Below are 142,922 nucleotides of genomic sequence, written 5' to 3' on the forward strand. Positions count from 1 at the left end.
TTTAGTTGGAATAGGGTCCAGTAGGCAGCTGGAAGGTTTAGAGGCCATTACTATTTTTGTGAATGTGTCAAAAGATACAGGATTAAAGAAATCCTATGTCCTGGCAGTTCTGGGTATTACGAAAAGGTTCAATTTACATCCTTGGTTAGGTGGTTAACTGATTTTTGTACTCTGAAGACTTTGGGTAGGTGGAGGGAGTCTGGAAGGGCATTTAGGAATCTTTGGGTTGTCAGAGAATTTATATCGCAGCTTTTGATAATCTTTGGTTGGGGTTTGAGCAGATCATTTGTTGCTATTTCAAACGTAATAACATGGTGGTCCAATAGTCCAAGATTATGAGGAAAAACATTTAGATCCACAATATTTATTCCATGGGACAAAACTAGATCCAGGGTATGACTATGGCGATGTGTAGGTTTGGAGACATGTTGGAAGTGATTGAGTAGGCTGCATAGTTTTCATGACTAGAAGCTTAAAAGACAAAAACGCAGTCATGTTTTTCCCGTAAATTCAAATTTGAGGTCATAAATTTTAGCAATACATCCCTTAATGGGATGCGGAGGGGGATTTGGTCACTAGTGTAACCAGGAGGAGAGTCCTTATTTAACACAGTAAATTCAAATCAAATCAAATTTTCATTGTCACATGCGCTGAATACAACAGGTGTAGTAGACCTTAGGGTGAAATGCTTACTTACAAGCCCTTAACCAACAATGCAGTTTAAGAAAATACCCCCCCCCAAAAACGTATGAGATAAGAATAGCAAATAATTAAAGAGCAGATGTAAATAACAATAGCGGGGCTATGTACAGCGGGTACCGGAACAGAGTCAATGTGCGGGGGCACCGGTGTCGAGATAATTAAGGTGATATGTACATGTAGGTAGAGTTATTAAAGTGACTATGCATAGATAATAACAGAGAGCAGCAGCAGAGTAGAAGGGGAGGTAGCCATTTGATTAGCTGTTCAGGAGCCTTATGGCTTGGGGGTAGAAGCAGTTTAGAAGCCTCTTGGACCTAGACTTGGCGCTCCAGTACCGCTTGCCGTGCGGTAGCAGAGAGAACAGTCTATGTCTAGGGTGGCTGGAGTGTTTGCCAATTCTTAGGGCCTTCCTCTGACACCGCCTGGTATAGAGGTCATGGATGGCAGGAAGCTTGGCCCGGTGATGTACTGGGAAGTATGCCCTACCCTCTGTAGTGCCTTGCGGTCGGAGGCCGAGCAGTTTCCATACCAGGCAGTGATGCAAGCAGTCAGGATGCTCTCGATGGTGCAGCTGTAAAACCTTTTGAGGATCTGAGGACCCATGCCAAATCTTTTCAGTCTCCTGAGAGGGAATAGGTTTTGTTGTACCCTCTTCAGAACATCTTGGTGTGCTTGGACCATGTTAGTTTGTTGGTGATGTGGACGCCAAGGAACTTGAAGCTCTCAACCTGCTCCACTACAGCCCCGTCAATGAGAATGGGGTTGTGTTCGGTACTCCTCTTCTTGTAGTCCACAATCATCTCCTTTATCTTGACCACGTTGAGGGAGAGGTTGCTGTCCTTGCACCACACAGTCAGGTCATTGACCTCTCTCCCTATAGGCTGTCTCATCGTTGTCTGTGTTCAGGCCTACCACTGTTGAGTCATCAGCAAACTTGATGATGGTGTTGGAGTCGTGCCTGGCCATGCAGTCATGAGTGAATAGGGAGTACAGGAGGGGACTAAACACGAACCCCTGAGGGGCCCCTGTGTTGAGGATCAGAGTGGCAGATGTGTGGTTACCTACCCTTACCACCTGGGGGTGGCCCGTCAGGAAGTCCAGGATCCAGTTGCAGAGGGAGGTGTTTAGTCCCAGGGGCCTTAGCTTAGCGATTAGCAATGAGCTTTGAGGGCACTATGGTGTTGAACGCTGCGCTGTAGTAAATGAATAGCATTCTCACATAGGTGTTCCTTTTTCCAGGTGTGAAAGGGCAGTGTGAAGTGCAATAGAGATTGCATCATCTGTCTATCTGTTGGTGCAGTATACAAATTGGAGTGAGTCTAGGGTTTGATCAGCCTTTCAAAGCATTTCATGGCTACAGACGTAAGTGCTATGGGTCGGTAGTCATTTAGGCAGGTTACCTTAGTGTTTTGGGCACAGGGATTATGGTGGTCTGCTTGAAACATGTTGGTATTACAGACTCAGACAGGGAGAGGTTGAAAATGTCAGTGAAGACACTTGCCAATTGGTCAGCGCATGCTCAGAGTACACATCCTGGTAATCTGTCTGGCTCTGTGGCCTTGTGAATGTTGACCTGTTTAAAGGTCTTACTCACATCGGATGCGGGTGGCGTGATCACACAGTCGTCCGGAACAGCTGATGCTCTCATGCATGTTTCAGTGTAACTTGCCTCAAAGCGAGCATAGAAGTTATTTCGCTCGTCTGGTTGGCTCGTGTCACTGGGCAGCTCTCGGCTATGCTTCCCTTTGTAGTCTGTAATAGTTTGCAAACCCTGTCACATCCGACGAGCGTCTTAGCCGGTGTAGTAGGATTCAATCTTAGTCCTGTATTGACGCTTTGCCTGTTTGATGGTTCGTCAGAGGGCATAGCGGGATATCTTCTAAGCTTCCAGGTTAGAGTCCCACTCCTTGAAAGTGGCAGCTCTACCCTTTATCTCAGTGCGAATGTTGCCTGTAATCCATGAGGACGGACGTCCTCGATGCACTTATTGATAAAGCCAGTGACTGATGTGGTGTACTCCTCAATGCCATTGGAAGAGTCCCTAAACATATTCCAGTCTGTGCTAGCAAAACAGTCCTGTAGTTTAGCATCTGCTTCATCTGACCACTTTTTTATAGACTGAGTCACTGGTGCTTCCTGCTTTAATTTCTGCTTGTAAGCAGGAATCAGGAGGATAGAATTATGGTCAGATTTGCCAAATGGAGGGCGAGGAAGAGCTTTGTACGTGTCTCTGTGTGTGGAGTAAAGTTAAAAAAAATTTCCCTCTGGTTGCACATTTATCATGCTGATAGAAATTAGGTAAAACTGATTTAAGTTTCCCTGCATTAAAGTCCCCGGGAGTTTTCCTGTTTGCTTATGGCGGTATACAGCTCATTGAGTGCGGTTTTAGTGCCAGCATCGGTCTGTGGTGGTATGTAGAGAGCTACGAAAAATACAGATGAAAACTCTCTAGGTAGATAGTGTGGCCTAGAGCTTATCATGAGACACTTAACCTCAAGACTTCCTTAGATATCGTGTACCAGCTGTTGTTTACGTACAGTGCCTTGCGAAAGTATTCGGCCCCCTTGAACTTTGCCACATTTCAGGCTTCAAACATAAAGATATAAAACTGTATTTTTTTGTGAAGAATCAACAACAAGTGGGACACAATCATGAAGTGGAACGACATTTATTGGATATTTCAAACTTTTTTAACAAATCAAAAACTGAAAAATTGGGCGTGCAAAATTATTCAGCCCCCTTAAGTTAATACTTTGTAGCGCCACCTTTTGCTGCGATTACAGCTGTAAGTCGCTTGGGGTATGTCTCTATCAGTTTTGCACATCGAGAGACTGACATTTTTTCCCATTCCTTCTTGCAAAATAGCTCGAGCTCAGTGAGGTTGGATGGAGAGCATTTGTGAACAGCAGTTTTCAGTTGCCTCTAATCTGCTTGTTGTCCCCTTATGCCATAGTTTGTACATCCTAATTGTCAATAGAAACCACATTTGTTTAAGCAAGTTAGCCATATCAGCTATGTTTTTTTTAAAGTCCGTAAATGAGGCTGAATGAACTGTTTTTGTGCCAGACAAGGCTCCGCTGATAGCCAGGTGTAGCAGTGGTAAGGATTCACTCCATGGTGCTGAAAAGAAAGCTCTGCTGTTGGGACATCTTTATGTAGGCCCTAACAGTTTGTGGGCACCGTTTGAAACCGTTACAGTGCAATTAATGTATTGTTTAGTGTTGTGTTGTGTCATGGCTTTGCTGGCATCTAAAACATGTTTTTGTTTGTTTGCCCCACCAAGATTTACATGCTAAAATCTCCACTGATCACAATCTCTTTCAATAACGACAGGAACGGAGGAGGTATTTTATTCAGTGAGACTGCTAAGGCCAACACTGCCATGTTAAGTTTTGGTGGACCTAGACCGAGGCACTGTCTCTATAAAAAAGCTGAGCTGACTGCACTGACTGTGCTAGTGGCAGACTCAACTAAACTGGCCTGCACCCTATCTCATTGTGACCGTAGATTTAAAAAAATATATATTTAAAAAAAAAAAAAAAAACGTTTTATCACATAAATAAGGTAACTGTAATAAAACGGTGAAAATGTGTTAAAACCCCAAATTAGTGAAATTAAAGTGGCCTAACTTTAGCAGGGAATCTGGTCACTAACGCTCCAGACTCTATTTGATAGTACCTGACTTGGATGTAAACAACACAAGGTCATAGCCAAAGATACAGTATTTATAGATTTCCTTCAGGGAACGCCTCCTCTGTGAAGTGCGCATGTGCACAAATCTTGCACTCCTTCTAAACAACGCTATTTTTTAAAGACTTTGGCAAAGGGTAAAGTCTATAAAACTTAATGCATTGTGTTCGTAACAGATTTTAGTTTTGGGAACATAAAATGTATTGAGATCAGATGTTTCATCGATGAGAACATTTGCAGAATGTCGACACAGTTTCACCCAGTTCCATCCTCTCCCACTACTTGCCACTGGACTTCCTCTCTCTACCATATTTGGTGGTGAGAAAACGTTCTGAACGGATGCTTCAGCTTTATAACCCCTGTGGCGTGTCTGTGTTGCCCATTCGGTCTGTGCCATAACTAACTACGGCAAGTAAAATGGGTCAATGCTAGGTATTTTTTGTGTATCCGCTTTCTGCACTGTCAGTGTCAACGTTTGGTTGTTGGGCCGAGTTGCTGGGAACAAACAATAATGATGTCGGAGCAGGAGGCTCTGAAGTGCTCCAATGCAAGAAACCGTGGAGGAACGCAGCGGGTTGAAGGGAAACTGCGAGCCAGTGTGGAAAAGGGAGATTACTATGAAGCTCACCAGATGTACAGAACCTTATTTTTTAGGTAAGTAATTTCTATTTTCGTTAGCCCGGTGAGATTATTAGTTCGCTTTTGGGCCTCCCCTTTCCAGATCGTTATGCTTGTTAACCTTGCTGCCTACATTTTAGTGTATGATTGGTATATTCAAGGTACTGCCCCACCCACTCGGGTCAGTCCTTCTTTTTGTTTGGACAGTTTTTTGCGTCAATCACTCCAAGTCCCAAAATGGGACACAGCATGCGAGCTAGCCTAGCTAATGTCGCAATATACGCTAGCTAGCTAGCCAGTCCATCTCGTTTTTCTAACTAGTTACCCATAAGTGTACGTTTTTGTTTAGTAAAGATACAGTTCACTGACCTGACACACTGATAATCAGACTGTCATCTCCAGCCCAGTAACAATCATGTCAGATACAAGTAGTAGCTAACGCTAGTTGGCTATCTCGCTAGCTAGAGTGTGTGTAGTTAGCCAACGTGAGCAGGCTAGTTTGTTTTAGCTAACTTACATGTCCTAACCAGCTAACGTTAGCTAGCTAGTCGTCTTTGCTACACAGTCACAATCAATTTAGCTATGGGTGTTGGTATTGCCCATGGTTCCTAACCTTCCATCACTATTTTAATAGCGATGGTGTCATCAGTCATTGGGTGTAATTCATTCACTTACTGTTGTACTTCAATTTTTTTGACTGTCATGACAGGTAGCCTAACTTCACATGAGAACTGTGTGTGCCTAGTAACTGACAAATAACTGCGATTCACTGTCGTGTATTGAGAAATGTTGGCCCAGTGACTGAGTATTACTTTTCAGCCCTCATTATTTCATAGGCAGGGGGACCACCAGACTAACATCCATACTGTCACTCGGCTGATGTAAAAAGGGCTTTATAAATACATTTGATTGATACTGTCACTTGCTTAGCCTGGTTTCAATTCAGTTTGTCAGTGACATGACATTTGCCATCTCTGTTTGACACAGGTATATTTCACAAGCAAAGCACACCGATGCCAGGGAGTTGATGTACAATGGCGCCCAGCTCTTCTTCAGCTACAACCAGGTATAAGAAGTCATGACGCTGGGGCATTCATTGCATTTCGGCTGTTTTTGTGGCATTGGCAATAGCAATTTTAATTATCCACAGCTAAACAGTTGTGAGTTATGTGGCAAATTACAGGTTTTTGTCATCCACAGCTTAACAGTGCTGCAGACCTGTCAATGTTGGTGCTAGAGTCTTTGGAGAAATCTGAGGCGAAGGTGGAGGACGAAGACTTAGGTGAGCTAACGTGTGTGTGTATATAATGAATTGTAGTTAAACAGTATGAACGCAGTTAGTGTCAGTGTGCCGTAGTCGCTGTGTTAAGCTCCTCTGGGTTGTAATTTCAGAGCACCTGGCTAAGCTGTTCAGTTTGATGGACCCCAACTCCCCAGAGAGAGTAGCATTTGTGTCCCGCGCACTCAAGTGGTCCACAGGTGGCTCAGGGAAGCTGGGCGCCCCCAAACTGCATCAGCTCCTAGCAGTCACCTTGTGGAAAGGTATTCAGTAGAAAACTCTGAACATTAAACTGCAAGGTTATCATTTTCATGTTTCCTTGAACAGAGGTTGCATATGATATAATTCTATCTGTTTAGAGCAAAACTACAGTGAGTCTCGCTACCACTTCTTGCACTCCTCTGATGGAGAGGGATGTGCCCAGATGCTGGTGGAGTACTCAGCGCAGCGGGGCTTTCGCAGTGAGGTGGACATGTTTGTGGCACAGGCCGTCCTGCAGTAAGTCTGTCTCCCTGCACCCTCATCTGTTTTCAATCTGTCAACAAAAGCTGCTTGTTCTGCTGTTTAATCGCTTGTTCACCTCTGCCCCTCCCTCTTCCTGCTCAGGTTCCTCTGTTTAAAGAACAAAAACAGTGCATCTGTAGTGTTCAGCACATATACACAGAAACACCCCTCAATAGAGAAGGATCCTCCCTTTGTGCAGCCCTTGCTCAACTTTATCTGGTTTCTCTTGCTGGCAGTGGATGGGTAAGGCCTTATTTATTCAACTACCAAAACCTTCAGGGAATAAAACACTGTTTTTCCAGGTTCTCATAAATGTGCCTCAACTTTTTCTGTTTTACTCTGCAGAGGCAAATTAACAGTGTTCACGGTGCTATGTGAGCAGTATCAGCCTTCCCTGAAGAGGGACCCTATGTATAATGAGGTGAGCTTGACCCTTTAATGAGTGTTCCTCATGTAGCAATGTAACTCGGCATGGTGTCTAATGATTCCCCCCTCTTCTCCTCTACCCCTCCTGTTACATTGACTGCCTGCTGCATCAGTATCTCGACAGGATAGGACAGCTTTTCTTCGGGGTGCCACCCAAACAGTCTTCATCATATGGTGGATTGCTAGGTAAGTGCTTGTGACTGTCATCTCTTAAATACCAGGCATGAACTAAGCAGTATTTTTACAAACTCATTCTGATCACCATTGAAAGCTGCTTTGGTGAAACGGTATGTTTATGTGTTTCATTCAAGTGTGTTCTGTATCTGTCAGGAAACCTGTTGAACAGCCTGATGGGCTCAGGTGAGGGTGAGGATGAGGAGGGAGAGGAAGCACAGGAGCACGGCAGCCCCATTGAGCTGGACTGAGAGCACAGGGTAGTGCAAGGCTGACCCCTCCACATCCAACAAGAACCCGAACAAAGAGCAGGCCAAACTATCCCCCTCAGCACTGCCTGGACTGCGCCAAAATGCAAACTCCTTCCGTTTGAGTTATGTTTGTTTTTTATATAGTTTTTGTTTCTTCGTTTTGGACAATTTTCTGTGTAGGTTTGTTTCTTTAAAAAGGATAAGAGAGCAACTGCAATCCTTCCTTCCCTGGACTTATTTTCTCTCATCCACAGGGACAGAAAAGATTCAATGGCTGTGTATTCATTTCAGTCATAATTCAACTCGTAAAATAACACATCAGCCTGGGATACTACAACAACAACAACAAAGAAACCCTTTTCATTCTAGGGAGTGCTGCTTTTTCTCATATACCATGCATCTTCCACAGGTGCAGGTAGTAATTTGTATTCAAGAATTACTATAAACAACTTGTAATGTGGTAGTTGCATGGTGTAGAGAGACATACCTGTCAGGCATCGTACACCTGGCTGCAAGCTAATGCCGGACTTGACCATTACTCATAATCCATATGAAAGATTACGTGTGTTTACGTCGACAGGAGTAGACGGGTAGATGGCACAGGAGGTTGGTGGCACCTTAATTGGGGAGGACAAGCTCATGGTAATGGCTCGAGTGGAATGGTATAAAACACATGGTTTCTATGTGTTTGCCATTCCATTAGCGCTGTTCCAGCCATCATTAGTCATCCTCCCCTCAGCAACCTCCACTGGTAGATGGGTATGCTCAGGTCATATACCTGTATGTGTTAAATGTGTTTGGCATGCTCATGTGAATGCAAATCAGTTACGTTGAAGTCTTCTAATACATCCCCCCCCCCTGATACATTGTCAGATTGAGTTGGTGACTGCGCCATTTTGTCGGTCCAGATGTTTGAGACCAGAAAAAAAACAAGAAATTTAAAAATACTAAGATAAAAACAAAAAAAATCCCAGCCTACTGTCGAATTATATTGTCTATATCCAGAAGCTTAATTATTAATCTCACATGGTTTGGTTTAAATATACCCCAGTATCCAACACGAAGACTCCTTTTACGTGTATAGAGTATACAGTGGTTGTTTAAGCCAGTTCTTTGACATTTTCCACTGCTAACATTATGTGTTTTGGGAATTTCTTGAATTCATGTTTAAGAAGAGTGGTGAAAGGTTCTTATCTATTTTGGAATTATAACTGCTATTAAAATTCTCACGTGACTCTTCCAAGTGAACAGACACATCCTTCAGATATTGTTATTATAATGTTACATCTTTGATAATCGCCATGATTTCCATAAGTGTTACTACTATAACATATGCCATTTAGCAGACGTTTTTATCCAAAGCTACTTAGTCTTCCGTGCGTACATTTTACGTATGGATGGTCTCAGCAGTAGAACACACTACCCTGGCTTTTCTAGCGTGTTGCTCTGATCAACTGAGCCACAAAGGATCACTACAAATATCTCCGCTTAAGAAAATAAGTTAATGCCATTGGTTACATCATTATTCAATGCACTAACTCAACAAGATAAGTTGCCTGGATAGCATTAAATGCCTGAATATATATATATATATTCTTCCGGTGTGTGTGAGTCGTATGTACGGTAATGCGCAGAATATTTAGGGAACACTACCGGAGTTGAGGGATATGTGTGATTAAAGGCTTTTTAGACAGACCGGGGCTCTGGCAAGCAAGCCAGCATGGTGAACATAACATTTGGTTTTTGATCATTTCATTTGAATGCAAATGGGGGTTGTTTGTCTTTTTAAATGATTGACTTATTGAGTAAATAAACAAATGGTGATAGCTTCTCTGTCCTCAGTCTTTTTAAAGAGTGCTGGGCTTGAATGAGTTGGTTGCTTTCGGAGGAGCCAAAACAAATACCCAATATCACGATTTAGTTTTTTTTTTTTTTTTTTTTCAATCTTGTATGTTCAGACATTATTACAATAATATACAAAATGTTAGCGCAGAATGGAGAAACGTAATTTCTGTAGAAATACACAAGTATACAATCATTTGAAATGGAGTAAAGTTTAACGTCACTGTATGAATCAGTTATCTATAATGTTCGTTCATGGTATAGTAAGGAGCTCTTCCTATCTAGGATCAGTCTAGGCTTGAAGAGGGAGTGTCATATCAATCTGGAAATGAATTGATCAATTGATGTAACTTATTGGCTGGAGGCAACAAACCTAGTTTACTAGGTCCAAATGAAATACTGAAATACTGTAAAATCTGCAAGTGTACAGTCCTCCAGGGGCCTAGTTGACACCTAGTGGGCACTAAACAGATGCAGTTTTAAGGTGAGACAATCCCTACAGGGGATGATGTACAGTGTCTTCAGAAAGTACTCATACCCATTGACTTATTCAGCCTGAATTCAAAATTGATTTAAAAAATAAATAAATTGTCTCACCCATCTACACACAATACCTCAGAATGACAAAGTGAAAACATGTTTTTAGAAATGTTTGCTAATTTATTGAAAAGGAAATACAGGTATCTAATTTACATAATTATTCACACCCCTGAGTTGATACTTTGTAGAAGCACCTTTGGCAGCTGTTAGTCTCTTAAGAGCTTTCCACACGTGGATTGTGCAACATTTGCCCATTATTTTCAAAATTCTTAAAGCTCTGTCAAATTGGTTGTTGATCATTGCTAAACAACCATTTTCAGGTCTTGTAGATTTAAGTCAAAACTGTAACTAGGCCACTCAGGAACATTCACTGTCTTCTTGGTAAGCAACTCCAGTGTAGATTTGGCCTTCTGTTTTAGGTTATTGTCCTGCTGAAAGGTGAATTAATCTCCCAGTGTCTGGTGGAAAGCAGACTGAACTAGGTTTTCCTCTAGAATTTTGCCTGTGCTTAGCTCCATTCCGTTTCTTTTTTTATTCTGAAAAACTCCCCAGTCCTCAACGATTACAAGCATGCCCATAACATGATGCAGCCACCACTATACCTGAAAATATGGAGCGTGGTACTCAGTAATGTGTTTTATTGGATTTGCCTCAAACATAACACTTTGTATTCAGGACAAAAAGTTAACTTGCTTTACCACATTTTTTGCAGCATTACTTCAGTGCCTTGATGCAAACAGGATGCATGTTTTGGAATATTTTTATTCTGTTCAGGCTTCCTTCTTTTCACTCTGTCAATTAAGTTAGTATTGTGGAGTAACTTCAATGTTGTTGATCCATCCTCAGTTTTCTCCTATCACAGATATTCAACTCTGTAACTGTTTTAAAGTCACCACTGGCTTCATGGTGAAATACCTGAGTGGTTTCCTTCCTCCCCAGTAACTGTGTTAGGAAAGACGCCTGTATCTTTGTAGTGACTGAGTGTATTGATACACCAAAGTGTAATTAATAACTTCACTATGCTCAAACAGATATTCAATGTCTGCTTTTTTAATTTTTTTACTCATCTACCAATAGGTGCCCTTCTTTGTGAGGCATTGGAAAACCTTGCTGGTCTTTGTGGTTGAGTCTGTGTTTGAAATTCACTGCTCGACTGAGGGACCTTACAGATGATTGTATGTGTGGGGTACGGAGATGAGTCATTCAAAAAATCATGTTAGACACTTATTACACACAGAGGGAGTCAATACAACTTATGCGAGTTGTTAAGCAAATCTTTACTCCTGAACTGATTTATTTTTAAACAAAACAAAGGGGTTGAATGCTTATTGACTCAAGACTTTTCAGCTTTATATTTTTTATACATTTGTAAACATTTTGAATAACAATTCCACTTTGACATTTTGGGGTATTGTGTGTAGGCCAGTGACAAAATTAATCCAAATGTAATCATTTTAAAATTCAGGCTGTATCACAAAATGATAAAGTCAAGGGGTGTGAAAACATTCTGAAGGCCCTGTAGATGTATGGGACAGGGGATGTAGTTGATGGCCTCAGGTCCTAGACTGCAGGGTGAGGTGTTGAACCATGTCTGGCTGCTGGGCCTGGCGCTTGATGAATTCTAGTGTCCTCACCTGTCAAGAAAAAGAGGGCGACTAAGAAATAAACCATATTCTGTGTTGTGTGTATATAGAGATAGTGAATATCTCTCCATGTTTTGTTCTTGCACCTAAAACTGCCTGTTTTACACTCACGGAGGTGCGTGTGTGGCTCAGATTCCACAGGTTGAGTTTGTTGTTGCGTAGCTCCCCATGAGCCAAGAGGCAGCCAAACAGAGAGAAGGCTAGACTACCCTGTCTACGAACACTCTATGGCACAAAGAGGAAGAACATGAAGGGATAAGAGAGGACAGTTAAGTAAAACATGTTCTATGGAAAAATACAAAGAACATGCATAAGCAGCGACTTTGACTCCAATGATTCTTTCATTTCACTTTCTTCTATATTTCTGAAGTCTACTCTGAGAAATCAATGTCATATGGTCCTCTGTATCTCAGTTGGTAGAGCATGGGCTTGCAACATCAGGATAGTGGGTTGGATTCCCAGGACCACTCGTACTTCAAATGTATGCAAGCATGAGGCGGCAGGTGGTTAGACTAGTGGTTAGAGCGTTGGGCCAGTAACTGAAAGGTTGCTGGATCGAATCCCCAAGCTGACAAGGTAAAAATATGTTGTTCTGCCCCTGAGCTAGGCAGTTAACCCACTGTTCCCCGGGCGTCTTTGGATGTCGATTATGGCAGCCCCACGCACCTCTCTGATTCAGAGGGGTTGGGTTAAATGCGGAGGACACATTTCAGTTGAATGCATTCTGTTGTAGAACTGACGAGGCATCCCTCCTTCCCATGACTGTAAGTTGCTTTGGATAAAAGGGTCTGCAAAATGTTGTTGTTGGCATAAAGTACCAGTCAAAAGTTTGGACACACCTACTGATTCAAAGTTTTTTAATTTTTTTTTATATATTTGTATTACTATTTTCTACATTGTAGAATAATAGTGAAGATATATTTAAACTATGAAATAACACATGGAATCATGTAGTAACCAAAAAAAGAGTTAAACAAATCAAAATCTACTTTATATTTGAGATTGTTCAAAGTAGCCACTCTTTTCCTTGATGACAGGTTTGCACACTCTTGGCATTCTCTCAACCAGCTTCATGAGGTTGTCACCTAGAATGCATTTCAATTAACAGGCGTGCCTTGTTAAAAGTTAATTTGTGGAATTTCTTTCCTTAATGCATTTGAGCCAATCAGTTGTTGTGACAAGGTAGCGGTGGTATACAGCAACAACAAGGTAGGGGTGGTATACAGAAGAAACGACAGTCCATCATTACTTTAAGACACGGAGGTCAGTCAATCCGGAACATTTCAAGAACTTTGAAAGTTTATTCAAGTGCAGTCGCAAAACCAAGAGTCACGTCTGGAGGAAACCTGGCACCATCCCTACGGTGAAGCATGGTGGTGGCAGCATCATGCTGTGGGGATGTTTTTCAGCAGCAGGGACTGGGGGACTAGTCAGGATCGAGGCAAAGATGAAAGGAGCAAAGTATAGAGATCCTTGATAAAAACATGCTCCTGAGTGCTCAGGACCTCACTCGCAAATGCTTCACAATGTATTTCTTTGTAGGCTATATCCTTAAAATAATAGGCCATACCATCTGGTTTGCACTTAGGACAATGACCCAACAGGACAATGACAACAACAGGACAATGACCCAATACACCTCCAGGCTGTGTAAGGGCTATTTGACCAAGAAGGCGCATGATGGAGTGCTGCATCAGATGACCTGGCCTCCACAATCACCCGACCTCAACCCAATTGAGATGGTTTGGGATGAGTTGGACCGCAGTGTGAAGGAAAAGCAGCCAACAAGTGCTCAGCATATGTGGGAACTCCTTCAAGACTGTTGGAAAAGCATTCCAGGTGAAGCTGGTTGAGAGAATGTCAAGAGTGTGCAAAGCTGCCATCAAGGCAGAGGGTGGCTCCTTTGAAGAATCTAAACTCTAAAATATGTTTTACCATTTTTTGGTTACTACATGATTCCATAATTGTTTTTCATAGTTTTGATGTCTTCACTATTATTCTACAATGTAGAAAATAGTTTTACGAAATAAAGAAAAACCCTTGAATGTGGTGTGTCCAAACTTTGACTGGTACTGTAGATAGTGCTGTGGTGTGACAAACCCTGACAAAAGCAGCAGTCTTATGGGAGTGGCTCCCCCTCATCACACGGCTTGTCTTCACGGCCAGCTGGTTCACAGCCTGAAAAGAAGACAATAAGTTGAGGGCATATACAGTATGCGCTCTATGTGTAACCTTTGGAAAATTATTACAACGTTTAACTAGATCGATATCAACTGTCAAAAGAAGTATGTTTGTATTGCAATTACAGAACTACATACAAGTTAATAAAGGTCAACCATGTCTAGGTGTGGTCTTGGTGTCGTGTGTATGTATGTGCACACAGATAAGACGGTGTAGATAAGGGCTTATGAGGGGGTATGGTTGGCTCCTTGGCTGTTCTCACGTGGAGGGGGGGGGGGGGGGGGGGGATCACTGTTTGTCAGCCTTGGAAATGCAGGAGGAGAAGTAGTGCATGAGGACCCAGAGGAGGGGTAGTCAGTCAGACACTCACCATGCGTATGAAGCCATTGATCAGTAAGGCCAGAGGCCAAATCTCTTCTCATCCTCCAGAGTCAGTGCGCTAAAGGACACAGAGAGAGTAGGGTCACTTTATAACACACCCACCCACAGTTGACTACTTACTTTACAGAGTTGTGCATGGTCTTGCAGACGTGCAGTAGAGCATTGAGGATAACAGGGTCTCTAGTGTGCTCCTGTTGGTGTCTGAAGGGACAGACACAGACAGACACATGGATACATGCACAGAAGCAAACTGAGTTCACATAGAAAAGAGTTGAAGAGATATTTAGCTTGGGTGTCATTAGCCACGTAGCATGACATCAACGAAGGTGTTGCCTAAACCAGACGTACTTAATGAAGATGTCCATGATGGAGAGACACACCTCCACCCTGACGCTGTCCTTCTGGGACATGTCCACGAAGGGAAGGAAACACTCCTAAGGGAGAATCATAGAGAAACTAATTAGATCAATCCACTGACAAACATGAGTGATTGTGTGAGATTGGAGAATATCAAACCAAGGCTTACCATGGAGAAGAGGATAGAGATGTCATGAAAGTAGGTGAGGATCTTCCTTATCACGGACTGGAGCTGAGCATAGGCATCGTCAAAGGCACGATCCGGCATAATGTGCTTGATGATGTCAGAGAGCACAGTGTTGACCTCACGTTTCTGAGAGAAAGAGGAAATAAGGATTATACTAGCATGAATCATTTGGAGACCCTGATGCTTACAACTCTTTCATTGGTAGTCTGTTTTGGAATGGGTGGCCAGTAATAAACTGGTCCTGAACATCTCTAAAACTAAGAGTATTGTATTTGGTATAAATCATTCCCTAAGGTCTAGACCTCAGCTGAATCTGGTAATGAATGGAATGGCTGTTGAACAAGTTGTGGAGACAAAATTACTTGGCGTTACCTTAGATTGTAAACTGTCATGGTCAAAACATAGATTCAATGGTTGTAAAGATGGGGAGAGGTCTGTCCGTGATAACGAGATGGTCTGCTTTTTTGACACCACACTCCAAAAAGCAAGTCCAGCAGGCTCTAGTTTAGTCTTATCTTGATTATTGTCCAGTCATGTGGTGCAGTGCTGCAAGGAAAGACCTAGTTAAGCTGCAGCTGGCCCAGAACAGAGTGGCATGTCTTGCGCTTCATTGTAATCAGAGGGCTGATATAAATACTATGTATGCCAGACTCTCTTGGTTAGCAGTTGAGGAGAGACCGACTGCATCACTTCATCTTTTTAGAAGAAACATTGTTTTGAAAATCCCAAATTGTTTGCATAGTCAATTTACACACAGCTCTGACACACACACTTAACCCACCAGACATGCCACCAGGGGTCTTTTCACAGACTCCAAATTCAGAACAAATTCAAGCGTACATAATTATATGGAGCCATTGCATGGAACTCCGTTGCACCTCATATTGCTCAAGTGAACAGGAAATCTGGTCTCAAAAACAGATAAAGCAGCACCTCACGGCACAACGCCTCTCCCCTATTTGACCTAGATAGTTTGTGTGAGTGCATTGATATGTAGGCAACTTATGCTTTTTTGTAAAAACATTTTTTTTTTATGTAGTTCTGTGCTTGTCTATTGATGTTCTGTATTATGTCATGTTTCATGTTTTGTGTTGGATCCCAGGAAGAGTAGCTGCTGCTTTTGAAACAGCTAATGGGGATCCTATTAAAACACCCACAGTGAAGTGACGACAAGTGAACTCCACCCTCATCTCAGCACAGTTGATGTAATCCTGGAATAAGAGAAGGTAACATTTACAACCTGACCATTTGTCCATGTGCACCACCAAGCATGTCTTCATTGTCTAATAGGGTTATTATTTGTTGTGCACCTGTGTACTGCGCACTTTGGCGATGACCTTATTATATAGAGCCAATCCTAAATGTATTATTGATACTGTCGCATAGCTAACTAAAAGTCAGCGTTCCCCAAGAGAGGATGGCTTTCACTTCAGCAGTGATAAATTCAACTTCTTTGATCAAAAGATCATGATCATCAGAAAGCAAATTTCGGACTCCTCTTTAAATCTGCGTATTTCTCCAAAGCTCAGTTGTCCTGAGTCTGCACAACACTGCTGTGACCTAGGATCAAGAGAGACACTCAAGTTTTTTAATACTATATCTCTTGACACATTGATGAAAATAGTATTGGCCTCTAAACCTTCAAGCTGCATACTGGACCCTATTCCAACTAAACTACTGAAAGAGCTGCTTCCTGTGCTTGCCCTCCTATGTTGAACATAATAAACGGCTCTCTATCCACCAGATGTGTACCAAACTCACTAAAAGTTGCAGTAACAAAGCCTCTGTTGAAAAATACAAACTGACCCAGAAAATATAAAAAACTATAAGGCTCTGCATTTGTCCTCGCGCTCCTAGATCTTAGTGCTGCTTTTGATACCATCGATCACCACATTCTTTTGGAGAGATTGGAAACCCAAATTGGTCTACACAGACAAGTTCTGTCCTTGTTTAGATCTTATCTGTCTCTGTGGATGGTTTGTCAACTGACAAATCAACTGTAAATGTAGTCGTTCCCCAAAGTTCCGTTTTTGCACCACTACTGTTTTCACTATATATTTTACCTCTTGGTGATGTCATTCGGAAACATAATGTTAACTTTCACTGCTATGCGGACGACACATAGCTGTACATTTCGATGAAACATGGTGAAGCCCCAAAATTGCCCACCCCGGAAGCCTGTGTTTCCGACATAAGGAAGTGGATGGCGTCAAATGTTTTACTTTCAAACTCGGACAAAACAGAGATACCTAGTTCTAGGTCCCAAGAAACAATGAGATCTTCTGTTGGATTGGACAATTCATCTTGATGGTTGTACAGTCGTCTCAAATAAAACTGTGAAGGACTGCGTTACTTTGGACCCTAATCTCTCTTTTGACAAACATATCAAGAATATTTCAAGGACAGCTTTTTTCCATCTTCGTAACATTGCAAAAATCTCAAACTTTCTGTCCAAAAATGATTCAGAAAAATGAATCCATGCTTTTGTTACTTCTAGATTAGACTACTGCAATGCTCTACTTTCTGGCTACCTGGATAAAGCACTAAATACACTTCAATTAGTGCTAAACACGGCTGCTAGAATCTTGACAAGAACCACAAAATGTTGATCATGCCTTAGGACTACCTGGCCTGATGACTCTTTCTGTCCACAGTCCACCTGGTCGTGCTGCTTCTCCAGTTTCAACTGTTCTGCCTGCGGCTATGAAACCCTGACCTTTTCACCTGGATGTGCTACCTGTCCCTGACCTGCTGTTTGGACTTGCTCTTTCTACCTCTGAATGATCGGCTATGAAAAGCCAACTGACATTTACTCTTGAGGTGCTGACCCGTTGCACCCTCTATAACCACTGTGATTATTATTATTTGACCCTGCTGGTCATCTATGAACGTTTGAAAATCTTGGCCATGTACTGTTAAAATCTGGAGAAAAAAACCCCACTTCTCTTAAGTGCAGGAACCTCATATTATTTTGATATACAGTGCCTTGTGAAAGTATTCGGCCCCCTTGAACTTTGCGACCTTTTGCCACATTTCAGGCTTCAAACATAAAGATATAAAACTGTGTCCCACTTGTTGTTGATTCTTCACAAAAAAATACAGTTTAAATCTTTATGTTTGAAGCCTGAAATGTGGCAAAAGGTCGCAAAGTTCAAGGGGGCCGAATACTTTCGCAAGGCACTGTATATTGATATATATATTTTGCAAATATTGCAGTGTGCTTGTATTAATGCAGGTCAATCAATCAATCAATCAATCAAATGTATTTATAAAGTCCTTTTTACATCAGCCGATGTCACAAAGTGCTATACAGAAACCCAGCCTAAAACCCCAAACAGCAAGCATTGCAGATGTTGAAGCACGGTGGCTAGGAAAAACTCCCTAGAATGGAAGGAACCTAGGAAGAAACCTAGAGAGGAACCAGGCTTTGAGGGGTGGCCAGTCCTCTTCTGGCTGTGCCGGGTGGAGACTATACATTGATGCTGAATGTTGTTCGTTAGAAAGAGAAAAAACAAAAAACAAAGTTGACGGCTTCTGACTAGTTATGACAGCAAGATCATGCCAGCAAGATCAGGCAAGTACACGCATTTGAATTTGCTGTTATGCATCTAGCTATGTTATTTCAATGTGATGTTTATACTCTTAAGTTTTAAAGAACAACAAATACCGATTTTTGATCAGAAAATAGGCATCTGCACAGATGCCGTATCTCTCTAGTCATATGACGTCTCCACTTCCTGCTTGGAGTACCAATTTTGAGACAACGCTGTTTTCTCCTCTAATAAGAAATGTTTCCAGATATAATTTATGGTACTCATTAAACATGAAAATACCAAAAGGATGGATGATGTAGCGCAGCTTGAATCAATCAACAGATTAGCAGGGAACGGTTTTTATTGACATCTTGAAATGTACAAAAAAAATTCATTTCCCAAGATCCAATGCATGTCCGAAGGGGCGCGACGTCTCGAGGATTTTTGACAGAAGAAAATAAGATAGTCTGCTTCCGCGCGCGATTTATAATGTTTTGCTCACTTTGCGAAATCTCTTGAGTGTAGCTAACATTTCACAGTTATAATGACTTGAATGTCAATGCATTTAACCTAGCTGGTCCTATTTTCTCGGAAGATAAGGTGAGTGAAATATTTTGATTATTGGCATATCAATGGTGTCAGTACTAGTAATTAGCCAGCTAGTTATCATTGCTAGCTGCTAGCGAGCCATCATAAAATGGTAATATTTTTCAATCAACACACATCTCAGATTGTAATCAAATGTCATGGAGCGGCCTGCCAGCGGAAAACTCAGCAATCAAGATTGCCAGGCTGGTGGCACCATATCAACATTGTTTGTCGTTTGTGGTAGCCAGCGGCAACAAATATTAACATGACAGTGAGTATGCTTGTCTGTGCCTTAAAGCGGCAATCGGAGGTTGAAACAAGAAACATACTCCCCTAGTCCTGCCACCTTTTTCGGGAAAAAGGCTGAGAAATGGGTCTGGAGAAATGTTAGCTCTCAATCTCAAATTAATCAGCAGAGCTATGGACACAATGACTGAGCCATCCATGGCATCAAAATGATCGTTTTAACCACGTTGAGGCTATATAGGGTTTGTTTTCAAACATTTGAGTAATGGTTCAGGATGGGGTGCGACAGTTGAACTAAGCTCATGAGACATTTATAAGTGAAATTCTTTAATAATTGATGGGTAAATGTAATTAATTGATGTCCAAAAAATGTATGTAGTAACTGCAGATTGCCCCTTTTTAACGTTAGAGAACCCTGTAAAATGAAGACTACAAAGAAGTTAGGGCTATGTTATTTGTGCAGTCAGCGCAGAGCTGCAGACATTCCAAATATTTTGAGTGTTGATGGTGTGAATGTGATCATAGAAATGTAGTACTTTAGGATATAGAACGTACTGTTCAGTCCTGACTGCATTAACATTCTATTTTGCGGATTGTTTTCTTAATATGTGAATATGTCATTTGCATCCTTTCGGATTGTAGAATGAGGCCATTTTCTGGAGTACAATAACCCCAAAAAACAACTCCATCATCCCCTGGGCCCAGTGCTGTCAACACCGGTGTAAATGTTTACCCCGAGGACTGAATGAAGAGACAGCAATGGCACAGAGAGAGAAAAGTCTTGAGCAGAAGCAACAAACAGACTGAAGTGTCTGTTTAGAGTTGTCAGTGCAGCTTGCCAGTTGCAAGGCTTGTGCTGCACACAAATATGCTAAGCCTGTTTCAGGGACAGACAGGGCAAGGCTTTTTACCCTGGCAGAGCAGAGGAGACCATTTCTTTGCTGGGCAGATTTGGAGGTTGCCATAGAGACTGCCCTCACTGCCTTAAAGAGCTTAATTGTTGTTTTAAAACTGAGAATTAAGGGGTTAATCTGAGATTGAGGAAAAATAAGCTTTCTGATGGTGATCAGGTTTAGAGATTGATTACATGTTCACATTTTGTTCATACTGGTTTGTTCCAATATGTCACTCTGAACTCTACCTTTTGGAAATTCATGTGTAGTTAGTTGGTAGGTAGTCAACAACAGCCTGTCGATTTGGCAGGAAATCACCCCTAATCTTTTCCAGTTCCACACAGCTTTTCTATGACTGGCATGCTGCCATATGCTGATCAATGATCTCCGTAATACTGGGTGACTTCATGGTCAACTGTTAGAATGACAGAAATCTAATAATGCCATCTGCACAGGTTGTAAAGAGGGATTACATACTCTGCATATTGACAACAGGGGGGGCAGTTGTAGGCCAAACAGCTGGCCACAGTGAAGGTCCCAGCATTATAATTGATGATTAGGCCATACAAATTTAATTAAAAGTTGGAACGAATGCCTCTTCACTTTTCTGGAAATTGCACAATTTAAAGCGAAAAATGATGTCCCCAAGCCTCCAGTGAAGAGGGAAACACTTTCCCCTCAAGTTATGGCTGAACCTTGCCTAATTTAGCCTCCCAAAAGGCAAAAATATTTGGTCGCTAGATGTTGAACTAAGGTTGCTATAGTATGTTAACAAGATGGTCTACTTCGGTTTAGTTGTTCACTCGCCTCACTCAAAAAAAAAAAAAATCTGTAAAACATTTAACAAAATGTGTATGGCCTTAGTGTACTGGAGAGCCTAACCAATGTTTCCCCCTTATCAGTGTAACTAATACTCACTTTCATGAAATTGATGCCTCGAATAGCTGTCCACTTATTCCCCTCTTAGGAAATTCATCCTTGGGCTTTTGGTGTCTTATAAGGTTACTGGTTTTGCATACCCAAGGTCTTTCAATAGAAGGCTCGGCCACAGAACTGTATTTCTAATGAATTATTAACATTCTAAGTTTTGTGAGAGTGGACGCACTCATTACCTGATAGCCCTGTCCCATTTTCTGGACATGCATCCTCTGGTTCCATTGGAAACGGCACTCACCTGGTTTTAATTACTTTAATGCCTTGTCGTCGCTCTGTGGAGAGGAAGTCTGCGCTGAGCAGACGTCTCTCTTGATGAGCTTTTCTAGGTCTTGGAGAGCTGGTTGTTGTTTAAGCATTTAAAGGGATACTTCAGGATTTTGGCAAATACCATCTTTATGTCTCTGTGTCCAGTATGAAGGAAGATGGAGATAGTTTCGCAAGCTAATGCAGTTAGCAATTTAGCTTGTTAACATCTTCCTTCAAACTGCACGCAGAGACTTAAAAATGGTATCAACGAGTTCATCTGACTCTGGGGAAATAAAGGGCCTCATTGCCAAAATCCTGAAGTATCCCTTTAATTGAGAGATAAGATGAGGTTCTAAAGTATTTTTTTAAGGAGAGTAGAATTCCACCCTCTTTGTATTGTATACATTCTTTATTCAGACAGATTAGAATTAATGGAGGATCTTGATGAGGAGAAGAACACATTAGGAAGGGTGGATGCGGGGATTGAACCCTGGTCTCCGAAGTCGCAGTATGTGTCGAGCTGGGAGTGTCACCACTCAACCGTGGGTTGTATTTCTCAGAGTGACGCCGATGACATCATCTGCAATATGAATGACTGTACATTCCAAGTTCTTCTTTCCGGTCGTAGTAGTTTTTCCACCTGCTTCTGTGTTGTGTGTCTCTGGAAGACTGGGCCATGCGCAGCTGGAGGTGGCAGTTCTCCAGGATGATGAGCCTTTGCCTGCGCTGGTGCCGGCTGTGTCCTAAGCGAGGGGTGTGCCCCAGCAAGCCCCGGAGGAAGCTAGGAGAGCTGTGGAGCTACTGGAAGCTGCTGCTCAACTCCCTCTACTTCAACAGCCTCACCAACTCTTACACCTACCTGGACTGTGTCTTTGAACCCATCTACTGGATTGTGGACAATGTGACTCGCTGGTTTGGGGTGGTAAGTCAATAGATCACCTTTCTGATACATTTGAGTCATTTAACAGATGCTCTTATCCAGAGCAACTTTCAGGAACAGTTAGGGTCAAGTCAACAGATTTTTCACCTAGTTGGTTTGGGAATTCAAACCAGCAACCTTTCGGTTACTGGCCCAACGCTCTTAACTGCTAGACTATCTGCTGCCCTGTCTGTAGATGTACAGTCAAATAGCTTTGTTTTAATGTAGTTAATTAAATATAGGAAAGTTAATTCAATATCCCATGTTTGGTTACATTAACCTTTTTGCTCTTCCATTTTTTTTCCCACAGTTTTTTCGCCTTTCACGCTCCCTCATGAGTTGTTCCCTCTGTCCGTGTCCTCCTCTCCTCTGTTCCCAGGTATTTGTGTGCCTGGTGATTGCCCTCACCAGCTCTGTGGTGGTCATTGTCTACCTGTGCCTGTTGCCTGTTATCCTCAACACCTACCCACTGCTGTGGATCATCTGGCACCTCACCTATGGCCACTGGGTCCTCATGATGGTCCTCTTCCACTACTACAAGGCCACCACCACCTCCCCTGGACACCCACCACAGGTGAGGTGCCTGCTCTAATGCCTGCAGAAAATCGGTTTTGTGAAGACACAGGCAATAAGAAGTTTTAGGTGTAGTTGTGAAATAATGGTCTTCTATTTCCCTTTTTTTGGTTTGTTTCTCAGGTTAAAAGTGATACACCGTCAGTGACCATCTGTAAGAAATGCATCGTCCCCAAACCAGCCAGGACTCACCACTGCAGCATCTGCAATACGTAAGTTAAGGACTCTCTGTCAGTCGTTAGATGATGTCATCAAGAAATACAAAACCTCTACTGGATAGCTCTAGTCCATGGCGCAGGTCAATCACAATGAGTGACTTTCTTTCATTCCAGGTGTATTCTGAAGATGGATCACCACTGTCGTATCCTTTCTATCGAGACCCACAAACAGTCATCAACATCTCATCTGTCAGATTCCTTTTTTTGTGTAATCTTTTTATTTGAATTTAATACATGTTAAAACCCAAGGGGGGGACAGTCATTCAATTGAATAATCTCTCGCGTTCCAAAATGTTTTATTTTTGTTAGATCTGCCTCATTTACATTGACCTTAACTTGCCTTGTGACGCCAGCTTGGCTCAACAACTGTGTGGGCCACTTCAACCACCGCTACTTCTTCTCCTTCTGCCTCTACATGACCATGGGCTGCATGTACTGCAGCGTCAGCTGCAAAGACATGTTCATAGAGGCTTACAACGCTGTCGAGGTGAGGGAGATTGTCAGCTTCTTAGAGGTTCTAGAAGGCTTGACATTTTGACTTTCAAAGCGTATTCGGAGTACTGCCCTCCGCGTAAATCATGCCTTGTTATTGACATGTGGACCAAACACCCTGATTGAGTGAGGCCGCTTGGTTCATGACTGTTTGGATAGAGTCTGGCATGTCTTTGCCACATTTTTCCTTCTCTTATGTTAGGTGAGGCGTGGGCTTGTATAGGTAAGCGAAAGGCCATACATTCTGAGCATGGAGTCAAGTTGAGCTGCCGCAAGTTTAGCTAAAGAGGCAAAAAACAGCAGCCAAGCAAAGCTGGCTAACGGAGCTCCAAGGGAGCTTTGGAATGTAGGAATCAAAGACATCAGATGAAACATTAACAGCAATTAAATACACTTGTTTCTTGTCAAGTCCACTGAGAAGGCTCATGGATGTTTGTCTAATGCAATTTAAAGTCTCCGGGATCAAGATCAATTACTGTTTTGACACCAGTCCACCATGGTAAGATGGGAGTTTATATAGTAACAGATTCTATGGCTCTTAGGCAACACCACACTGTTTTAGATTTTAAAAATGCTTCCATCGCTGTGTGACAAATTCTCTCTAGCTACAGAGGTATCATGATGATAACCCATAACCAGTCTAGTCAATAGTTTCTCACTATTATGAGTTCTGATTTAGCTAGTCAACAGCACTAACTTATCTCCTGCATTTGGCTGTTGTCCCCCAATTGGCATTTTATTCCCTATATGTTGCACTACTTTTGACCAGAGCATTGTGGGCCCTGGTCAAAAGTAGTGCACTACATATGGAAAAGGGTGCGATTTGGGATGTAACCAGTGTGTGTATTGACATTGATCCATTAGCAGTGTGAATGGGGAGCCACAGAGGGAGCCAGTGATAAGAGTAGGCGACAGATTGCTTCTCAGTCTGGCCATGTAGTACAAAAGATTCTTGAAATCACAGCACTTTTCCAAAAGCATCTTAAGGCTGTTTGGGAAACCGGGCCCTGGTGTGTTGACCAAAATTAAAACTGCAGATTAATTTGGAGAGGGTAGTACTACAGATTGACAGACTGCAAAGGTCCACTGGGCAACACTGGGTCCCACTGTCAATTAACAATCAACATTTGACAACAATTAGGCAATCGTCTCCATGTGTAGAATGGGGCCTTCTATGTGCCCAGTGAGACTGCAGCTCTCTCCTCAAGCCAGGCAAAGTCCCATGTGATTGGTAGTTAGTTCTAGGTCCCTTGGCTATATGATTGGCTACAGACTTGGCATCTAGAGTTTTGTTGATTTGCCACTAGTTGCATTCTGAGGACCGTGGATGTGCTCCTTTGTTAACCCAGCTACTGTTTGTGATTAGGCTTTTTGTGGTTGGTGGTTTAACCTAGAGGTCGACCGATTAATCGGAATGGCCGATTAATTAGGGCCGATTTCAAGTTTTCATAACAATCAGAAATCGGTATTTTTGGGCGCCGATTTTATTTTTTTACACCTTTATTTAATCTTTATTTAACTAGGCAAGTCAGTTATGAACACATTCTTATTTTCAATGACGGCCTAGGAACGGTGGGTTAACCTTGTCAGCTCGGGGGATCCAATCTGCAACCTTACAGTTAACTAGTCCAACGCAATAACGACCTGCCTCTCTCTCGTTGCACTCCACAAGGAGACTGACTGCCTGTTACGCAAATGCAGTAAGCCAAGGTAAGTTGCTAGCTAGCATTAAACATATCTTGCAAAAAACAATCAATCATAATCACTAGTTAACTACACATGGTTGATGATATTACTAGATATTATCAACGTGTCCTGTGTTGCATATAATCTGACTAAGCATACAAGTATCTGACTGAGCGGTGGTAGGCAGAAGCAGGCGCGTAAACATTCATTCAAACAGCACTTTCGTGCGTTTTGCCAGCAGCTCTTCGTTGTGCGTCAAGCATTGCGCTGTTTATGACTTCAAACCTATCAACTCCCGAGATGAGGCTGGTGTGACCGAAGTGAAATGGCTGGCTAGTTAGCTCACGCTAATAGCGTTTCAAACTTCACTCGCTCTGAACCTTGGGGTGGTTGTTTCCCTTGCTCTGCATGGGTAACGCTGCTTCGATGTGGTGGCTGTTGTCGTTGTGTTGCTGGTTCGAGCCCAGGGAGGAGCGAGGAGAGGGACGGAAGCTGTACTGTTACACTGGCAATACTAAAGTGCCTATAAGAACATCCAATCGTCAAAGGTTAATGAAATACAAATGGTATAGAGGGAAATAGGGCAATAATAACTACAACCTAAAACTTCTTGCCTGGGAATATTGAAGACTCATGTTAAAAGGAACCACCAGCTTTCATATGTTCTCATGTTCTGAGCAAGGAACTGAAACGTTAGCTTTCTTACATAGCACATATTGCACTTTTACGTTCTTCTCCAACACTTTGTTTTTCCATTATTTAAACCAATGCATTATTTACTTGAGGCTAAATTGATTTTATTGATGTATTATATTAAGTTAAAATAAGTGTTAATTCAGTATTGTTGTAATTGTCATTATTACAAAAAAAAAACATTTTAAAAACTGTCCGATTAATCGGTATCGGCTTTTTTGGTCCTCCAATAATCGGTATCGGCGTTAAAATCATAATCGGTCAACCTCTAGTTTAACCCTGTGGAATACCCATTGGTATCACATTTACTAATTGAACTGCAACTCGAGTGAGGCCATTCTACACATTTTAAAGTGCGTTTCTAGCTTAAACGGTGTAGGAGTAGTAGTGTGCTTAAGTAGAAGGTTGAAAATTTAAGCTGGGGTTTTTTGCTGTGCAAGCCCCACAATTAAACTGATTTTCATGTAGGGTCTTTACATTGTTTGGTTTTGCGTTCTTTCTAGAGCTACTATCAGACCCCACCAGCACTGTTTTCCTTCAGGGAAAAGATGGTTCACAATGGTGTCATTTTCATTTGGGTGCTGACAAGGTGAGACAAATTTGTATCCGCTAAAAGTTTTGGGTTTTATAGTAGATAGTCAACTGTTTTGTTGTGGTGAACTGCTATGGCTGTTCTGTGTGTTCTCAAATAGACCTCATCTTGAGTTGTATTCAGTACAGTCGTGGTCAAAAGTTTTGAATTGCATATTAATTTTCACTAAGTCTGCTGCCTCGGTGTCTTTAGATATTTGTCAGATGTTACTATGGAATACTGAAGTATAATTACAAGCATTTCATAAGTGTCAAAGGCTTTTATTGACAATTACATGAAGTTGATGCAAAGAGTCAATATTTGCAGTGTTGACCGTTCTTTTTCAAGACCTCTGCAATCCGCCCTGGCATGCAATCCACCCATGCTTGCAATTTGTCAGAATTTGTGGGTTTTTGATTGTCCACCCGCCTCTTGAGGATTGACCACAAGTTCTCAATGGGATTAAGATCTGGGGAGTTTCCTGGCCATGGACCCAAAATATCGATGTTTTGTTCCCCGAGCCACTTAGTTATCACTTGCCTCATTGCAAGGTGCTCCATCATGCTGGAAAAGGCATTGTTCGTCACCAAACTTCCTGGATGATTGGGAGAAGTTGCTCTCGGAGGATGTGTTGGTACCATTCTTAATTCATGGCTGTGTTCTTAGGCAAAATTGTGAGTGAGCCCACTCCCTTGGCTGAGAAGCAACCCCACACATGAATGGTCTCAGGATGCTTTACTTTTGGCATGACACAGGACTGATGGTAGTCGTGGCCACGCTCACCTTCTCCTCGGATGCCCCAAACATTCGGAAAGAGGATTAATCAGAGAAAATGACTTTACCCCAGTCCTCAGCAGTCTAATCCATGTACCTTTTGCAGAATATCAGTCTGTCCCTGATGTTTTTCCTGGAGAGAAGTGGCTTCTTTGCTGCCCTTCTTGACACCAGGCCATCCTCCAAAAGTCTTTGCCTCACTGTGTGTGAAGATGCACTCACACCTGCCTGCTGCCATTCCTGAGCAAGCTCTGTACTGGTGGTGCCGCGATCCTGCAGCTGAATCAACTTTAGGAGACGGCCCTGGCACTTGCTGGACTTTCTTTGGCGCCCTGAAGTCTTCTTCACAACAATTGAACCGCTCTCCTTGAAGTTCTTGATGATCCGATAAATGGTTGATTTAGGTGCAATCTTAGTGGTAGCAATATCCTTTGCCTGTGAAGCCCTTTTTGTGCAAAGCAATGATGACTGCACGTGTTTCCTTGCAGGTAACCATAGTTGACAGAGGAAGAACAATGATTCCAAGCACCACCCTCCTTTTGAAGCTTCCAGTCTGTTATTTGAACTCAATCAGCATGACAGAGTGATCTCCAGCCTTGTCCTCATCAACACTCACACCTGAGTTAACGAGAGAATCACTGACATGTCGTCAGCTGGTCCTTTTGTGGCAGGGCTGAAATGCAGTGGAAATGTTTTTTGGGGGGATTCAGTTCATTTGCATGGCAGATGGACTTTGCAATTAATTTGATCACTCATTGTAACATTCTGGAGTATATGCAAATTGCCATCATACAAATTGAGGCAGCAGACTTTGAAATTCAATATTTGTCATTCTCAACTTTTGGCCACGACTGTACAATTGACAGATGGTCATGATCGCTGTTTGTATGCCCTGCAGTTCGGTGGCAGTTGCTCTGGGAGGTCTGACCCTGTGGCATGCTATCCTCATCACTCGAGGAGAGACCAGTGTGGAGAGACACATCAACAAGAAAGAAATCAGACGTTTAAAGGAGAAAGGAAAGGTGAGGCTTATTGGACTCTGTGGGTTTACCAAAATATCAACATGGTGTACCAGTTCGGAATTAGTGAGTAAAGCCTGTTTCTCTTTTGTAAGGTGTTCCGAAATCCATACCACTATGGGAAAATAAACAATTGGAAAGTTTTGTTTGGTGTGGAGGAGACGAGGTAAGCCTTGTTTTTAGTCTGTTGTGAAACATACATGATTGTTCTTACAGAGTTGGTTTGTCTTCCTCTTCCCACAGTCACTGGTTGACCAGAGTCCTCCTGCCGTCTAGCCACGTTCCCCATGAAGATGGACTGATATGGGAATGCCCTCGGGCTCTCACCAGAAGAGACCCTATGACCATTTAACCTCCCACTACTCGCTGCTGGACAGTTTCTCATCTCCACTTTATGGGCCATAATCACTGCTATAGCCCTGGCCCCTGGATGGTGGGGTAGACAGAATACTTATTTTAGCCTCTGAGGAGTGGACTATTTGGTGTTGATTGTGGCCCATGAGTCCAGGGACCTTAATCGGACCGCCAGTCACTGTCATGTGAACTGATGGTCCTGTCTTTTAATAGTCTCCTTGTCTTGTGGACTGACTGTTTTTGTACTGTTAGGTATGTTGTCCAAAGTTGATGTGAAGTGTCTGCTTTTTAATTGTATTGAAGTCACAGAAGAAGCAGTTTGGACTTTTTCAGTGCCAAAGAACAGCTTTCCACCAAAGGCTAGGTTCGAGCTAGATAACCACATGCCTTGGCCATTGTCCAACTATGGGTGAGTAGTCTGGAGACTTTGACAGAATTACATAAACAATATTACTATTCAGGCTCCAGTTAGATTATGGTGCTCATGTTACTGAGCAGTGCCCCTGTCAATATTAGGAATTGTCAAAACATTGCTATGTGCCTTGTTATGTTAAATCTTTAACCTGTTTTCTATTTGTTAATTATCAGGCACTAATGCAAAGTACAGTAATGTATTTTCTACTGTTATCCAACCTCTCCCACATTGATTTCCCCACTAAAAAGCTGCGTGTACACTACACGATTTTGGTCACGATAGCTGTCCCGGTCAAGTTTTTGAGATCGGTATTTTCAAACATGGGTTTTACTTTATCGGCACAAAATCAGCAATGATCTTGTAGTGTGAAATGTGCAACAAGTTTTGAGAATGGTGATAAGCAATAGCCAATGAGAGCTCGCCAGTGAGATGACGTTTCGCATCACACAGAATGTGTAGGTGCTCGAGCCGGAGCCATGAATACTATTAGTACGCGTTTGTACATCCCTTTAACCAAAGCGGTAAGTCGTTACAGCTCTGAAGTTCACAAGCAATGTTATTAAATTCAAGATGTTGGCTAGATATTTCAACTCTGTATGGCAAGCGTGAAAGTTTTAAAATAGAGCCGCACACTCCAGGAGCTCAGATGCAAAACTATTTATGTCCAACGTTTCGACAGACAAGCTGTTTTCATAAGGGTATAATGACAAACACTGCGAGATGACTCATTTATATAGTGTCAAAAGACACAGGTCTGTAATCATGGACAGTTGTGGCCTGATATCATTGGTTAATTATATTAAAATAGCATACAAATACAATTTGGCTACAGCGTGAAGGTCTGACTGAAAACGTTTGAGGCTGTTGAGACAGCTCGTTGTAGCTACATTAAATCTAATAACTTTTTTTGCGTGGTATCTAGAATCCTCACAAACAAGTGAATTATCTTGTGGTGTTTAACCCCTGTCTGTACCACATCGTTTAGTGCGCACCACTATGTTGGCAAGACAACTACAGGAAAGGGGTTATTTAACCTCTACGGAATCAGTGTCCTCCCCGCGGGGGATGGTTGCGCTAACGTGATGAGCAGAAAGATTAACAAGAATTTAAGTTAACTGCAATGTCCAATTTACAGTAGCTACTAGTGAAATAATACCATGCTATTGTTGAGGAGAGTGCACAGCTAGGCACTTGAAAATATATCAATAAACCAATTAAGCACATTTGGGCAGACTTGATACATTGGATCAGTCTAAAACTTTGCAGAGACTGGCAAATCTAAATTGCACCTAAACTGGAATAATACATTGTGGTCTTTCTCTTGCTTTAAAAAATATATTTTACCAGATCTAATGTGTTATTCTCCTACATTATTTTCAAAGGAATCAATAATATGCATATCCTTGCTTCAGGTCCTGAGCTACAGGCAGTTTAGATTTGGGTATGTCATTTTAGGTGAAAATTGAATTAGAAAAAAATGGGTCAGTTCCTTGGTTTTTGAGAGGCTCAGCGACGTTAATTCTGAAAGTTGTGTAGTGTACACCTGGCTTAACCAACATTAAGATCACTTAACATGGTCATACGCTCTGGAAGCTGCGGACTTCCTCTTTGCTGGTCTCGAATATGGCCACCAGTTAGAATTCCTAGAATGGTCGGGATATTTCTTGTGGCCAGCCTGTAACGGGAGGGGCTATGTGGTTGGCTCCTGTGACATGACCAATAGAAACTGTTTCACTATATTGCGCACATCTGTATCATTACGATTGATATTAGCTTGTTTTAATATTTGATAAAGGATTGTTTTTGGAAACTTCTTCCAGCTTCTTTGATTGAGCTCTTGATTTTAAAGCACTGATTCATTTACAAAAATGGTTTTATTGACAGCTTAAGTTAGACATTTAAATATTGTCCACATATCTTCGGCATATGTTCTGAGTTTCAAAGTTAGCCTAGTGAAATTAAATGTGCAGCCTACCATGTGCCAGCTGCATCAATCCTTCCAATACTGAATACAATGTTGACTCTTCATAATGGCATCGTCACGAGTGATGTTAAACACATTAATATTGTCCTCTATGGTTAGATAGTCAATTACGTAAAATGTACTTAAATCAGTAGCTCTCGTACACAACTGGCAGGGTGAGGTCAACTGTTAGACTTGCAAATCATCATTTCAAGGCATAATATTGTAGCTAGAAATGGTTCTCTCTGTGCCAAGCTTGTTTCAGTGCAGCTCTGAGTCCTTCCATGGTGGACGGTCACCTATAGGTCCACGCCACCATGCAGTGGTGGTCAGAGTGGCAGTACAAAAAAATGGACGTGTAAAAGGTGAAGTGCTGTGGGTGGTGGTGAGATGTCCCATGGGTGGTGGTGGTGGTGAGATGTCCCAGACTCCAAGGGCAAAACTAGGGTCCCATGCCTGGATCCAAAGCCTCTTCCTCAGGAGCAGGCGGTCCCTCTGTCCCCTCCCACAACCAGTCCGCAATGGTGGGGCCAAACTCACCTTCCCCCTGGACTCCCCAGTAGGAACCTTCACATGAGACACACATTGTAATAAACTTCCATTGACACAATGGAGAGAAATTCAGGGCCTGTTTTTCTCACTGTTAAGCTTGTCATATTGACTTCTGGTCTGTTAGAAATGGAACAGGATTCACCAATGTTACATCAACAGATAGAAATGACTAACCCTTGTAGTTGTGAGAATGTTTGAGAATCTAATGCCTCACCATTCATTGCGTGCCACCACAGCCTCGCTCCTCACCATCCTCTTGAGGTCATCCAGGGGCACAGCCAGGGCACGCAGCACCCTCGCACGGAAAGGCATGATCTGCCAGAGGAAGGGTGGGTTTGTTTATGACCAGTTCATAGGAATTGGTTGTTAAAGCCAATCACAATCACTTGTTAAAGTCCCATCTGTGTTGCCAGTTGGCTGACAGAGGTTCTGTGCAGTCCAGGACCGAGTCTTACCTCATGTTCTGGAAAGCGGGAGAGGGCATGGATACAGCGCAGAGAGGCTATCCGCACTTTCTGTGAGGACGAGGAGAGAGACAGACAAAAAAAACGACCTTCGTGAGTGAAGATAAGTGTTTTAGCACTGTATGGGGATTGGGGACAATGGTACTCAAGGTTACCTTGGTTCATGTTGCAGCTGAATACTGAATAGTCCATATTTCAAAAACGCTGAGTTGCATTCTGCGGTTTATGACAATTGCATTTCAGGTTAAAGACCACACCGGTACAGTCAAGCAGCATTTCATTTGCAGATGTATTGTGGGTTATAGTGGGTTAGATTCCCAGAACCACACATGACTGTACGTCACTTTGGATAAGTGTCTACTAAATGGCATATGATTGAATGCTCGCGGGGACACGGCTGAATCAACTTCCTCTGGCACAGAGGAATGAGAATAATAAGATACAAGGTCTGTGCGACAACGCTAATGTCAGAGAGAACACATATCTATCTGCCTGATGCTCAGATCTGACTCCTATTTAGGTTTCTCAATACTTGGCATATGTCACGTTTATAATGATAGCGTGTGTGTTTGTCTGCCTGCTGTTGATTGGCAGTGTGTGGTGTCTCATAACATACCCTGTGGACACCCCTTAAAATGAGTCGATTCGGCTATTTCACACACACCAGTTGCCGACAGCTGTATAAAATTGAGCCCACAGCCATGCAATCTCCATAGACAAACATGGACAGTCAAATGGCCTTACTGAAGCGCTCTGACTTTCAGCGTGGACCGACAGCCTGTCACCTTTCCAACAAGTCTGTTTGTCAAATGTTTGCCCTGCTAGAGGTGCCCGGGTTAACTGTGAAACGGGACCGCCTAGTGTTAAAGAGCGCAAAAATAGTCCACCCTCGGTTGCAACACTCACTACCAAGTTCCAAACTGCCTCTGGAAGCAACGTCAGCACAAGAAGAGTTTGTGCGTCGGCTGGAGTGGTTTAAAGCTTGCCGCCATTGGACTCTGGAGTGATGAATCATGCTTCACCATCTGGCAGTCCGATAGACGAATTTGGGTTTGGCGGATGCCAGGATAACGCAACCTGCCCCAATGCGTAGACCCAACTAAAGTTTGGTGGAGGAGGAATAATGGTCTGGGGCAGTTTTTCATGGTTCAGGCTAGGCCCCTTAGGTCCAGTGCAGGGTAATCTTACAGCATACAATGACATTCTAGACGCTTCTGTGCTTCCAACTTTGTAGCAACAGTTTGTGGACGGCCCTTAATTCAGCATGACACGACAGTGCACAAAGCAAGGTCCATTCAGAAATGGTTTGTTGAGATCGGTTTGGAAGAACACCTTTGGGATGCAGGCCTAATCGCCCGACCGCACTAATGCTCTTGTGGCTGAATGGAAGCAACCCCCCCCCCCAGCAATGTTCCAACATCTAATGGAAAGCCTTCCCAGAAGAGTGAAGAGGCTGTTATAGCAGCAAGGGGGGACCAACTCCATATGAATGCCCATGATATTGAAATGAGATGTTTCACGAGCAGGCGTCCACATACACTAAGTGGCAAAGTATGATACGTACCATAGCAGGGCTTGTGGTGAGGGTGAGGGTGCGGCCTACTAGCGCCTCCAGCTGAGTGATGAGGGCGGAGGGGGGGTCCATGAGGACAGGTTGCAGGCAGGACAGGGTGGACAGCTGCACCGCCTGGTCTGGACAGGACAGGGCCTCTAGCAGGAGGGGCAGGAGCTGACCAAACAGTGAAGAATATAAAAGGAGGACATCACCACATCCTTAAGATACAGTGCCTTCAGAAAGTAGTCACACATTTTGATGTTACAAAGTGCGACTAAAATGGATGTATGTATTTTTTGTCATTTATTTATTTTTGACCCATCTACCACTAGGTGCCTTTCTTTGAGGCATTGGAAAATATTCCTGGTCTTTTTTTGTATTTTATTTAAATAGGCAAGTCAGTTAACACTTATTTACAATGATGGCCTACCAAAAGGCCTCCTGTGGGGACAGGGGCTGGGATTAAAAATAAAATACAGGACAAAACACACATCACGAAAAGAAACACCACTACATAAAGAGAGACCTCAGACAACATAACAACACGGTAGCGACACAACAACAACACGGTAGCGACACAACAACAACACGGTAGCGACACAACAACAACACGGTAGCGACACAACACCAACACGGTAGCGACACAACACCAACACGGTAGCAACACCACCACATGGTAGCAACACAACAACATGGTAGCAATACCACATGGCAGAAGAACAAAAGATGGTACAAACATTATTGGGCACAGACAACGGCATGAAGGTAGAGACAACACATCACGTGAAGCAGCCACAAGTGTCAGTAAGAGTGTCCATGATGGAGTCTTTGAATGAAGAGATGGAGATAAAGCTGTCCAGTTTGTGTTTTGCAGCTTGTTCCAGTCGCTAGCTGCAGCGAACTGAAAAGAGGAGCGACCCAGGGATGTGTGCGCTTTGGGGACCTTTTAACAGAATGTGACTGGCAGAACAGGTGTTGTATGTGGAGGATGAGGGCTGCAGTAGGTATCTCAGATAGGGGGGAGTATGAGTGCAATGATGTGTCCGATAAGGAATATTGGTGGCAAATCTGATGGCCGAATGGTAAAGAACATCTAGCCACTCGAGAGCACCCTTACCTGCCGATCTATAAATGATGTCTCTAATCTAGCATGGGAAGGAAGGTCATCTGAATCAGGGTTAGTTTGACAGCTGGGGTGAAAGAGGAGCAATAGCGATAGAGGAAACCAAGTGTAGATTTAACTTCAGCAGCATTTGATATGTGCTGAGAGAAAGCCAGTGTTCCGTCTAGCCATACTCCAAAGTACTTGCATGAGGTGACTACCTCAAGCTCTAAACACTCAGAGGTAGTAATCACACAAGTAGGGGCATTCTTCTTACAAAAAAGGTAATGTGGTTTGGTAAGTTCAAGTGTTTTTGTTTTTTTGAGGGCCAAAAGGGGAGGGTTTACCTACCGTCCCCTAACCGAGACAACGCTGGGCCAATTGTGTGCCGCCCTATGAGACTCCCGATCACAGCAGGTTGTGATACAGCCCGGGATCGAACCAGGGTCTGTAGTGATGCCTCTAGCACTGAGACGCAGTGCCTTAGACCACTGTGCCACTCGGGTTAAGGGCTAAGAAAGGTTTGTTGTTGAGCGTTGAACACCAAATCCAGGGAGGGGCCAGCTGACTATAAGACTATCATCTGCATATAAATAGATGAGCTTCCTACTGCCTGAGCTATGTTGATGTAAATTGGGAAGCGTGTGGGGCCGAGGATCGAGCCTTGGGGTACTCCCTTGATTACAGACAGTGGCTGAGACAGCAGATGTTCTGCACTCCTTGAGAGAGGTAGTTAGCAAACCAGGCCAAAGACCCATCAGACACCAATACTCCTTAGCCGGCCCGCAAGAATGGAATGGTCAGCCGAGTCAAAAATAGCAGCACAACATTGCTTAGATTCAAGGGCAATGGTGACATAATTTTGCTTGACTGAGGGACCTTACAATTATCTGTATGTGTGGGGCACAGATATGGGGTAGTCATTCAAAAATCATGTTAACCCCAATTATTGCACACGGAGTCCATGCAACTTATTATGGGAGTTGTTAATAAGCAAATCTTTACTTCTGAATGTATGGCTTGCCATAAAGGGGTTGAATTCTTAGACTCCAGACATCAGCTTTTAATTTTAAAAAAATAAAAAAATCGTAAAAAATTCTACAAACAAAATTCCAACTTTGACATTATTGGGTGTAGATCATTGACACATCGTAATGTAATCCATTTTAAATTCAGGCTGTAACACAGCAAAATGTAGAAAAAGTCAACGGGTGTGAATACTTTCTGAAGGCACTGTAACAGTACCATAGTGGGATATAATGCTCATCACAGATGTATAAAATAAGAATTTTATAAACTGGGTGGTTTGAGCCCTGAATGCTGATTGGCTAAAAGCAGTGGTATATCAGACCACTGGTATGACATTTATTTTTACTGTTCTAATTACGTTGGTAACCAGTTTATAATGGCAATAAGGCACCTCGGGGGTTTGTGGTATATGGCCAATATCCATCGCTACGGGTTGTATCCAGTCACTTCGCGTTGTGTTGTGCCTAAGAACAGCCCTTAGCTATGGTATATTGGCAATATACCACACCCCTCTCAGATATGTGTTTTAGATTTCAGATTTAAGGAATATATTAATGGAAAAAAATACATTTAAGTTGTTCCTGTTTTTGCTCCCTTGTCTGGCACTTATCTATACTGTTTCACTGGTCCTCTCTACTTACTGCTGGTAGCTCAGTGAGCTGAACCTGTCTGGGTAGGTAGTTCACTATGTGAGACAGTGCCTTCAGGTAGCCAGACTTCTTCTCTGTAGAGGGAGAGAAGGAAGGGAAAGTTAAGAATCGGTACAATGAACAGGACTGGTTAACAAGTTTCAACATGTGGCCAGTATCTGTCGTGCATTGAAAATGTGTCCATTTCCGGTACCTGGGGCTGCAGAGTTAAAGCCCTGGACAAGCTTGGCCGAGTTCTCGGTGAAGAAGCGTTGGCGGTACATGATGCGTACGTCGGCGTTGCAACCGCGGTTGAGGACGTCCTGCGAGTCGCTCATCAAGAGAGAGAATCCATCGGCAGCTATCGAACCCAGTTCTGAGTCACTGAGCAGGGAGAAAAGCTGAGAACGACACAGGGTTATTGCTGTGTGTGTGCGGTTACTGAGGTATAGATATTTTTCTAGGGGAGAAGAGACAAAACAATTAAACTACAGACTGTGTGTGTAGGAGGACAGAGGACTCCTGTCCTTTACCTTGTCAGTCAGGGCTGTGGACAGAGGGTGGTAGCGGAGAAGGAGAGCCTTGGCCACCTAAAGACAAAGCCATTCACAACTTAATTAATGAATGGACAGAAAACCATACAATTGGCAAGTCACCATTCACCCTAAAGGAGAGGAGGTCGTAGGAGTATCAGAAACCCCTAGTCTAGAGACACAGGGGGGGTCGTAGGAGTGTCAGAGACCCCTAGTCTAGAGACACGTGGGGTCGTAGGAGTATCAGAGACCCCTAGTCTAGAGACACGGGGGATCGTAGGAGTATCAGAGATCCCTAGTCTAGAGACACGGGGGGGGGTCGTAGGAGTATCAGAGACACTAGTCTAGAGACACGGGGGGGTCGTAGTGTGGGGAGTTCAGTAAGCTAAGAATGGGCTGAGGGGAACGGAGAACGAACGAGAACACATGGAAATCATAGAAACTGATGTGAACAGATAAAATATACTAACCCAGAGCAGCAGCGTGAACGCCTGCGTTCGGACCGAGGAGGACGCACAGTCCAGCTCGGTGGAGATCCTCTTTAATGTCCCGTCTATCAGAGAGTCCAGGGCTTCTCCTGTAGAAACACACAACATTAAATATACCATCTCACCAACATTCACTCGACCAATCACCATTCAGATCAAGGACAGGACTGGAGGACTCACCTGCAGGCCTCTTGTTGACCAGCCCAGCGTAGCACTTGGCGGCTGAGGTGTAGGAGAAGGGATGGTCACAGGTACAGCTCAGCTCCTCCAGTTCTAACAGTAGCCTGTCCATCTGTGGAACCTCCACCTGTCCAGGACACACAGTCAGTCGGTCAATGATAACGGGCTAAATTAAGCCATTCAATGTCAGGATATGTTAAGAATGCAACACCCGAGTATCCGGCGTAACGCATTAAACCGGTATCCATTGTATGAACATTTAACAGTACAAACACGGTTACAGTGTGGTTTTGAGGCCCTGTGATGAGTAGCAGACATTTTAGGGCGTTCTTACACTCCGTGGCAGTGAGCACACACAGCCCATGAGAAGACACACCATCTGGGACTGGCGCCAGGAGTCACCTGCCTGCTTCTGGAGGACAAGGTCAAAGGACAACCCATTCAATGTACCACTCACAGATACAATGCTCTATTTACTCCCAGCATGCATCCTGTCCCTTGAGTATCCTCAGTAGTAGTGTATTTTGATAAAGGAGATGGCTGGGTGTCTTTAGCATTGAACCCTGACCTTGAGGAGCTGGATCTGGGAGGGGAAGGCATTCTCTGGCAGGAAGGACATGTCACCATCCAGGAAGAGGGACACCGCCCGCGAGGCTGTTTGGCCCGCCAGTCTGGTGACACAGCAGAGCTTAGTAGGTTTACAAAATTCCGGGAACTTTCAATAAACTCCCATTGTTTTCCAGAAATCCTGGTTGGAGGAATCTGGATTTCCTGCCTGTTTCCTCCTGAATCTGGGAATCCTCCAACCAGGAGTTTGGGAAAACCAGGGAATGTATTAAAAGTTCCTAGAGTTTTACAACCCTAGTGGTTAGCACCAAGCCAACATATTTACATATGACATAATACATGTGCCGTCATCAATTATGTGTGCGTGTGTCTCTCGTCTGACTGGGCGGCTGGCTCTCTCAGTGATGCCAACTCACTGGGACTGTAGTCGGGCACAGGTGGTGCTGATGACTGGTACCATGGCTGATAGGACAGACTCCTCCACTAAAGGACTCGGATGGTCTGAGGACCCTTCACATATAAAACAGAGCAGAAAAAAAGCATCAGTCAAAAAGAGTTTGGTCTTCTGCATTTAGTTTGCATAGGTTTGCCAAAACACACCTACTCATTTTCAGAACAGCTCTCCATTGAAACAGAGATTCCTTATCTCAAGGGACTTCCTGGTTCAATAAAAGTTACATTAATCAAAACATTACAATGTGTTGCAGAGGCCTGAATCCATTAGTTGGTCAGAATATTCTCACCCCGCATTGCTGCCTGCAAGGCCAGTCCAAGCAGGCGCGGAATGATGATGTCATGGAAGACGCGGCCGGTCTCTTCAGTGTCCTGGGCATGCTCTGCTATCCTCTGCAGATTGTGGCACACAGAGATCACCTCCTCCAATGAAAACGAGCCCGTGCCTGTTGGGGGTGAGATTACATCTTCATTGTCATCAGAGTCTACTTATACAAAAGGTGCAATATGTAGAAATTGCTCCGCCATTTCTTGGTTGATAGAATTCTAATAGTTCAAGGAATGTATAGTGTAGGGAACCATTGTACCATCTAAACTGCTGGGAAATATATTTTCAACCACCACAAAAATTATGTTTTTCAGTTATTTGAAGCTGGTGTACAAAACCGAAAGTAAATTTCAAAAAGGAAACGGGAAGCATCGAAATAGTGCACATAGAAGAGATCTGGCGCTTCTTAGACTTGCTTTCAATGAGAATAACGTATCTATAGCTCACATTTCTATGTGAATTTGGTCAGGTCGCCCAAAAAGTTAACATATTGCAGCTTTAACATAGAGAGATAGGGGAATTTACCTATACAACGAAACATAAGACATATTTAGAAAGGGTCTACCTATACAAAGACAGAAGAGTGTGTGGTAGTGATACATACCAGTGTGTGAGGAGGTGAGAACCTGTAGCAGGACAGGTGTGCTCTCCTGAACCACACTGGGCCGGGACGACACCGCAGCCAGCGCCGTCAAACACCGCTGACGCACGGCCTGCTGGGAATGTTCCTGGGACAGCGTGGCGCTGTCACCTTGTGCCATGGACTCTGGGAACAGGACAGGAAAGGGTTCAGTTCAGTAACCCTCCTCCGGTTGGAATGATGTCATTGAAGGAACGTAATGATAAAGACCTTTGTTTACATTATTTTGTTTTGACCTTTGACCCTAACCCACCTGAGAAGATCTCCCCCTTCAGCCGTGGAACCATCTTAGAGATGAAGGCTAGAGGATGCAGACAAGCCAGAGCCCCTGCACACTCAACCACAGCCAGGCTGGACAGACAGGGAGAGGCAGAGAGAAGAACCAAACCCTTGTGTTAATTGATTAGGCACACACAGGTTGTGTTTACACAGGCAGCCCAATTCTGATGGGTTATTTTTCACTAACTGGCCTTTTGACCAATCACTTCAGATCTTTATCAGCGCTTATCTGATTGGTCAAAATACCAATTAGTGAAATAAAAAAGATCAGAAGTGGGCTGCCTGTGTAAACGTGGCCACCGACTTCTGATTGCCCTCCCAGAAGAACTGAAAACAGGTACTAACCTGACTTTAGCATCTTCCTCCTCCAGGATGAGCTTGGTGAGGTGGTCAACAGCCAGCTCCACATCTGACTCTAACAGCAGGACTAGGAGAGAGGTGGGAGAGGTCAACCTATACGTCTCAGCATAGTAAGGGGAGATGTAGCACAATCTGAATGGCCAATTAAATGTATTCTCTATCCCACAAGCTGAACAGCATGTGAACAAAGACTCATGCTGACTTCAATTCAATCCTGTGTAGCAGTGAGATGAGCTCAAAAGGTCTCAAATGTGTTGGTCACGTATATGTTCATTGGAAGAGGGATTGCGAGGTCAGGAGTCTCACATGTCTGTTGGCTCAGGGCAGTGAGCACACGCAGTGATGTGATCTGGAGCCCAGCACTGTTCTCAGACAGAGCAGAGAACACTATACTGCAAAGAGACTGCCTGAAGTCCAACAGCACACTCTCATCTGGCGAGAGGAGAGAGGATGAGGGGGAGGGACAAAGAAAGTAGGGAAGGAGGAAGAGAGAAAAGGGAGAGAAGAAGAGATATGAGAGTGGTGGGAAAAGGTTAATAGAATAATTCACACCGCCACATATCACACAAACCAGGAGGGAACATTTCATGAGGGACTGAGTTCTTGTACAGTAGAGATGGCTGGATATTTTCATCATTCCTAAAGCATGAATTATGCTTGGGCAAGTTCTAACGGCGTTCTGCTTCAAATACTCTTCCAAATGGAGCCCTGAAATGAAGCATTGTAAATCACTTGTTTAGATACAGAGGCAGAACTTGAAAGGAGGAACAGGGGACATTAAATCTCTAAAAGTCTAAGCTGTTTGGGGGGGTGGGGGTGGGGGCGATGACAAAATATTTAACCCACAGAACTACCTGCGTACTTCCATTGGTTTGTATGGGTTACAGTCAGACGAGTTCAGGGACACTTGTGGGGTCAGAGCAAAATTAAGAAAACCATTGTGTTTGTGCGAGTCACCCCTTTCCATAGTGTAGTCACATTACTTTGTAGCTCAAACTAAAGGCCATAAATTACAGACAGAAATTGGCACATCAGAGTTACTGACTTTAAACGAGTCCCATTGGAGTCCCATGCTGTGGGGCTCGTAGAGCAAAACAGAGAACACCATCATTACAGACGTTTTCGTGAGAAGACCAATTTCTCATGGGCTGACAAACACTGCTGTAGCTCGGCAGCCTTCCACCGCAGATGCGCAAGGCCAACATAGGAGGATGTGGCGGATTGAGAGTTAGCCCATGCAACAACAACAAAAAAGACATGTCAGACGGGTTTTGATAGAGATTATTTTATTATGTTACCTAGACTGATGCACGGCTCTTAATGATCGTGGCACAAAGAGCGGGACAGTAATGAACGTTACACTTACCCTCCTCTGAAGACTTCACTGGCTGGACGAAGCCCTGTAACACCTCCAGTAGGGTGCGCCGCTGAGCACACTACACGGGGGAGGACACAGACAGATATTTAAGATTTCTGTAGGAACCAAGCCAGAACCAAGATACTTACAACAGGCTGGGCCGCCTACATGTCCTGTGGCAGTATTGGGTCAGCAAAAGGCCATAACTTACAATGCAGTAACACTGTGATTTTGACTATGTGGGAAGCCAGCAAAACACACAATGTGAGAAATCTGACTCGCGGAACTGACTCAAATCATTACCAACAGTCAAGAATGGGAGACGAGCGTCAACACTGACGGAAATGGAACGACCTAAGCTGGCAGGTGTGACTCACTTGTGTTCGGCTGTTGTATTGTTCTATGAGGGATGGCATGATGGCGGCTGCAACTCTGTGGCTCGCCCTGTAGGAGGCGGTAGAGGTGGCCTGCAGCAGCTTGGCGCTGGGCCACACCAGCTTCAGGTCCGGCTCACACAGGTGGTGCTGACAGTCTACAAAACATTAGGCTGGGTTGGTACATTGGTGATGGCGCGTGTATTTTATTATTTATTTCACCTTTATTTAACCATGTAGGCTAGTTGAGAACAAGTTCTCATTTACAACTGTGACCTGGCCAAGATAAAACATAGCAGTGTGAACAGACAACAACACAGAGTTACACATGGAGTAAACAAGTCAATAACATAGTAGGAAGAAAAAGAATCTATATACATTGTGTGCAAAAGACATGAGGAGGTAGGCAATAAATAGGCCATAGGAGTGAATAAATACAATTTAGCAGATTAACACTGGAGTGATAAATTATCAGATGAACATGTGCAGGTAGAGATACTGGTATGCAAAAGAGCAGAAAAGTAAATAAAATAAAAACAGTATGGGGATGAGGTAGGTAAATTGGGTGGGCTATATACCGATGGACTATGTACAGCTACAGCGATCGGTTAGCTGCTCAGATAGCAGATGTTTAAAGTTGGTGAGGGAGATAAGTCTCCAACTTCAGAGATTTTTGCAACTCGTTCCAGTCGCAGGCAGCAGAGAACTGGAAGGAAAGGCGGCCAAATTAGGTTTTGGCTTTAGGGATGATCAGTGAGATACACCTGCTGGAGTGCGTGCTACGGGTGGGTGATGCCATCGTGACCAGTGAACTGAGATAAGGCGGAGCTTTACCTAGCATAGACTTGTAGATGACCTGGAGCCAGTGGGTCTGGCGACGAACATGTAGCGACGGCCAGCCGACTAGAGCATACAGGTCGCAGTGGTGGGTGGTATAAGGTGCTTTAGTAACAAAACGGATGGCACTGTGATAAACTGCATCCAGTTTGCTGAGTAGAGTATTGGAAGCTATTTTGTAGATGACATCGCCGAAGTCGAGGATCGGTAGGATAGTCAGTTTTACTAGGGTAAGTTTTGCGGCGTGAGTGAAGGAGGCTTTGTTGCGAAATAGAAAGCCGACTCTAGATTTGATTTTGGATTGGAGATGTTTGATATGAGTCTGGAAGGAGAGTTTGCAGTCTAGCCGGACACCTAGGTACTTATAGACATATTCTAGGTATCAGGACATTGTGCTGGATTATATGAAGTGTGTATACCTAAACCTATCTGGGTGTAAATAACGCACAGTGTGGTGAGTCGAAGGTGGAAGGTTGCGAGTAAGCATCGAGAGCAGACAGGTAGCAAGGAGCCTGAGATTTATTTGCCATCATCTGTAGCCAAGCTGCCACTCTGGAGATGTCTCCCATCTCCCCCACCTCGCTCTCTCAATTTTAAAAAGGTTTCAATTTAAGGGGCTTTATTGGTATGGGAAACATATGTTTACATTGCCAATGCAAGTGAAATAGATAATAAACTAAAAGTGAAATAAACAAAAAAAGTTGACATTAAACACACAAAAGTTCCAAAAGAATAAAGACATTTCAAATGTTATTATGTACATATACAGTGTTGTAATGATGTGCAAATAGAAAAATAAAAACACGTAAGTATAACCTATATTTACAATGTTTCTTGGGGCAAGAGGTCACAAATGTTGCTGCTGTGATGGCACACTGTGGTATTTCACCCAATAGATATGGGAGTTTATCAAAATTGGATTTGTTCAAATTCTTTCTAGGTCTGTGTAATCTGAGGGAAATATGTCTCTCTAATATAGGTCATACATTTGGCAGGAGGTTAGGAAGTGCAGCTCAGTTTCCACCTCATTTTGTGGGCAGTGTGCACATAGCCTGTCTTCTCTTGAGAGACAGGCCGCCGAAGGCAGACCTTTCTCAATAGCAAGGCTATGTTCACAGTACATAGTCAAAGATTTCCTTAATTTTTGGTCAGTCACAATGGTCAGGTATTCTGCCACTGTGTACTCTCTGTTTAGGGCCAAATAGCGTTCTAGTTTACTCTGTTTTTTCCTCTCTCAACACCTCTCCTACTGTGGTAAGCACTGAGGAGAACAACTGCCAAGTCCGTCTCCCTCTCACACATTTCCAAATACACTGACCCCACACAATAACAAAATAGACAAACACCTTCGACATTAGTTGGCTCCTGTTCCCAGAACCAGATTTGTTTGAGGGGTTACCTTTGAGGACCAAGTCGAGAAAGACATTGAGGTAGTCTTCAGAGTCAGAGTTGAGGACGGAGCGGGAGATGCAGGCTGTCAGGGCACCGAGGGCAGCTAGACCAGCGGACTCCACCCTCTCACTGGCTGTCTGGAACACCTGCACAGGGATGGAGGCCAATCAAACTCTCCATTCAGACTATCAAGATGCCTCGTGTACTGTTCGAGACACTTTCACACAATTCTAATAGTAATTTTCGATGTTGCCAGCCCCCCAGGTTTTATTGAAACGCACCTCCCTGCGCAGCGAGGCCCAAAGGCCTGGTAGGAATTCGGCTAGCTCTTTATGTTCATACACAGAAGCACAGGCAGTCTGCAACACGAGGATGAAACACAGCTCATTAAGACATGAATGCCATTTACTTTATATATAAACCACAAAGATGATCTGAGGTGACAAACATGGTCTTACCAGAGTCTGCAGGGAGTCCACCTTGGCACTCTGAACATCTGAGTCCAGCTTCTCAATGATCAGCGGCAGCAGGAACTGTTGAAGCGAGACAATCAACAAATCATGACTACACACACCCAAACGCTTTCACTTGTTCACTTTCTGTCTCTCACAAACATACAACCATACACAAAGACTATATCTGATGTCCTTTAACATTCTAAAAGGCTATATGTTGTGTGGTCTCGCTTGCCAGACACGGCAGATGTGGGAAGAGACGACGCATTGTGTGTAGCGTGCAGTACAGTACGTCTTCCCCACCTCTGCAAAGCGTGGTGTTCCAGTGAGCACGGCCCTCAGGGCGAGGATCAGCTCTTCCTGGGTGATGCCGTGGGGGTCATTGGGTGGCTGGGTGGCGACACACAGAGACAGCCATGGATGTCAACCATTTCAAAACACGGAACAACTCTAACATTCCGTTTTTATTTACTGAATGAACTTAGTTCCAGCTCATCAAAAGACCTTCCTTAATACTCTTAACTCTTAAAAATGAATGTCCATCAAGTACTGTTCTGAGTGATCTCCACTATCAAGCTCAATCTGAATCACAAAAAAATAAATAATGGAATAATACAAGCTGTCTGTCAAAGTGTTTGGACTCGGGGCATATCCATTTCCTATAATCCTCTGCCAGATGCTAGTCGGTGTCACACGGCTCAGGTATCAGAGCACACAGGACAGCGAGTCACATACGCATTGTCTCCTGGGTAGGTTCATCTGGCGGGTCTAAGTCCACAACAGCTGCACAAACAAACACTTACCGGGCTGAAGTCTATGGGGAAATAGCAGGATGTAACTTCAAACAGCTCCTCTGTGAATTTACCTGAATAAAGAAACACAGACATAATATTACCGTCTACGGATTGAGGAATCGTTAGATAATACATGTATTAAATCTCTAACACTTTCCGTTGGTGACACCATTCCCTGATTTGGTCGCACAAAAATGTTGTTGCGGCACCACGCAATATATATATATATATATTTTTGCAATCACCTTATGAAATCATTCACAGTGCTACTTAGTTGGTATGCTTCAAGACATACGTTTCATCCAACATGTACAAGCAGAAATGCATGAACAGGATGTGCAATCTAAACCAGTGACTCGGGAACTCCGCTCCATATGGCTAGCTCTCAGGAGAGCTGTTCTCAGTCATGACATGCAGGTTTTTCCATGCCTCCGCACACCCTAATCTCTCTCTCAGATACAATTTCAGACACTGGTAGTCTAAACAACACGAGCAGCACTCGCGAGACTACACTAAGTTACTTCCGAAACATGACTCAGCTTCAATTAGTCTCTGTCCATCCGTCACTCACCACAGACTAAACAAGCAGAAGCCAATGCTTCATTTCTCGTAACCAGGACAGGGTTAATCCACAACAAAAAGTCAAGAGTTCATATCACGCCTTGACACCGTGTCGCTATTGTTACCCGACACCGTGTCGCTATTGTTACCCGACACCGTGTCGCTATTGTTACCCGACACCGTGTCGCTATTGTTACCCGACACCGTGTCGCTATTGTTACCCGACACCATGTCGCTATTGTTACCCGACACCGTGTCGCTATTGTTACCTGACACCGTGTCGCTATTGTTACCTGACACTGTGTTGGTGAGTTTGGGTCACCTGTGTGCCGCACACGTTTAGAGGGTCTTTTTTCCCTGCTTGTCATTATAGCACGTTTTCCTAAGACACAGCTGATCAATTTCCTCGAGCAATGTCATTTCCCTGTTCCTGATTGAATACAAACCTGCCTTCACCTCATTACTGAGGAAGCAATTAAACAAAGATGAAAGTGTTACAAGTTCACTCAATGCCCAGTAAACCTGAGCAACATTGAAACACAAGACGACAGCACAACTAAAAAGGTACATAAAACACGTTTGTAAAGTCTGGAATAACAACGTGTGTGTTCTCACCCAGATCATAGCCTCCATGGATGATTTTCCTAGCGATCTGGAAGGCCAGGAGAAGATTGCGTGGGTCCCTCTCCCCATCCACTGACTGGACAAACCCAAAGACAAAGTCTGCACCCAGGCCCTTCAGCTCTGTGGGATGGGAAAGTGGTCAACAACTTGCAGATAATGCAACATGCAGATAAGCAACATACAGAGCATGCTGGTTTCTCCATGATAGCTACCACTCTACCTCAGCTCTTACCTGACTCCCTGGATTCCATAAGCTGGGTTAGGATGTTGTAAACACATGATCGCTCCACCAGCATCAGGGACTGTAGTGACACAGAAAGCAGAAACAGGGTCAGGGGTAATGCAGTATAAGAAACATAGAGGCCCCCTCTGTATGCTAATTATTTAGGAGACTTGACAGGGCAGGTTGGATGTGCTCACCTGCACATGAACGTCCTGGAAGAGTGATTTCAGAATGGACACCGCAGACCCAGGCGGCAACACTGAGCATTTTGTCTGAGAGGGTATTTCAAAATGTTGGTCAGGAATAGGCCAGATTTACTCTTGTCTGTCAGTTCACATTTGACAATATTCGCATTTCTATCTAACATTCCCGTCAAACTTAACATCAGGCTACTAAGACTGAGACTTACCAGCGCTTTCATCCCCTTTAAGACATGTGGTGTGATGACATAGTGGTCCTTGAGTCTGTTCTCATAAAACGCTAGAAGGACGTCCACTGAGGGCAAAACAAATAGACGATAATCAATAGCCAATGACAGGACATATAGCACCCACAAACCAAAACGACACAGATGTGTTATAGTGCGGTTTACCTTCTCTCTCTGTGAGGTCTCCATGGCACTGCTGCAGGACATTGGAGAGGAGCTGGACACCACGGGCTCGGGTCTGGGGTTGGGAGCTGGCCAGATGCAATCTGCACAGAGACAAGATGGTCAGCGTGTTAGTGTTGGCTGAAACGGCATGACATTGAAGTTGATGACAATGATAGTGACTGGGACAATAATGATTAATGTAACTTAAACATTACCCCAATGCTTCAACCAACTGTAGTATTGTAAACTGTCCAGCCTTGAGTCCTAATCAAAGGAAAATGCATTTATTCAGCCAGAGGAAAGACAAGTGGTCAATGAGTAAGATATATCATGCAGACACTTTTAGGGGACAGGGAAGTAGGTTCAGAGTCTAATGTCAAAGACACTTTGTGCTAATATGTTGAGAAAAAACATTTTCACAGCAGGCTGGTTAGAAAGTTAGCAAGCAAGTTGTGGCCAACAACATATGTTCATTCGCTTGACTTCAAAGACATTGATTGCCACTTTGTATACGTTGATAGCTACTGAACAGGCTGTTGTTGTCCGTTTTTGTAGTATGCACTTGAACCAATGACGGGTTAAACACAGAAAGTAACGTTAAGAGTTGATGGCCTGCTGCTAGCTAGCATGCTAGCCAGAAGTCATGCTGGGCCACCAGTCACGCGCGATTTCTGTATCGTTCATTGGCTTTCATCTCAAAAACCAAATCAGAGAGAAAGGTGGCTGAAATACCTGTTGCGGTGTCGGCGGCCTTGCTGTCCTGTTGTCCCGAAACAAATTCTTCTACCAAGCCCACTAGCAAGGCACTACCCGCAGCCATCACGAACAGCCTTGGTTCAACCAAACTGAAGTGAGCATGCGTGGAAAGTTCTTGCGATTACCCTGAGAGCAGTCACAAAAAAAGTAATAATATCAAATATGATATTGAACCCCATGCATAAATGTGCAAAACCTTTTTTTGCAATGTATTAAAGCTGTACATTCTTTACTAACCAAATAATACATAAAACTGTTGTGGAATTGCATGGCTATGTGCATATTCTAAATAAATGATATATATGGAAATGTTTATATTTCTATTTATCATTTGACCGTTCATCTGCAAAAAAAATATGTATATAAAGTTAGTTTTGGCATGGTTGATGACTTTCATTTGTTCAAGGGATGCTCCCCACCCCTGGAGGAAGTCGTGACGTGCCACAATCTGACACCCCTGGCCTTGAGCACGCGCAGGCGTAAAAAGTTACTGTTGCTACCCGCACCAGGAAGACAAGGGGATTTAAAAACCTGCTTGAGAAAAATTAGAAAGGTTTGAAATTGACCACGGTGTTAAACGGAGAATCATATCAACAATCATTTTGGTTTACAATCTAAACTATCCGTTTAGAATAATTACCTGGTCGTGAGTACGTGAAAGGTTGTTTACTAATGTTAACTAGCTAAATTAGCTAGGGCTGTCTCGCGCAACGACGGATGGTGGTGTGCGAGTTATCAAGCCAGCGATCTAATGTGAGCTTGCTAACAAGTTGCTTAGCAAATTGTTGTCCACGAAGCTAGCTAGTTGGCACGCTAACTTGTCTAAGTAGAATGTATAGAGGGCAGTCTAGGCATAATGCAATCAATTATTGTTGACATTTATCCCGTTTAGCTTGCTAGCGAGTCTGCACGTGACTACTCCTTTTGGAATGTTGGATCGCATCAAACAATAATAAAGCAGAAGTAGCTAGCCTGCTCTTCCGTGCTTACAATTTAGTTGTGCGACCAGTGTTCACATTCAATCTAACGTTAATTTGTGGACTTTGCTATCAAGAAAAGCACCTTGACCTAGCGAGATAATTTTGTACAGCGGATCTAGCTATATCTAATTGTTTTGGAACTAGGTAGCGGTTGGCTAATAATGGGGCCCCGACATAGTTAGCCAACTGATAATAATCATGGGAGGATGTGTTGGGCGAGAACGTGAGGACACACAGGACCACGGAGCATCCAGAAGCAGTGGAAGAGCACACCGAAAACGTGGAAGTAAGTAATGGTAACTTTGTTGTCTAAGTGCATCGAATAGGAACATAGTTCAACACATTACGTGGTAAATGTTTACCATGTAGTACCGTGTCTACCCATTTCATTACTACAACATATTAACCCCCAGAGAAATATGGATTTCGTCCTTAAGGTTCACTCTTAATAACACGGGTATCCAATCTGGACTGTGCCCAAATAACTGTAGGATACATTTGTAATTTCCCTTCCCCCATCTTGCAGGACACAAATGGACACGAGTTACTTCCTGTTACCCCTCTACCAGTACAGAAAAAATGTATGCTCTCACTACTGTAAGTCGCTCTGGATAAAAGCATCTGTTAAATTACTAAAATGTACCAACCGATGGCTGTATAAATAGCTACCAACACAACTAGGCTAAACCTAATTTGATCAGGGAAAACACCATTGGTTGACTGTCAATACATCATAGTAGTTGAGCTGACTCTTCACCAACAATGTTATCTTGATTTGTCATGTGCAAGTCCATTACCTTGCTAAGATTATTTTCTGCAGAAAAATAGGAGCACACTGCCATGTTTAACCTATTATAGTTTGTTGGCGTTTAGTGACTGATGGAATGTAGATTGCTGCTAAAGCACTTTGCATAAAGACTAAAGCTACAGGCTCCAAATAGCTTAGGTCTAATGAAACACAAATTGGTAACTTCCAAGGGACACGGAAAGCAGTAAGATCCCTCTGCCACATAGGACCTATCAACACCTCTGCCTAATTTAGAAAATGCAATCTTACACTGGACTGTGGGACTGTCATAACACAGTTTCTAAACCCAGAGGCGCAACATCGCAAGACTTCTGGGAAAGCTTGCGAAACAGACCATCCCAGGGTTTGAGAAGTCGATAAGAGAAGACCCGATGATGCATTTCTACGCATGAGCTTTCCTAGCCAACATCACCTTCAAGTGTGATCGGGATTTCTATTGGAGAAGCGGTTTGTCTTTCTTCATACTGTACGGTCTTTAGTCACAATGTGCCATTAGACTTCCTTGGTGTATTATACAACAGGGCTCCCGAGTTGGCGCAGCGGTCTAAGCCACTGTATCTCAATGCTAGAGGGGTCACTACAAACACCCAGGTTTGAATCCAGGCTGTATCACAACCGGCTGTGATTGGGAGCCCCATAGGGTGGCGCACAATTTGCCCAGCGTCGTGCTGGTTTGGCAGGTGTAGGCCGTCATTGTAAATAAGAATTTGTTCTGCCTAGTTAAATAAAAACAAAAAATATCAGAAGACCTTGTCTATAAAGTTGACTGAAGAGCCAACAATGATTTGTAGAGGCTTCAGGACCATGTTTACCAAACCAAGAGGTTCACATTTTGTTTTTTGCCCTCGCACTACACAGCTGATTCAAATGGTGATCGGCTGATTATCTGAATCAGCTGTGTAGTGCTAGGGCAAAAACCAAAATGTGCAGCCCGAGTTTGTGAAACGCTGCCTTAGGAGCAGTGAGTGTTTGATGCAGGTAGACTAGAGGCACTCCCAGGCTGGTAATAAGAACAAGTTGTGTCATGTGCCCTACAGCAGTGGTTCTCAAACCTCTCCCCGGGGACCTCCAGCCATTCCATGTATTTGATCTATTCCAGAGCTAGCACACCTGATTCAACTTGTCAACTAAGTATCAAGCCCTTGACTGCGTGAGTCAGTGAGCGAGTTCAGGCCTGAGTGAGTTCAGGCCTACAACAAAATTGTGAAACGTCTGGGGGTCCCTGAGGAGAGGTTTTCGAACCACTGCCCTACGACAACTGTTCCACCTGGGCTGCGTGCACCAGGCCGGCATGCAGTGTGCCATGTGAAAGCAAGGAGAAGTCCGATGTTTCTCAGTGCCATGTCTCCCATTATGGCTAGAAATGAATACCAGGGTGCTAAGTTAAGGACAACTTGCTGCCTTTTCTTTTCCCTACCTTTATTTAACCAGGTAGGCTAGTTGAACAAGTTCTCATTTACAACTGCGACCTGGCCAAGATAAAGCAAAGCAGTGTGACAGACAACAACAGAGTTACACATGGAATAAACAAGCCAATACAATAAACAAGTCAATGACAGAGTAGAAAAACAAGTCTATACAGTGTGTGCAAAAGGCATGAGGTAGGCAATAAATAGACCATAGGAGCGAATAATTACAATTTAGTGATAAATGAGCAGATGATGATGTGCAAGTAGAGATACTGGTGTGCAAAAGAGCAGAAAAGTAAATAAAACAGTATGGGGATGAGGTAGGTAGATTGGGTGGGCTATTTACAGATGTACTATGTACAGCTGCAGCGATCGGTTAGCTGATGTTTAAAGTTGGTGATGGAAAGAAGTCTCCAACTTCAGCGATTTTTGCAATTCATTCCAATCACTGGCAGCAGAGAACTGGAAGGAAAGGCAGCCAAATGAGGTATCTGCTTTAGGGATGATCAGTGAGATATGTGGGTGGAAGTATTGTTTTATTCTTTGGTGTAGAACTTAATTTGGGTGTAAGCATTTGTTTAATTATAACCTTGGCCAAGTCATGTTGTAGCTACATGTAAAATAAAGGAAACACCAACATAGTGTCTGAATAGGGCGTTGGGCTGCCAAAACAGCTTCAATGTGCCTTGGCATAGATTCTGCGTGTCCTGAACCTATATTGAGTGTTGCAACACTATTCTTATGAAAATAATTATGAATACGTACTTTATTCAACTTGTATATTCTTCCACAAGAAATTCCATAATTTGGTGTTTTGTTGATGGTGGAAAACACTGTCTCAGGCACCGATCCAGAATCTCCCAGAAGTGTTCAATTGGGTTGAGATCTGATGACACACACAAACCCACCCACCCACACACCCTTTAAACGGCCCTATGCTCATTTAAGACCCCTCTTCCAAAGTCACTTAGATATCTTCTAGTCACGGTAGCCAAAATAATGGCCAACTGGGAATTTTTATACATGACCCTACGCATAATGGAATGTTAATTGCTTAATTAGCTTAGGATCCACACCTGTGTGGAAGCATCTGCTTTCAATAGAGTACCGAAGTATGAGTCATAATACCATAACTAGCGGTCAAACAAGGAAATGGTTTTAATCATTTTCCCGCCATTCATATTTCCCATGGGGAATATCAGAAACACTTAAAATAAGGGCTGTGTTTCGTGTAGGCTTACCCTGGCGTGAGGGATAAGGGGACTTATATCTCTCTATCTATATTGATACATCACCTTGTCCAAGAGAGATTTACATGGTTATTCTAAGTGTTTCTAATATTCCCTATAGGAAAAATGAATGGTGGAAAAATGATTGGAACCATTTCCCTGTTTGACTGCTAGGTTTTAATGGGTATTATGACACCTCCACTGTGGGGCTCTATATCCACATCAAAGTTGTCTAGCAACTGGGGCTAAGCCTAGTTGATAGCAGTTTTCTAACAGCTTTTTGGATGTTCCGTGGAGGTTTGGCAGGCGAGGCCAAGTTTTATCTTTAGCCGCAGAATGTCGGGGAGGACTGTGTTTTGTAAAAGGGGACAAGATTGTCAATTACAGGGGTGACTATATGTGTTCACAGTGAATTTGTGCTTGGCCCAAGCCTCGTTTTGACTTTCATAGAATTCATTCCTACATGGCTGTTCTGTTCTGTACTGTCTGTGAAATGGGTACTTCCTAGTCTTGCGGATATGCTTTTAACTTGCAATGTTGGTTCAGGGCTGAAATTGGCCTACTTCAACATTGACATTGTAGGGGTGAAAGCAGGCCGTAGGCCTCTAGGAACAGATCCGCCCTATATTTAGTGTTATCGGGGGAGTGAGGTGCTATGATGTAAGATTGTAACCTATTATTTTGAACCCAAGTCCCAAGATGATACTTTTTAACAGCCACATACAGCCCACCGCTACATCACAAGTGTATCTTCGTGTCCTGAAACAATACATAACGTGATCTACAATGCAGTCCTGTCTGTAAAATGCATATTACCAACACCCCAGTGTGGCATTATCTGCCCCTTCGTAACCTCAACAAGCCCCACATGAGGAGCACACCCTGCTATTGCGTCATGTCTCTGGAATGCTTCTCTAATGCTGCGGCAACATGGATTCATGATGGGTGGAGGTGCTCCTTGGCCTAGTGCTGCAATATCTGCATACCTGGAAATAGTTCTGCACGTTTCCAAACTATTTGCTAATCTGATGTTGAAACGTGAGCTGGTAATCAAGGCAACACGTTAGACCTATTAACTTTTTTTTCCAGAGGCCTAGTCTAGGCTATACGATGACTGGAAAGTATACAAGTCCTTTTTCCCAAGACAGCATGTATGTTGAGTTGAACGGACAGTATATGATGTCCCTTACGACAGAGTTTCCCAAACTCGGTCCTGGGGCCTCCCCTGGTGCACATTTAGTTGTTGTTTTTTGCCCCTAGGACTACACAGCTGATTCAAGTAACCAACTCATCATCAAGCTTGGATTATTTGAATCAGCTAGGGACAAAACCAAAACAGGCCCCAGGACCGAGTTTGGGATACCCTGCCTTACGACATCACATAGTGTTGCACACACAGTTGTGTCCTAGTCCTGTATGCTGCCTGATCCAACAACTCTCATAGACTATTCCATTACTCTGCTTGAGTGCTAGTATGAAGATTATTACACTCTGTATATCCTACACTGAACTACCGTTTACTCCTCGTAAGCTACCTGCACTCTAAATAATTTGTTTGGTGGAAAGGTGACCCTTTTTTAAATACTTGGCAACTGTCTTTGTTGCCCCTCCTTGCTGCACTTGGTTAGCCTAGTTGTCAATGAAGACCAGAGATACCGCTGATCATGTTAGGACAACAATCGCCGCCTCAGCAGACTCTTCTTTGACCATTCAAACACTTGTTTGTTAGCTAACTGGGCCCGTTTAGTACCATGTGACAGACCGAGCCGAAGTCACACTCTGGTGCCAACTATAAAACTCAGCTGCTCAGTTTGACACCAAGTCCTCATTGGAGGCCGGGACCTACGTCTCCATACCATTCTGAGAGCCTGGCCTGGTGCTGAAGGAACACTTTACCACATTCTGAAAAGTGTTTTCCTGGCTTCCCCGATAGGTGTGCAGTGCTAATCCAACGCTAAGCATGGATTATCTTTCAGATGTACATGGTGTAATACTGTCTGCATATTCTAATTATAAACCCCGATTGAGGGTATAGAGAGCTGTGTGTGTGTGGGGGGGGGTTCTTTGCTAGCAATGTAGGGAAAACTGGCAGGCCCAAATACTCCATAAATGTCTTCTTAACTGTTGCATCTGTGCTAGTGAAACGTTTGGAGATGGGAACGCCCAGTGCAACTGAGATTGCCACACACTCACTCTACGCTATCCTGGACCGTGTATGGCGCGGGAGGTGGAATTTTATTGTCCAAACACCCCCCCCCCCCCCCCCCGCTCTCGGGAATGCCTCCTTTGCTCTGTCATGCAAACGAGCAGAGCCTAGATTGGTCTTGTTTATGTTGTGTGGCTCACCTGGCTGCCTTGAATCTGGCAGAGAGGGGTGGACTTTGGTCATGATGATGTGGAAGAGGGTTTATTATCGCTGGGTGTACTAGTCCTCATGGAATATCTAACGCTGCAAAGGCCTGCTGTGGCATAGCCAGAGCAACGTGTAACGTCTATTAGATTCTTAAGTATCTTTCTAGGGCTGTTTTTTTTTTAAAGAGCTCTAGTCTTCTGTGTCTTGTACAACTTGCTTATATGGTATTATGATGACCTTCTTGAATGTAGGTGATAGACTATCCTATTATAATGAGATTCCAGGCATTGACAGACTCCACGACATTGTTGCTCTAGTTTCGTCCATGGTAATCTCTGTGTCATGATGATGCCCCCCCACATTGTCTAAGCCCCCTCTACTAACATTATTTAATGGGTGTTGGAGATCAATGGCTGCTGGTAAGTCTCATTAGGTAATAGGCTATCTAGTCTACTGTACTTGGAAATTCATATTTGAGTAATTTAGCAGATGCTCACATACAGCGCGAGGTGAGACCACAACATAGAGTATAGAGCACATTTAGGGGATGGGAGGGGCGAGAGACCAGAGGTGGCGGAATGGAGTGCTCTGGTTTGGGTGTAGGGTTTGAGCATAGCTTGAAAGTAAGGAGGGGCAGTTCCCCTTGCTTCTCTGTGGGTAGGCACCAGATTCTTGATGCGAGCATCGACTGGAAGCCAGAGTGTGCGGAGGAGCGGTGTGACATGAGAGGACTTGGGAAGGTTGGACAGTAGACGGGCTGCTGCGTTCTGGGTAAGTTGCAGGGGTTTGATGGCACAAGCGGGGAGCCCAGCCAACAGAGTTGCAGTAGTCCAGACTCCAGACGGGAGAGGACAAGTGCCTGGATTAGGACCTGTGCCGCTTCCGGTGTGAGGAAAAGTCATACTCTATGGATGTCGTAGAGTATGAACCTGCAGGCACAAGTCACTGCTTTGATGTTTGCAGAGAACGACAGCATGTTATCCAGGGTCAGGCCAAAGTTCTTTCCACTCTGGGAGGGGGAGCACCGTGGAGTTGTCAACCACAATGGAGAGGTCTTGGATCGGGCAGGCCTTCCCCAGGAGGAAGAGTAACTCCGTTTTGTTGAGCTTGAGGTAGTGGGCCGACATCCAAGCTGAGATACCTGCCAGGCACGCAGAGATGCATGTCGCCACCTGGGTGTCAGAATGGAGGGAAGAAGAGTAGTTGAGTTTCATCTGCATAGCAATAATAGGAGAGACCATGTGAGGATATGACAGAGCCCAGTGACTTGGAATAGAAATGGCTTAGTGGCCAACAGATAGTTGGAGGAAGGCAAAGAACCTGGATTGCAGCCTTGACAGAGTGATGATGTGGGAGGTACTCCCATTGCCCTATCATGTCTTCCGAAAACCGTCAAAAGGCCAGATATATGCAGCAGACATTCCCTATCATATGCTAGATTGTATATACCCAGATAATCCCCATGCCCAGATAAGAACCTAGAGTTAACATGTTTACCATGTGGATGCCCTTGCCTTGGACATGCCTACGATCTAACTTTGGGAGGTGTTGAAAACAGTTCTGTGTAGCTTAACTATATTTTGTAACAAATAGGCTAGAATGGGTATCTGGTACTTTGACATTAGCCCTTGATGTAACCATATGGGTTTTTAGAGAGATGTAACCCAGTATATATTACTGAGCATGTGACTAAAACTGTACCTGTTTCAATGCACTAAACAATGATGTGTAGCGATATTCTGGTACATAGTCTATAGGTTGATTATTAGAAAAGCCTTCTAACAATGTGACTTTTTGTTGTGTCCCTCCCTGCAGGTCGCAATGAGCCCCTGAAGAAGGACAAGCCCAAGTGGAAGAGTGACTATCCCATGACGGAGGGCCAGCTCCGCAGTAAGAGGGATGAGTTCTGGGACACAGCCCCGGCCTTCGAGGGCCGAAAGGAGATCTGGGACGCTCTGAAGGCAGCCACCGTCGCCCTGGAGTGCAACGACCACGAGCTGGCTCAGGCCATAGTGGACGGAGCTAGCATCACACTGCCTCACGGTGAGGCACACACACACACGCAAGATATGAGGAAGCTATGATAACCTGGGGGCACATTTGGAATCTGAATAGACTTGAACTGTCAGTACATTTGGAACAATGGTAATATTACACCATGATGTTTTTGCACAACTCTTGACCTGATTATGAAATCTGATTCATGTTTCTCTGATTCATGCCTGAGTCAAGACCACTTCCTGAGCAGTTGTGAAGTAACACACATTTAGCAACGGAACATGTTTTTTTCCCCTGTCTGTGTTCCAGGCTCCCTGACAGAGTGTTATGATGAGCTGGGTAGCCGCTACCAGCTACCCGTCTACTGCCTGGCCCCTCCGGTCAATCTGATCTCCGAGCGCAGTGACGAGGACCCCGGCGACAGCCCCGAGCCCACAGCTGCCCCCAAGAAGGAGTTCCAGCTCAAGGTGCGCCTCTCCACGGGCAAGGACCTGCGCCTCAGCGCCAGCATGGCCGACTCCATCGGGCAGCTGAAGAAGCAGCTTCAGGCCCAGGAGGACATTGACACGGCCCACCAGCGCTGGTTCTTCTCAGGCAAGCTGCTCACGGACAAGACCCGCCTGCAGGACACTAAGATCCAGAAGGACTTTGTCATCCAGGTCATCGTCAACCCGCAGGCCCCCATTAACTAGGTCCCAGATGAAAGGAGGATCGACGGAGGAGCCCTGGATAATGGTTTTACCGCTGATCTGTAAAACAGAGAGGTGATTTGGGGAATTACAGTTAAGAGATGAACAACAGAAGGGAGAGACTCTGAAGTGCTGCTTTTCAATGTTTCATTGTTTCATTGTTTACCATTAAAGAGTGTGGTTCTTTTCAGTGTGTCACTTCTCTATAGGACGGTTGGTTGATCGATCCAGACGTTTCAGACCACTCACCCTAAGGGGTGTTCACTGTCACTCACCACACTAACTTTGAAGTAAATCATAGCAGAATTGCACTCCAGATGTGAGACACTGCAGGTGTGCACCGCACGGCATGTGCAAGGGGTCTGCGTCTGCACTAACCAAGTGCCATTTGAAATCGCAGAATCTTTTACGTAGTTTGTAAAGCACATGTTTTTCTGTCCCTGCTCTCTACTCTGGTACCCTGTAATGGATACTTCCCATAATACTCCCTTAAGTGATATACGAAACTTTTTCTCTCATTGTTTTCGTTCTTTTTTTGAGTTAATCTCAAAACAAAGCTTTTTTGCACAGTTGATTTGTACTTGCGTGGTAGTTTGTGTGCCTTCAAGGAAGAAAACAAAACAGAATCCTTAGGGGGGAAAATGCTATTTTTACTGCTAAAGCCTTCTGTCTCTAGATTCAGGAATAATCGTTTCATAGATCCATGCAAATCCTAAATATACTGCTGCGTTTTTCGATCAGGTGTCTATATCAGTTATTGCATTTCAAATGTACAACTGGTGTTTCCATGGATGTTAGCCCCATGTTGTCCCTAATGGTTGCATGCGCCCCCCACGCTCCCATTTGTCAATGTACTGTAAAGTGACAATGATTAGAGAGCCTAGCCCTTGTATGCTGTGCCACATTACAATCCTGAGGTGAAATGGGAAGCTCAAGCTACAGTGAAGATGATAGGAGAACGTCTCTCTGTTTTAGTATATAGTCGTGGAAGAGGAACAGTGCTTTTCTGTCTGTCTCGGGTGGCACCTCGCTGCACATGAGGTGCTCCTTTACCCTTCACGTCAGTCCTTTGCTTTCCATCTCTCTCTAAGCGCTTGTGCCTCTTTCTTTTATGGCCTCATCAAAAGAACATAAACAAGATACCCCAGTGGTGGATAGTTAAGCTGGAGGTGGGAAGACTTGTTACCAGGTTATTGTCATCATAGTTATGCTATCATTTAAAGGGATATTTTGGCAATGAGGCATTTTATCTACTTCCCCAGTGTCGGATGAACTCGCGGATACTATTTTTATGCCTTTGTGTTTAGTATGAAGAAAGTTAAAGGTAGTTTCACAAGCCAATGCTAACTAGTGTTAGCGCTCTGACTGGAAGTCTATGGGTATCTGCTAGCATGCTATGCCCTTTAAGGATTTTAGGTTTGTTGTCTGTATTGGCATTTGAACTTTATCCAACTTTTAGCTCAAACAGTTGATCAATGACTGTGCTGGGAATATATTTGTTAACCTTTATGCAAACTTGAGTATTTCTCTCAACTTACAGTGTATGTGCAATGCAAAATAGACCTCGTACCTTTTGATTGTCCCCTTATTTAATATATACAGTAGCATTAGCTATGACTATGTCAAGGTTCTTAGAAACACAACATAGGAGCCTGCTATGTTCAGATTGCTTTGTTGTTGTACAATCAACCTTTGATCTTGTTCAGAGTTTCATATTGCCTTCATCTCTGTTTTGAAATGTTGTCCCATCTATAAAAGTGTTCAAATGGCCACTTTTCTTTTAATGGGATGTCCTCACTATAACAATCATGTACCTTGCGTGAATTGGCTTGCCCCCCCCCCCCCCACACACACACACACACACTTTGTGTGACGGTTAGCACATCCATTTGTGCTCAGAAAAATACCTAACTTTGCAATAGGGCCTTTTTTTACAGTCTCCCACCTCTTCTGTGTAAAACAGCAGAGACCCATGTTCTGTTAGCTGTGTTGCTTCATCTTGTCTCAATCCGTCCTTGCAGAATGTGGCTCAAATGTTTGCTTCAACTAGGTTCATTTAGTGCTATGAGAGGTAACGAGATACGTCGGTCTAACATCAATGTACAGTCCCTACATCGGACAGCACAAAAATAGAAACCTCAATGTAATCTATGTGAGGGAGCTGCACGATGTTGCCAGTAAGGACAAATCTGATACCACCGAGCAATGACATCACACAAGGGCCGTGGTTCGATCCAGGCCAGGGGAGCAGGAGAGAGAGAGAGAGAGACTTCTCTGCTCTTCCTTCAGTTTTCTGAGGCCTGTGAACCTCCCATCACAGTAGTTGGGAGAGATTTCAAGTCTAGGAAAGATCCCTTATGCAGGCAATTAATCAGACACGCTTTCTGTTTTAGTAAGAATGTACAAGTATGTTTTGTATGCATGATACGTGTTTGATCATATGGGGGTCAGATCAGGAGTTTCATTTGTATGTTTCTGTAAAGTCCTATATTAGTCATGGTACACAGGTGGATATTTATTTGAGTTATTTTGTGGGTTACTTTAGGACACCATGTACACTGCTTTATGTTCCTCTCGTACCTCAGATACCAATAAGCCATTGCATTTTAATCAAGCATTTTCACCAGGGTGGATCAAGAGGCCTTGCTCAAAGCAGAAACATGTAAATTGTGTTTTTGTTGATGTCAACAAGGATGTATAAAGATATATATTTAGTCATTTGGAAAAATATAAGTGATTATTATGAGATTTCTGATAATTAAAAATGCTTACAACAACTCGTTTTACAAGTGAAGTGTACATTTATTTATAAGTTGATTTTCAATTACAATTATTGTTAAAGGAAATCTCTCTTAATTTGATCCTGTAGCCAAATCTGTATGTGGCCTTGGACCAGAATATCCTAACTAACCTCTGAATAACAACCAAAGTGAATTTTTATTAGTTTAAATGTTTGTGTTCTCTTGTTCCTTTGGTGATCCATTTTTGAAGTTCAATACTCATTGAATGAACTTTCCTGGACTCGCCCCGCCCCACACAGTGCAAGATCAGGTAATTGATTTGGGTCATACTGCCATCTTGTGGATATACAGTATAATTTTGCGTATTGATTATTGACTAAAATTCTCTTGTGGTGCACTAAACAAACATGAGCACTTCCTTTCTTCTAGAGAAATAAGATAAAGGAAGAGGGTGAGTGAAAAGCACATGGAGCGCGTGACACGAAGCAGAAAGATCGGCTACTCCTGGACTATACTATAATGCAGAACACCGGAGAGTATGAAGTTGAGTACTCGGTAGAGTCGTTGATGATGGCATATGCTCCTCATGGGGCGACTAAGCAATCTATTCTACTCCCACTAATTCAAGTATTTCCAGTCTTATTGCGCAGATCCCCACCATTCAGCTTTACTCCCTGTCTGTAACATGAATGAGAGACCATGCTGTTACCCTAAAGACCATGGGTATGTTTTTGCTGAAAGCCATATAAGGCTCTGATTTCCCTGACCTCTGTGTTGAAGAGTTCACAAACCCATGCATTATCTCTGACTTATTTGAATATACAGTGCCTTGCGAAAGTATTCGGCCCCCTTGAACTTTGCGACCTTTTGCCACATTTCAGGCTTCAAACATAAAGATATAAAACTGTTTTTTTTTGTGAAGAATCAACAACAAGTGGGACACAATCATGAAGTGGAACAACATTTATTGGATATTTCAAACTTTTTTAACAAATCAAAAACTGAAAAATTGGGTGTGCAAAATTATTCAGCCCCTTTACTTTCAGTGCAGCAAACTCTCTCCAGAAGTTCAGTGAGGATCTCTGAATGATCCAATGTTGACCTAAATGACTAATGATGATAAATACAATCCACCTGTGTGTAATCAAGTCTCCGTATAAATGCACCTGCACTGTGATAGTCTGAGGTCCGTTAAAAGCGCAGAGAGCATCATGAAGAACAAGGAACACACCAGGCAGGTCCGAGATACTGTTGTGAAGAAGTTTAATGCCGGATTTGGATACAAAAAGATTTCCCAAGCTTTAAACATCCCAAGGAGCACTGTGCAAGCGATAATATTGACATGGAAGGAGTATCAGACCACTGCAAATCTACCAAGACCTGGCAGTCCCTCTAAACTTTCAGCTCATACAAGGAGAAGACTGATCAGAGATGCAGCCATGATCACTCTGGATGAACTGTTGAGATCTACAGCTGAGGTGGGAGACTCTGTCCATAGGACAACAATCAGTCGTATATTACACAAATCTGGCCTTTATGGAAGAGTGGCAAGAAGAAAGCCATTTCTTAAAGATATCCATAAAAAGTGTCGTTTAAAGTTTGCCACAAGCCACCTGGGAGACACACCAAACATGTGGAAGAAGGTGCTCTGGTCAGATGAAACCAAAATTGAACTTTTTGGCAACAATGCAAAACGTTATGTTTGGCGTAAAAGCAACACAGCTCATCACCCTGAACACACCATCCCCACTGTCAAACATGGTGGTGGCAGCATCATGGTTTGGGCCTGCTTTTCTTCAGCAGGGACAGGGAAGATGGTTAAAATTGATGGGAAGATGGATGGAGCCAAATACAGGACCATTCTGGAAGAAAACCTGATGGAGTCTGCAAAAGACCTGAGACTGGGACGGAGATTTGTCTTCCAACAAGACAATGATCCAAAACTTAAAGCAAAATCTACAATGGAATGGTTCAAAAATAAACATATCCAGGTGTTAGAATGGCCAAGTCAAAGTCCAGACCTGAATCCAATCGAGAATCTGTGGGAAGAACTGAAAACTGCTGTTCACAAATGCTCTCCATCCAACCTCACTGAGCTTGAGCTGTTTTGCAAGGAGGAATGGGAAACAATTTCAGTCTCTCGATGTGCAAAACTGATAGAGACATACCCCAAGCGACTTACAGCTGTAATCACAGCAAAAGGTGGCGCTACAAAGTATTAACTTAAGGGGGCTGAATAATTTTGCACGCCCAATTTTTCAGTTTTTGATTTGTTAAAAAAGTTTTAAATATCCAATAAATGTCGTTCCACTTCATGATTGTGTCCCACTTGTTGTTGATTCTTCACAAAAAAATACAGTTTTATATCTTTATGTTTGAAGCCTGAAATGTGGCAAAAGGTCGCAAAGTTCAAGGGGGCCGAATACTTTCGCAAGGCACTGTACTATTCTCTTACATTATGTAATTTACTTGTCAGTCATTTTGTTTTCCAGAACCAGAACACATAATTGTGATCATATCTTCAACAAATTTAACTTTGATGGGACACAATGAGCAAAGGATGTTGGTGGGTTACTGGGCTTTCTGGCTCTAACAAGGTATGTTTGGAGTCCCTGATGAGTCCAGTGAGCCTCGTCCAGTGAGAAGGTATGACTGCTGAGCAGGCTCTGGTCTGGTCTTGTGTGTTTGGCTGGGCTTGTCTGGTCCAGAAGGAAATACCACCAGATTAGGTTGTGCTGAGCTACAGGATATGTAGCATTCAGTCGACCAGCCTCGGTTAATTGAAGAATAATTTTGAAACATTAAAGTAATTTTTTAGATAAAACTATACTAAATATATTCATGTCACCAAATAATTGATTAAAACACACTGGTCTACAGTGTCAGCAACACTCTGTAGGGTAGCACCATGGTGTAGCCGGAGAACGGCAAGCTGCTTTGTAAATGACATCGCCGAAGTCAAGAATCGGTAGGATAGTCAGTTTTACGAGGGTATGTTTTGACAGCATGACTGAAGGATGCTTTGTTGCGAAATAGGAAGCCAATTCTAGATTTAATTTTGGATTGGAGATGCTTAATGTGAGTCTGGAAGGAGAGTTTACAGTCTAACCAGACACCTAGGTATTTGTAGTTGTTGTGGTAAGCATTTAGTGTTGGGCCACCACGAGCTGCCAGAACAGCTTCAATGAGCCTTGACATAGATTCTAAGTGGCTGGAACTCTATTAGAGGGATTCGAAACCATTCTTCCTCGAGAAATTCCATAATTTGGTGTTTTGTTGATTGTGGTGGGAATAGCTGTCTCAGGCTCCTCCCCAGAAGCTCCCATAATGGTTTAAATTGGGTTTAGACCTGGTGACTAAGACGGCCATGGCATACTGTTTAGATCGTTTTCATGTTCATAAAACCCTTCAGGGACCACTTGTGCCCTGTGGATGGGGTATTGTCATCCTATGGGCTGGGGGCATAGCAATGGTGGCCAAAATAATGGGCAACTGGGCCTGCCCAGCATTTTAATAGATGACTTTAAGTGTGATGGGATGTGAATTGCTCAGGAACCACACCTGTGTGGAAGCACCTGCTTTCAATATACTTTGCCTCCTTAATCACACTTTAGCGTTAAAGTAAATTATTTCGCCTCTATGGCCTAATTATTGCCTACCTTCCTACTCTTCTACATTTTCACACACTGTACATAGAATAATCTATTTTTTTTATATATTTGTCGCACTGTTTTGCTTTATCTTGGCCAGGTCGCAATTGTAAATGAGAACTTGTTCTCAACTGGCCTACCTTGTTAAATAAAGGTGAAATAAAAATAAAAAGTGTTTCCATGATTTTGGCAGTTACCTGTACATACACGCTACCAGTCAAATGTTTTAGAACATCTAATTGAAGGGTTTTTCTGTATTTTTACTTTTTTCTACATTATAGAAGACATAGCGAAGACATCAAAACTATGAAATAACATATATGGAATCATGTAGTAAACAAAGTGTTAAACAAATAGAAATATATTTTAATTTTGAGATTCTTCAAATAGCCAACCTTTGCCTTGTTGACAGCTTTGCACACTTTGCAGTCTCTCAACCAGCTTCATGAGGTAGTCACCTGGAATGTATTTCAATTAACAGGTGTACCTTGTTAAAAGTTAATTTGTGGAATTTCTTTCCTTCTTAATGCGTTTGAGCCAACCAGCTGTGTTGTGACAAGGTAGGGAGGTATACAGAAGATAGCCCTATTTGGTAAAAGACCAAGTCCATATTATGGCAAGAACAGCTCAAATAAGCAAGGAGAAATTACAGTCCATCATTATTTGAAGACATGAAGGTCAGTCAATACGGAAAATGTCGTGTTTCTTCAAGTGCAGTCTCAAAACCCCTGTGTCATCGATGGCCGGCCAGCGTACACGGTGAGACGCCTCCTGAGGGTTCGACCACGGGGCAGGGGTTTCCAGTACCTGGTTGACTGGGAGGGTTATGGCCCGGAGGAGAGTTGCTTGGTGCCTCTCCTCGCTAAAGACATCCTGGACCCGGCCCTCATCGCCGAATTTCACCAACTTACCTTGGTACCTGATAGAGCGACGATTGCTGATAATGGGCCTATGTAGATATTCCATTAAAAAAATCTGCCGTTTCCAGCTACAATGGTCATTAACAATGTCTACATTGTATTTCTGATCAATTTGTTATTTTAATGGACAAAAAAGTTGCTTTTCTTTCAAAAACAAGGACATTTCTAAGTTACCTCAAACTTTGAACGGTAGTGTGTGTTTTCTCAACAACAGGTTATGGTCAATGTCAGACTGCAGTGAAATCTAACAGTTTAGCTCCCACAATCTTCTTATCCATTTCTTTCACCCAATCATCAGTCATTTGTGTCAATGTAGTAGTACATGTTGAGTGCCCTTCTCTATAAGCATGCTGAGCCTTTGGTCTAACACCATTTTTTTCCCCCAGAAGTTTGCTAAGAACTGGCAACAAGCTGATTGGTCTGCTGTTAGAACAAGTAAAAACCGCTTTACCACTCTTAGGTAGCTTCTCTCCAGGCCTGAGGACCAACACCTTCCTCTAGACTCATATGAAAGACAGGAGTGGCCATAGTCAGCTACCATCCTCAGTAGCTTTTGGTTTCAGTTGTCAATGCCAGGAGGATTGTTATTGATCAAAAACAATACTTTTTACACCTGTCCCAAAATAACTTTACAAAGTTCAAACTTACAATGCTTTTCTTTCATTTGTTTATTTTATGCATGAATACGATGGCTCACTATTCGTTGTTAGCATTCCTGCTTAAGTTTGCCCACTTTGCCAATTAAGTAATAATACAAATAATTGGCAACATCAAAAGGTTTTGTGATGAGTAAGCCATCGATGAAATATGTAGTTGAATTGGTCTTTCTGCCCATAATTTCATTTAAAGTACTCAAGTGTTATTTTCTACAGAATTCTTTATATCATTGATCTTGGCTTCATAATACAGTTTCTTGCTCTTAATTTCTCAATTTGCAGTAAGTCAGCCAGTCAGATGTGTAGCCAGACTTATTAGCCACTCCTTCTGCCCCATCTCTTTCAACCATACAGTTTTTCAATTCCTCATCAATCCATGGAACCTTAACAGTTCTAACAGTACATTTCTTAACAGGTGGCATGTATGTTAAAAAATTGTAAGAAGCGATGTCATAAATTCATCAAGTGCAGCGTCTGGATGCTCCTTATTAATCGCATCAGACCAACGTCAGCCACAAGAGTCACAGCAAAAACTTTTTGTATGATTCTATTTTAGGCCCAGCTTTTGAATCCTTGGTTCTCCTAGATATAGCATCCAATTACTGCATCCAATGGTTACGGAAACCACTTTAGAACAGAGTTCTACAGTATTAGTAAAAATGTGATCAATATATGTGGGTGATCTTGTTCCTGTAGTGGTTACAGTGAGAAGCTTCCTCTTGAGCGGAAAGCTTGATGAAAACCAGTCAATATACATGTCCCCAAGAAAGTAGACCTCTCTGTTTACATCACATACACGATCAACCATTTCACACACATTATTTAGATACGGACTGTTAGAACGTTGTGGCCTATAGCAACACCCCAAAAGAATAGGCTTTAGATGAGGAAAGTGAACCTGCAACCACAGTACTTCAATAACACTTGACATGAAATCTTCTCTAAGAATGATTGGGATATGGCTCTGAATATATTCTATATACAAAAGTATGTGGACACCCTGTCAAATGAGTGGATTGAGCTATTTCAGCCACACCCGTTGCTGACAGGTGTATAAATTTGAGCACACAGCCATGCAATGTCCATAGACGAACATTGGCAGTAGAATGGCCTTACTCAAGAGGTCAGTGACTTTCAATGTGGCACCGTCATAGGATGCCACCTGCCCTGGTCAACTATAAGTGCTGTTATTGTGAAGTGGAAACGTCTAGGAGCAACTAAGCCGTGAAGTGGTAGGCCACACAAGCTCACATAACAGGACCGCTGAGTGCTGAAGCACGTAAAGAGTAAAAATCATCTGTCCTCGGTTGCAACACTTTCTCCCTAGTTCCAAACTGCCTCCGGAAGTAATGTCAGCGCAATAACTATTTATCGGGAGCTTCATGAAATGGGTTTCCATGGCCGAGCAGCCGAACACAAGCCTAAGATAACCATGCGCAATGCCAAGCGTTGGCTGGAGTGGTGTAAAGCTTGCGACCATTCAACTTGTTTTTTAATATCGTTGTGGAAGAACTTGACTGGCCTGCACAGAGTCCTGACCTCAGCCCCATTGAATACCATTGGGATGAATTGGAACGCCGATTGCGAGCCAGGCCTAATCGCCCAACATCAGTGCCTCAACTCACTAATGCTCTTGTGGCTGAAGGGGAGAAAGTCCCCGCAGCAATGTTCCAACATCTAGTGTAAAGCCTTCCCAGAAGAGTGGAGGCTGTTATAGCAGCAACGGGGGACCAACTCCAAATCAATGCCCATGATTTTTGAATGAGATGTTTGACAAGCAGGTCTTCAATACTTTTGGTCATGTAGTGTGTGAATATATAGCAACACCTCCCCCATAAGCATTCCTGTTTCTTCTACAGATGTTATGTCCTTGTACTGCTACTGTTGTATCATCAAAGGAATTATCTAAGTGAGTCTCAGAAATGGCTAATGTATTTATGTTTTCTGATATTAGCAAGTTATGGATTTCATTAACCTTATTTCTAAGTCTACATATATTAATATGGGCTATTTTCAGCCCTTTCCTGGGTAACTCAGAGATAGACATAATATGGAAAATAACAAACAAGTGTGTGTGTGTGTGTGTGTGCGGGGTTAAAGCTACGAACCCATACGCTTGGCTCTTTTATCCCTTCCAGGCTTTTAGGAGGGAGGGTGGACAAAGAGCCTTTCATATCGGATGTAAGCAATGTCCCCACACTTTTGGCAGCTTTCATGGCCGGGATAAGTTATTTTCTATTCTGGCGCACAGCTTCAGGATAGTCCTTGTTGAGGAAGATGTACGTTCCCCTCAAGTTCTTGGCTCTTTCCAGAACCTCTACCTTGTCCTTGAACCTCAGGAACAGCTACTATCGGCCTGGGCCTGTCACCTGGGCCGGTGGTGGGTTTTCCTGTGGGCGCTCTCCATCTCAATCTTCCTGTGATCTATCTTCAGTTTCTCCAAGATAATTTCCATCACTTTGTCCTCAGACTGCATCCAGGTATCGTGGAGATTCTGCAATTCCGTCTACATCAATGTTGTTCTGCCTTGATTGTCCCTCGAAATAATCAGATTTTATTGTCATTGTTATCATGGATTCACATACAGAATTAATGTACTCTCTCAACGACTTAAAGATTGTTGTCATCTTGCTGTTTTCAGTGGCCATGATGGTGAGCATTTCCCCACTGAAGTCGGTTACAACGCCAAACTGCAGTCAGGTCAAGACCCTGGTGAGGACGACGAGCATGCAGATGAGCTTCCCTGAGACAGTTTCTGACAGTTTGTGCAGAAATTATTCGGTTGTGTAGACCCACAGTTTAATCAACTGTTCGGGTGGCTGGCCACAGACACTCCCCCAGGTGAAGAAGCCACATGTGCTCACCAGGTCTTGGGCTGGCGTGGTTACACGTCGTCTGCATTTGTGAGGCCTGTTGGACGTACTGCCAAATTCTCTAAAATGACGTTGGAGGCGGCAACAGCTCTGGTGGACATTCCTGCAGTCAGCATGCCAATTGCACGCTTCCTCAAAACTGTGATATTGCACATTTTAGAGTGGCCTTTTATTGTCCCCAGCACAAGGTTCACCTGTGTAATGATCATACTGTTTAATCAGCTTCTTCATATATCACACCTGTCAGGTGGATGGATTATCTTGGCAAAGGGGAAATGCTCACTAATAGGGATGTAAACAAATTTGTGCACCAAATTTGAGAGCAATACGCTTTTTGTGCATATGGAAAATGTCTGGGATCTTTCATTTCAGCTCATGAAACATGGGACCAACACTTTACATGTTGGCTTTATATTTCTGTTCAGCGTTATAGCCAGTGTAGCATGCACAACAGACAGCCTGACTCATAAACAGTCACTAGTTTGTCATCACCACTAGATGGCACTGTGCACAAGATGTTAGAACAAGGAGGATTTTTGGGCTTGGAAACCGGTGTACAGTAATAGGCTGCAGGCCGATTCCTTCAACTGAGAGAGATTATATTTGAAATGTTCCCTGGAGATAAAACGTATTAGGAACATACACCATGTTCAGATTTAGTCATCGATTCAAAAGTGTTTAGATTTTTCCATTACTGTTTTCACCATTTATGTAACATGAGGCTGATGGACAATTAATTAATATAATATTATTCCCAGTATTGTATTGGAATTGGCCTGAAGACAGGACCAGAGGTGGTCAGCCAAGGACATCTGTGATTTCTGCTGTCCCCAGATCTGCTGCTTGGCTGCCTCCACTCAACCTACTGTCACACAATATCCTAATGTCACTACACAGTCCCACAAGTACTCCAACAGATAGTATTTGACCCGGACGTGAGAGATCATTGAGATTTTTGAAAGATGCTTCAGTAGACTATACTGTAACACCATACAGTAACGTTACATTTCTTCACAAGTCGACTGAGGTTTTTTCATATTTTTCCCAATGTTTGACGCCCATGTACATATGCACAAGATAACACACATGCACACACTATACACACTATACACACACACACACACGTTATACACACACTATACACAGTACTCTCTCTCTCTCTCCCTCTTAAAGCAAATACAAACTACAGGGCGGATGAAAATCCCTGAAAAAAGGCCCTATTGATGGAATTCCTCAAGAGGAGTTTGTGGTTGGCTGCCCTGCCAGGACCTGAGTGGAATCAGGCCATTCTACACTGTGTGCCATTACAGACCCATAATGAGCCTATCAAATATGCACAAACGTGCTCAAAACAGTTTTCAATGTGTTGAGGTGCTCAGCTGAGCAATCTGGAGTCTGCGTAGGCATATTTGACTGTAATTTACCCCAATTACCCCAATAGAAATGGGCTAATTTCTCAGCTTCTCAGAACGAGCAGTATCAACATACTAAGGGAGAGGGATACACATTTCTGCCGTTTCTGAGAAAGAGCTGACTGAATCTTGTGGGATAGCTTGTAGGCATGTTGAAGAACATACATGAAGGATTTGAGTGATTCAAAAAATATTAGATAATGGTGGACAGGTTCTGTTTATCGGGCGCACAACCAATTCATGTTTTACTCCTTGTGTAAATCCCTTCTGTGCTTGGGCCGACTTACAGCAAATGTCATAGGTATGCATCGTCAACGGGGAAGAAGGATTTTAAGGTCACAGCTGTTCGTGGCGGAGGGCTATGGAGCAGGGCATGTAGGGTTGCTCTATGATCTTGTGCAAACTGGGCAGCTCTTTGTCCAGAATAACAGAAGGCCTTCAGAGCCTTCTGACCAGAATAGAAGAAGCAATCCTGTCAGGGCAGCAGATCTTGCAGAACACAGTTCACGTGAGTCAGTGTGTGTGGGGTTGGAGGCCCGGGGAGTTAGTGGGGCTTTAATGCTAATCTGCTGCCATCTCCTCGTGGGCAGCTGCCTGGAACGTTCTCCCACTGCTCACTAAATGCTTACCTAATGCTCCTCACCTCAACACAATGGGCATAAACCTGTGTTGAGGTGAGCAGCATTCCATGGGTTGATATGACGTCATATGGTCTCAGTGACTCCAGGGGAGGACAACAGCAGATGTCGGACACCTTGTATTTCCAGGAAGTGGGCTGTGGACCCAATGACCAAACCCCGGTCCTAAATGGGTTTAAACTCCCTAACCTCTCTACACAGATCTCTTTGAATATAGCAATGAAATTAGCATACAGAGGTTTAAAGTAAACCATCCACCCTCACTATGCAACATATTACAATATCACACAATCAAAAGTCATGCCAATCCCAATTAGCCAATTACAGGAATCAACACCTGTGAACTTAACATATGTTTCACTGACACACATTCTGTCCCTTCACTGGATGACAGGGGGCAGGGACGGGAGCCAGAACAGGGTGTCCATCTCACCTTACTGTAGTAAAGCTATTGAGTTCGATGTGGCCTAGTTCCATCTTAGAGCCAGATATCCTTTCCCCTTAAGGCTGTGGCACCAGCTCCCTGTCTAAGTCTTGAGCCCCCTGCCCTGCAAGCCAGCCAAACACTCCCAACAACCAACAACACAAACAACATTAATAACATCCCCCGTAATGAAACACGTGCCCCAGGCCAAATAAAGCTTCTCCTCACCCTCTATCCCGGCCCTATGGACCAATGAGGACGCTGCGCATTGGCTCCTGCTCTGACGCCAACCCTAACCAACTCCAACACCCTCTGAGCTACTGATAGCCAGAGGCTTAGGAGAATCCTGAGGTCCATTCATTTGCTAAAACTCTGCCAGCTAATCTGTTAATGCGATTGTTTTTAATAGGGTGACGGTGTATTTGTCTGTAGAATTAAGGTAGACCTGCATCCCAAATGGTACCCTATTCCCTATGTAGTGCCCTACTTTTTTACCTGAGCCTGGCCGAAAGTAGCACACTACGTATTGAGGAATAGGATGTCATTTGGGACGCTCAGAGTGCTGTGGTTGGGGATGTGCTGCTGTTTCCAGGATACTGCGAGACCATTGAGTAGAATGGGCCCGTAGAGGGTTACATTCTTGAGGGGAAAACAACATAATTGCAACTGGCCTAAATATTTCTCCGCAGACCGCATGATGGAGATAGTGGAAAATGTACAGGTAACTGCCCAAATAAAGGAAACACCAACATAAAGCGTCTTAATAGGGCTTTGTGCCATCCCGAGACGCCAGAACAGCTTCAATGCGCCTTGGCATAGATTCTACAAGTGTCTGGAACATGACGCTAAGCATGATGGGATATTAATTGCTTAATTAACTGAGGAACCACACCTGTGAGGAAGTACCTTCTTTCAGTATACTTTGCCTCAGGCGTTTCCTTTATTTTGGCAGTTACCTGTAGGTTTGTGTCAACATTTCAATGTATCAGATCGCATTCATTTTCATTCTGTGTTTTTTAGACTGTGGTGAGGGATTGAATTTGATTGATGCTTGCTTTAAGGGTCTATTCCATCACCATTTTATATGGTGCTCTTTTTTGAATCTTTCTGTACATGCAGTCTGTTATGTTCATTTCTATGGAGGTTGTGTCGGGACGGGAAATAGCAGCATATGTTTCTGTTGGAGTTCTGGATATTGATGGCTTCCCCAGTGGACCTCTTTACTCCCAATGGGCAGTATCCACATTCGTGCACAGCATTTAATTTAATTCACTGTGTGTGTGTGTGTGTTTTAAGAGTTATTCAGTAAAGTCCTACCATGCCAAAATTCTTTCTGCAGTCTTGTGGTTGTTTTTCTCTGAGAAAAAAAAGTCAGTCTAACCCAGCAGGCAGCGGCGGCCATTTGACAAAATGTCTGACAACCGTTTGAGTCAACATAACCAGTCTAGCTTAGCCAGAGCCGTCCGAGGCACGGTTCTGCGCCTACTTCCAATTAGTTAGTTTCCCCAGCTAGTATCCCCTCTTACATTATCTATCTCTGTTTTCTGTTTCTCCTGTCCTGTTCTGTCAGTGGACAAGGGAGGAGGAGGGGGGAACATAAACTGTGTCTGCGTGTGACTTTGTAGAGCATATCCCAGTTCTACCAGCAGGAGTCGGTGTGCTCTCTCTTTCTTTCTTTTTTTCTTTCTTTCTTTCTTTCTTTCTTTCTTTCTCTCTCTGTCTCACTCACTCACTCGCTCTCTCTCTCTCTTTCTCTCTCAGCCCTTTGGCAGAGAGGAAAGGGTGAAAGGGGGAGAGGGAGAGGGGGGCTGGGGGAAGATGTGGGTGCCACGTTTGCATCACAGTACTGTAATACTATTCACAGCCAAGCTGGCATTTTTGCTGCCTAACTTTTAATCTGAGGAATCCTGCTCGTTACTAAACGCTCAATGTATAATCCCACTGACCAGAAAGACTCTTATTCATTCAAGTTAAGAGAGAGAAGAAAAACATTATAATTCCAACATTCAATAACATTAGGCCCAGACCTACTACTCGTGGGAATGGAACAGTGTCTGCACTGTTGCTCACGCTTTTCTATAGGACAAAACACAAATCACCCAAGACTGTGCATTTACTCAGAGGTGGCTGCTGTTTCAGACAGAGAGCGAGAGCAATTGTAAGAAGAGGGAGAGAGGAGAAAGAGAGGAGAGAGGAGAGAGGGAGAGAGGAGAAAGACAGAGAGTAGGAAGAAGGAGAAAGTAGAAAGAGAGAGAGAGATAGAGGAGAAAGAGAGAGAGAGGAGAAAGAGAGAGAGAGAGAGAGTAGAAAGAGAGAGAGTAGGAACCACATGGTTGACTTGGCTGTGGCCTTGAAGTATTTGGGTTTTTCCAACTGATGATGCCCAAAACCTCATGATTAAGTCATGCTATTTTGAAGAAAAAAGGATGAAACAATATATTCTGAGAAGAGTTGCCAGACAGTAGTGAATTCAGGGAATTCAAAACCCAAAGATTCCATCATTACTCTATTCAATGACATTCAGCTTCAATCTACTTTCCAATCTACCGTCTTACCTGCGCTAAACAGCAAGACACAAACAAAAACAGTTAATTGCCAGCATATTGAAATCTTGGAAGTTTGAAATGCTTTGGTGTTAAATCAGAGTGAGGGCACATAACTTTAGCAAAAATAAGATGTTTTGAAGAAAGATTTATTTGACAAGAGAACAACAACTTTAATGTAGTCTATTGCCCAAACATTTCCTTCTTCACATGTTAACATAGAGAATGAACATTAACTTTGGCCTTTTTAAACACTGATTTGAATGCAAAGCATACTGTGCTCTCTCACTGGTTGAATTAACCTTGTTTCCACATAATTTCAACCAAAAAATGAAATGTGATGATGTTGAATGAATGTGGGAAACTGAATAGATTTCCAAAAAGTCATCAATGTGAGGGAAATTCATTTTTTTTCCACTCAACTTTTAACCTAAATCCAATCACATGGTGATGATTCACGTTGTTTGACCGTTAAACCAAGACATTGAACTGACATTGAACTGACATCTGTGCTCAGTGGGCTGCTTTACTCAACAGCTTTCCTTCTTCTGTTTGCAGTGTGAAGTTGCCCTGGATACAAGGGCATTGAAATAGAGGGTTAATGACAATACTAGCGCAGGGAAGGAGGCAGGAATAAGGATTGGGTCAGGGAGGTTAAATCTTCAGTCTGGGCTGTAATGTGAGACGCTGAAGAAAAAACAGAATCATCAGCACATTCCTCTCAGCCTGGGGTTAGACTGAAAAAAAAAGACCACTAACTGTTCATGTACGTGGTTTCTCAGCTTGGTCTTGATGCATAAACAAAAAGCCAGGGGATTTACTGGTCCAACAAGAGAGGTTGGGTGGGGTTGGGGGGCTGTAATTTCCAACCCTCAGGGGTAAATTACCACAGTTTCATCACCTTGTCAGGTAATTATGGTAATCCGTTTAAAACACTCTGATATCAGGCATAACAGGGAATGAACAGGAAATGGGAATAGTTTTTCGAATGCAGTATTTTTCCAGACAAAGGGCAGCCAAATTCACAACGAGAAAGCTATCTCAGAAACCTTTTTGGGAATACTGGGCAGCTATTTGAGGATATTTTACCAAAAGATAGTCCATGATAGTTTCACAGGGTATTTTATTTTACACTGAACGAAAATATAAACGCAAAATGTAAAGTGCTGGTCCCGTGATTCATGAGGTGAAATTAAAGATTCAAGAAATGTTCCACATGCACAAAAAGCTTATTGCTCTCAAATTTGTTTACACCCCTGTTAGTGAGCATTTCTCAATTGCCAAGATAATCCATCCACCTGACAGGTGTGGCATATCAATAAGATGATTAAACAGCATGATCATTAGACAGGTGCACCTTGTGCTGGGGACAATAAAACGGCACTCTAAAATGTGTAATTTTGTCACAACACAATGCCACAGATGTCTCAAGTTTTGAGGAAGTGTGCAATTGGCATGCTGACTGCAGGAATGTCCACCAGAGCTGTTTCCATGGAATTGAATGTTAATTTCTCTACCATAATCCGCCTCACAACCGCAGACCACGTGTAACCACACCAGCCCAGGACCTCCACATCCGGCTTCTTCACCTTCAGGATCATCTGAGATCAGCCACCCGGACAGCTGATGAAACTGTGGGTTTGCACAACCAAAGAATCTCTGCAAAAACTGTCAGAAACCGTCTCAGGGAAGCTCATCTGCATGCTCATTGTCCTCACCAGGGTCTTGACCTGACTGCAGTTTGGCATCGGAACCGACTTCAGTGTGCAAATGCTCACCTTCGATGACTACTGGCACACTGAAGAAGTGTGTTCTTCACGGATTAATCCTGGTTTCAACTGTACCGGCAGATGGCACACAGCATGTATGGAGTCATGTGGGTGAGCGGTTTGCTGATTTCAACGTTGTGAACAGAGTGCCCAATGGTGGCAGTAGGGTTATGGTATGGTTAGGCATGAGCTATGGACAACGAACACTATTGCATTTTATCGATTGCAATTTGAATGCACAGAGATACTGTGACGAGATCCTGAGGCCAAAGTCAATGCCGTTCATCCGCCGCCATCACCTCATGTTTCAGCATGATAATGCACAGCCCAATGTCGCAAGGATCTGTACACAATTCATGGCAGCTGAAAATGTCCCAGTTCTTCCATGACCTGCATACTCACCAGAGATGGTACCCATTGACCATGTTTGGGATGCTCTGTATCAATGTGTACGACAGCGTGTTCCAGTTCCCGCCAATATCCAGCAACTTCGGACACAGCCATTGAAGAGGAGTGAGACAACATTCCACAGGCCACAATCAACAGTCTGATCAATTCTATGTGAAGGAGATGTCTCGCTGCATGAGGCAAATGGTGGTCACACCAGATACTGACTGGTTTTCTGATCCATCTTTTTTTAAAGGTATCTGTGATCAACAAATGCATATCTGTATTCCCAATCATGTGAAATCCATAGATTAGGGCCTAATTAATTAATTTAAATTGACTAATTTCCTTATATGAACTTTAACTCAGTAACTCAATTGTTGCATTTATTTTTGTTCAGTGTAATACACATCCTAGTGGTCCTCATCAATCACGTTCCTCTCACAATGTACATCCTGGCCATAATGTGTTGGCTTTGGGCTGTGAGGACAGCTTCACCACAGTGAGTGGGGCTAGACTGTGATTTATGCTGATAAAGGCCTGGGAGTCATTTATGTTATCTGGAGAAGTGCTGCCAGCCTCCGGCCAAAACCTCATCCCTTATCAGCAATGCGTTCTCTCACCCCCGGGAGAGGAGGGGCATGGCCCTGGCCTGCACCCTCTTCCACATCTCCTGTAGTTTAAAAAAATATGTATATATTTAACCAGGCAAGTCAGTTAAGGACAAATTCTTATTTACATTGATGGCCAAACCCAGATAACACTGGGCCAATTGTGTGCCGCCCTATGGGACTCCCAATCACGGCCAGATGTGATGCAGCCTGGATTTGAACCAGGTACTGCAGTGACTGACACCTCTTGCACTGAGATGCAGTGTTTTAGACCACTGTGCCACTCGGGAGCCCCGAGAGTTCTGCGAGACTATAATGCAATTATATAGCTGTAACTGCTTATTGCGCAATATTCCCAAGAAGGGATTTCATTTTGATGATGACTATTCCCATAGCCGTAGACCAGCATGAACAATACGTTTTCTGGTCCGAAATGTCTTCTGATCTTCATGAGAAAATAATAATTGTGTAATTAGCTGGAAGTACAATTACACATGTAAACAAAGTTGGATAGCACATTGCTTGGTTAAAGTTGGGTGGAAATTATCATTCTTTTTGGTATACAATTGAAGCTCTGAATGAATATGCGGTCCTTGACAAATTAGATGTTCCAAGGTTACACAAACAACCTCTTTGGGCCCTGTGACATGTGACATGTGACATGTGACCACAACTCCATATCATAGTTATCTAAATGACATAGTGACATACAGAAGCTGCTGAATGTGTGTGTGTGTGTGGCAGAAGTAGAGGGTGGGCCAGTCCCTAGGGAGGCCTGCCTCTCTTTACAGATGTCTCCTATCCAAATGTTCTGGGTGGAGCACCAAAGACTGTGTTCAAATGGGGTCAGTGACTGCTTCTTTTACAACACAGAGCCTCTCATAATTCCCATCATTTAAAGGCTTGCTGTATTTCATTGTACTTTACATAGTTTGTTGGCACAGTCTGAGAATGATCCTATATGCGTCATTTGTCTGGGGTGAGAGAACTGTCTACAGTATTGTGGTACGTTAAGCTTATTACCTGCTCTGTTTGACGGTGTAATAAAACTCACAATCACTGCAGTAGAAGACATTTCAACAAGTGTCTGTAGTATTACTGGTGTATCAGTAACAACGTTGTAAATATTTCTTCCCTCCATAGTGGTGCTCTCCCTGCTGGCCTGTCTGTTAGGTGAGGAGGGCAGCCACAGCCACCCTACAGACCCTGGCCCAGGTGGACAGCTCTCCCTTTCACCCCACCATCGACAGGCGGGTGAGGACCACCGAGGAGCATCATCGACCTCATTCCAGCACCATCGCTGACCTCACTCACCTCAGCCAGGTCTCTCTCCCTCTCCCACACTCCATAATTCATATACTGTCCACACACACACACACACACACACATGCACACACACGTGCGCACACACAGTCCATAATTAATATACTGTCATATACTGCCCATAATGTCCATATACATATATATTTATATTCTGGACTCTGACATTACTCGTTCTAATATTTCTTAATTCCTTTCTTTACATTTTTCAGATTGCGCGTATTGTTTTATGAACATTGGCATTTAGCCAAACCCACGAGAACTTCTGCAAAATATGTGTACGCAACCAATAACATTTTTCATTGGATTTTGACACACACACACATAAAACCAACCCATTAGTCACATATAAAAGCCTGGAAGTCAACCTTTATTAATACTTGTTAAAAAAAAACATTGAACACATGAATGTCTTTCCATACTTGTTTCAGTACTCCCATTAATACATGAAAAACAATGGTTAACATGTAAAACAATGGTTAACATGTAAAACAATGGCTAACATTTAGCATCTCAGAGTTTTTTTTCTCTCAGAACACCACTCCACAAAGGTCCTAATGGTCATTCTGAAGCATAGAGATAAAAAAAAAAAACGACATAATAATGAGGTGTATATAATGTTGTTGCTTGCTCCTCTAACTAGTATATGTCATTGCTTGAGTGGGGTGATGTACTAATAAAAGCCATCAATCCAGTCAATGAAATGGAGGGCTTTCATCATTGTCAAAAAGCAGAACTTTTATATTACACTTGGGTGCCTTTTTAGTTTTATTTGTGCTATTGTACCAATAAAAACAAAGTAAATGTATGCACCTCTCAATCATCATCATCATCATCCTCCCGCTTTCAGCAGTGCTACAAGATATCAAAGGAATATAGTAACACAATGGTATTATAGTACATAATCGAATGAAGTACATTATACAAAGAGAGTAGAAAAATCTAAGTAGAAAAATCCTGAAAGGTACCGAGTGTAAAACGTTTCTAATTGGTGTTCCTCAACCTTTGTCTGTACCAAGGACTGGCATGCTGTAGTTTTTCCTCCTTTGGGGACTTGATTGAATCGGTGTTGGTTCGTAGAAAAATCCCTCAGATTTCATCATGTTTTAATAGCCTTTTGATAAAGTACAGTTGCACTAAGGAAGCAATATTCCATGACCTAGTGCCGGACTATAGACCAATGGGGTTGAGAAACGCTGTCGTATGAAGTTGCGTGAATAGTTTGTTTACATGCACAGTGTGTCAGTGGACACCTTTGTCGTATTCAAGTACCCTCCTCTAGGTCTGGGGGTTAATAAATTAGAGACGTGGTGAACTGCCCTGCAGTTGCAATGTGATTGTGGTCAAAAACAAAAGGTAAACGATACAAGGTATCAAATTAGTGTAGTTTTGGGAATGTAAAAACATGATGACAGAACAATGACCTCACTTTGGTTGTTTCATTTGAGAGGTTCATGAGTCAAAAGGGATAAAAAACTAAAATAATGCCATATCTGAACTGCATTCAATGTGCACAATTACCAAATATTAACTTAGGTAAACCTGGGTTCACTCTCAGATATTGACCAACAAAGTGTTTAAAAATGCCAGATTTTGTCGATACACATCTCCTACGCTATGTATGATTTTCCATTTACTAATCAAAGCAAATATACACATTTTACACGTTCAGTCCATATCAAAAGTATCTCAGTGTCAACTTATGCTTATACGCTTATGGCTTCCGGCAACACTACCAAATGGGAGTAATGAGAATCGGTTTCTCAATGGGAATATGGACTAACTCACATGGGCTAAAACCAGTGGTGTAAAGTCCTTATGGAAAAATACTTTAAAGTACTACTTAAGTAGTTTTTTTTAGGGGTATCTGTACTTTACTTTACTGTTTATATTTTTTGACAACTTTTACTTTTACTCCACTACATTCCTTATGAAAATAACGTACTTTTTACTCCATTCATTTTCCCTGTCACCCATAAGTACTAGTTACATTTCGAATGCTTAGCAGGACAGAAAAAATGGCCAATTCACACACTTATCAAGAGACCATCCCTGGTCATCCCTACTGTCTCTGATCTGGAGGACTGACTAAACTCAATTGCTTCTTTTGTAAATGATGTTGGAGTGTTGGAGTGTTGGAGTGTTGCAGTGTTGCAGTGTTGCAGTGTTGGAGTGTTGGAGTGTTGCAGTGTTGGAGTGTTGGAGTGTTGCAGTGTTGGAGTGTTGCAGTGTTGGAGTGTTGCAGTGTTGCAGTGTTGGAGTGTTGGAGTGTTGCAGTGTTGGAGTGTTGCAGTGTTGGAGTGTTGCAGTGTTGCAGTGTTGGAGTGTTGCAGTGTTGGAGTGTTGGAGTGTTGCAGTGTTGGAGTGTTGGAGTGTTGCAGTGTTGCAGTGTTGGAGTGTTGGAGTGTTGGAGTGTTGGAGTGTTGGAGTGTTGGAGTGTTGGAGTGTTGGAGTGTTGGAGTGTTGGAGTGTTGGAGTGTTGGAGTGTTGGAGTGTTGGAGTGTGCCCCTGGCTAGCCGTAAAATAATAAAACAAGAAAATCATCAAAAGTAAAACATTTACTTTTGATACTTAAGTATATTTAAAACCAAATACTTTTAGACTTTTACTCAAGTAGTATTTTACTGGATGACTTTCACTTTTACTTGAGTCATTTTCTATTAAGGTCTCTTTACTTTTACTCAAGTATGACTTCGTTACTTTTTCCACCACTGGCTAAAACTGAGTTTAACTAATTTGGACACCAGAGAAAAAAACATAATCAAGCCCTGTTGTGTGACCCCCTAAACAATTTGCCCTTATGAAATCTTTCAATGTACAAAAGAGAGATCTAAAAAGCTATATGTAAATATTCACAAAAGAGAGATGCAAAAAGCTAATCTAGATTGGTTTGACAGCAGGTTCGTCATACTAGAAAAAATCCAATCCTTGTGGTTGAAAGTAAATCGACTCAGTGATAACTAAAGCCACACAAAGGCCTAGTCTACTCTACTGTCACCTTGACACTTACCATCATCGGATACTCAGTAGTTGATAAACAAATTTCACCCATTGTAGTATTTTTCCTCCTATGACTAAATATTTTGCTGTCCAGCAACAAACCATTACATCTCCTGCTAAATTCACCCCAACTCAAATAAATACTATGTTTATTTTTGGTTGAGGGAGCATCTTTGGCAGCGGGGACTATTGCTTTATTGGAGTGGGGTCCCTAAATCGCTTTCATGGTCTGTTGTTGGGGCACGGTGGGGGGCGCGAGGGAGGGGGGCAGGGGGGCCCTGGGGGGGTGCGGGAGGGGGGTGGCCCCGGGGGTAGCTGGCTGACGGGCGGTGCCCGCGGGGGCGAGCTGGTCTGTGCTGGCGGCGGTGTAGTGGGGCGGATCAGGGGACGGTAGTCTGGAGCAGGGGGACTATGGGCCCGAGGAGGGGCCTTGGCTGCTGCCGCTGCCTCGTCCTTCACCCGGGTGAAGTTGATGCATCGACCCTGGGGGGAAAGAGACCGTAACATCCAATTACATGGTGATCAATGTCCTAAAAGTCAGGAGGTATACAGAACCCCATTAAGCTACAGTAAAGACATAACTCAGATTACATTGCACCCCCCCCTCCCCTCCCCCACATGGTCCAGCTCACCTCCCACGTACAGTACACAGGTGTCTTACCCATCAGCCCCTGCTGTGACCTCTGTACCCTCTCCTCCCAGCCCAATGTCCTGTTCCAATGAAACTGTTCCAATGTTCTGTTACCAATGAAACTGTGGCCGCTTTCCAATAACCCCAAGTTGTTTATAGCACCATATGGAGAATGAGAGAGAGAGAAATGTAGAGACAGAGGGGGGTGGGGGGGTTGCTGTGATTTGAGTCAATTCAAAGCAATACGTTCCTTTTGCAGCATAAACTTTTGCTCCTTATTCTCGTCCACCACAGCTACTTCCCTACATAGTGAGAACCCCTAACTTCGACCACAGTGGTGTCTTACAGTGCACTCTCGCGGTATATGGTCTAACTCAGATTTATGCCCTTAACAGACAGACATCCCAGTGGCCCTTTTTCCATTCCCCACGCAGCTAGGCAGACATGGACTTACTAGGTCATACTGGAGAGCCATTTAACATATGCACGCACGCACGCACGCACGCACGCACACACACACACACACACACACACACACACACACACACACACACACACACACACACACACACACACACACACACACACACACCCTGAGTGGCTGCAATGAAAACAACAGAGGACACATTCCATTCATCTTGACTTGTAAATGATATATGAGGGTAGAAAAAATACAGAAATCCTCTGGTAAACAAACTCGGTCTCTGACATTCAATCAAGTCAATAACAGGATGAGAACATGAGAAGGGTCATGGATTCTAATCAAATATTCTTTCATTCTCAGTGCATACGTTCTCTGCAGACCCTTTGAGAGAGGCTCATTTTAGCAACCTTTCTGCGAGTTCATAACATTGAACCACTGTGGTCAAATCAAATCAAGCTTTATTTATACAGCACATTTCAGACATGGAACACAAGCATTTTGCTAAACCCGCAAAAACATCTGCTAAAGATGTGTATGTGACCAATAAAATTTGATTTGATTTGAATGTACTTCACAGGAAAAAATCTAATGAAAACAATAAATAAAAACTGAAATATTTACTACACAACAAACATAAGAGGATAAAAACAAAATAATTACAATAAAACTGAAGGAATAAAAGGCACCCTAAGGAAAAGCAAAAAATGTGTTTTAAGATCTCTTTTAAATATGTCCACAGTTTCAGCCCCCCTCAGGTTCTCTGGCAGGCTGTTCTTGAGGCTAGGGGCATAATAACTAATGGATGCCTCTCCGTGCATCTTGGTCCTAGGCTTTAGGATAATTAAAAGGCCAGTGCCAGAGGACCTGAGGGACCTACTGGGTACATAACTTAAAAACATGTCTGACGTATTGGGGTGCACAAGCATGGATTGATTGAAAAACCAATAGAAGAATCTGGTGCGAGACTTTACAAAGGCAAAACAACGATGCCCCTTCAAACCTCCCTCTTCTAACGTCTACCATTAAAACCCAGAGCTCATAAAACAGACTAGCCTGTGTTACGTCAGAATGGTTGTCATGTGCCCCCCCACTGGTTGAGACGACTCTCGCGGTCATCTCTGCTCGCTATTACATCATGTCGTTCGCATTGCGAACACTCTGTCAGACGTTAAATCAAAGCCTCTAATGTAACCTCAGGAGGCGATCTGCTCGAACACATGATGTTCTATGTAGGAGCTCGCTGAGAAGTTGAGAGTATTTGGAGACATAGCTGTGGTCCTATGTAGCGGTGTGGAGCCAGCGAATTAAGACTAGGGCTGCACAAAGAGAGAGGGATATGACTAAACCAGACTATGCACAGATAATCATACCCTGTAGGGCTGTACTCACAGTACACAAGCGCACACACACTGCACTATACCACACTCAACCGAAACTAAGCAAACAAGGAGTGTGTCTGGGTGTCCTAAACCAGCACAGAGAATCCCACAGTAAAGCTGGGGAGGAAGTTAGAGAGAGGGAAGGAGGGAGGAAGAGAGGGAGGGAGGGGGGAAGAGAGGGAGGGGGAGAGAGAGAGAGGGAGAAAGAGGGAGGGAGAGAGAGAGGGGGGGAGAGAGAGAGGGGGGGTAGAGAAGGGGAGATCACACTCTACTTGAACAGAGCTATGCTCAATCATGAGGCATCAAAGCCAAAGAAATTGCACAATATTAAGAAATAGTATAGATGGAAGGAAAGTAGTATAGAAATATACCAAAAAATAGTTAGGCAGCAACAAATTCAATCCCTTCTAGACAATTTCCTGGACAAAATGTTTCACTGTAATAGTGAAGGAGTAAACTTGGCAGTAGAAAACCTAACCACTCTCAGCTTCCCTATCAAATCCCAAAATGTCAAGCAGACAACCTAAGGAAATGAACAACAATGACAAATGGTTTGATGAAGAATGCCTAAGAAATAAATTGAGAAACCTACCCAACCAAAAACATAGGGACCCAGAAAACCTGAGCCTACGCCTTCACTATTGTGAATCACTAAAACAATACAGAAATACACTACGGGAAAACAGCACGTCAGAAATCTAACTACTTCTGGGAAAATTGGAAAAGTCTAAACAAACAACAACATGAAGGATTATCCATCCAAAATGGAGATTTATGGATAAACCACTTCTCCAATGTTTTTGGCTCTATAACAACGAACAAACTTATACATGATCAAATACGAATCTTAGAATCATCTCTTAAAGACAACCAGAACCCACTGGATTCTCCAATTACATTGAATGAACTACAGGACAAAATACAACCCCCCCAACCTGTGGGGTCGATGGTATCCAAAATTAAATGATAAAATATACAGACCACAAATTCCAATTGGCTATACTTAAACTCTTTAACATCATCTTCAGCTATGGCATCTTTCCCAATATTTGGAACCAAGGACTGATCACCCGAATACACAAAAGTGGAGACAAATTTGATCCCAATAACTACTGGGGGATATGCGTCAACAGCAACCTTGGGAAAATCCTCTGCATTATCAATAACAGTAGATTCGTACATTTCCTCAGCGAAAACAATGTACTGAGCAAATGTCAAATTGGATTTTTACCAAATGACCGTACGACAGACCACGGATTCACCCTGCACACCCTAATTGACAAACAAACAAACCAAAACAAAGGCAAAGTCTTCTCATGCTTTGTTGATTTAAAAAAAGTTTTCACCTCAATTTGGTATCAGGGTCTGCTATACAAATTGATCGAAAGTGGTGTTGGGGTAAAAATATACAACAGTATAAAATACATGCACACAAACAACAAGTGTGCAGTGAAAATTTGCAAAACACACATACATTTCTTTCCACAGGGCCGGGGGTGAGACAGGGATGCAGCTTAAGCACCACCCTCTTCAACATATATATCAACAAATTGGCGAGGGCACTAGAATCATCTGCAGCACCCGGCCTCACCTTACTATAATCTGAAGTCAAATGTCTATTGATGATCTGGTGCTTCTGTCCCCAACCAAGGAGTGCCTACAGCAGCCCCTAGATCTTCTGCACAGATTCTGTTAGACCTAGATCTTCTGCACAGATTCTGTTAGACCTAGATTTTCTGCACAGATTCTGTTAGACCTGGTTGGGAGGTCTGGGGTCCGCTCACCAACCAAGAATTCACAAAATGGGACAAACACCAAATTGAGACTCTGCATGTACAATTCTGCAAAAATATAATATGTGTACGACGTAAAACAGCAAATAATGCATGCAGAGCAGAATTAAGCCGATACCCACTAATGATCAAAATCCAGAAAATAACTGATAAATTCTACATCCACCTAAAAGGAAGCGATTCCCAAACCTTCCATAACAAAGCCATCACCTACAAAGAAATTAACCTGGAGAGAAGCTGGTCCTGGGGCTCGATTCACAAACACAAACAGACCCCACAGAGCCCCAGGACCGCAACACAATTAGACCCAACCAAATCACGAGAAAACAAAAGATAATTAGACACATTGGAAAGAATTAACAAAAAAACTGAGCAAACTAGAAAGCTGAAAACCTGACCACTGGGACTGACCCAAACTTAAGGAAAGCTTTGACTATGTACACTCAGTGAGCATAGCCTTGCTATTGAGAAAGGCCGGCGAATGCAGACCTGGCTATGCCACACTGCCCACAAAATGAGGTGGAAACTGAGATGCACTTCCTAACCTCCTGCCAAATGTATGACCATATTAGAGAGACACATATTTCCCTCAGATTACACAGACCTTACAAAGAATTCGAAAACAAGTCCATTTTCGATCAACTCCCATATCTATTAGGTGAAATACCACTGTTGTCATCACAGCAACAAGATCTGTGACCTGTTGCCACAAGAAAAGGGCAACCAGTGAAAAACAAACACCATTGTAAATACAACCTATATTTAAGTTTATTTATTTTCCCTTGAACTATTTTCACATCATTACAACACTGCATTAATACATAATATGACATTTGAAATGTCTTTATTCTTTTGGAACCTTTGTGATTGCAATGTTTACTGTTCATTTTCTATTGTTTATTTCACTTTTGTATATTATCTACTTCACTTGCTTTGGCAATGTAAACATATGTTTCCCATACCAACAAAGCCTCATGAGTTGAAATTGAAAGAAAGAGAGAGCAACAGATGCTGCCTTTCTGTTTTTCAGTAGTCATGGAGTTAGATCAATAGCTACGTGAGTTGTATTCATAGGATGCATAGACTAGGGGACATAGCAGGTCCATTGTAAACTGATGAAATTAAAGGAAACTGGGATTGATAGATCAGCCTTTCTACTGTGGATACGAGGAGCATTCAGTCGTGTTTTATGGAATTGTACTGGAAAGGCTTTTAGCCAAAGCTTCTCTCAATAGTGCCATTCAGGATACAGGCGTCGTCATAGCAATCTGCGTGGTGATAAAATGCAACATAGCAACAGACTGAAATATGTCTGCCGGGAAACCAGATCTGACCTTGGCCAAATGGATCCAATGGAACACACAAGGCCTGTACATGTTCTGTGAACACCAATATGGCCTGTGTGTGTGTGAGAGTGAAAGAGCTGTGTTACCAACAAGCATGGCCCGGTCTCCTCAGGCAACACTTTACACAGGAAAGAAAATAGCTCCTCTGCCTTGTATGTGTGTTCATTCCTCCCTGAAGGAAAAAATACATGTTACACCAGTACAAGTAGGCCTGCCTCTGAATTTTTGTGCTTCTTCGTAACCGACCGCAAATTACTAAAGTAGGCGACGCCATTACACGGAAAGATGGAAACGATTCCGCTGGAGTAAGCATTGCGTCACGTAACCCTTTGCAGGTGGCGATCGTTAAAAGCTTTCCTGGGTCAAACCCTTTGAACAAAGTATCGACATCTTTTTGTCCGAGAGAAATCTGAAGGACGCTAATCATCATTGTTCCTCTTTGCGGTCGAAAGCTGACTTCCCGTGTCGTTGTTGAGAGCTTGTCTGGCAGTACAGTCATGTCTTCTCAGTTCCTATTTTTGGCCGAGAGAATACTCTTTAAATGTGGAATTCCAGTTAAAAAGGGCTATTGAAGATTTTCTGCAAATAACGCATGATTTTAACTAGGACCTGGAGAGGTGCCATCTCAACAGGCTAGCTGCAGCTCTCAAAGGAAAGAGATCTATGGGATACAGTCCCTTAGATAGTCCAGCCCTCCAAAGTGCATATCTAGAGCAAAACCAACTTCAATCCAAACTCCAATCTCCATTTTGATACTAAGGGTCAGCATTGCAAAGTTAAAACATGTGAAAGTAGAGATTTTAAAACATTAAGAGGAACTTCCTGGAGTGTGTCCACAGTCCTGGTTTATTTCCCTTTTATGGCTGATTTGAAGCAGGTGTTGGGTTCTGCCTGGTCATGAATCTTGGCACTGGTGAGGTGTCGGCCACTGCAGGGGCGTTTTTGGGGGATTGGACTGTCTGATGAGGGATTGGACTAAGGCTGGGCTCCCAGGGTTTTTTAAGGCTTTAGTACTCACATGTTCTCCTGGCTGAGGCCTCATGAGAGAGACCTGGTCGTAACCGCGGCGAAACAGGGCCCAAATGGCGTCCAGTTTACCCTGCCGACAAGAGACAGAGAAACGACTACAGTGAATACTGTCAAAAATACATTCTAGCTAGCAAACTGGTAAGTGTGCATGGCCAATATGTTCTTTCATACTACACAGTACCCTATTATAAAAGTAGCGGTAGTGAGGAAGAGAGTGTACATACTAGTCTTAGAAAGAAACGAAGAAAGGAAAGAGAAGATAAGTGTGTTTCTACCTGTATGGGAGTGTACCACTTCCTATCCGCGGCTGGCTTCCTGTTGTGGGCCTTCTTGGGCTTGGGCTCGTAAGGCTCAAACTCCTGCTCGGGCATTTTCACCACAGCGTTCTTGGGCATCTCCAGTTTAGCCCCCTCCTCCGTTGAACCCTTCCCTCCCCAGCGCACCTGTAGGAGTGGAACACAGCTTATATGACCTACAGTACCCGCAGAAGGGGTTTTACATACTACACACGGGCAGTGATGTAGTCTATAATAAAGTTCCAACTTTGGTGTGTTTGTGAGGAAATATGGAGGATAAAGACTTGACCATTTCAATGTCAAAAGTGGATTAGATCCAACTCGCCTCCATTCTTTTGATTCCTCCGACTCCTCTTCCTCCATAGTAGGATGCATCCACGGTGGGCCACTTCTTCTTGGGCATGCCATCTTCATCATCTGATTCCTGGCGGAGAGAAAAGATAGGAGACAGTAGATCTAGCTGGTCTGTCATAGTATAATAGATACAGTAGATCTAGCTGGTCTGTCATAGTATAATAGATACAGTAGATCTAGCTGGTCTGTCATATTATAATAGATACAGTAGATCTAGCCGGTCTGTCATAGTATAATAGATACAGTAGATCTAGCTGGTCTGTCATATTATAATAGAGATCTACTGTCTCTACTGTCTCTGTTCATGTGTTACGATATTATGCATCTTTCCCGTAGTCTTGGCCACGATAGTAAGCGTCTACAAAAAGCTATTTATCTCACTTGCCTTGTATGAAAGCTTATTTCATACACCAACAAAATAGCTCCACCGAAAGTAAAACAAGAATTCCGCCAAAAAGGAAATAGAATTGAAAGACTCCCAGTGAGAGTAAAATAGAGAATTAGTAAGCGCTTTAGGCCATTCATGCATCAGAGATCAATAGAATATAATGCCTCTGCTTCACGAACAGCTGTGTCACATCCATGGAAAATGTGACAAAGACTTATTATTTGTAATCAACTTCTCTGGCGAAATGCCCTGAAAAGGCCTCATGACTGTATCACTTAACATTTTGTCACCTACTCTTCGATTTTTCATCTGAATACTGTTGCTTTTTCTTGGAACTTCATCTATATTGAGCATAGACCCCACTGAGTTTGATGATGCGTTCCCTGGCTCACTAATAGGCCTGTGCTATGATTGAGACCCTGTGTGTGACTGAGTGTGTGTGTGTGTGTGTATAGTCTATAATGCATGCGTATACTTTCAGAGATTTAAGAGCTGACTTACTGGCTCTGGAGGGGGTGGCGGAGGAGGCTCCTTGATCACCTTGACAGGAAGTTCAGGGGAGAAAGTCACATTAATATCAATTGTTGGATACTAGCTATGTTTCCAGTGATTTTTCTTTTCAACATTTAGAACGTTTGCATAGAAAATAGATTAGACAATCGCCTGCTAGGGTGCGTATCCATTTAACAATCTTGTTTTGATAAAACAGCTGGATGTAATGACATGACACCAGGAAAACTACAGTGTCTAATAAAAATGTAGTGGCTGAAGTGTTTCATTATCCATTGAGGTAAATTGCGCATGAATCAATTGGCTACAGCCTGTATCCCCTCCCACCTATCTGTTTTATGTCTCAGGTAGCCCGAGAAAGCCAGAATGGATAGAATGCAATAACTGTCTAATATTTGCCATATTCTAATCATTCCCATGTGCCTGAATGTATCGCCGTGGCGAAAGTTGCACTCCTGTAGATCTGACATAATTGGATGGTCAAACTTGTATCAAGACAACCAGAAAAACAAGGAAAAACAATTCAGCCGTTCTTGAACGTCAGGAAAAGTATCCTGCAAAAAAACATGATTTTTTTTATAGTTGAAAAATAGATTTAGTAGGCAATCATCATTTATTGTCCAAATAAAGAATGTTCAACAAAAGGAAAACCACAGATGTATCATTTATTATCTGAATGAACTGCAAAACTGAAAGAAATTTGTTACAAACGTTTAAAGTAATGTTTTCTGGTAAGTAAAAGCCCTTACAAACAATAACAACATAATTGTCATTAGATTGAACCAGGTTACTTTGTTTATGGTAATTACATAAGTCATTCCAATGAAAATTACTCTGCTATAGGGTCTACTCTATACAGTATACAGATGTAGGACCTTAATTTGAGCCAGTTTGCTACAGCAGGAAAATAATCCTGCAGTAACAGGAAATTTGAATTATTATGTGGATTATAATGAATGGACATTTTTGTAGGGGTTGATACATTTGATATAAAAATCATGTCTGAAATTTCCAAGTGGAAATAACAAACTTCAGAAGCCTTTTCAAGTCACAAATACACCACATGTTTTAAATGTCATACATTGCAGGAAAGTTCTCCTGCAACCGGGTGATCAAATTAAAATCCTACACCTGTAAAATAACACATGGCCCATAATCGGCATCATATTGAACCAACTGTTAATGGAGGGTTACACTAACCACAGTGCAGCAGAGGGGCCAGAACCACCACATGAACAGCACGGCCATTAACAGGAACAGAACCAGGAGGGTGATGAGAAGGATGGTGCCATCAAACTGCCAGGGAAGATAAAAGACAGAGTTAAGACAGGGTTACGACTAACATTAGGAGGAGGAGGAAGCAGAAATAAAAAACAGAACACGATTCAGATAGAAGAAACAAACCAAAGATTCAATGCAAAATCATGGAAATTGGATAATTGTTTCCCAACATTTGACAATTTCTAGTAAGTTTTGAGTAGTAGTTGTAATGTGTTTGGTAGAGCATACTTACACACTCTGTGGTGGTGATGTGTACAGAGCTAGTGATGAACGACAGGCCTTCATTCATGCTCACTTGTAGATAAACAACCCTGAAACACAAAAACAGACAAATTAGGCTAGTTAAGACCTGCTTGCCCAAGACCACTGAATGGCAAAAGAGCACAGTTGTCCAGTGCCAAGGTGCCACACAAAGAGAGCTTTGCAAACAAAACTATTAATGCGCAGACATGTTATTACATGTCTGAGACTAAGTAGGGCACTGGTATCAAAGTTGGTTTAACCCTTTTTCAGCCAAGAGAGGTTTTTACCTTGCCCGATCAAAAACAGTTGATGCCCACATTTCTTCATATCTCCAAAAACTACTGCAAGTACCTTTCTCTTCTGGGTGCAAAACAATTATTCACATGTGACCTCAGGGAGCCTGGAAAACTTCTCAAACTTTGGTGATAAAAAGCCTAATTTGGAATTCCCTGCATTTTCTAGGGTTGCAACGCACGCAGACTGATCAACAGGATATGCGAACTAGGGCATTTGGACTGATAAGCATTATTTGGTTTGGCTGTCTGGAGTCCGTGGGTTAAATTCAGTGCCAGCAAACGGCTGTGTAGACTCCACTCTTATCCCTGAAAGAAGTAACGATCAAGGGAAAAAAATATGGTCAGTTGGACTTGGGCCATGTTCACATTTTGTGGAGATGTGAGTATGCGTGTGCATGTGTGTGAGGGGAGAATGATCAATTTGACCATGGGGTGCTAACTGCTAGATGACTCTACAGAATAAAAGAAGATGAAAGACGAGGAGAAAAAGATGGTGAAAAACAATGGGAGAGAGGGTAGGAGGAGGGAAGGAGGAGGGAGTTAACTAGAGAAACTGGATGTTCAGGAATAAAATACCAGACAGAGAGGAAGACAGGAAGTGCCAGTCTTGGCTGTGTGGTGTTAGACATCTGTTAAACAAGCAGATGAAAGGGCAGGGTCTGCACAAGGCAGACGTTCTGCTGCTTTGATCAGAGCTGTTAGTGAGAGAGAGAGAGAGAGAGAGAGAGAGAGAGAGAGAGAGAGGTGGCAGGGTGAGGGTAGAAGAGAAAGCTGGAGGTAGAGGGGAGAGGCAGGCAGGGGAAGGGGGTGAGGGCTGGAGGGGTAGAGGAAAGAGTAAGGCAGGCAGGGGAAGAGGGTGAGGGCTGGAGGGGTAGAGGAGAGAGTAAGGCAGGCAAGGGAATGGGGTGTGGGCTGGAGGGAGACGAGAGAGGAATAGAGGAGTGGAGAGTAACAGGGTTTTGAGTCTGGGGGAACACAAATAGTGGGTGGGGGAGAGAGTTTGTGGGCTGGAAAGTACGTCATGTACTTTTGTTTAATGTCTCCCTTAAACTGTCTCGTCCAAGGTCAAAAGAGCCCTCAGAGTCTTAAGTCTTTTACCATTGCTGTCTAATTCCTCAATTTATGATCTGATCCAATAAGTTCTTAAAAATGGGGTTCTGAAGTGGTTTGTTGATGTTGGAGATTCTGAGGCCTACATTAGAAACGAGGCAGCCTGATGATGGATGTATCTGTTATTGGATTATGGAGCACACAGGAGGCTGCTGAGGGGAGGAGGGCTCATAGTAAGGGCTGGAATGGAGTAAATGGAATGGTATCAAACACATGGAAACCACATTCGATACCATTCCATTAATTCCGTTCCAGCCATGAGCCCTCCTCCCCAATTAAGGTTCCACCAGCCACCTGTGATGGGGCAACCATAACACTGTCCTCATTATGAAAACACAGGGCTCTAACCAATGAGGCTCTACCTGAATGAACTCATTGGCCTATAGAGAGAGAGAATAGAGGAGGAGTGGAATTTGGCCCTGACAGGGTCCGTTAAGACAACCTAATGAATAGCAGGCTTCTTCTGGTAGTGTGTTTATGTGGGAGGGCTTGGGGGGTGATCGGCTAGAAATGCGAGGGAACACACACTCATCCAGTGCTTAAAAACAGTGATAGCTCTGACCATCTTAAAACGGATTTAAAAATTAAAAAATATGTTTTTTTTTAAAAAGGTACTCACTGCCCAACTTCATCTATAACCGGAGCCGTACACAGCAGGAACGTGTCTTCGATTTCCACAGGCTTCTTATCTATGGAGAGAGCCAAACACTCGGTTTACTTAAATACGTTTTGTTTCTTCAATCGACTGTAGTTCTTCATGCATGTTACAGCTGGAAACACACATGGGTATGAAACACCTGGTTCCGCCTACTGTAGATGAAGTGTAAATGGAAGCAGGTACTCACTAATGGTGAGGGTGTCGTTGAGTCTAAAGCTGCACAACACCTGCTCTATGTTCCTGGCGTGAAGGAAACCGTTTCCTCTCACCACTACCTGGAAGCTCTCTGGAAATAAGACACACCCTGAGTTTAGAAAAATACTACATACATGTAATATGATCATAGGCTATCAGACTTTGCACAATTATGTTGGGTAGCATACAAGAGTAGCTAGACTGACTTGTCAACATCGGTTAAATAAAATACAGAAAACATCATGCTCGGGGTACACAGGTCTTATGGGACTTTTTAGTCATTTATCAAATTGACTTCCATTTGGCAGGCCAGTATAAATTAAACATGGACATTCCATTTAGAGACCCTTTCATTACAAGATTCCCAATACACTACCCTCCATTAACCCCAATGGGGATTCCTGTCTGTTGGGGTCATTCGAGTGATCAGGGTCCCATTCATTAGGTACCAAATGGCCAAAAAAACAACAGAATTTTCCAATAAGAAACACATTTTAGTTTTAGTAGATGCTCTTATCCAGAGCAACTAAGGTTAAGTGCCTTGCTCAAGAGCACATTTTTCACCTAGTCGGCTCAGGGATTCAAACCAGTGACCTTCGGTTATTGGCCCAATGCTCTTAACCGCGAGGCTACCTGCCGTTTTCCATTTCAAAATGTTTTTCTATGTTTTGCTACAGTGTGCCATAATGAATACGAGCTAGCTGAGCCCCAGTCAGAGGGAAGGGCACCAGCCTGGCCCCTTAATGAAATGAGCACAGCACTTAGGCAATGACAGGGAACTAGTGCTGCTCTGCTTTGATCCTTTAGGGACCTCACCTCCTGCACAAACACTGGAGGGCTCTGCAGCTAGGATCTCAATACAGGACTTCTTGATGATCTGGAGAAGGAGAAAATGATTGAGTTGACAAGGTTAAAGACGCTAAAGGTGACTCATATCTTGTGAAGATTCTGTATCGAAATAAGAGACAGGTTCTTCAAATTTGAGACACTCAGTAGCTAAAGGCTACATTTACAACAGTCTATTTTGACCTTTCAACTTTATTTGATCTTTCTCTGAAGGTACTGTATGTTTCGTGAAACAGGTCTAAGTCTCTCCTTCCTGGCCAGTGTGTATTTACCGAGTCGATCACTCCTCGCAGGGCTACGAATCCGCCCATCACAGGAAACACATGCTCGATGGTGTCTGCTATGGTGGCCAGCTACAGGGGGATGGAGAGAACAGGTTTAATTTACACAGACCCAGTGCTCAGGAACCAGAGACACACACATCATGACCCATTCACCTTCGGTGAAGAGTTCAATGAACACTTGATTTAAGATGAAATAACCATATAATTATATTGTATGGTGATTGTACCTTCATCTCTCTCTACATGCATGACCAGGTTAGGGGGGAAATAACAGTACAATGATAGGGACACTACGTACAATCCTGATGAACAATGGACATTGGACAGAGGCCTAAACAACCTTGATGAAGGGAAAAGTACAGTATGTTATATCCAGACATTTAGTGAAAGTCAATCTGGGAGGTAGAACGATGCATACAAAATCAGGTTAAAACACTGCATGACTCTGAAGCTTGCTTCCTTAGCTAATATGGTAATCGTTTGCATGCAAGTCAAAACGCCCAATTTCATTACTGCTCAGCCTGGCGTATAAGTAGCCCTGTAAACCTCACAAGCAAACTCTGGTTCAAGATGTGTAGGTAGATGCAATTATGGGATACATAGTCTACAAATGGGTTACTAAATATAAATAGCACATATTGTAATCATTGTTGTGAAATAATATTGAGTGCGTAGTATTACTAGATGTAATTACAGTATTTAATTTTCTGTTAACAACAGGTTCCTAAATGTGTTTTGACAGGGGAGTAGGACATGCATGTTTTACTGCAAACTAAACCCTTGCCTGTGTCTCGTTAAAGTCCTTTACTCCAACACAGTACACCATAGCTCCTAGAGACCGGCTTCTCTCTGCCTGTTTGTTGGGGGGGGGGAAACCAAGAATCAGCACCAGAGAACATTGTTTTAACATTGTCTTTCCTTTACATCAACAGGAAGGTGAATGTTATATCAATCCAATTTGCCTACCTCCTGTTGTGCAGTGACGAGTTGGTGTTCGTTCAGCTCCCCATCAGTCAAGGCAATGATAACACTTGCTGTCCCTGTAACGGAGAGGTCAATCAATTGTATGACCCCAACATTGCCAAGTATGGAGTGATCTTTGCTATGTCTAACCCTAGTGACAGATGCCATTGGAAGCTCACCAAAGTTTTCATGGTGTATCTGCTCATTTGCCTGAAAGGAGAAGACAATGTTATTCTTCTCATTATGTTAAATAAAAAAATGAAAAAAGTTAAACAGGTGTATAACACGATAAAGTAAGACCATGTCAGGAGCAGATAAATACCCTTTCCAAGCCCAGGTGCATAAAGGTGTCTCCACCAGGTATCTCTTTTCTCAGCACATTCAATCCTTTTCTTATCTCCACCCTGACAAACAACACAAATCACACGTCATAATTTTTTTTTGTCTTGGTCTGATGTCTAAATGTCATTACCGAGTAAAATAGTCATCACCACTTCTATTCCCCATTCAAGAAAAACAGATGGATCCCAAAATGCACCCTATAAACTGAATAAGGTGGCATTTGGGATGCATTTAACCAATATTTTCAGTGTACCTGTTTTCTGTCAGCTTCATGAGAGTGGTTCCTCTGGATGAGAAGACAATGAAGGACATTCTCAACATTGGGCTGTAAAACAACACAGCACACAAACAACGGTTAGATACTATGGTGGTCCTGAACCGTTCAACAATTCCTTTTGTCAAGCCTCAAAGAGGCCATACTATGTTAGAACTCAACACATAAACAAACAAACTAAAAATCGGGACCACACAATGGACACACTCTCCAAATCATGTATTTCATGTATTTATTGTGACATGCAAACACATGGATCTCACATGGAAACATGTCCATGCATTCAAGCATAAATCACTGAATTCTCTGTGGTTAGTTCTATCCTATTGTTTGTTTATGGGCCATGTTCACAAGGACTCTGGACCCAATTTGGTGGATTCATATGTTGTTTTTGAGACTATTGTGATGGGGAAAAACAATACCACCCAATCGGAGGAAGCTTACTAGCTATTGACGTTAAGGGAATAGCTAGCTGACATCGCTGTGCACTCTGGTCATGTATGTCTTTGTCCTCCAGCTTGAAGCTCTCGAGCTGCCATTATGTTCATGACACATGCCATTACCGCGGTTGGTTGGTAAGTGAATGAGCACATGGACAGTCTGTGCTCCATTGGGGAAATCATTTTTTTTTTGCTGGGGGAGGGGGTTATGTGTTGTCGAGTGCTGTTTCTCTTAAAGCTCGTTGGATGGATCCTGCAACTACAGGCCAAGCAGCAATGAAGATACTTTTCCTATTAATAAATAAATGCTTTTACAGAATTCCATGCTGATGGCGATTGAGGGCTATTTTCCGGCATGCGTGTTGTTTATTTCTCTGGCTGACGCCGCAGAGTCTGGCTTTCACCCACCCTCACATGAGAGATCGCTATCACCTCCAGCTCGTGGCCTCAGCCAATCGGACAGTCCCGATTCAACTCACCTCTGTGCAGGAACTAGCCATGCTGCCTCTTCAGGCCCTGATTGACAACAAAATATCTTTGTGATGTTCCCTTACCTGATGAACTTTTCAGCTAGATGCTCCACAAAGGAGTAGATTTCTATCCAGTGGTGTTTGACACTGCCAGATCTTATAAAGAAAGAAAACAGAGGAATAGTTATATCCTACAACCTAACCTTGTTTAAACCCACATGTGACACATTTCCTAAATGTTTATCCAACATCTCCTAGTACAGGAACTGTTTGTACTATTGCGACATACAAAGTCAACACAAAATCCTAACAGAGAGGTTATCAGTAAGCTGATTGGCCAAACAATATGTCATGGAAAACACAAGCCATTTGAACATTAGCAGAAGAATCTCTATTGACACAAACTAACCCCATTTATTAGGGAAAAGGAGGAAAGTGAGTTAGGACACATCTGAGGACCAAGTCTGTAACTTAGCAACCTAGTAGCAGTAATAGTCCCTATAAAATAGTCCCTATGAAAGCTGAATGCTCTCCACAGAGAAGAGCTTCATTTCCTCTTAGTTCGGAAGGGAAGGGACCTGGCTGGGGGTTGTGGCGGTGACTCGTTACTGAAGAATACTACACATGGGAAATTATCTAATTTATTGAACTGAACCAAACCGCTGTTAGCGGATGGATGAAGCAGTAGCCTGAAATGCGACAACGCTGCTGACGAAGCCTCACATGGATGTCTGATGTAATAGTTACAATCTGGGCACCAGACATAACATGAACTTGTTTTCCCATTTTAGTCTCCGCACTGGTTTTCTTGGTGTATATTTGTGTCGTTAATGTGTTGGATAAACAGGCATGACATACTGTGCAGCTAGAGTTGAGTATATTCTTTAGAAGCCTTACAAACATTGCATTCAACAGAGTCAAAGCACCTTGTGAGGACAATACTTGTCAAAGTAAACAAACCTCAACCAAATAGAACTTGTGGAGGAGGCCGGCGAGCGTCACACTTGGATGTGCAACAAATGTGCTGAATAAACAGTGTTCATCTGAAGAGGCTTGAACAGACACAGTCGGACTGCTCTGATCCGAGGGAAGAGCCAATCTGTCAGGCATGCCGTTCCTTTCATTACTACGGGGGAAATACTACACCTCAAAATGGCTTCTTTCATGTACAGTACAGCCATATAGGGATAGTGTTTCAGTGATTTTCTAAGAGGAGTGAAGCTAAGGACTCCCCCACCTTGGAGATTATTATTTTTTTTGCATCACAATGGATATTATTTGTGTTGGACAATAATGTTTTCTGAGGTACCAGGCAGTCGTGGGATTGGAGTCTAGCTTGCAGTTTTCTCACCTGTATAAACAGCATTAGGAAAGGAAGTGGGCTATTGTCTTGTGAGATCCTTGAAGAAAAATGTTGTGGTACTTTTTCTTTGATACAATATTAATAGACTGAGTCAAACCATCACAGTTCAAAAGTTTTGGAAGTTGTTATTGCAAGCTTCAACAGCTTTGTTGAATGACTGAGCTCTTGATGACAGGAGTTTGAGCTTATATCATATCAAAAAGAGTGCACGTTTCCTTTGTCTAGTGTTATATAATTGATAAATCCTCTGACTATACGTACATGATAAACGGCACATGTCGGGCCATATGAAACTCATTTTGAAACTGATGGAACCCCATAGCCAAGAGAGAGAGTGAGCGGGGTAACATTCGGATGACTGGGATAATTAAAACCACGCGTTGGCTCTTTAATGTCTCTGCTGCTGGGGGAAACAGAAAAGATCCACCATGGATCTCCAACAACAAGTCCATTTTTTTTGTCTTTCAGCCCACACAGCCCAAATATATCAGGATTGGTGAGGGCTGTGCTCTAACCAACCCACTGAAATCTGTCCTGGGGAATAACAGACCAACGAGCACAACAGACAAATGACATAAGACGAATGGCAGGCTATGGCCTCAGGGCCATAAACAACAGCTATTTAGTTTACTACAGCGTTTGATCGGACGGCTGTAGCTGTATTGTTTCCAAACACCTTTGGACACTCAGGACTGTGCTAGATGTCTGAGAGGGAGAGAATTTCTTACTTTAAACAAGAAAGCCCAGGGTCATTTATATATATATATATATATATATATATATATATATATATATATATATATATATATATATATATATATATATATATATATATATATATATTTTTAATCAAGCCTTTATTTCCGCTGACTGTGTGAAAACTCACCACTACAATGAGCAAAATGAAGTGAGTGAGGGAGAGAAAGAGACAGACAGAGAGAGTGTTCATTCGGTCTAGGCCAGGGATGTCAGAAAACAAGTGGGGGGGAAAAGGCTCTGTCAGACCCAGGTGTTCAGTAAACGGCTCTGCTCTCACGCTTCTGAGTGTTGAGAGGAAAATACAACACCATGAAGCTGTAGGGTCCCTTTCCAGTTGGGCCTGCTGCATGTTAAGAACCACCCCAGTCTGCGAAGCATTGATCTTACTCCAATTTAACTGACTATGCACATGGATTTGTACGGAGAGGCCATTAACCTACTTTTAGCTTGAGGCCTACTTGCTGTGTCTAGGCTTCCAACTGCAATCTTTCTTTACTCTCACTCCCTTTTGGATTTTTTTTCTTTTTTTCCCTCTCTTTCTTCTTCTCACCCTCTTTCTCTGGGTGCAATATTATTTTCTCTAAATAGACTCACGTATAAATGTGAGTTATCCATCTGCCATTCTCGTTGAAAGCAAGTCTAAGAAGCGGTAGATCTGTTCTATGTGCATTAATTCTATGGCTCCCGTTCTTAAGTTTTTGCATCTTTTACTTGCGGCTTTGAACAATACAAAAATACAATACTTTGGCTTATGGAAAATATATTTCACAGCGGTTTAGATGGTACAATGATTCTCTACACCAGGGATCATCATCTTGATTCAGCCGCGGGCCAATTATTTTCTTGATGATGGTCAGGGGTTCGGAACATAATTACTAATAATTTGTAAACGGCAAATTGACCAAACGGACACAAGATTGAACTAAAACAGAATAATTTCAAACCTTGCTGACATTTGTATATGATCACTTACTGTATATCTGTCTATTACGCGTGGGAATACTTTGGAACAGATTTCCAAAATGAAAATCATTTGGAGCTGATTTGCTGGCATGTTTACAGTCTTTTATGTCCAACAATAAAATAATAATTTAAAAAAACTTGGGGGCCAAATAAAATCGCCCGCTGGCAAATTTTGGCCCGCGGGCCGCCAGTTGGGTAACCCTGCTCTATACTATACTTGCTTGTTTTGTCACATAAACTGAAATTAGGTTATCTTTTAGAATTTTAGCAACCAGGAAATGGCGGCGTGATTTCTTCATAGTGCATCACCTTTAACAAGGCATTTATTCCTGCAAAACACACGTGCCAAAGGCTTCTTCTGATGCGTTATGGAGGCCAGAGCAGCACCATGGTCCAGGAGAGAGAAAAACAACACATTCCACAGTGAGAAAGTCTTGACATGTTTACATTATTTATAGACTCCAGATGTAGTTCGGGTTGGCTTGGATTTTAAAAATGATCACAACTTAACGCCCAACTTCAATGTTGGCCTGTGGAAAAAAAACATTTTAGCAATGATTAACATTCTTGTGAAGAATGATGTAGACTTGAAAAGGAAGAACAAATGGCTGCTACATGCAGCTTCTATTGGGAAAACACAGGTGCCAAATATAATTGTTTCCTATTGTCCCATAGCTGATCAGAAAACAATTATATCAAGGCCAAGCGGGTCAAGACACACAGTATGGCTGTAGGAATCTGCTAGGGCATCAGAGCTTCTAGCATTATTATCTTGTCTATTTTACGTCCTACAAGAGGTAAATGCAGGTGGCAGTAGCTAGGTTTCCATCCGAATAGCGACAGATTTTCATGCAAATATTCCCCAAAATCTGCATTAAGAAAATATGCGAATTTTCCCGCCAGTTTCCACCAAACAGACTTGTTGCTGGAAAAACTCTGTGCGTGATGACGAATTGCACACAAAATGTACCTTTTCACTTAAGTGTTCAAGGACCGAATAAAAATCAAATGTTCAATGTGTTTCCATAGCTTTTTCAACTCTACCTATAGTTATGTCACAAATACTGTTGCGTTAAATAGCAAATGTGCCTAGTCTGGTCTTGACACATGTGCTCTAGACAACAGCAGATACAGTGCGGGTAGGCTCTGCGGGTAGGCTCTGCGGGTAGGTTAGTCCACCTTGCACTTTCACCACACTGTGAAGTTCATCAAAACTTATTTCATCTGTAGCCTAATAAACTGCATGCTTTTCCGAGTCGTATTGTGAGGACCACACAACAAATCATCGCGTGACTCCAAGTTTACTTTGATATTATGGTTATTATATCAATAATTGCGCTTGAAGGTGTTTCCACTGCCATGTCTCGTATAATTAATGTTACCGACACAAAAAGATGCCACCATGTCGAACGAACAAATGATCTGTTGGCATTTATAAAATTGTACCCGAAACTTCCTGTTTCCATCACAGCTGATGTGATTATTTTTTATACAGTATGACTTTACTCACATAAAAACTGTGGATGGAAATGTGTTTTTTATTTTATTTTTATTTAACCTTTATTTAACTATGCAAGTGAGTTAAGAACAAATTCTTATTTACAATGACGGCCTTCCAAAAGGCAAAAGGTCTCATGCGGAGATGGGGACCTGGGATAAAAAAATAAAATACAAAAATACATAAATATAGGACAAAACACACATCACGTCAAGAGAGACAACACTACATAAAGAGAGACCTAAGACAACAACATAGCAAGGCAGCAAGAAGGTAGCGACAACAATACATCACGCAAAGCAGCCACAACTGTCAGTAACAGTGTCCATGATTGAGTCTTCGAATAAAGAGATTGAGATAAAACTGTCCAGTTCGAGTGTTTGTTGCAGGCTGCAGCGAACTGGTTACAGATAAGGAAGTAAGGGCAAGGAAGTGATGTCAGCAGACCAAAAGTAAAACTAGGGTGTTTTCCCATAACATCTGATGAGCATTAGCTACAGTGGTAGGGAGTGAGTTTTGATGATTTTTATTATGCAGAACATTTGGCATCAGTACTGGTCTGCAGTGATAGAAACATGCCCTAAAACAATACATTTAGTTGTGTTCCTTATAAAACAGCGGGATAGGGCCTACCAGTCTGATTAAGCTCAAAGTCATACCCATAGAGATCTTATTAAATTACTAATTATATGGTCATACTTCAGTAGGCCTATAGAACTCCACAACATAGGGATAACTTTAGCTTGGTTCTCTTTGATCCACTACCCATTTGGACCTTAACAGTAATGATTCATGATATCCACATGGTCCGATTTTCTTTATTCGGTGACCACTTGGCTGAGGGAGATTTTTCCATAAACTAGTCGTGAAATTTACAGGATTTATATTCAAAGAAACTCGAGACCAAAGTGTTGACTCCAGCCACTCCAGTGTTCGGCGCATGTGACAAATACAATTTGATTTGATTTGTATCCTAGTTCTAGCCCTATGCAGTGTGACAAGAGCCGGACCCGGAGGAAAAACCTCCTGGTCCTATGGGATGCAACTAAGGCCCAGAGTTTTTCCTGTTCAGGTCTGGTCAGGAACCCAATGCCCTTAATCTACATCTCAACCAGAATATGGTCTGTGCTAGTGTTGTCACGATACCAGTATTGCAATACTATGACACCAGATTCTTCTTGGCAAAAAAGAAAACATGAAGCAGAGTCAACTTAAAACATCCATTAACTTAAAACGTCCATTAAAACATACTTTTGCAAAATAGGGTGCGCTATAGCTTGCAAAAAAAACAAATGTGACTCTGGGTGACAACACAAGACAGTTTTTTCCACCAACATTAGGACTTGAGTCTGCTTCATGTTTTGTTTCCTTTGCTTCCTTACTTCCTAGTATTGCGATACTGGTGTTGTAAAAACACTTGCCTGCGCATCTCATAAACAACTCAGGCCTGAGGGATGAGGGGATGTCACTAACGAGCATCCGGTTGTTTGAAGTCAGGAACTTCGCTTAGTAGCACCAACATCCTCATCATCAGGGCCACACAAGTTTGCACATATAGAAATCTATCAACATTGAATCATACATCATCTACGAGTTGTGTTACCAGATGAGAACTTATCTAAAATATGTCCAAATTAGATCAGATATATTACATAAGGTCAGAGAACTGCCAATGTGGTGCCAGGACAACAACCTATCCCTCAACGTGAGCAAGACAAAGGAGCTGATCATGGGCTACAGGAAATGGCGGGCCGAACAGGCTAGAGGTCGACCGATTAATCGGAATGGCCGATTAATTAGGGCCGATTTCAAGTTTTCATAACAATCAGAAATCTGTATTTTTGGACACCGATTTGGCCGATTTTACCTTTATTTATCCTTTATTTAACTAGGCAGGAACACATTCTTATTTTCAATGACGGCCTAGGAACGGTGGGTTAACTGCCTTGTTCAGGGGCAGAATGACAGATTTTTACCTTGTCAGCTCGGGGATTCAATCTCGCAACCTTACAGTTAACTAGTCCAACGCTCTAACCACCTGATTACATTGCACTCCACGAGTAGCCTGTCTGTTACGCGAATGCAGTAAGAAGCCAAGGTAAGTTGCTAGCTAGCATTAAACTTATCGTATAAAAAACAATCAATCAATCATAATCACTAGTTAACTACACATGATTGATGATATTACTAGTTTATCTAGAGTGTCCTGCGTTTCATATGATCGATGTGGTGTGTATTCGCGAAAAAGGACTGTCTTGATCCAATGTGAACCTAACCATAAACATCAATGCCTTTCTTAAAATCAATACACAAGTATATATTTTTTAACCTGCATATTTACTTAATATTGCCTGCTAACCTGGCTCGTTGCGAACTCTGTGAAGACTATTTCTTCCTAACAAAGACAGCCAACTTCGCCAAACGGGGGATGACTTAACAAAAGCGCATTTGCGAAAAAAGCACAATCTGTACCTAACCATAAAAATCAATGCCTTTCTTAAAATCAATACACAGAAGTATATATTTTTAAACCTGCATATTTTGCTAAAAGATATCCAGGTTAGCAGGCAATATTAACCAGGTGAAATTGTGTCAGTTCTCTTGCGTTCATTGCACGCAGTCAGTGTATATGCAACAGTTTGGGCCGCCTAATTTGCCAGAATTTTACGTAATTGTCACGTTCTGACCTTAGTTCCTTTGTTGTGTCTTTGTTTTAGTTTGGTCAGGGCGTGAGTTGGGGTGGGTAGTCTATGTTATTTTTTCTATGTTGTGTTTATGTGTTTGGCCTGGTATGGTTCTCAATCAGAGGCAGGTGTTGTTCGTTGTCTCTGATTGAGAATCATACTTAGGTAGCCTTTTCCCACCTGTGTTTTGTGGGTGATTATTTTCTGTCTAGTTTTTTCTGCACCTTTCAGGACTGTTTCGGTTTTCGTTTATTTCACGTTGTTATTTTGTATTTTCAGTGTTCAGTCAATAAACATCATGAACACATAACACGCTGCGCATTGGTCCGACATTTCTTACTCCTCGTCAGAGGAGGACGAAGAATTCCGGTACAGTAATTATGACATAACATTGAAGGTTGTGCAATGTAACAGGAAAATTTAGACTTATGGATGCCACCCGTTAGATAAAATATGGAACGGTTCCGTATTTCACTGAAAGAATAAACGTCTTGTTTTCGAGATGATAGTTTCCGGATTCGACCATATTAATGACCTAATAATTAAGTCTATGATTTGATAGAGCAGTCTGACTGAGCGATGGTAGACACCAGCAGGCTCGTTCAAACCACATTCATTCAAACAGCACTTTCGTGCGTTTTGCCAACAGCTCGTCGCTGTGCTTCAAGAATTTATCTGTTTATGACTTCAAGCCTATCAACTCCCGAGATTAGGCTGGTGTAACCGATGTGAAATGGCTAGCTAGTTAGCGGGGTGCGCGCTAATAGCGTTTCAAACGTCACTCGCTCTGAGACTTGGAGTGGTTGTTCCCCTTGCTGCGGCTTTTGTGGAGCGATGGATAAAGCTGCTTCGAGGGTGGCTGTTGTCAATGTGTTCCTGGTTCGAGCCCAGGTATGGGCGAGGAGAGAGACGGAAGCTATACTGTTACACTGGCAATACTATAGTGCCTATAAAAACATCCAATAGTTAAAGGTATATGAAATACAAATCGTATAGAGAGGAATTGTCCTATAATTCCTATAATAACTACAACCTAAAACGTCTTACCTGTGAATATTGAAGACTCCTGTTAAAAGGAACCACCAGCTTTCATATGTTCTCATGTTCTGAGCAAGGAACTTAAACGCTAGCTTTTTTACATGGCACATATTGCACTTTTACTTTCTTCTCCAACACTTTGTTTTTGCATTATTTAAATCAAATTGAACATGTTTAATTTTATTTGAGGCTAAATTGATTTTATTGGTGTATTATATTAAGTTAAAATAAGTGTTCGTTCAGTATTGTTGTAATTTTCATTATTACAAATACATTTTTTTTAAATCGGCCGATTAATCGTTATCTGCTTTTTTGGTCCTCCAATAATCGGTATCGGCGTTGAAAAATCATAATCGGTCGACCTCTAGAACAGGCCGCCATTAACATCGACTGGGCTCTAGTGGAGCGGGTCGAGAGTTTCAAGTTACTTGGTGTCCACATCACCAAAAACCTATCATGGTCCAAACACACCAAGACAGTCGTGAAGAGGGCACGACAAAACCTTTTCCTCCTCAGGAGACTGAAAAGATTTGGCATGGGTCCCCAGATCCTCAAAAAGTTCTACAGCTGCACCATCGAGAGTTGATTCACTGCCTGGTATGGCAACTGCTCGGCATCTGACCGTAGTGCCTACGGCCCAGTACATCACTGGGGCCAAGCTTCCTGCCATCCAGGACCTATATAATAGGCTGTGTCAGAGGAAAGCCCATAAAAGTGTCATAGACTCCAGTCACCCAAGTCATAGACTGTTTCTCTTCTACCGCACAGCAAGCGGTACTGGAGTGCCAAGTCTAGGACCAAAAGGCTCATTAACAGATTCTACCCCCAAGCCATAAGACTGCTGAACAATCAATCAAATGGCCAATGGACTATTTACATTGACCCCCCCCCCTCCACATTTATTTCGTACACTGCTGCTACTCACTGTTTATTATCTATGCATAACCACCCCTACCTACATGTACAAATTACTTAAACTAACCTGTACCAGTACCGGTACCCCCTGTATATACGGTACCCACTGTATATAGCCTCGTTATTTTATTGTGTTACTTTTTATTTTATTTTATCACTTTAGTTTATCTGGTAAATATTTTATTAACTCTTCTTGAACTGCACTGTTGGTTAAGGGCTTGTAAGTAAGCATTTCACGGTAAGGTCTACACTTGTATTCGGCGCATGTGATTTGATTTGACATTCTGACTCCAAATTGACACAATGCATTATATACAATTAATTTCTATTGGGCACAAAATATTCTGAAACACAACCAAAACAAACAGCAAATGCATCCAACAAATGTGTAGAGTCACAAGCTTGATGTAGTCATTGCGTGCTATGGAACCAAATACTTAACTTTTTACTACTTTAATACACATATAACTGAATTTGTCCCAATACTATTGGTTACCTAAAATGGAGGGACTATGTACAAAAAGTGCTGCAATTTCACCCGATATGGATGAAAACACCCTTAATTGAAAGCTGATAGTCTGCACTTTAACCCCATAGTCATTGTATCATTTAAAATCCAAAGTGATGAAGTAGAGAGCCAAAACAACAAAAAACGTGTCACTGTCCTAAACATTTTGGAGCTCACTGTACACTATCTGTTTAGTAATGACTTAATACGGTGTAACGAGCGAGGCTTGGCATCTCAACAAAACGGCTCCCTGGGTTTATTATGCAGTATAATAATAAATATGCCATTTAGACAGTTACTTACTTGTCAAGCACAAAATACAAGTCAAAAGCCCCCTGACATGTACTTTCCTCCCCTTCTTCTTCTTCTACTTCTTGCTCTGGTTCAGCATTTACAGATGCTAAAGTAAGCATTAAAAATCCAAGGAAAAGTAGGGCAAGAGACACTTTTCTCCAAAACCTCGCCATCTTTCCCCCGCAAAAAACTCAAAATACTCCAAAACCTCAATGGAACTAAGTCAATGCTGTCTCACATCCACAAAGTCTTGAAATTACTTATCTAGGCAGAGATGCATAATCGACAAAAAAAGACGGTCAAGGCTGCGCCATAGAAAACCGATGCTCTCAGTTTCCAAACAATACAGACCGTGTGCCTCTGACAAATATTGGATGGGCGGTGAAGGAGAATATACCATACCAAAACTTGCTGCACTTTATTATCCTTTGAAAACGTAGAAAATAATTTGTTCAGAGATTTTACTCTCCGATATCATCCTGTCATATTCGCATGATAAAACAATCGTGGAGTATTTGAGTAACAAATCTAAAATGTTTCAACGTGTTAGAATATATGTGGATAATTCACAAAAAGACAAGTTTCTTGTGAAAAGTGTCAAAATAATTTTGGTAAAAAAAGCTAAATGGAGACGTGCAATGTTAAGACTGGGAGCTCGGGAACAAACATGGCAGAAATGAACCAGGTTTCATATTTCTGCCTAGAGAAAAAAAACGAAAAAAGGTCGAGATTTCATCTTGCACCTCCCTCTCAAGAAGCTAACTTTGGAGAAACATATGCATGCCTATAAAACAACGAAGAAATGATGAGCTGCAGCATCCACTCACATCTTAACACCAAAATCCCATCTGTCCAGAATGTTATGTAGGCTAATAGAGTACCACAGTATGAGTCATTATACCCAGAAAACCTAGCAGTCAAACAAGGAAATTGTTCAATTTTTTTTTACACCATCCATTTTCCCATAGAGGATTTTAGAAACACTTAAAATAAGGGCTGAGTTTCTTGTAGGCTTACCCTGGCAAGACATTTTGATTTAAATCTCTACAGGACAACGTGACTTTTATCAATATATTTGCCTGTATTTATCCCCCCACCCATTAAATGCTAATTAGCTGCTAATGTGGCTATCATAAAGAACTACAAATGCCATGATGATCTGGACGAAACTGCCAAATCGAGGCAAAGGTAAGAATCTCTGGATTAATTATCTAATGTTGGGTACATTTAATAATTAATAAATTGGCCACATTTTTTTCAATTGATAATTCTGTGAACTGTTGTGTGCACGTTTTCAATTGACAATCCCTATTAGCAAAGGTCTCAGCTAGAGATGACGTGCAGGGGCTTGCAGGGATTTGTAGTCTTGCATGATGTCTACTTTGATGCTAATTAGCATTTTAGAATCTGGGAGTAAATACAGCTAAATGTGTTGATTAAAGTCAACTTGTCCGAGAGAGATTTACATGATTATCGAAATGTAACGCCAGGATATTCATACACAAAACACAGTTTTAGGTGTTTTGAAAATTCTCTATGGGAAAAATGAATGGTGGAAAAATTATTAGGAACCACCATGGGCTCCAGAGTGGCACAGCGGTCTGAGGCACTGCATCTCAGTGCAAGAGGCGTCACTACAGTCTCTGGTTCGATTCCAGACTGTATCACACCTGCCTGTGATTGGGAGTCCCATATGGTGGCGCACAATTTGCCCAGCGTTGGCTGGGGTAGGCCGTCATTGTAAATAAGAATTTGTTCTTAACTGACTTACCTAGTTAAATAAAAAAAATCCCTGTTTGACTGCTAGGTGTTATGGTATTATGACACATCTGCTGTTGGGCTCTATTGAGTATGGTATGAGTCATAAGGATAAAATAATAGCCAATCAACATTGAGCTGAACTGAGTGAGCTCAACTGTGAATGGTCCTGGAGCACCAAAAAAAATGTAATGGGAAGCTAGTTTGGATTTGGCTTCACTCCAATCACATCACAACGAAACAACTAGAATTGTTGCATCTCGTTGTGTTATGTCCCCCGGTGGCTAGCTAGCTAAAATTGTCCATTTCCTAAATTAGCCATGGATGAAGATTGACTCGTTGTTTTACTTAATTCTCCGTACTGGCCAATGATTATAACAGCGATTCTGATCCAACCATAAATTCATACATTGTGCCCCTGGCCTGAGATGATGGACGTTCAATATGTAGCAATATTAGATTTTGCTAATATTGCACATGAAAGGAATTTAAGCTGGCGAGCAAACATTTTAGCCAAGTAGCCTAGGACAACAAAAATGTAAGTGTGTACTGTATGACGGCATCACAGAATGTTTAATCAACATGAAAGAGAGGAGGATGGCATTGGTGTTTCTCTTCAAGTAGGATGAGTCAACATCTACTTGCATGAACGCACACAAGTGGAAAGAAATCACAGAAATCACCTGACAGAGGTTGCTCTCCAGTTTTGTGATGAAACAAATATGTGGTTGAATTTATTCTGCCACTGTGTCTTCTTATTGTCTCGGCCTTAGGCTTATATATCATGTTTGCAAGGTATATAAACTAACAGGTTATAGAGCAAACAATGCAATTATCACAATACACACTGCAGGTTGTAATATGGCTTTTCTCTCTGGCTTGACTTCCCCAGTGATTTTACCCACTCACCGTTACTGTGCATATTACTAGCCTTTTCACAGCCCATCCCAGCATAAGACTAGTCTGATTAATAAGACTGTAATACACAATGAATTTGTATAGACAGCCTAAAACTAATGGCTGAACAATCCTATAACTGTTCTTTACAAGAATGTTTAATAAAATTACATTTAAAGGTGCACTATGCAGGAAGCGCGTCGTCATTTCCTGTTTGCAAAAATGTGAATAGTTCGCCTAATTTCAGTTTATGTGTCAAAACAAGCAAGTATAGTGTGGAGATGCTAAAACGGGGAAGCATATAAATACTGCTGTTGGTCATGTCGCCCAACAAGTTACATATTACAGCTTTAAACTCTACCAGTTGTCTGTGCGGTTTGTTGTTCAGCTGCTCAAAATGTAAAAAAAAAAACGGAAAGTATTGTTTACCCAACTTTTTAGAGAACCGGCAGGCATAGGCTATGGTTCGGTTCGGCACCATGGTAAAGTTAGTTTTATATTGTATATACGGGTTTCTCTCATCAATAGCTATTGAAAATAAGAAAATTATATAAAATAAAATAAAATTGTATTTGTCACATACACTTGGTTAGCAGATGTTAATGCGAGTGTAGCTAAATGCTTGTGCTCATAGTTCCGACCATGCAGTAATATCTAACAAGTAATCTAACCTAACAATTTCACAACTACTACCTTATACACACAAGTGTAAAGGAATGAATAAGAATATGTACATAAAAATATATGAATGAGCGATGGCCGAACGGCAGAGGCAAGATGCAGTAGATGGTATAGAGTACCGTATATACATATGAGATGAGTAATGTAGGGCATGTAAACATTATATAAGTGGCATTGTTTAAAGTAGCTAGTGATACATTTATTGCATACATTTTTCCATTATTAAAGTGGCTAGAGATGAGTCAGTAAGTTGGCAGCAGCCACTCAATGTTAGTGATGGCTGTTTATTACCAGTCTGATGGCCTTGAGATAGAAGCTGTTTTTCAGTCTCTCGGTCCCCGCTTTGATCCACCTGTACTGACCTCGCCTTCTGGATGATAGCGGCGTGAACAGGCAGTGGCTCAGGTGGTTGTTGTTCTTGATGATCTTTTTGACCTTCCTGTGACATCGGGTGGTGTAGGTGTTCTGGAGGGCAGGTCGTTTGCCCCCGGTGATGCGTTGTGCAGACCTCACTACCCTCTGGAGAGCCTTACGGTTGTGGGCGGAGCAGTTGCCGTACGATGCGGTGATACAGTCCGACAGGATGCTCTTGATTGTGCATCTGTAAACGATTGTGAGTGTTTTTGGTGACAAGCCGAATTGAGGTCTCCTGAGATTGAAGAGGCGCTGCTGCGCCTTCTTCACCACGCTGTCTGTGTGGGTGGACCATTTCAGTTTGTCCGTGATGTGTACACCGAGGAACTTAAAACTTTCCACCTTCTCCTCTACTGTCCCGTCAATGTGGATAGGGGGCTGCTCCCTCTGCTGTTTCCTGAAGTCCACAATCATCTCCTTTGTTTTGTTGACATTGAGTGTGAGGTTATTTTCCTGACATCACACTCCGAGGGCCCTCACCTCCTCCACCCTGTAGGCCGTCTCGTCGTTGTTGGTAATCAAGCCTACCACTGTAGTGTCATCTACAAACTTGATGATTGAGTTGGAGGCATGCATGGCCACTCAGTCATGGGTGGACAGGGAGTACAGGAGATGGCTGAGAACGCACCCTTGTGGGGCCCCAGTGTTGAGGATCAGCAGGGTGGAGATGTTGTTACCTACCCTCACCACCTGGGGGCGGCCCGTCAGGAAGTCCAAGACCCTGTCAGGAGGTCCAGGACAGGGCGGGGTCGAGACCCAGGGTCTCGAGCTTAATGACGAGTTTGGAGGGTACTATGGTGTTAAATGCTGAGCTGTAGTCGAAGAACAGCATTCTTACATAGGTATTCCTCTTGTCCAGATAGGTTAGGACAGTGTACAGTGTGATTGCGATTGCGTCGTCTGTGGACCTATTGGGCCGGTAAGCAAATTGGAGTGGGTCTAAGGTGTCAGGTAGGGTGGAGGTGATATGGTCCTTGACTAGTCTCTCAAAGCACTTCATGATGACGGAAGTGAGTGCTACGGGGCGATAGTCATTTAGCTCAGTTATTTCGCTTTTTTGGGAACAGGAACAATGGTGTCCCTCTTGAAACATGTGGGAACAGCAGACTGGGATAAGGATTGATGGAATATGTCCGTAAACACACCAGCCAGCTGGTCTGCGCATGCTCTGAGGACGCGGCTGGGGATGCCGTCTGGGCCAGCAGCCTTGTGAGGGTTAACACATTTAAATGTTTTACTCACGTTGGCTGCAGTGAAGGAGAGCCCACAGGTTTTGGTAGCGGGCCGTGTCAGTGGCACTGTGTTGTCCTCAAAGCTAGCAAAGAAGTTGTTTAGATTATCTGGAAGCAAGACATCGTGGTCTGTGACGGGGCTGGTTTTCATTTTATAGTCCGTGATTGACTGTAGACCCTGCCACATACCTCTCGTGTCTGAGCCGTTGAATTGCGACTCTACTTTGTCTCTATACTGATGCTTAGATTGTTTGATTGCCTTGCGAAGGGAATAGGTACACAGTTTGTAGTCGGTCATGTTTCCGGTCACCTTGCCCTCATTAAAAGCTGTGGTTCGCGCTTTCAGTTGTGCGCGAATGCTGCCATCAATCCACGGTTTCTGGTTGGGGAATGCTTTAATAGACGCTGTGGGTACAACATCACCGATGCACTTGCTAATAAACTCGCTCATCGAATCAGCATATTCATCAATGTTACTGTCCGACGCCATGCGGAACATATCCCAGTCCACGTGATCGAAGCAATCTTGAAGCATGGAATCTGATTGGTCGGACAGCTTTGAACAGATCTGAGCACGGGTGCTTCCTGTTTTAGTTTCTGTCTATAGGCTGGGAGCAACAAAATGTCGTGGTCAGATTTTACGAAAGGAGGGCGGGGGAGGGCTTTATATGCGTTGCGGAAGTTATAATAACAATGATCCAGGGTTTTGCCAGCCCGGGTCGCGCATTCAATATTCTGATCAAATTTAGGGAGCCTTTGTTTTCAGATTAGCCTTGTTAAAATCCCCAGCTACAATAAATGCAGCCTCAAATGCAGAGTCAAATGAAGTTCTTTCAGGGCCGTCGAGGTGTCTGCTTGGAGCGGGATATACTCGACTGTAATTATAATCGAAGAGAATTCTCTTAGTAGATAATGCGGTCTGCATTTGATTGTAAGGAATTCTAGGTCAGGTGAACAAAAGGACTTGAGTTCCTGTATGTTGTTATGATCACACCACGTCTCGTCAATCATAAGGCATACACCCCTGGTTCTTCTTACCAGAGAGATGTTTGTTTCTGTATTGGGCTGTTACGTTTTCCCACCTTGTTGGGCTTACACACGGATGACATGTAAGGCCTATTGTCTAATCAAGAAATCCCAAAATATCCCTTTAAGAGATAAACATGGTAATGCTTTCACTGATTGCACATAAAGGAAGATAGTTCCTAAATGATAGTGTGCTTGCTTTGTTATTGTCACGTCCTGACCTTAGTTCCTTTTTTTATGTCTCTATTTTGGTTTGGTCAGGGCGCGAGTTGGGGTGGGCATTCTATGTTTTTCATTTTTTTCAGTTTTGTTCTGTGTGTTGTATTTCTATGTGTTTGGCCTTGTATGGTTCCCAATCAGAGGCAGCTGTCAATCGTTGTCTCTGATTGAGAACCATACTTAGGTAGCCTGTTCCCACCTGTGTTGGTGGGTAGTTGTTTTCTGTTTTTGTATTCTGTACCAGACAGAACTGTTTCGGTTTCGTTCATTCTCTTTTGTTGTTTTTCCATTCAGTGTTCAATTCATAATAAAAGATGAACACTTACCACGCTGCACCTTGGTCCTCACCTTCTTCAACCCACGACAGCCGTTACAGTTATCCAACTGATTTTGTTTCCTTTCTGTCATCCTGTGAACCCCGTTCATTGCTGCTTGCAGCTATATGTATTGTTTCTGTATACTTCTCTAGACAAACAAAGTTAATAGATTTATTCAAAATAAAATCTCACCTCTTGTAGGTTACCACTGACTTGTAACCTACCTTAACCCTTGTTTACTGGGCTGGCCCTTCCAGTTAATTAGCACTGTGGAATGATGTGACTATGTAATTGTCATGTAATTAGCCTACACATTTATAATGACATGCAATTACTGGGACTGTAATGAACACATGTTGATTGGCACATTCTCATCCTCTCTCAGAGGCTGAATGTTGAAGAGCCAAGTAGGCAGAAGCTGTAGTGATGTCCACAGTATTTAATCCATAGCCAGCAAGCTGCTGCAGGTACCACATGAGTCAGCTGTAAAGCAAATTTACGCCTCCAGAGACAAGTGAAGTAAGAATTATCAAATGAATGTGATGACTACAGGAAAACCGGACGTCTGTCTTAACATGTATTTCTCCATTGATAATTTTTCCCATTACTCTATCTACTTTTTCACACAATGAAAACATATAGTACAATACAGTACAGTGCATACAGTACATGAAATACAGAACACACACACACACACACACATACTGTACACACACACACACACACACACACACACACACACACACACACACACACACACACACACACATACACAGCTAAACTTTAGCTACTGTATGTGGTCTGTGATTAGCTTAATTCATTAGCTTCATTCATCTCTTCATTCAAAGACTCAATCATGGACACTCTTGCTGACAGTTGTGGCTGCTTTGCATGATGAATTGTTGTCTCTACCTTCTTGCCCTTTGTGCCTTTGTCTGTGCCCTATAATGTTTGTACCATGTTTCGTGCTGCTACCATGTTGTGTTGCTACCATGTTGTTGTCATGTTGTGTTGCTACCATGCTGTGTTGTCATGTGTTGCTGCCTGGCTGTTTAGTTGTCTTAGGTCTCTCTTTAGGTAGTGTGTTGTCTCTCTTGTCCCTCGGCTCTGCACGTGTTTATGTACGGTGGTATTCCCTGCATAACGTATCCTGTTAAATCCTTGTGTTTTGAAAATGTGCTCGCCAAAAGCTGGTCGGTTCTCACTCTCTCACTGATCAGTATCTGTGTGTGTTACAGCTGCACTGCCATCTCCTGGGTGGAATGGATTTGCATCCCAGTGGTTGAATAGAATTGAAAGGATTGAAAAGAGACAAAGGGAGTACATTTAATTATATTGGCTGATTTAATATATCCTCTAACAGAGTACTAATAAACCGTGTTTGTGTATTACAGACCAAATTGAAACTGCAGAAAGCAACTAGAATGGGTAAGTGTGACTTGAATTGACAGACTGATAATTGTTCTCAGGTTTTAAATTCTCACCTGAATGAGTAGTTTTTGTAAAATGATTTAGCTTCTTAGAGCTGAAACACAGTTTATCTCAGGCATAATCTCACTAATTTGTTGGTTTGGATTATTACAAGAGGCTGTAACGGAAAGTTGTGTAACAATGGCTGGGATTGATTCCATTTTGTTGGTGTGTTTAATTGCCATCGGGAGAAAATCTGGTAGGAATTGTAGTAATTATAATGTGTTTGGTGTTATATGATATAAAAAGCTGCTTGGTTTTCTTGATCAACTCCTAACCTCTGTTATAAAACAATACACATATGTATTATTGTGTTTCCATTGCCTTTATTGTGTCCCACCATTGGAATTGATACAACCCAAACGTCTTCACATGGCAAGTCACTATGTATGGACACAACACTACTTCCCATACACAGCAAAAAGACCCTGCATCAAATTTAAGAATGCTCCCCCAACAGACAGGACAATTTGTTTGTAAAGGTCCTAACAATGTTACTTGAAATTATATAAGAATATCATAGGAAAAGCAAATATGTCATTACAAATATTTCAGCGTTTGATCCAACGCTGCTTTTTAAACTAGTTTCAGCTTTCCTGCTCTCGCACAATTTACAATTCACATTATTTTTGACAGCCAAAGATCGAAGCTGCTTTGACAAATCATTGCCACAAAGGCTAGTGGATCAGTAACTCAAACACAAACATAGTTTCTGAACCACTTCTTTAAGAGTCACATTTCAGTATAACATTTAAAATCACTCACACTTTCTTAAATCATTCTGCAATCACAGTAGTTTTCAGAAGTAAAAACTATAAGTAAAAACAAACCACAAACTGGTTCAGAACCTCTCACATTTTCTTGCAAAACGAGAACAGGCTACAGAAAGAAGGCTTAGGTGCAGAGGCTGGTTGCCTAAATTTGGTCAATTACATATAACGGTACCCTACACACTTCTCTCCTCTGAGAACATAAGATCCTAAACGCCTTTGGCTGCCAACATCCACAGTTGGAGACTTCACTTCTTTGCACCGGCGAAGTGCTTGTTGAGGATGCCCTTGGCGGTGTCCAGGGCTGCGTCGGCGGGCACGGGGATGTGAGGGGTGACCCCGGCACCCTCCCAGGCGGGGCCCTGGGCTGTGTCTGAATGGGTGGTGGGGATGCTCAGGAACACATCACTGTCGCCCACGCGGAAGGTCTCAGGGGGGTGTGAGGCACCGTTGGTGGTCTCGCCCACGATCATGGCCCGACCATGCTTCTTCATGATGTAGACAAACTCCTCGGCGGCGCCGGCCGTGGCTCTGCTGGTCAAGATGATCAGGCTCTTCTTAGAGCCATACCTCGCACCTGAGAGAGAAGATGAGAGTCATTTTCATCTGCTGACAGCGCACAGTTGTGTTCTGCTTAATCCAAATCGATAAACTCATTATACAGTGCACATTATGAAACTTTTGAGTTTTTTTAACCTGTGAGCTCATTTAGAGTCCACAGCTCCTTAGTGGTGCCAGACGGTCTGTCGTACAGTTTGTCCAGCAAGACCTGCTTGTCTGCATCAAAGAAGTACGAGCAGAAGCCCGCAATGGCAGTAGTGGCCCCGCCAACGTTGTTTCTGCAAAATCAATTATACAAACTCATTCAATATAAAAGATGAACATGTTGTAAATAAAAACTTTCCCTATGGTGCAACTGTCCCCATTTAACCCAACGAAATGGTAAGCCACTCTGTAACTCTGTTCATCTTGGTGAACATAAATATGTTCCTCTAGTTGCTATGCTCGTAATTTGAGCTTTGATTTTCACTATAAAGAGAAGTTCTACAGATGTAGGATCTTCATTTGAGCCAGTTTGCCACAGCAGGAAAATAATCATGCAGCAACAGTAAATGTGAATTATTATGGGGATTATAATTAATGAACATTTTTGTAAGGGTTGATACATTTTTCATAAGGGAAAATCAAGTCTGAAATTTCAAAGTGGAAATTACAAACTTCAGAAGCCTTTTTAAACCTAATACACACAACTAGTTTTACATCACCATTCTGCAATGGTGTGATCAAATTATGATCCTACATCTGTACCTGAGATCAACAATCAGAGCGTCAGTGTTAACAACTTTGTTCCACACATGCTCCACGATGATCTGGGCAATGGCCTGAACCTCCTCGAAGTTACCAAACATGTCAAAGCGCAGGTAGCCAATGTTGTTCTCAAAAAGATCCGTGTGGAAGGAGACCTTGATCAGCTCAATGAACATCTCTGGAGATGGGTTCTGAAATCAACATAAATGTCTCAAAATTGTCCCCCTAATTAATACTGAAATTCAATATAAATTTTTTTCAGGCAAATATTCATTAAAAAGTTGCTCTCTGGATTCACATAAAATTATTCTCTATAGATAAATGTATCACATAGGCTAGAAATACAATACAACATCAAATGTGTCTTACCATTGGTGGCAGGGGTGGGGTGTTGTGTGTGGTCTTCAGGCACTTGTCTCCAGACAGTGTCATGAGGTCAGCGGAGAGTTTAGTCTCCAGATCCACCTTTGAAGAGATCAAGTTGTAGTCACCGCTCGCTGCTGCCAGCTTCTCTGCAACGTCCGCTCCGACATTCTCAAAGGCGTAGTTGTCGGCCACCAGAGTGCCAGTTGCCTCGAGAATGGCAGGGATCTCGGCACGGAGGTTAATGATCTTAATGGCAACAGCCAGGGCATCTTCAGCATCGACCTCAACATCGGGCATCACGCCGGTGACCTCCCAAGACTTCCCTGTGATGGGGTTGATGGACTTAGCCGAGGGCACTGTGACATAGAAGTCTGTGTCCCCAATCTTGATCTTGTCAATTTTCACGGACCCGCCAGCAGTTTTCTCCCCAACGATTGTGGCCCTCTTGAGGTTCTTCAGACAGTAGGCGACATCCTCTGCAATTCCCTTGGTGTTTGCACTAGTCAGGATGATGAGGGATTTCTTGGTCCCGTACCTCTCGCCCAGCAGTGTGGGCATGGACCACATCTCGGTGGTGGTGTCGGAGGGACGGTCGTACACGCTGTCGATGTGAATCAGAGGCTCGGCGTCGGTGAAATAAGACACAATGTATGGGATGCCAGACAGATCCCCGCTGCCTGTGTAGCGGAGGTCAAAGATCAGAGCGGACGTGGGCAGAATCTTTTTCCAGACCAGCTCTAGGAGGAGGGTGCCGATCTTGTCGGCCAACTCCTCCCCGATGATGTGGTCGATCCTCAGGTAGCCGATGTTGCCCTCTAAGACCTCCAGCTTAATGGAGCTCTGGAGCACGCCGATAAGCTGGTCCGGTGGCAGGGGTGGCAGGGCAGGGGCCACCGCAGGGACATAGTTGGGCTCATTGGAGATGACCAGTCGGGGGTCGTTGATGGTACTCTGGACCCCACCGGTCAGGACAGAGGCGAGAGTGTCGGGGTCAGGGATGCTGAGGATCTCTGTATTGCTGCTCGCAGCGTCGATGGCCTCCTGCATGCCAGCCAGCTTCTCCGGAGAGCAGTAGTTGTCCAGGAGAATTTTAGCCATGTCTACAATCAGGTCGGGTGCAAAAGCGCTGTGGATGGCAACATTGCCGAAGACCACCACCGATGCCAACAAGAGGAGAGACTTTGCCATCTTGTCGGGTTTCTAGATTGCAGTAAACCACAGTAGTAGCTGCTCTGCGGTGGAACGTACGTCTGCAAAGAGGTCCTTGGTCAAATGAGACTCTTTCTCCTGAAAGTTTCTGTTAACACACACAAGGCTTTTCCTCACAATAAACCTTTAATCGTATTATCCTGAGTACTTGGGTAAGACAATAACAAGCTAACAATATAGGTGCAACATGTTGCCCAAGATGTAGATGTTAAAAATATGTTTATTGCTGTGCATGTGAGGTAAGATTTGACTAGACACAAATATCTGCTGTGATTATACTTGGTGGAAATATTCACATTACTGTATACATATGTGAATATTTTTCATTTGAAGAAAACATCTCACTGATTGAACATCAATGTTAACTAGATATAACTAGATATAAATATATATATATATATGTATTTTGTACCTTATAATTAGGCCTTCTGTTGGTCAGTAAGTTGATCTTAAGTGTAATATACCATATTTAGGAGTCTAATCTCACACTCAGCATTAACCTTAGAATATAGAATTTATACTTAGAACATAGAATTTATACTTAGGACATATAACTTATACTTAGAATATAGAATTTATACTTAGAACATAGAATTTATACTTAGGACATATAACTTATACTTAGAATATAGAATTTATACTTAGAATATAGAATTTATACTTAGAACATAGAATTTATACTTAGGACATAGAATTTATACTTAGAACATAGAATTTATACTTAGAATATAGAATTTATACTTAGAACATAGAATTTATACTTAGAATATAGAATTTATACTTAGAACATAGAATTTATACTTAGAATATAGAATTTATACTTAGGACATAGAATTTATACTTAGAACATAGAATTTATACTTAGAACATAGAATTTATACTTAGAATATGGAATTTATACTTAGAATATATAATTTATACTTAGAACATAGAATTTATACTTAGAATTTATACTTAAAACTTAGAACATAATATAGTCAAGTCGTCCAACCCCCCTTTCTTAATTTCCCATTGGCTGACTAAATATTATGGTCTGTAAATATGACATTGAGCTCTGAACAGTTCATCTCAGGTAATCAAAAACTCACAAGTTTATTTAACAGTTTAGTGTTGATTAAAAATCAAATGAAACTTACCAGGAACCAACAACATTTGCTCTACAGTTCTATTCAACCTCTATACTTCTATACCAGCGTAAAAGAGAACGTTTGTGTTTTCTCTTCTAAGCTACAGTATATGGCCTCCGTTTGGTCATGACACTATTCATCATTTCATGTGGACAGACTACGTAAACATAAATGGTACCGCAGATCTGTCATGATAAAAAGGGATGCTCTTCGTTCCGGTTCCGATCCTTGTTCTATAGTCTTTTCTCCTAACATGTATGAGCCCAGAACTTAATCAAGCATTTGACCAATTACGTGAAACTAGGTTAACCGATATTACACTATTCATAATGAGTTCATGTGGTTATCGTTGATGCTAATACACAGTAGGAGAACTGAGTACAGTAGTTCACTACAGGTTTGTATAGGAAATGCTCCCTCTACTGACTGGCTAAAGACTCCTCTACATTGCATGACTTAACAAATGAATAAAAGGACAAATAACAAATGCATTTAAAAGCAGATTAATATAGTAGTATAAAGTATTTGCGATAATCAAATGAAGTCCGTGATAGTACAATGAAATGAAATATCTCAACCCTGTTTCCTCGCCCATATTTAGGCCAACACAAATGTAGCCCAAAGAGTTACATCAAAGAGATTAAAAATACATTTAGATATTCATAACATATAAACAAGAGGATTTACTTCTAAATCTAATCCAATTTCTCAAACAAAATGACGCACAGAGGGGTTGGTCAAATTCATCGAAGGCAACTCATTTCATCCCCGTGCTGCGACAGTTATTGATCTGTATATTTTCAGGTGCAAAAAGAACGCTTTCATAAGGTGCCTAAATAATAATGTGCAATCTACTATTTTAAGATTTCGAATAAGAGAACCAAAATAGCTTTCCTTGGGGTGGATATATTATACCACAGATACATTATGTCAGGTTACAGAAAAATGACGATAATAAATGACATTTCTGTTAGAAATTACACAGGAAAAATAACATAATTCCAAATACAGGACAAACAAAGTAAGCATTTAAAGGAAAGAGAAATTAAAAATTGACCACTATTTCCCTTTATCTTGCTTTAAAAGCTTGGCTGCAATGATTCTCTGTGCAACACTCAGAGCATCATTTGCCTGGGCAGCAACGTGTGGCTCGACCCCAGAGACACTCCACACCTTCCCAGTAACAGCACTCAGGACCACCTGGTTAGGTATGGAAGCATACAGGATACTATTCCCGATCTGGTAGGTGCCGCTGGACAGGGACCCTCCGATGGTCGGCTCCCCAATCACCTTCACTCTGTTCAGGTCCTTCATGGCCCGCGTGAACACTTCGGCAGCTGACCCTGTCATTTGACTAGTGAGGATGTAGATATCCTTGGTGGAGCCGTACCTCTGACCCTGGATCTGAGGCAGGGTCATGACCTCGGTCATGGTGGTTGTAGAGCGGTCAAAGACGGTGTAAAGATGCCTCAGGGGCTCAGCATCGAAGAAGTAGGTACAGAGGAGCGGTATGGCTGTGGAGTAACCACCTGTGTTGTATCTCATGTCAATGATCATTGTGTCCGTGTTCACCAGCTTGCTCCACACCAGTTTGATCAACTGAGGGCCGATGGCTCTCATCACTTCTATGTCTGCCATCATATCGAACCTCAGATAGCCCACGTTCCCAGGCATCACCTCGATCTTGAACAGCGTGTCAATGATGTAACCCACCTCCTGAGCTGTTGGAATTTTTGGCATGTCATGCAGAGACTCGGGTTCGATGTCGCAGTAGAATATGTGCAGCCGGTGGTCGCCTGACGTCTCCTGGAGGTCAGCTGTTAGCTGGGATGCCAGAGACTCATAGTCGACCACTGAACGATATGAGCCCTCGGCCCATTTGGTGAGCAGCACTCTACTGACCTTGGTAGCGACCTCAGGGATGGCATAGTGTACTTCCAAGAGCTCCCCTGTCCCCTCCACCAGTGACAGAACCTCCTTGTGAAACTCTATTATCTCATGGGCGTGGTTCACGGCCTCCTCAGCAAGCACTATGGCATCGGGGACCACGCCTCCACCTAGCCAGCACTCCCCGTTGTTGTCTATGAAGTTTATGAAGGGGACGGTGATGACAATGTCTGTGTCTTCCACCTGGAATGACTTGGAGTGCATCAGGGTCCCAGATGTGATTTCCCCGATGAGGGTGCCACGGTGCAGCGACTGCATCAGATAAGCAAATTCCTCCCCTGCACTGGCGGTATAGTGACTAGTCAGGATGTACACTCCACGTTTAGACCCGTAGGGTGGGCCTAGGAGGCCGGAAAGCGTGTTAAACTCAGTGGTGGTGTTCTGGATCCTGTCGTATATGGTGAAGAAGTGGAACTGTTGTGACGGGTCTTGAAGGAAGGAGAGCAGGATGCCCATGGAAGCTGAGGACCCGCCTGTGTTGTATCGCAGGTCGATGATGAGGTTCTCTGTGTCTTTGAGGGCCTCCCAGATTTTTTGGGCAATCTGCTCTCCTAATTTGGCCATCACTGACACGTCTCCAAACTTGTCGAAGCGGAGATAACCAGTGTTTCCAGTTAGGATGCGTACTTTGAAGACTGTGTCCACCAAGTTCCTGAGAAATGCTGGATCACCTGGTATGTTCTCAGGTTCAAAGTCTTCCTCAATGATAACCGGGTGATCTTGGGTCAGTTTGATCATCAGACGAGGGTCCTCTGACACAGACTGCAGTTCATTGTTGAGTTTATTCGCCAGGTCCTCCTCTGAAATGACAGAGAAGAAATCAGTGGATTCCAGATGTTGAAGGAAAGCCGGTACTCTGTCTGTGAATGAGTAGTACTGCCTGATGATGTCAGAGACGCTCTGGATGGCCCTTGGAATGGCACTCCTGACCGCCAGTAGATTTTGGGCGTTAGCAACAGCCTCCTTGGCATTGATATTTACAGAGGGAGATACTCCACTCACTTCCCAGCTTTGGCCTGTTATTGGGTTCACTGACCTGGCCACTGGAATTGTGATGTAGAAACCAGAATCTCCTATTCTTATCTTCTCCACTTTCACTGACCCCCCGGCTGACCTCTCTCCAACAATGTTCGCCCTCTTCAAATGCTTCAGAGTGTAGGCGACTGCCTCAGCCGCACCCATAGTACGCTTACTGGTTAATACGATGAGGTCTTTTCGCTTTCCGTACCGCTCTCCCATGATAGATGACATAGTCCACAGCTCCTTAGTGGTGTTGGAGGGTCGATCGAACACAGTGTCAATGTGAATGAGAGGTTCTGGGTCGGAGAAGTAGGAGATGATGAACGGGACTCCGGAAAGCTCCCCAGCTGTGCTGTAGCGCAGGTCAAAGATTAACGAGGAGGTGTTGGCAACCTTGTTCCAGACGTTGTCCCGGAGCAGCGGGCCAAGCTTGGCGGCCGTCTCCTCCCCTATGATCTGGTCGATCCTCAGGTAACCCACGTTATTCTCCAGGACCTCCAGCTTCACAGAGTTCCTGACCAGACGGATGAGCTGCTCAGTGGGGAGAGAAGGGAGGGCGGGCGGCATCACTGGGACAAAGTTTGGCTCGAAGGACACAGTTAGTCGAGGGTCATTGAGTGCACCCTGCACGCCAACTGTCAGCACAGATGCCAAGGTCTTGCGGTCAGATATTTTGAGGATTTCTCCACTGTTGATGGCTTGCTGAATGGCCTCCTGCATGCCGACCAGATTCTCAGGGAAGCAGTAGTTGTCGAGTAGAATTTTTGCCATGTCCAGCACCAGAGCCGGCTGGAAGGAAGAGCTGCCAAAGAGAACATGGCAAAGAAGCACCAGCAGTGCTGGTGAGAACCGACCTCCTGCCATTACTGCGGAGAATGTTATATTTTATCTGTGTTGTCCTGCTTTTTTTCTCCATTCATTCAGAGGGGCGGTCTTTTGTTAAGAGAGAATGTTTTAACCACCAGGTTTCGGACAGCAACAATGACGTAAGAGGCTTTTGTTCCCAATAAACCTTTAATCGTATTATCTGAGGTGCATCCGCCAGACAGTAACAGATGAAAATGTTTAACTGGAGATGTTACATCAAAGGTATTATAATGTACATATTTGGCCACAGGATTATTGGAGTTTCCCTTTCTTCCACTTGCTTTATTTCATTTGTTTTATTACTGTGAATGTTTCTGTGTGGATGTACAGTATTTCGTTTTAGGCATCAAATACGCATTCCATATTATTTTTGGGGAATTTCTATGATTTGCACTATCATGTCATACTCATTTTCTTGAAAAAAAGGGATGAGATATGACAAGAGATTAGGTCAGATTAAAGAAGTGAAAGACAACCGGATTAGTGTGAAAGCCCCATGTGAAAGTCACAATCACTTATGAAAGCATTGTGGTTTGGCCAGATGGAGAATAGGGCCATGCTTTGTGAGGCCATGTCTGGGGCGCGGAGTGGATGACACGATTACACAGTTTGTGTTCACGTGTGTATTCCTGATACGCTGCCTTAAACACAGAATGCAGGATGGAAACTGAAGATTCAACAGCAATGATTATAAAAATGAACATGAATTACCATTTGTTTGAAAATACTTATATATTCACTATTTACAATGCATGTTTGCATCCAGATTTTCACTCACTGCACTCACTGTTAATTTGTCAAGGCTGAATAGAATTTAGGGTTGAGTGAGTTCAAAACTGAAATTTATCACTTGGAATTTGTACAACACAGAATTACGCAACTACATATTGTCTAATGCTGCAGCACGGTGTGTACCGTTAATCTTGCCTTAACTTCTAATACCCATTCTTACATAAGCCCGTCTGGCGATTCCTCATGACCAATCAGGACCTGGAATCTCATTTTAAGACTCTGGTACATTGTTCACTGTGTCATTTGGGAGGGTTAGTGTTATCCGTGATCCTTGGGATGTCCCTATCCTAAACCCTAACCTTAATCCCTACCCATAACCATTACCTAAGCCTAACCTTAACCCTAACCATTTTAATGGGGTAGGGACGTCCCAAGGATCCAGAAAGCAAGGACCCTTTTTGGAGGGTATGCTTGGCGCTAAAATGGATAGTGAGGAGGTCATCAGGGGGAGGAACTAATTTAGGCAATTGTGGACTCTGTTAACTAGGCTAAAATCAGATGTCACATCGTTTTTGAATGTAAAGGTGACCTCAACCCCAAAAGTGTTCGATGGGGTTGAGGTCAGGGCTCTGTGCAGGCCAGTCAACTTCTTTCACACTGATCTCAACAAACGATTTCTGTATGGACCTCACTTTGTGCACAGGGGCATTGCCATGCTGAAACAGGATAGGGCCTTCCCCAAACTGTTGCCACAAAGTTGGAAGCACAGAATTGTCTAGAATGTCATTGTATTCTGTAGCGTTAAGATTTCCCTACACTGGAACTAAGGGGCCTAGTCCGAACCATGAAAAACAGCCCCATCCGCCAAAACCAGATTCGTCCATCAGACTGCCAGATGGTGAAGCGTGATTCATCACTCCATAGAAGGCGTTTCCACTGCTCCAGAGTCCAATGGCGGCGATCTTTACACCACTCCAGCCGACGCTTGGCATTGTGCATGGTGATCTTGTGTGCGGCTGCTCGGCCATTGAAACCCGTTTCATGAAGCTCCCGACGAACAGTTCTTATGCTGCTTCCAGAGGCAGTTTGGAACTCGGTAGTGAATGTTGCAACCGAGGACAGATGATTTATACACGCTACACACTTCAGCACTCAGCAGTCCCGTTCTGTGAGCTTGTGTGGCCTACCACCTCGCGGCTGAGCTGTTGTTGCTCCTAGATGTTTCGACTTCACTATAACAGCAGGGCAGACCGGGGCAGCTCTAGTATCCTATGACGATACCACATTGAAAGTCACTGAGCTCTTCAGTAATGCCATTCTACTGCCAATGTTTTACTATGGAGATTGCATGGCTGTGTGCTCGATTTTATACACCTGTTAGCAACAGGTGTGGCTGAAATAGCCGAATCCACTCATTTGAAGGGGTTTCCACATTTTGTATATATAGTGTATATTAAGACTGGGCTATATTTGTTTTTACTGTGAAGCGGTGATGTAAGTGTCTACATCTAGGCTTCCTCATCCCCTGACAAACATTTGCTTCATTGGGACGGGAACCATCACCTCTGATTAGAATATATTGATGTGTATTGACTATTGTGCATTGACTAATGTTCACAACGGAAGTATATCGGGATCAACGCGTACTTAATATTTAGATATGTGTGCAATATTTTAGTTGAATAATTACAAAAACAGTCAAAAGAAAATGTAAGGCATGAATGAAGGAGTAAGATATATACATAAAAAATAGTTTATTGTCCACCATTAGAGGGCACTCTGTACACATTATTCAAAGAAGAAATTCATCCCCAAAAGTTGAACTTTAGAAATTCAAAATGAATATTAATTTATACAGTAGAACATATTTAGCGGAGAAATACACTGCTATGCTATAGAGAAGTTTCTGCCTCTAATATGAAACTAATGAGAACACTACATGTTTAATTCAAATGAATAATTTAGAAGTCATAATCATCATTTTCATTTAACCTTTATTTAACTAGGCAAGTCAGTTAAGAACAAATTCTTATTTACAATGACGGCCTATCCCGGCCAAACTCGGACGATGCTGGGACAATTGTGCACGCCCTGTGGGACTCCCCATCACGGGCGGATGTGATACAGCCTGGATTCGAACCAGGCACTGTAGTGACGCCTCTTGCGTACACTACAGAAATGCCCTGTTATAAAAAATACTTTCAAAATCTACTCTTTTCGATTATGATAATTTCTTTATAGATATCAAACAATTGATGAACACTGACTTCATAATAGATTCAATTTATCATCTCTTTTGTTTTCTAAAACCATTACAATAATGATACATAGTTAATAAATACTGAATTTCAGGTTTTATTGATATATTTTCTGAGCGTATACTAAATAAAATAAGTCAAAAGCATCTTACAACAGGAATGTACAGATTTACAGTAAAGGATAAAGGGAACCACCATGGATGTTACCTCTTACTACCTACATCCACACTCTGCCACCTTCATCTCCTCATACATCTGTCGCAAGGTGATGACACCATTCTCCTGGTACATGACCGGGATTGGGGCCAGTTTTGTGGGAACGCAACATGCCATGTTGGCTTTTTTGGGGTTCTTGAGATTGACCAGGGTTTGGATGAGGGCGTGTTTGGAAGGGGTCATGTCCTCAGTCAGGGGGTAGTAACACACCCCTCTACACTCAAAGGCGTCATACTCAGGGGGCGCCACGATCCACTGGTCCCAGCCGATATCTTTGAATTTGACGCGCATGGAGGTCCGTCGGCAGTAGCTGGTGTCCCCCTGCCTCTTCCGCCTGGGGTGTAGGTCCACGGGGATCTCATTGAAGTCGGGCCCTTGCCAGTCGCTCCCTGAGAAGACCGTCTCTTCCTCATGGACTATCTCCTCCTTCAGCTCCTTCTTGGCCTCTCTCTTCCTGCTCCCCAGGTCATCAGAGAAGACAATCAAAGCAGCTGACTGGTTATCCCCCGCACCCACGCTCACGTCAAAACCTCCGCCTTTGAAAGGCCCACAGTCCCACCTGTCGACCACCACCTCAAATGCACTGGCCCCACGGCCTGATTTGACCCAACTCTGGATGGCGGTGGTCACATCGAAAGCTTCCCAAGAGTGATGGGCCCCAACGACCTCTTTCCCATTCACAAAGTGGGCTGTGACATTGTTTCCTTTATACTGCACTTCATAGACCTTTATGGAAGCCCCGATCTGATTGGAGGAGGTTGAGTGCGAGGTCGCCCTATTATCCAGCAGGGTGAATAGCCTGAGTTCCGCCATGGTGACCTCTTCGTGATTTGGGACAGTTACATTGAACAGCAGTCTGTGTTTTGACTTTGTTCCATTTTTTGCAGAGTGACTAACATCTGCGAAAGTAGGCAACAGGCATACGGAGTTTCATATTTGATGTCACATATTTGAATCAATAGCCATAGAGGCACAAAGGCTTGCTTAATAAGCATACAGTACTAACATAATGCCTTCAGAAGTATTCACACCTCTTGACTTTTTCCACATTTTGTTGTGTTACAGCCTGACTTGTGTATTGTTAAAATTGAGATGTTATGTCACTGATCTATACACAATAGCCCATAATGTCAAAGTGGATTTTTGTTTGAAGAAAAAAAATGATTAAAAAAATAAATAATGATAAGCTGAAATGTCTTCAGTCAATAAGCATTCAACCCCTTTGTTATGGCAAGCCTTTGTTATGGTAGTCACTACAAATATACAAGCATCCATCCTAATTCAGTTGCCAGAGAGGAAGGAAACTGCTCAGGACTTTCACCATGAGCCAATGGTGATTTTAAAACAGTTACACAGTTTAATGGTTGTGATACTGTATGACAAAACTGAGGATGGATCAACAACATTGTAGTTACTCCACAAAACTAATCTAAATGACAGAGTGGAAAGAAGGAAGCCTGTACAGAACAAAATATTACAAAACATGCATCATGTTTGCAACAAGGTATGTAAGTAATACTGTAAAGAATGTGGCAGAGAAATACATGTTTTGTCCTGAATACAAAGTGTTATGTTTAGGACATATCCAACACAACGCATTACTGAGTACCACTCTTCATATTTTCAAGCATGGTGGTGGCTGCATCATGTTATGGGTATGCTTGTCATCGGCAAGGACTAGGGGAGTTTTTGGGGATAAAAAGATACGGAACACAGCTAAGCACAGGCAAAGCCCTAGAGGAAAACCTGGTTCAGTCTTCTTTCCAACAGACGCTGGGAGACAAATGTATCTTTCAGCTGGACAATAACCTAAAACACAAGGCCAAATCTACTCTGGAGTTGCTTACCAAGACGACATTGAATTTTCCTGAGGGGCTTAGTTACAGTTTTGACTTAAATCAGCTTGAAAATCTATGGCAAGACTTGAAAATGGCTTTCTGACAATGATCAACAACCAACTTGACAGAGATTGAAGAATTTAAAAAAGAATAATGGGCAAATGCTGTACAATCCAGGAGTGCAAAGCTCTTAGAGACTTACTCAAAAAGACTCACAGCTGTAATCGCTGCCAAAGGTGTTTCTAACATGTATTGTCTCAGGGGGGTGAATACTTACCTAGTCAAGATATATTAGTGTTGTAGTTTTCCTAAATTTTTCATCAAGGTTAGAATTTTTCTTCCACGTTAACATAACAGAGTACTTTGTGTAGATCGTTGACCAAAAATGACAATTAAATCCATTTTAATCCCAATGTGTAACACAACAAATTGTCCAAAAAGTCAAGGGGTGTGAATATTTTTGAATACTTTCTGAAGCCACTGTATGTATGTAAATGTTGTGATAACTGATAAAAAAAAAACCCTGTGGCATAAGTCTTGCCCCCAATATTCCTGTTTGACTTGCCTACGTACATACCTTGAACGGCAAAGCTGCGAATGACATCAGAACGAGGCATCGCGGACTTGTCGGAGGCATACTTGTTGTACAGTTCAATCATGAACGGCGGTGGGTATATCTTGCTGTGCTCTTGTGGGACATCTGATAAGTTGAGTTCTCTCAGAAACCCTTCCTTCATGTTTTCCAGAAAGCTCTGTAACCTGCTGTCCATTTCCTCCTTTTCAACAAAGTCCTGCTTGGAAGTCTCAGTGAAGCCCTCAGGATCTTCACTTTGGAGGACATCGTTCAGTGACTTGCATCTACAGGACCCCGTGGACACCAGCAAACTCAGACACATCTGGAAGAAGAAACGCCTTGAGCATTGCATCTTCAGAGCAAATCCTTCCCAATCAACACACTTTACCTTCCCAGTTCCCACTATGTATTTAACATGGACTTTGGGTGACGATCTGTTGAAATTGAGCTTCTTCTATGCTAGAGCTAGGATCCGCTCCCATGTTCTAGAGTAAACAGTAGCCTCGTTTCAACCAAAATAGTAGCACAGCCATTCTTATCTCGACCATTGATACTGTATCTTCATTTGGGCCTTGTTATCATTAGGGCGCTTGCCGTTAATGAATATTCTGTAAACATGTGACAGACACACTGCGATAATGAGCGAGGTGCTGGAAATTGCGAGACTACTGACAAACACTTTGCTAAATTCTTCCCACTTGCTTCCCACTAACGGGTCATAGTTTGAGGCCGACGGAAATCACCATAAGTTAGGAGAGGCAAAAAAAGACATAGTGAGAACTTCCCCATATTGATACAGGACATGTTTTCTTCAGAGTCTTTCAGATACATAAGCAATAAAGATGTCAAACTAACACATTTGCTTAGAAATGTTAGTTACAGGTTAAATTGGCAGCACTCAATATTCCAAGGGGAATTATTTGTGTAGAACACCTTCTTCATCACCAGTAAACATTGTGGCTAGGATCCAGTGACATCCGAGGCCAATGTGTCTGAGGACATTGGCCTGAGTCCTGGCACTTTCCAACAGTGTGTTTGTCTCTCTCACACATTCAGGCAGAACCCCCCCCCCCCCCCCCACTCTGTGGGATATCTTTATGAGTAAAGGCCAGTTAAATATCCTCTGACATGCATTTTCCATAGAGAAGAATGCACCAGATAAACAAGTGATTTGGTGATTAAGGTACTTTCTTTATTTGAGTCTGAAATGAGTAACGCATTCCTATTCCCTAAACATTCCTGTAATTCTAATATTAGCTGCTTGGCTAATACTGTAAATATGTAGGATGCTCTTTTTTTCCACTGATTGTTTTTTTGACCAATCACATCAGAGTTTTTCACATCCGATCTTTTTCAGTGCTGATCTGATTGGTCAAAAGACCAACAAGTGAAAAAAAGATCAGAATTGGGCAGCCTGTGTAAACGCAGCCTATGACGACTCAGGACAAGGTCATCATAAAATAAAACAACCCCAACCAATCTCCCAGGGTTCTCATTATTCATGTACTCCACTTTATAGAGCATTCAGTTTATTTCCATTTAAGTTTTGAGTCAATCTAGGCCATATTTGGGCAATTAAAGCACACATGATCAAAACCAGACAAAGCCTAAACAAAAGATAAATGCACAATTCACAATGTTGGAATAGAAATTACATAGCACAATATTCTCAAGACTTTTGTGGTAGTTTGACGTTAATCAACTACAGTCTGATGCTGACAATTTTGAATGTAATGACTTTGCACTAGTGGTCTATAAGTAATTAAGCTCTCCCGATCTTTCCGTCAATAAGATCAAAACAATCAATATCAGGTCTACCTCTTCAAATGGCCATTTTTTGAAAACTATTTTCTATTTCAAAACAGCAGGTGGCAGGAATGTGCTGTCTATCTCCATTTTCTTCGCTGAAAATGACGACAATGGATTCCTGATTCAAATTTATGCAAACATGACATGTCAGAAAACAACATGGGATTATTTATTATAACAGTACATTCACTCATGTATTAACCATTTACGTTGACAGATTAATTCAAACTGCACAACTAGTGAACACTACAGGCAAAACATAGTTTAAGATCCCAGCAATTATTTACAGAAATAAGTCTTATTTAGTTGTATTAGTTACATTATTATTTACAGAGGTTCCACTTTTGAGTGTTGTACCGTACGAAGACATCACATCTAAAGCTCACCTGAGTCCAATAGTCTAAGTGCAGCAGTGGAGGCTGGTGGGAGGAGCTATAGGAGTAGGGGCTCATTGCAATGGCTGAGTAAATGGAACTGAGTCGTACATGTCGTTTCCATGTGTTTGATAGCATTCCATCTATTCCATTCAAGCCATTGCAAGGAGCCCGCCCTCCTGTAGCTACTCCCACCAGCCTCCACCGAAGTCCAGTACATGGCAATAGGGTCCATCATTTGAGTTACTTTGGAATCCGTGTATACATCAAGAGCTCTGGATGGCTGAAGACTTGGAACTGACAGTGATACAGGCCCAAATTCAACTACAGTTGAGCTGCTGAATGACAAGGAAATGTCTGTGTGAATCACACTAATCTGATGGTCAGACACGGCGTTCTCTGCATCTCGCCACCCTTATCTATAATCCAGAAACCCTTATCTATAATCCAGAAACCCTTATCTATAATCCAGAAACCCTTATCTATAATCCAGAAACTCTTATCTATAATCCAGATCTCCCTCCATGGTGGGTTTATCCATTGCAGCCTCATCCAAAGATGTCTGTCTTTTTTACTGTACTGACTGAATGTCTCTTCTGCTCCACTCTGTCTGATTCATTGTACTCTCATGCATTATGCATTGAGGCTCCTTCCGGGTGGTTCTACTGGCAGGCGCAGGTCTCCACAGACATGTTGGGGTAAACCTTCAACACCATGTTCCGGCTGGGGTCCAGGAAGAGAACACTCAGAGAGCTCATCCTGTCCGGAACACAGCAGGGCTCTGGAATGCCGGGAACGATTCCCACCGCCCTCACAATGCTCTGGATGGTGGCGTGGTTCGAGGGCCGGGCAACCTGGGAGCCAGAGAGGGAAAGAAGCTGGAGTTAAAAGGGATTCTCTTTCACAAGGGAGTATGATGATGACATCACATTTGTTAGGCATGTACACTATATATACAAAAGATGTAGACACTCCTTCAAATGAGTGGATTGGTTATTTCAGCCACAACCGTTGCTAACAGGTGTATAAAATCTAGCATACCGCCATGCAATCTCCATAGACAAACATTGGCAGTAGAATGGCCTTACTGAAGAGCTCAGTGACTTTCAATGTAGCACTGTCATAGCATGCCACCTTTCCAACAAGTCAGTTCCTCACATTTCTGCCCTGCTAGAGCTGCCCCGGTCAACTATAGGTGCTGTTATTGTGAAGTGGAAATGTCTAAGAGCAACAACAGCTCAGCCGCGAAGTGGTAGGCCACACAAGCTCACAGAAAGGGGCCGCAGAGTGCTGAAGCACGTACATATCATCTGTTCTCAGTTGCAACACTCACTATCGAGTTCCAAACTGCCTCTGGAAGCAACGTCAGCATAAAAACTGTTCGTTGGGAGCTTCATGAAATGGGTTCCCATGGCCGAGCAGCCACAAACAAGCCTAAGATCACAATGCACAATGCCAATTGCCAGCTGGATTGATGTAAAGCTCGCCTCCATTGGACTCTGGAGCAGTGGAAACGCCATCTCTGGAGTGATGAATCACGCTTCACCATCTGGCAGTTTGACGGACGAATCTGGGTTTGGCGGATGCCAGGAGAACACTACTTGCCCCAATGCATAGTGCCAACTGTAAAGTTTGGTGGAGGAGGAATAATGGGCTTGGGCTAATTTCATGGTTCAGGCTAGGCCCCTGAGTTCCAGTGAAGGGAAAACTTTGTGGCACAGTTTAGGGAAGGCCCTTTCCTGTTTCAGCATGACAATGGTCTGGTGCACAAATCGAGGTCCATACAGAAATGGTTTGTCGAGATCGGTGTGGAAGAAGTTGACTGGCCTGCAACAGAGCCCTGATCTCAACCCCATTGAACATCTTTGGGATGAATTGGAACGCAGACTGCGAGCCAGGCCTAATCGCCCAACATCAGTGCCCGACCTCACTAACGCTCTTGTGAATGGAAGCAAGTCCCTGCAGCAATGTTCCAACATCTAGTGGAAAGCCTTCCCAGAAGAGTAGAGGCTGTTATAGCACCAAAGGGGGGAGCAACTCCATATTATTGCCCATGATTTTGGAATGAGATGTTCGATGAGCAGGTGTCTACATACTTTTGGTCATGTAGTGTATTTTATCCAGCATGCCCTTCGTCATCTGATCAATTAAAGCAATTCCAAACATATTTTCAAAACAATGGAACATTTTATTTACTAAATAAATACTACATGACACACTGAAGTAAAACACTACGCTAAATTACCTTAGGAATAGGAAATCCGCAGGTGCCTGCACAGTAGTAGGCATCAAAGGCTTTCGGGGCTAGCACCCACTCGCTCCAGCCGATGTCTGCAAAATCCACTCTCAGGTAGCGTCGGGCGCAGACCCTGGGTTCACTCCACTGTCTCCTGCGAGCCTTCTTCATCGTCCTCTCATCAAAGCTCAGCACCTGGGGCTTATTCAACCCCTCACTGCTCTCCTGGCCATGCTTTTGCCCATCTTTCATTGAGGGCTTGATCTTGGGAACCAAATAAGTGCTCTCCCATAGCTCATGGCTCTTCAGGGTGTTGAACTGGACCTCAGGCAGGTCATTGTCCAGTATTTGGTCCAGGGGGGACAATGCTTCTCTTTTCAGCCTAGAGGCTGGAGGAGATTCGTTGGATGACCGGGTGGGCTCCTCGCCCGAAGGGAAAGGCCCGTACCTCTGCAGGGTCATGGCCACACTGTTGGGCTCAGATATGGCCATGTCGTTGGCATACGCCAGGACGTACGGTAGGATGGCTGGAGAAAGGCGTTCCTGGTTCCTCTGGGGCCTCATCCCGAAGTCAAACTCAGCGGTAATGAGGAAGACTCCCAGGATGCTGGCCTCTTTGACTACAGCGGAGACATCACTTGTCTGCCAGGACCCTCTCCTGGGAGGGGGCAGGGTGACGTTGCCCAGCAGGGAGGCAAAGGCAGAGTTTGGGGACGTTCCTCGGAAGAGGAGCTGGGATGGGGGATGCCACTGAAGGCGACAGGAAGCGCTTCGGGAGCGCCGGCAGATCCAGGGTCGGTGGCGGGGACGCTGGTCCAGGAAGTGGAATGTGGCGGACAGGATGTCCTCCGACTCCTGGATGGACGACAGGTTGAAATGGAACCACACACTGTTCTTGGAGACTCCTGCAAAAAAAAGACAAGACAATGGAAAGACATGTGGTGACAGCATTTTCAATTCTAAACGTTATTTTTCAATGTAGCTTACTTTCAACAGTTTTTTCTTCTAACTATAATGTCATAAAAACAATGAATGATTAGCTCTGGGTGAAATAGCATCACATACAGCAGGTTATAGTGCATGCTACCACATGACATGATAACGATCTGATTGCAATACACAACATTTGGATTACAATAAACAATCATCTTAATTTGATCCCTTGACTCCCACTGCTGTTTGAAAGATAAACATTGCCCCTGAAAAGGTCTCAGACATGTGGAAATGCTTAGGAGCGAACGAGAAGAATTTTCCATGTGCCTCTATTGGCGTCATAATCGGCTTTGGTCTAATATGTCGTGGATACTAACAGTAGCCTATACTCTCACATTGAGCTTGTATCAAGTAGTGACAGGGCATGGGGGGTGCTTATATTAAACACATTCAGTAGCTGAACTTTATTTATGATTTATTATTTACGTTTTGCTCTTGCAAAATTATATGTATGTCACTGTACGGTTCCAACTGATATAGGCTACTGTAGCTGCTGTATCCTACCTACAGCAGCCCGCCACTTCATATTAGGTTATGTGACATTACAGTGTCATGCAGTAACATATGCACATATAATAATAATGCATTTTATGTAGCAGACGGCTTTCGGGACACTCAATGACATCTTACATTAAAAAGGCCTACATAAAATCTACTGCCGTGCATAGGGCAGGAGAACACTCACCTGGAATAGCCTTAAAACTTCTGACGGTATTTTCGTCTCGATGGCGTTGTGGTTCCTTACTGTACTTTTCATAGACTTTAAACATATTGATGGAGACCATGTCCCACCGTGCGCTTTCGCGCGAGGAGGTGCCATCGGTAGTTTCGTGGATATCGCTGTCCTGCTGCGTAATTTCGAATGGCTCCTCTGATAAAACTTCCCCGATTCCGGAATGAAAAAATAACATCAAATGCACCAGATGTAATAATATCTTCGTCATATTTTCGATGCAAAACGAATTATTCCATCAAGTACCGTCTTTCTTTAGTGTTTGAATGTGCCAAAATGTGAGAAAAATCATCCACAGCTCTCGGCAGTGCAATTCCAGGACGCGCTTGATTAGTTGTTTTTCTTTTTACTCATATGTAGATTTGAGGTCAACATTTAAATCGGTAAGTCGTATGGCAAACTTCACAGCGTTTTGCTCCACACTGTTTTCTTACTGACAGAGAGACCAGGGGGTAGACTACTGCTTTAGCAGTGACAGATGGTGACGCTTTGCAGCGCCCAGCCAACGAGAGAGTCAAGTCCGCAGATCTCCCACATTGTAGAATAACTGTATGTGCTGGCTGCTGTTAAATTTACAGTACTTTAGATATTGCAACTATGAAAACAGGAATTATATTATATTATTATTAAAGGTTTTCATACATCATTTAAAAAAAGCATTTACACTCTAAACCTCACTAATTAAATTCATTTTGACTGTTTGAACTATAATGTCTATTCCATTCCATTCTGGATAAACATAGGCATGATGATCACATAATGACTGGGGCACAGGGCACTCCCTTGTAGTGAAGAGTTGCATGAAGAATTGATGTTTCGGTGGCATGCCGATATGTAAAGACATATCTCCCTTCCTGGTCTCTCCAGCCAACCATGTGATGTTAAGACCTTTTGTGAGGTGCTCTTGTTTTTCTTCCATTTCATTCTTTTGTGGCCCCTCGGTCGGAGGGGCCTGCTGGAGCCTCCTGCGTTTCTGGGGTCTTGATGTCTAGTTAACAGCAGCACAATGCGGACCCTGTGAGAGAGGTGGTGACAGCCTGGCTACTGGGGTCAGTGAGCCATTAAAATACCTTCTACTGGCCCGACGGGAATCACTGAGGCCTTTCACACCACGCTTTACATGTCCTGCAACAGCACTAAAAGGCCCCTGCTCCTGAAGCACTCACTAAAGCAAGGATTGTCTTAAGGTTTTCACTACATAGCCCAAGCAAGATCATATCAGCCTCAGCTGTCATCATGTGTCGCGATCATGGTAGACCCTTCCCATTAGAGCTACCCATAATTTCCTTTGTAACAATGAGGTTGGAATAATACTGTGAACTTGTGAAAATTGTGTTAATGCCCTTTTAGTGTAAGAGCTGTTTGAAAAGACCACCTGGTGATGTCACCAGGCGGTAAATTAGTTAATAGACCAATAAGAAAGCGAGTTCCAAACCTCTCTGCCAATAACAGCTAGTTTTCAGTTTTCCCTTCCCCACCCAGACCAATCAAAAACAGTCCTAGAAAAAATATAGCTTGAGAAATATTTCTTAGCTAAGAAACTATTTTTGTTTCTTCTGGACCATTTTAATTGAAAACAATCACAGTAAGGTACTTAATTGTTACCCAGAAAGGAAATTAATATTGAGAAAGAAATTCATATTGAGATAAAAATGGCTGCATTGGACCTTTAACTGTTCATCATTTCATATTTTTTTAATCGGTACGGCAGACACTGGCCAAGACAATGGCCCCTCACACATAAGACCATTTAAAAAATGGCATTCCGTATGACATCATGCATGCATGAATCACCTCTGGTAGAGAGATGAAGTAGGGGGACAGAAGAAAACGCTTTGATTCACAGAATATCTGCCTGGGGCGTTCATCAAGGAGTGAAAGACAGTGAGTCCGCCATGTTGCTTTTGGCTGGACACCAATCTCCCCTCGACTTGTTTTCTTACTGCTGGCTAGGACTAAATGACCGCTCTGACTGATTTGGTCATGGATGTCCAAAGGCCATGAAAACCCCTCCATTACTCATCTGATCCCTGCCAAGATGTCCATGTGTGATCACACAGACCCTCACCAGACTGGGTCCTCTGCCATACCTCCCTCATGGACACTCAGAGAGAAGAGTTCACATCAATGTCCTCCTTCTGAGAAAAACAGACAGCAAGACAGACAGCCTTCCTCTCCCAGAGAGATATCCGGAACAGCTCCTGCATTTGCATAGCAGCACATTTAGCGATCAACGCCAACAGAAGATGGAATGCCTCCTGGAAAGGATTTGTTATGACAAATGTATGGCCCAAATCTCAGCAAATTGCAGGGTTTACTGTGTATAGATGACATCCGAGTGGGACTGGAGTAGTTTATCCCCCCCCCACACACCACCTGGGCTGCTTGCTGACAGAATGATCACATCAGGGTGTATTTCTGCAGGCCTTGTCTCGTCCAACGGGCCGCTCAGACGTCTGATTTCTGAATAAAGGCCTGACCCAGTGCCATGGCCTGTCGGAGCTCCGCATAAAAAGTGAGTGATTTATCATTGGGGTTCAGACATTTGGGTTCAGTAACAAAGGTAAAGAGCTGCTCTCAGCAGTGCGAGCAGCGCTAGCTGAGCGGTGCAGCTCCTCTCCTGAGACCCACTACATCTGCAGAAACTCAACCCACGGACAGAGCCAGCAATCAACATGATGGATTTCACCTCCAACGTTCGCTTCATGTGACCCAATTACAAAAATACTTTTGTGTGTTATTATTACTGCAAGAAATCATTATAGATACAAAATTAGACTTGAGGTATATTCTCTGACCACTTATGAATACACCAAAGTTATCTTTGCCTCAGTAAGGAGCGCTGGAGTTTTTCCCTTCAACTCAGGAATAATTGGCTGTAGATAGGGGAAATCCCTTAGCACTTAGGCAGAGAAAGAAACCATATAGTATTGAATCAAAGTTACATCCACTCATTAGATGGTTTTATTTCTTCAGCTCATTTTCTTCAAATCCCAGAGTAATCTTTAAGCCTCTGTATACCGTCTGCAGTATATCTGCCAAGACACTTACAACTAATACAGTAAAGCACAGTCACTTACACAATTGACCGTATGAACTCTTACCATTGCACTCACGCACACAATCTACTGAGATGGACCATTCTCTATCTCTTATGACGCTATGTCAAGTTATTATCAGTTGATGATCACTTTCCAGAACGTGAACTCATTGCTTTGATTACTTAAAGCAAGTTTTAATTGAATTGTTGGTCATTCTTAATGCGAGATGCCTATCTGAAAACAAGCAAGCCTGATGTGTTTGGGCACTTTTGAAAAATGGACAAAGCTATTGAGTTACAACCATTATTCACTGTTGGAGGCTTCTGTTTGGACGACACAGTGAGTTTGGCTGAGAAACAGCTGTATCTGCTTCAGGCAGGGGGAATGGGCCACGCCAATGGTCCAGTCGCTCTATGGCCCCTCTTTTGTTTATGCCTACGATGAGTTGGGGAAAGCGTGATTGGTCATAGAGCGTTGTATTCAATCCACATGGTAATCAATCACTTCAAGGGCTCCCAAACAGGGAGGCCATTTTCCCATCATCATTCAGTCAGTGAGACCATTACACTTCACTTTAATGCAGCAAATGGACTGACGACTGGCACTGCTCTCTCCCCTCCCATCCACACCGTTTCGTTTGACTGTCTATAAATCACTCCGTAATGCTGTGACTTTGGCCCTGCGCAACTGTAATGGATGAGATTTGCCCTTAAGCCATTTTTGAATCTAGTCTATGTGTGATATATCAGTGCTCGGAAGCAAATTATTTGAATGAAGTGTGTAATTTACCAGCCAGTTTTGAAGTTGTGCCCCCCTCCTATTCCCTCCAGCCCATTTTTTCATGAGAGAGAATGGAACTAGCTTGGTGTATTTCAGACAGACTTTTCTGGCCAAGCACATTGTTTCTCTTGGCCTCACACAGTAAGTCTGGCATTATGGGATTTTTTTGTGCCTTTAAATATATTTTCTTCATTGACCCATTTGGGAATGCTTGATTTTAAGCAGGATTTAAGACGATGCTATACTCTGTTAGGGGCCTGGATTTGCATCCGTATTCTCATAGTGCTTTGATGAAATACTCAGTAATATCGATAATCATGATAATAGTAGATGGCTGCCGTTTTAGGATCTCCTAACGAATTCTACTATTGAGTGCGTTTTTTCGCGTTATTTGTAACTTATTCTGTACTTAATGTTTCTGCCACTGTGTCTTATGACCGAAAAGGGCTTCTAGATATCAGGACGGTGATTACTCACCCCGTACTGGAGGAATACTTTTTCTTTAACGAGTCGGACGGGAAGGATTTACTTCAGACGCCCGACAAGGCCCTCATCCCTGACATTCGCAGGAGGAAGAGACGGAGATATCAGGGACGAAGGTTTGGGTGCCTGGTAAGGATCTGACGACGAGTGGGTAATCTGCCTTTACCATCAGTCCTAATAGCCAATGTACAATCATTGGATTGTTTCTCATCCAGCACCCATACCAACCAGTCATCTAGCAGCCACCTACACCAGCCAGTCATCTAGCACCTATACCAACCAGTCGTCTAGCACCCATACCAACCAGTCATCTAGCACCACACCAACCAGTCATCTAGCAGCCACCTACACCAACCAGCCAGTCCTCTGAAAACCAAACCAACCAGTCATCTAGTACCCACCTACACTATTCAGTCATCTACACCCACACCAACCAGACATCTAGCAGCAACCTACACCAACCAGTCTTCTAGCACCTATACCAACCAGTAAACTTGCAGCCACTTACACCAAACAGTCATCTAGCACCCACACCAACCAGTAATCTAGCACACATACCAACCAGTCATCTAGTACCCACATCAACCAGTTATCTAGCAGCCACCTACACCAACCAGTCATCTAGCACCCACACCAACCAGCCAGTCATCTAACACCCACACCAACCAGTCATCTAGTACCCACACCAACCAGTTATCTAGCAGCTACCTACACCAACCAGTCATCTAGCACCCACACCAACCAGCCAGTCATCTAGCACCCACACCAACCGGTCATCTAGCAGCCACCTACACAAACCAGTCATCTAGCACCCACACCAACCAGACAGTCATCTAGCACCTACACCAACCGGTCATCTAGCAGCCACCTACACCAACCAGTCATCTAGCACCCACACCAACCAGTCATTTAGCACCCACACTACCAGTCATCTAGCAGCTACCTACACCAACCAGTCACCTAGCACCCACACAAACCAGTCATCTACCAGACACACCAGCCAGCCATCTAGCACCCACACCAACCAGTCATCTACACCCACACCAACCACCCATAGCAACCAGCCAGTCATCTAGCACACACACCAACAAGTCAGCTAGCAGCCACCTACACCAACCAGTCATCTACACCCACACCAACCACCCACAGCAACCAACCAGTCATCTAGCACCCACACCAACCAGTCTTCTAGCTCCCACACCAACCGGTGATCTAGCAGCCACCTACACCAACCAGTCATCTAGCACCCACACCAACCGGTGATCTAGCAGCCACCTACACCAACCAGTCATCTAGCACCCACACCAACCAGCCAGTCATCTAACACCCACACCAACCAGTCATCTAGCACTCACACCAACCACCCACACCAACCAGCCAGTCTTCTAGCTCCCACACCAACCAGTTATCTAGCAGCCACCTACACCAACCAGTGATCTAGCACCCACAGCAACCAGCCAGTCATCTAGCACCCACACCAACAAGTCAGCTAGCAGCCACCTACACCAACCGGTCATTTAGCAACCATACAAACCAGTCATCTAGCATCCACCTACACCAACCAGTCATCTGGCAGCCACCTACACCAACCACTCATCTAGCACCTACACCAACCAGTCATTTAGCACCCACACCAACCACCCACACCAACCAGCCAGTCATCTTGCACCCACACCAACCAGTCATCTAGCAGCCACCTACACCAACCAGTCATCTAGCACCCACACCAACCAGCCATCTAGCACCCACACCAACCAGTCATCTAGCAGCCACCTACACTGACCAGGCATCTAGCACCCACACCAACCAGTCATCTAGCAGCCACCTACACCAACCGGTCATTTAGCACCCATACAAACCAGTCATCTAGCAGCCACCTACACCAAACAGTCATCTAGCAGCCACCTACACCAACCAGTCATCTAGCACCTACACCAACCAGTCATCTAGCACCCACACCAACCACCCACACCAACCAGCCAGTCATCTAACACCCACACCAACCAGTCATCTAGCAGCCACCTACACCAACCAGGCATCTAGCACCCACACCAACCAGTCATCTAGCAGCCACCTACACCAACCAGTCATCTAGCAGCCACCTACACCAACCAGTCATCTAACACCCACACCAACCAGTCATCTAGCACTCACACCAACCACCCACACCAACCAGCCAGTCATCTAGCACCCACACAAACCAGTCTTCTAGCTCCCACACCAACCAGTTATCTAGCAGCCACCTACACCAACCAGTCATCTAGCACCCACACCAACCAGTCATCTAACACCCACACCAACCAGTCATCTAGCCGCCACCTACACCAACCAGTCATCTAGCACCCACACCAACAAGTAATCTAGCAACCACACCAACCAGTCATCTAGCAGCCACCTGCACCAACCAGTCATCTAGCACCCACACCAAACAGTCATCCAGCAGCCACCTACACCAACCAGCCAGTCCTCTGAAAGCCAAACCAACCAGTCATCTAGTAGCCACCTACACTATTCAGTCATCTACACCCACACCAACCAGACATCTAGCAGCAACCTACACCAACCAGTCTTCTAGCACCTATACCAACCAGTAAACATGCAGCCACTTACAACAAACAGTCATCTAGCACCCACACCAACCAGTCATCTAACACACATACCAACCAGTCATCTAGCACCCACACCAACCACCCACACCAACCAGCCAGTCTTCTAGCACCCACACCAACCAGTCTTCTAGCTCCCACATCAACCAGTTATCTAGCAGCCACCTACACCAACCAGTCATCTAGCACCCACACCAACCAGCCAGTCATCTAACACCCACACCAACCAGTCATCTAGTACCCACACCAACCAGTTATCTAGCAGCTACCTACACCAACCAGTCATCTAGCACCCACACCAACCAGCCAGTCATCTAGCACCCACACCAACCGGTCATCTAGCAGCCACCTACACCAACCAGTCATCTAGCACCCACACCAACCAGTCATTTAGCACCCACACTAACCAGTCATCTAGCAGCTACCTACACCAACCAGTCACCTAGCACCCACACAAACCAGTCATCTACCAGACACACCAGCCAGCCATCTAGCACCCACACCAACCAGTCATCTACACCCACACCAACCACCCACAGCAACCAGCCAGTCATCTAGCACCCACACCAACAAGTCAGCTAGCAGCCACCTACACCAACCAGTCATCTAGCACCCACACCAACCAGCCAGTCATCTAGCACCCACACCAACCGGTGATCTAGCAGCCACCTACACCAACCAGTCATCTAGCACCCACACCAACCAGCCAGTCATCTAACACCCACACCAACCAGTCATCTAGCACTCACACCAACCACCCACACCAACCAGCCAGTCATCTAGCACCCACACCAACCAGTCTTCTAGCTCCCACACCAACCAGTTATCTAGCAGCCACCTACACCAACCAGTCATCTAGCACCCACAGCAACCAGACAGTCATCTAGCACCCACACCAACAAGTCAGCTAGCAGCCACCTACACCAACCGGTCATTTAGCACCCATACAAACCAGTCATCTAGCATCCACCTAAACCGTCCAGTCATCTGGCAGCCACCTACACCAACCACTCATCTAGCACCTACACCAACCAGTCATCTAGCACCCACACCAACCACCCACACCAACCAGCCAGTCAGCTTGCACCCACACCAACCAGTCATCTAGCAGCCACCTACACTAACCAGTCATCTAGCACCCACAGCAACAAGTCAGCTAGCAGCCACCTACACCAACCGGTCATTTAGCACCCATACAAACCAGTCATCTAGCATCCACCTACACCAACCAGTCATCTGGCAGCCACCTACACCAACCAGTCATCTAGCACATACACCAACCTGTCATCTAGCACCCACACCAACCACCCACACCAACCAGCCAGTCATCTTGCACCCACACCAACCAGTCATCTAGCAGCCATCTACACCAACCAGTCATCTAGCACCCACACCAACCAGCCATCTAGCACCCACACCAACCAGTCATCTAGCAGCCACCTACACCAACCAGGCATCTAGCACCCACACCAACCAGTCATCTAGCAGCCACCTACACCAACTAGTCATCTAGCAGCCACCTACACCAACCAGTCATCTAGCACCTACACCAACCAGTCATCTAGCACCCACACCAACCACCCACACCAACCAGCCAGTCATCTAGCACCCACACCAAC

General features: G+C 43.2%; 8 protein-coding genes and 1 pseudogene across 19 annotated transcripts; 3 read left to right on the plus strand and 6 right to left on the minus strand.

Moving 5' to 3' along the window:
- Positions 1-4,458: 4,458 nt before the first annotated feature.
- get4 (guided entry of tail-anchored proteins factor 4) lies at positions 4,459-9,470 on the plus strand. The gene is made up of 9 exons (XM_036946285.2): positions 4,459-5,046; positions 5,998-6,076; positions 6,211-6,292; positions 6,403-6,552; positions 6,649-6,787; positions 6,896-7,036; positions 7,139-7,214; positions 7,333-7,405; positions 7,550-9,470. Exons 1-9 carry the CDS (start codon positions 4,904-4,906, stop codon positions 7,642-7,644), a joined length of 978 nt encoding a protein of 325 aa, XP_036802180.1. The 5' UTR covers positions 4,459-4,903; the 3' UTR covers positions 7,645-9,470.
- Positions 9,471-18,501: 9,031 nt separating this feature from the next.
- Positions 18,502-30,745, plus strand: LOC110491432 (palmitoyltransferase ZDHHC16B). 7 transcript variants are annotated; one of them, XR_016487143.1, is made up of 12 exons: positions 18,719-18,908; positions 19,039-19,167; positions 21,886-22,139; positions 22,516-22,710; positions 22,833-22,921; positions 23,042-23,070; positions 23,281-23,414; positions 25,092-25,129; positions 26,302-26,387; positions 28,042-28,165; positions 28,258-28,328; positions 28,406-30,745. XR_016487143.1 is itself a non-coding variant. In XM_090202024.1 (11 exons), exons 3-11 carry the CDS (start codon positions 21,894-21,896, stop codon positions 28,512-28,514), a joined length of 1,083 nt encoding a protein of 360 aa, XP_090058150.1. In that variant the 5' UTR covers positions 18,508-18,908; positions 19,039-19,167; positions 21,886-21,893; the 3' UTR covers positions 28,515-30,745. The 7 variants fall into 7 exon arrangements, 2 of the variants coding, with proteins under 2 accessions (XP_021420554.2, XP_090058150.1); XR_016487142.1 differs by lacking the exon at positions 19,039-19,167 and having other exon boundaries at positions 18,508-18,908; XM_090202024.1 differs by lacking the exon at positions 25,092-25,129 and having other exon boundaries at positions 18,508-18,908.
- Positions 30,746-30,786: 41 nt separating this feature from the next.
- On the minus strand, positions 30,787-48,552 carry LOC110491431 (MMS19 nucleotide excision repair protein homolog). Of its 2 annotated transcripts, none has more exons than XM_021564874.3 (32): positions 48,438-48,552; positions 47,995-48,144; positions 47,478-47,526; positions 47,263-47,363; positions 47,080-47,165; positions 46,868-46,942; positions 46,680-46,749; positions 46,439-46,567; positions 45,272-45,333; positions 44,772-44,858; positions 44,472-44,546; positions 44,295-44,372; positions 44,021-44,159; positions 41,788-41,942; positions 41,420-41,489; positions 40,360-40,485; positions 40,039-40,120; positions 39,668-39,765; positions 39,379-39,540; positions 38,737-38,892; positions 38,410-38,503; positions 37,995-38,097; positions 37,761-37,838; positions 37,427-37,553; positions 37,229-37,335; positions 36,759-36,815; positions 36,440-36,626; positions 36,238-36,320; positions 33,475-33,639; positions 31,902-31,961; positions 31,661-31,761; positions 30,787-31,461 (listed from the first exon to the last, which is right to left on the minus strand). In XM_021564874.3, exons 2-32 carry the CDS (start codon positions 48,080-48,082, stop codon positions 31,431-31,433), a joined length of 3,081 nt encoding a protein of 1,026 aa, XP_021420549.3. In that variant the 5' UTR covers positions 48,083-48,144; positions 48,438-48,552; the 3' UTR covers positions 30,787-31,430. The 2 variants fall into 2 exon arrangements, with proteins under 2 accessions (XP_021420549.3, XP_021420550.3); XM_021564875.3 differs by having other exon boundaries at positions 37,761-37,835; positions 48,438-48,549.
- LOC110491433 (ubiquitin domain-containing protein 1) lies at positions 48,448-60,261 on the plus strand. 4 transcript variants are annotated; one of them, XM_090202026.1, is made up of 5 exons: positions 48,532-48,668; positions 49,143-49,284; positions 49,525-49,595; positions 56,613-56,840; positions 57,105-60,261. In XM_090202026.1, the coding sequence occupies exons 3-5, from the start codon at positions 49,532-49,534 to the stop codon at positions 57,485-57,487; spliced, it is 675 nt and encodes a 224-aa protein (XP_090058152.1). In that variant the 5' UTR covers positions 48,532-48,668; positions 49,143-49,284; positions 49,525-49,531; the 3' UTR covers positions 57,488-60,261. The 4 variants fall into 4 exon arrangements, with proteins under 4 accessions (XP_021420555.2, XP_021420556.2, XP_090058152.1 ...); XM_090202025.1 differs by having other exon boundaries at positions 48,634-48,771; XM_021564880.3 differs by lacking the exon at positions 49,525-49,595 and having other exon boundaries at positions 48,448-48,771.
- A 17,516-nt stretch (positions 60,262-77,777) lies between these two features.
- LOC110491434 (anthrax toxin receptor 1) lies at positions 77,778-106,885 on the minus strand. Its single transcript, XM_090202029.1, has 18 exons — positions 106,830-106,885; positions 96,065-96,136; positions 95,050-95,121; positions 94,777-94,858; positions 94,634-94,664; positions 94,458-94,531; positions 94,276-94,344; positions 93,480-93,560; positions 93,178-93,238; positions 92,354-92,452; positions 92,128-92,197; positions 90,092-90,170; positions 89,779-89,874; positions 88,570-88,608; positions 87,652-87,750; positions 87,306-87,473; positions 87,020-87,100; positions 77,778-80,911 (listed from the first exon to the last, which is right to left on the minus strand). Exons 3-18 carry the CDS (start codon positions 95,115-95,117, stop codon positions 80,651-80,653), a joined length of 1,458 nt encoding a protein of 485 aa, XP_090058155.1. The 5' UTR covers positions 95,118-95,121; positions 96,065-96,136; positions 106,830-106,885; the 3' UTR covers positions 77,778-80,650.
- A 7,440-nt stretch (positions 106,886-114,325) lies between these two features.
- On the minus strand, positions 114,326-117,815 carry LOC110491435 (retinol-binding protein 3-like). Its single transcript, XM_021564885.3, has 4 exons — positions 116,464-117,815; positions 116,095-116,285; positions 115,483-115,625; positions 114,326-115,363 (listed from the first exon to the last, which is right to left on the minus strand). The coding sequence occupies exons 1-4, from the start codon at positions 117,646-117,648 to the stop codon at positions 115,035-115,037; spliced, it is 1,848 nt and encodes a 615-aa protein (XP_021420560.3). The 5' UTR covers positions 117,649-117,815; the 3' UTR covers positions 114,326-115,034.
- A 922-nt stretch (positions 117,816-118,737) lies between these two features.
- Positions 118,738-122,764, minus strand: LOC149976557 (retinol-binding protein 3 pseudogene; annotated as a pseudogene). The gene has a single exon (XR_016487147.1). The product of XR_016487147.1 is annotated as a retinol-binding protein 3 pseudogene (transcript).
- Positions 122,765-125,099: 2,335 nt separating this feature from the next.
- Positions 125,100-129,425, minus strand: LOC110491436 (growth/differentiation factor 2-like). Its single transcript, XM_021564886.3, has 2 exons — positions 128,252-129,425; positions 125,100-126,735 (listed from the first exon to the last, which is right to left on the minus strand). The coding sequence occupies exons 1-2, from the start codon at positions 128,598-128,600 to the stop codon at positions 125,834-125,836; spliced, it is 1,251 nt and encodes a 416-aa protein (XP_021420561.3). The 5' UTR covers positions 128,601-129,425; the 3' UTR covers positions 125,100-125,833.
- Positions 129,419-135,623, minus strand: LOC110491438 (growth/differentiation factor 10). Its single transcript, XM_021564888.3, has 3 exons — positions 134,346-135,623; positions 132,677-133,572; positions 129,419-131,285 (listed from the first exon to the last, which is right to left on the minus strand). Exons 1-3 carry the CDS (start codon positions 134,602-134,604, stop codon positions 131,094-131,096), a joined length of 1,347 nt encoding a protein of 448 aa, XP_021420563.1. The 5' UTR covers positions 134,605-135,623; the 3' UTR covers positions 129,419-131,093.
- Positions 135,624-142,922: the final 7,299 nt, after the last annotated feature.

The sequence above is a fragment of the Oncorhynchus mykiss genome, chromosome 16 (assembly GCF_057628025.1).
Source record: "Oncorhynchus mykiss isolate SJ-2025 chromosome 16, ASM5762802v1, whole genome shotgun sequence".
Lineage (NCBI taxonomy): Eukaryota > Metazoa > Chordata > Actinopteri > Salmoniformes > Salmonidae > Oncorhynchus > Oncorhynchus mykiss.

What these genes read in the sequence shown, in the direction of transcription:
- LOC110491433 (XM_021564880.3), top strand. Translation starts at nt 49,197, where the DNA reads ATGGGAGGATGTGTTGGGCGAGAACGTGAGGACACACAGGACCACGGA. An exon ending in AGCACACCGAAAACGTGGAA is followed by an intron (nt 49,285 to 56,612) that starts GTAAGTAATGGT and finishes CCCTCCCTGCAG; the next exon opens with GTCGCAATGAGCCCCTGAAG. An exon ending in TAGCATCACACTGCCTCACG is followed by an intron (nt 56,841 to 57,104) that starts GTGAGGCACACA and finishes TCTGTGTTCCAG; the next exon opens with GCTCCCTGACAGAGTGTTAT.
- LOC110491434 (XM_090202029.1), bottom strand. Translation starts at nt 95,117, where the DNA reads ATGTTGAGAATGTCCTTCATTGTCTTCTCATCCAGAGGAACCACTCTC. An exon ending in CTCCAGTGTTTGTGCAGGAG is followed by an intron (nt 92,453 to 93,177) that starts GTGAGGTCCCTA and finishes TCTTATTTCCAG; the next exon opens with AGAGCTTCCAGGTAGTGGTG. An exon ending in AGTGGTACACTCCCATACAG is followed by an intron (nt 87,101 to 87,305) that starts GTAGAAACACAC and finishes TCTTGTCGGCAG; the next exon opens with GGTAAACTGGACGCCATTTG.
- LOC110491435 (XM_021564885.3), bottom strand. Translation starts at nt 117,648, where the DNA reads ATGGCAAAGTCTCTCCTCTTGTTGGCATCGGTGGTGGTCTTCGGCAAT. An exon ending in CCCCACCCCTGCCACCAATG is followed by an intron (nt 116,286 to 116,463) that starts GTAAGACACATT and finishes TGTTGATTTCAG; the next exon opens with AACCCATCTCCAGAGATGTT. An exon ending in GCTCTGATTGTTGATCTCAG is followed by an intron (nt 115,626 to 116,094) that starts GTACAGATGTAG and finishes TTGATTTTGCAG; the next exon opens with AAACAACGTTGGCGGGGCCA.
- LOC110491432 (XM_021564879.3), top strand. Translation starts at nt 21,894, where the DNA reads ATGCGCAGCTGGAGGTGGCAGTTCTCCAGGATGATGAGCCTTTGCCTG. An exon ending in TGACTCGCTGGTTTGGGGTG is followed by an intron (nt 22,140 to 22,515) that starts GTAAGTCAATAG and finishes CTCTGTTCCCAG; the next exon opens with GTATTTGTGTGCCTGGTGAT. An exon ending in GTTTAAAGGAGAAAGGAAAG is followed by an intron (nt 28,166 to 28,257) that starts GTGAGGCTTATT and finishes CTCTTTTGTAAG; the next exon opens with GTGTTCCGAAATCCATACCA.
- LOC110491431 (XM_021564874.3), bottom strand. Translation starts at nt 48,082, where the DNA reads ATGGCTGCGGGTAGTGCCTTGCTAGTGGGCTTGGTAGAAGAATTTGTT. An exon ending in GGCCGCCGACACCGCAACAG is followed by an intron (nt 47,527 to 47,994) that starts GTATTTCAGCCA and finishes TCCTTTGATTAG; the next exon opens with GACTCAAGGCTGGACAGTTT. An exon ending in TAAAGGGGATGAAAGCGCTG is followed by an intron (nt 46,943 to 47,079) that starts GTAAGTCTCAGT and finishes ATACCCTCTCAG; the next exon opens with ACAAAATGCTCAGTGTTGCC.
- get4 (XM_036946285.2), top strand. Translation starts at nt 4,904, where the DNA reads ATGATGTCGGAGCAGGAGGCTCTGAAGTGCTCCAATGCAAGAAACCGT. An exon ending in GGTGGAGGACGAAGACTTAG is followed by an intron (nt 6,293 to 6,402) that starts GTGAGCTAACGT and finishes TTGTAATTTCAG; the next exon opens with AGCACCTGGCTAAGCTGTTC. An exon ending in AGCAGTCACCTTGTGGAAAG is followed by an intron (nt 6,553 to 6,648) that starts GTATTCAGTAGA and finishes CTATCTGTTTAG; the next exon opens with AGCAAAACTACAGTGAGTCT.
- LOC110491438 (XM_021564888.3), bottom strand. Translation starts at nt 134,604, where the DNA reads ATGACGAAGATATTATTACATCTGGTGCATTTGATGTTATTTTTTCAT. An exon ending in AAGTTTTAAGGCTATTCCAG is followed by an intron (nt 133,573 to 134,345) that starts GTGAGTGTTCTC and finishes TTTTTTTTGCAG; the next exon opens with GAGTCTCCAAGAACAGTGTG. An exon ending in GCGGATTTCCTATTCCTAAG is followed by an intron (nt 131,286 to 132,676) that starts GTAATTTAGCGT and finishes TCTGGCTCCCAG; the next exon opens with GTTGCCCGGCCCTCGAACCA.
- LOC110491436 (XM_021564886.3), bottom strand. Translation starts at nt 128,600, where the DNA reads ATGCAATGCTCAAGGCGTTTCTTCTTCCAGATGTGTCTGAGTTTGCTG. An exon ending in TCGCAGCTTTGCCGTTCAAG is followed by an intron (nt 126,736 to 128,251) that starts GTATGTACGTAG and finishes CTACTTTCGCAG; the next exon opens with ATGTTAGTCACTCTGCAAAA.